Raw genomic sequence first — 144179 nt, forward strand, 5'->3', positions numbered from 1 at the left:
ATATATCGTGACTGATTTAGCTAGTCTGTATTTATGAGTTTTAGTTTATTTTGACTCCTTAACTGTTGTCAGTATTGGTGTGGTAAGAACTCATATACAAAATTCAGTTTTGACACATGCATGTGTATAAAATGAATTTTAAAATGTGATTATTGTTATGATTGATATACCAAATTGCCACCCGTAGATGCTGCGTCAGTTTACAAACCCATAAAAAATGCATGAGAGCGCTTGTCTTCTCATGCCTTTGTAACGCAATGTACAAGCTTTTTGATATTTGGAATCAGATAGGTAAAAAATGAGTTACCTTTTTTTAGTTTTAATTTTCATGCCTCTATTTTTGTAAATGAAATTGAGCATATTTTCCTATGTTTAAGAGCTGTTCCAATTTCTGATCTCTGAATAGTTTGTCCACTGATGCTCCTGCTGTTTGTTGGGTTGTTGATTTATTTGTAGGATTTTCTAGTTTAGTAAATTACTTATTTTTTTGTGATGTGTGTTGCAAAAGATTTTCTGTATTTTTCTTCATATGCGTTTCACTATTGATAATGGCGTTTTTTTGCCATGCAGATGCTTCTAACTTTTAAATAGTTGAAATTATCAGTCATTTCTTTTATGGCTTCTGGGTTTTGTAACACACTTAGAAAGACCTTTACTACTCTAAGTTTATAAATAAATTTTCTCCCATTTTATACCTTTCATGGTTACAGTTTTCACATTCCAAATCTCAGTCTTGTTCAGTCAATCGGTCACATCTGACTCTTGGCAACCCCATGGACTGCAACACACCCGGCTTCCCTGTCCTTCACCATTTCCTGGAGTTGGCTCAAACTCATGTCCTTTGAGTCGGTGATGCCATCCAAACATCTCATCTCATCTCTGTTGTCCCCTTCACCTCCCACCTTCAATCTTTCCCAGCATCAGGGTCTTTTCTAATAAGTCTGCTCTTCACATCAGGTGGCCAAAGTTTTGGGGTTTCAGCTTCAGCATCAGTCCTTCCAATCAATATTCAGGACTGATCTCCTTTAGGATGGACTGGTTGGATCTCCTTGCAGTCCAGGAGACTCTTAAGAGTCTTCTCCAGCACCACAGTTAGAAGGCATCGGTTTTTTGGCACTCAGCTTTCTCTATGGTCCAGCTCTCACAGCCGTACATTTTCAGTCAATCTGCTTTCCCCACCTCAAGCCCTTACATGAGGCGACCACTTACTGCTTTCCATCTCTGTGGTTTTGCTTTTTCCAGAATTAATGTGAATGAAATTATATAGTACATAATCTTTTGTGTCTGACTTCTCTCACTGATGTTTGTCTTTAATATTCATTCATTCTGTTGTAGAGTAGTTATTTACTTTTTATTGCTGAGTAGTGCTCCATTTTGTGGATGGATATACCACATTTTGTTTATATGTTTACTAGTTGCTGGATTAATTGGGTTGCTTCCCGTTTTATGCTGTTGTGAATTAAGCTACTTGAACATTCAATTGCTGTTCTTTATTTGGACACAAGGTTTTGTTTTTCTTGGATAAAATCTTAGAATTGGGGTGTTGGGTTGTACGTAAATGTATATTTAAGTTAGAAAAAAATGTTTTCCAAATGTGGCTACATTATTTTGCATTTATACTAGTAATATATGAGTGTTCCTGTTTTTCTACATACTCATCAACGCTTGGTATTGTCAGCCTTTTAAATTTTAGCCAGTTTAGTGAGTGTGTAGTGGTATTTCACTGTGGTTCTAATTTGTATTTCCCTAATGACTAATTATGTTGAGCATCTTTGATTTGTTTATCTGTTCACTTCTTAAGTTGAGTTATAAGAGTTTATATGTTCTGGATGTAGTTCTTTATCAGATAGTTTTCTCCCATTTTCTGCCTTGCCTTTTCATTTTCTTAACAGTGTCTTTTGAAGAACAAAAGATTATAAATAGAGATATAATTATATAATTTTTATTAATCTAAAACCAAAAAGTATTTGCCTAACCTACAAACACAGTGATTTTCTTAAGTTTCTTTCTAGAGAAAGTTTATCATTAGGTCTGTTTCTTTTTTAGTATATTCTTTTACATATGATGGAAGGTTAGGGTCAAATTTCTGGGGTATAGGTTTTGGATATATGGACATCCAACTTTTCCAGCACTATTTTTGAAAATGCGGTCTTTTCTTCATTGAATTACTTGGCACTTTTGAGGAAAATTAATTAATTATATATGGATGGGTCTGTTTCTGTGTTCTTCATTGTATCTCATTTGTCTATTTCTGTCCTTATTCAAGTAAAACACTATTTTGATTATTGTAGTTTTATAATAAATTAATGTGTGTTCCCCAGATTTATTTTTTGAAATTATTTTGGCCCCTCCAGTTCCTCTGCTTTTCACATAAATTTTAGAACCAACTTATTAATATCATGAGAAAAGTTTTGCTTTACTTTTACTGGGAATATATGTATAGATCAATTTGATTAGGACTGCATTGGGAGATCAATTTGGAGAGAAGTGACATCTTAACATATTGGCCCTTTTAATTATAAATTTGGTCATGTCCTTATATTTTTAGGTCCTCTCTAATTTCTCTCAGTGTTGTTTTATGGTTTTCGACATGCAATTTTTACATGTTTTATTACATTTATTTTAAATATTTATATTTTGGGGCATTATTAAAAATGGAATTTTAGATTCATTGCTTTTTTTCTTTTTCTGTTTTTTAAAATTTTATTCACTTACTGTCTTTTTTTATTTCCTTTCTTATACTTTGACTAGATTTAATTTATTCTTCTTCCACTTTAATTTATGCATTCTTCATAAGGGAGAAGTGTGTAGGTCATTTATTTCAATACTTTCTTCTTTTAAACACAAGTGTTAAATGATATCAAACTACTGCTTTAACTCCAAAAATTTTGCTTTATTATGTTTTTGTTTTCATTCTGTGTCAGATTTTCTTAAATTTTCTTGTTAATTCTTCCTTGGTTTTGGGTTATTCAGAAGTGGCTTGTTTAATTGCCCAATATTAGGTGGAGTTTCCAAATACCTTTCTGTTAATCTGTGGAAATAAACTGTGGAAAATTCTTAAAGAGATGGGAATACCAGACCACCTGACCTGCCCCCTGAGAAACCTGTATGCAGGTAAAGAAGCAGCAGTTAGAACTGGACACGGAACAACAGACTGGTTCCAAATAGCAAAAGAAGTACAAGGCTGTATACGGTCTCTCTGTTTATTTAACGTCTAGGAAGAGTACATCATGAGAAACCCTGGGCTGGATGAAGCACAAGCTGGAATCAAGACTGCCAGGAGAAATATCAATAACCTCAGATATGCAGATGACACCACCCTTATGGCAGAAAGTGAAGAGGAACTAAAGAGCCTCTTGATGAAAGTGAAAGAGGAGAGTGAAAAAGTTGGCTTCAAGCTCAACATTGAAAAACTAAGGTCATGGCATCTGGTCCCATCACTTCATGGCAAATAGATGAGGAAACAATGGAAACAGTGAGAGACTTTATTTTCTTGTTTTCCAAAATCACTGCAGGTGGTGACTGCAGCCATGAAATTAAAAGACACTTGCTCCTTGGAAGAAAAACTATGACCAACCTAGACAGCATATTAAAAAGCACAGGCATTACTTTACCAACAAAAGTCCAAATAGTCAAAGCCATGGTGTTTCCTGTAGTCATGTATGGATGTGAGAGTTGGACCATAAAGAAAGCTGAGCACCAAAGAACTGATGCTTTTGAACTGTAACGTTGGAGAAGACTCTTGAGAGTCTCTTGGACTGCAAGGAGATCAAACCAGTCAATCCTAAAGGAAATCAGTCCTGAATATTCATTGGAAGAACTGATACTGAGGCTGAAGCTCCAATACGTTGGCCACCTGATTCGAAGAACTGACTCATTGGAAAAGATCCTGATGCTGGGAGAGATTGAAGGCGGGAGAAGGGGACAACAGAGGATGAGATGGTTGCATGGCATCACCAACTATATGGACATGAGTCTGAGTAAGCTCTGGGAGTGGCGATGGACAGGGAGGCCTGATGTGCTGCAGTCCATAGCATTTGAAAGAGTTGGACACAACTGAGTGACTGAACTGAACTGATCAAGTCTGTATTCTTATGAAAAGGTCTCCCTCTAAGTGGTGACCTTATTCCCAGTCCTGTGTTCTCTCTGGCAATTTTTTGTCCTGATATTTTCCACGGATTCTGGCTTCAGTCCCAGTTAGTTTCCTCTCATGCATATGCAGAGTGATACTTAGCTATAGACTTGAGCAAATCTGTAAATCTCCAGTGTTCTCTGCCTAGATCTCATTTCTCTGGTACTCCGATTTTTTCCCCAGTATTATTGAGGTATAATTGATATATATATTACTGTATGAGTTTAAAGTGTATAGAGTAATGGTTTGACTTACATATATGGTGAAATGATTACCATGATAAACTTAATTAACATCCATACATCTTATATAATAAGAAAAATTAAATGTTTCTCTTGTGATGAGAACTCATAGGATTTTCTCTCCTAGGGAATGTCACGTATATTAAACAGCAGTGTTATCTAACCATCTCATCATCATCTGCCACCCCTTCTTTTGCTTTCCAGCAAGGTATATCTCATATTTCTTACTGCTTAAGGTATTTCCTATTTGTTTATTACTATTTCAAACTATTAATAGTTCTTATTCTTTAAAAAGAATGTCTACATTTCAAGATGTCTGTATCATGTTTTTGAATATTCAATTCAGCACAATATCTAGTTGTCAGTTCATTAATTACTTGAATTAATGAAGTAAATTTAAGCTTTACCAAGACTTACTAATTCATCAAAAATGTACGGTGTGAGAGTCCTTAGGTTTTTCTAAGAAAGCATTTTTTTTTTAAGCTTATCTGTGAGAGCAGATTTCGATTCCCTTACGAAAGAACTTTGGAATAAGTGCAGAGATGATTTCTTTCACAAAGGATGCATAATGGATTATATCTGTTAGTAAAACTGGCATATCATATAACATGTTCCATTTTATTTTCTTATATAGCAAGCCAGCCATCTAATAACTACTCTGAACTGATGGTCACATTGAATTTTTATGGAAACACACATTCTGGTTTTCGTAAAAGATTTTTCCCTCCTTGTTGCAATTTATGTTCATTTTAGATGATTTAGGAAGAAAGGCTGTTCTTTAGTGCTCAAGGAATATCAGCAAAAATGACTTAATTTGGACAGCTTTATTAATTAATTTCCTTTTGCTGGAGATAATCAGAAACCCTGAAAATATCAAAGTGAAATTAAATCTGTTATACTTCATTAAACGTAGTATGAAGTCATACATTGGTATGATGGCTTCCAAGTTCCCATTGTCAACACTGGGATTCAAGCCCATTGAACCTTTTCCTGGTTTCCTGGTTAGATGCAGAATAAGTTTATACATGTCCTATAATCTTTAAGTAGATTTTTCTTCCTTTTTCTCTTCATGTCTTTGTAAGAAAAAGAAACCTTAGCCAAAAGGGAGGAAAATAGTGTAATTTAATAAAACATTATACCTTTTGTTATTGAATTGAATTTATAAAACACATGAATCATATATCTTATAAACAAGTATATGATAGCATTACCAAGCCAAATATTTCCAGGCTGTTCTCATGGTAACCCAAATATCATGGTAACCGAAATCCTTCACATTAGATTATGTCATAATTATGAAAGAAAGCAGCACTGTATTGCTGCTGGTGGAGCCAGCACTGCCCCTGGGACCTCAGCATCAGGTACAGATGCCAGGCCCATTGTTTCCTACCCTATCTCTGATGATACAGGAGGGGGCCTCATCTATACTGCCAGGATGGTTTCTTGGCACTTTAATGAACTCCTCCCTTGTATAGGAGCCTCATTGCTCTTGATGGTAATACAGTGTCATTATTATTGTATACACATATTTTACTGCCAAGCAACAATTAGGAACTTGCAGCCCATGTTCTGCTGCATTTATTTTGCTCATTGTGCATTTACTCTCCCCTCCACATACTGTGGGAAGACTTGGTCTAATCACATTTTATTTATGGTGAAAGAGGTTTTGTATTAGATATGACAAAGGAAGTAACCAGCCCTGGCCACACAGCAGTTCACTGTGTAAAGCTTCTGTCACCTGACAGTTATACACTAACTTTGTTGGCATGTGATAGTAAAATGCATGAAGCTTCTGAGATATCATCTCGATTTAAGTTTGTAAACCTTGTGCATTTATCCTGAATGCAAACTAACTCTAGTCTTGGTAAAAGAAAGCCAAATAATTTTTATCTAATATTTGTCTGTTTGATTATCTGACACTTCTTCTTTAGGGCTAGCCATGACACTGAACTTGAAGTGACACTCAGTCCAGGTCCTTTAGCAAAGCAGGAACTCTCCGTCCCTCATGGCTAGGAGTTCCTTTTTTAATACTGTCAATTCAAAAACTGTAGACATTTCAAAATACGGGCCTGGTCTTTTTATTTCTTTGTCTCTACACTTATATCTAGTATGTTGTTAGCTGTTTACACCAACCAGCTTTTGGTCGAACTGAAGTGATGTAGAGAAGCAGGCTTTATTGCTCTATTAAAGTGTTTATATTATTAGAATATAGGGATAAGTTAATTAAAATATATTGTACTCAAAGTCAGAACATTAAAAGTTCAAAAATCCAAACACTTGCTAAGACTAATGGAAGAAACATTCTGATTCCAAGTGCACCTTCACCCTCTGACTCCTGAGACCATGATGTTGTGTCACAAATGAATTTTTATTGTTATTTCAATTACTATTAGTCATGGTGTGTCCTTTCACAAACTCATAACTTATATCCAAAGGTCATATATTTTCTGTATCAGTATGCTTGTGTATGAATGCACTTTCATGCTTATGTATGAAGGTGTCTACTGGTATGTAAATATCAACACACAAAACTTCAAAGGCCACTGAATTAAAGCATTTTAAATAAGTTTTTTGTAAACTGGTATGGATTACAATTAGCAGTTAGTTCTTTCTAAAAGAAAGCTTCATTAAAATTGCAGAAGAGACTGCTGATTTTCACAACACCAGTCAAAGAATAAGAAGACCCAACTGGTGAACTGAATTTTGTTCTCTTGAGGTTAACACCATCATTTTGTTGAACAGTTTCTGACATTTTGGCATTTCTACACTCCTTTGGTAGAAAGAAAAGGAAATAACTAATATCTTAATTTCTAGACATCAGCTCTTTTAGACAAAACAGATCTTTAATGCATGTTTTTGAGATGCATGTCACAGCCAGTTACTTCTGAAGAGTAAGACCACACACTACATCTCTGGAAACAATGCTGCAGTCAGTGGTTTACAAGTCTGAGAATCCAGGCTTGTAGCAATACATGCTGGCTGGCCTGGAAGTAGTTTATAAAATAATATTTGTTTTATTGAAATTAATTCAAATTTGGTTGTCAGCATTTTATCATTTTTATCTGATTAGTTTTTAATAACTTTAGTTATCATAGTAATGGCCCATTTGGACCATCAACCTTCAAAGACACTAGATCTTTTGATTTAAAAACATAAACACTACTCTGATTAATCAGTGACTTCAGAGTTGGGTCTGGACATTGAATGTATAATTATATGATCGAAAAATCAGCGTAAAATTAGCTGAAGCTCTTTTGAAATTGGAGAAAATTGCGTGCACTAGGCTAGGATGACGGCTGACAAAGGAACTGAAGCAAAGTAACCAGTGGTGCGCTCACGCTCTGACTATACCAGTGCGCTCACTCCGCCCCTGGGTGCTGATACTTCCTCCCGTGATGGTGAGTCTTGTCTTGGCCTAACCGTAGAGACTGCATGCTAGAAACACGGCCCGTCTGCTGAACTGCTCACAGGCCCTGAGGCCCCTCTCTGCAGATGTGCTTTGTGAGTTCTCCACTCTGAGGTTTTAGTTATTGTTTTCTAACTTTCTACTTTGAAATAATTACAGATTCATAGAAAGTAGCAAAAATGTACATGGAGGTCCCACATACCTTTCAACCAGTTTCCTCCAATGATAACTTCTTGCTTAAGTATCGTAGAATATAAAAAACCAGGGACTTAACATTGGCACAATCCACAGAGCTTATTTGGATTTCATCAGTTTGACATACATTTGTGAATGTGTGTGTGCATATGCATGTGTATGTGTAGTTCTATGCAATGTTATCACTTGTTTAGATTTGCGTAACCACCATGATGGGCTTCCCTGGTGGCTCAGAGGGTAAATAATCCTTCTGCAATGTGGGAGACCTGGGTTCCATCCCTGGGTTGGGAAGATCCCCTGGTGGAGGGCTTGGCAAACACTCTAGTATTCTTGCCTGGAGAATCCCCATGGACAGAGGAGCCTGACAGAGCCTGTCACGCATGTCCAAAGAGTTGGACATGACTGAGCGACTAAGCACACAGCTCAAGTACCATGACAACAGGATATAAAACTGTTCCATCATCAGAAAGCGTGCTCATGCGGCCGTTTATGAGCATATCTATCTCCCTTCTTTCTACCTCTAACACTTGGCAATCACTAATCCATTCTACATGTTTATAAGTATGTTATTTCAAGAATGATATGAGTGGAATCATTTATGGTGTAACTTGGTGAGATTGGCATTTTCATTCAGTGTAATATCATTGATATCAAACCAGGTTGTGATGGTTTCAGTGATGGGTTCTTTTTTATTGTTGAGGGGCAATCCATGGTATGGAGGCCTCACAGTTTGTTTAGCCAGTTACTCATTGAAAGTTTTCTGGGTTGTTTCTGATTTTGGCTGTTACAAGTACAACTGCTTTCAACTTCCAAGTACAGTTTTTTTTTTTGTGAGCATGACTTCTGTTGTCAAGTCTAAGAATTCTTTGCCTGTTTCTAAGTACCAAAGGTTTTCTTCTTTGTCATTTTCTAAAAGTTTTATAGTTTTATGTTTTAAGCTCATGATTCCATGCACAAGGTGTGAAGTTGAAGTCAAGGTTTTGCCTGTCTATGGATATCTTACTTTCCCAGCACCATTTGTTGAAAAGGTTATACTTCTTTCATTGAACTGATTTTTCATCTTTGCCAGCATCACTTGGACATACTTGTGTGGGACTGTTTCTAGGTTCTCTATTCTGTTGCATTGTCTTCTCTTATCCCAGGAACACATGGTCCTGAGTACTGGAGCTCTGGAGTCTGACAATATTGTATAGCATGATTCCGACTTTATTCTTCCTTTGAAGACTTGTTTTAAGTGGTTATGGGCCCTTTGCTTTTTCATAATCTTTGCAGAATAAGATTGTCTATGTCTACAGAAATCTGCCAAAATTTTGAAGGGAATTGCATTAAGCCTGTGTATCAGTTTCGGGAGAATTAACCCTTTAATCCTGCAGCATCTTCAAATCTGTGAACAGATTATGTGTCTGTCTTTAGGTTGTTTTTTTATTTCTTTCATCAGCATTTTGTATTGATAATACAGAACCTGTACTTTTTTTTTTTAAAATTTCGTATCAAAGTATTTAATTTTCTTTGAAGCAAATGTAAGAATGATACTGTGAGGTAACTTTGGTGTCCATATGTTTGTTGTTAGTATATAGAAATATGAGCGATTTTGTGTGTGTGTGTATGTGTTGGACCTTGTATCTTGCAATCTTGCTAAAATAGCTTCATCTGTCTAGGAGTTTTTGTAATAGGTTCCTTGGGGTTTTATATGTGGAAAACCATGTCATCTACATATAGTATATCCTTGGTTTTGGAGCTTATATACCTGTACTTTTACATTTATGGAAAATATTTGTTCTTTTGAAATTATTTTCTATTATATAGTATATTTTATAACCTTGAGTGGCTCAGCTGTTTTCTAAAATAGCTCTTAAGTCAGTGGTTCTTAAAGTGTGGTTGACCACTCCTAGGAGTCCTTTGAGACATTTTCATTGGGTCCATAGTTCAAAATTTTGTTCAGAATTAAACTAGGATACTTTTTGCCATTTTTGTTCTTATTCTTTCATGAACCTGTAGTGACATACTCCAGAGGCTATATGACATATGATATTGCACAGGAATTAGGAATCCAGCAGTTCTTCCATTATGTACTGCCTTCAGGAGACTTGCAAAAGTGCAAAATAAACCACTTACTAATTTTTTTGTTTAGAAAGATACAGTTATTTTTTGGTTTATGTATATTAGCACAAAAAGGTATGTTAATGTGGACATTTGTTTTTAAATGAATTGTTAAATAACTGGGCCTCCTTGGTGGCTCCGGTGGTAGAGAATCTTCCTGAAACTCAGGAGACCCTGGCTGGATGCGTCAGATAGATCCCCTGGAGAAGGGAATGGCAGTTCTTGCCTGTAGAATTCCATGGAACTGGATTAAATAAATATTTCTAAATTTCCTCAGATATGAAAACAATTACTAATATAAAAAACATTGATAGATCATAACTTATAAAGAAAAACTCTCTGAGATCTTCAATAAGAGTTTGGGGTTCTATAATGAAAAGTTTTGAGAATCCCTAATTTAATTCTCTCCTATTTAAATGAATTCTCTGGGTTACCATTTTATCATCTGGCACGTCGTCTTGTGTTAATATAGGAAAAATTGATTTTAGGAAAAATATTTTTATCTTGCTAGTTTGTTTATGACAGAGAAAAGGGTTCTGTCAGCTTTACAACTCTTTAAATGAAATCTTACATGAAAGTCCAGTTATTTATTTGTTTTTTTAATTTGAAAATTTTAAATTTATATATTTTCAGTTATCTAAATTGAATTTAAAATTACATAGTTTCAATGATCTAAGTTTATATCGTTTTCCGTTATCTAAAACAGGACAATAGCAGCGATGGAGCTCTGACCTCTGACCACAGGGGCCACAGTTGAATACATCCCGGGTATCTTTTGAGCATGATATGAAAATAAGGACTATAGAGAATGAATAACTATGTAAATGAGTCATGGTTGCTATGTGTTATCAGCACTGGACACCCAGAATCATGCTTAGTGACTGACACAGAATAAAGCTCAATAAATATTTCACAGGAATGACTGACTACAGGGATGTGGAAAGTGAAAGAAAGTTGTTTAGTCGTGTCTGACTCTTTGCAACCCCATGGATACCGTCCATGGAATTCTCCAGGCCAGAATACCAGGGCAGGTAGCCATTCCCTTCTCCAGGGGGTCTTCCCGACCCAGGGATTGAACCCAGGTCTCCCGCATTGTAGGCGGGTTCTTTACCAGCTGAGCCACTAGGAAGACATAAGTTCAGACCCTTTCTGAAACAGCAGTCACTGACCAGAGCTGGGGACAGAAATACGGAGTTCTGGTGGGGGGAGGGATGGTCAAGGGGAGCCCCCCCAGCCTCGCTGATGTGGGGATGGAGGAATAGCAACATCTCTTCCTCCTCTCTGGTGTTTTCTGGGGGAGGAGCAGGGAAATGGGGTTGGCCAGAGACATCAAATACGGAAGGAGATTCTGGGGTGCCTGGGCGCAGGGCGAGGATGAAGAGCAGAGAGGGAGGGCTGGGGAGAAAGGAGCAGCAGGGGTCTGTGCAGGACCCAGGTGGCTGATGAGGGGAGAGGGAGAAGGAAGGGGTCACGGCAGATGGGAGGAGCAGGTCAGGAGGAAGGATCCCGGAAGAAGGTGCAGGGGGTTAGTGGAGGGTGGGTCATGGGGAAAGAGGTGTGTGGAAGGGAGAGGGATCCAGGGCCTTGGGGGAGGCACTCAGGCAGCCCCATCAGCTCCAGCCGTTGTTTGATTTTAATGAGTGGATTTTGGCATCAGAGGCAAGAGAAGCAGAGACCACCTCACCTACATTCCCAAATCCCCTCTCCTCCATGCTTCTCGATTCAGCGGGGGCCCACTCAGAATTGGGGATGGGGAATAAAGGGATGCAGGATTCGGAAATGAGATTAAAGTGGAAGATGACGGAAGGATGGGTGCAATAATGTGATGTGCAGGATGGAACAAGAAGAGTCAGGCAGGCCCCTCTGGTAGGAACCCAGAAGCCTGGGCTCTTCTTCCCCCTCTGTTCCATGGCTGGGGGTTGGCCATGGCCCTCCCTGAAATTCTGGAAAACAAGGGGCGTTAGATGAGGCAGTCCTTGGAGGCTCCCAGGTTTGCCTATGGCATCTCCTTAAGCTGCAGGTAGGGATTCTTTAGAATGATTCTTGAGGATGTATTTTGAAGGAAGATTCCACAGGTGTTTGATGACTGATGGATCAAATTCCTTCCAGTGACACCCCATCACTTTAAAGATCAAATCCGGTCTCTCAGCATGGCCAAAAAAACCTATTTCCCCCAGGCCCCTCTTCTCTTCCCTAGGCCACTCAGCTCCAGCCACACTTCTCTCCTTGCTATTCCTGTAACAAACCAAGCTCATCCCACCTTGGTACCTCAGGGCCTTTGCACTTGCTGTTTCTTCTGCCTGGCTGGCCCTTTTTAGATTTCAGGTTTTATGCCATCTTCTCAGCAAGGCGTCCAGAGAACCTCTTATCTGAAGTAGCCAGATTAATTTTTTTGTTTGTTTGTTTTCTCCTTCTTCCAATCACAAAGTGGCCAACTTTCCCTGAAAAGGGCCCCGGGGGCGGTGGGGGGGGAGAAAGAAATAGTAGTCTCTGAAGTAAAAGTTTGTCAATAGAAAAAACATGGCTCTATTTCCATGGAGCCATAACCACTTAATACATTTCACATCTAAGTATATTCAGAAAAACATCTGAGTCACACATAACTGACAAATGAATATATGAGAAAACCTAGGCAAGAAGTCACCACTGATCCTGTGTTTATGGGAAAGAAGGGGAATATGTGAAAGAAGAGGAAGGTTGCTTTAATTATAGAAGGTAAAGAAAATGACCAGTCAAGAACAATTTCTAACAACATTCTCCTTACTGCATGAATTATGCCAAATTATTATCACTTAAAATGTTCTCACTCACACAATTAAGCACGTCCAAGAGCTTAGTGAAGATGTTTGCAGAGTAGTGTTATAAACATAAGATCTACCCGCCAGACTAGATCATCACTGAAGGAAACAACATGTGCTTTTCTGAGGGTGTTCCAGAAATGAAAAAGATGATTATGTTAACGGATGCACAAAAACTAAGGGAAAAAAAAAACTTGATAGAATAATTTAAGGCAGTTGCTTATTAAGCTCAGAGGCCTTCTGCGCTCTTGCTTGCACATTGCTGATTCTTATAGGGTTCCATGTGCTGTGACATTAGCCTTGCATGAGAGTGATTTCCAGTAGCTCTCCTTATCTCTAAACAAGACGATATGCAAACAAATAAAGCCACCATGCCACCTAGGATCCTGTTTCTCACAGTCAGCAGGAAACAAATTCTTTACAAGATTTCTATTTTTATTTATTAAAAAATGTGGGCCTGTTTCGTGTATCATCATTAAAGCAGTCAAAGGATAAGGAAAAGTTGATGGATAACTTCCTGATGTAAATGAATGTCTTTTTTTAAGACTCCCCTAAGAGTAGGAGTCAGTAACATGCTCCAGGGAAGTGACACAGATTTCACTCCTTATAAGAAGAAACCTTGACAGCAATGCCCCAAGCTTATAAGAGTTCCACACAAGGCGAAGCGAAGGAAGAAGCGTTGAGAAAAAGTGAAGGAAAGCACTTTCATCTAGTGAGGATCTGCATATTCTCTTTCATATTTGTACCCAGGCAGTAGAAATATGCTTTTCTCCTGGCTTTAATTCTAGAAGAGGCAGAACTTTTTAGCCCCAGAGCAAGAAAAGCCATAACTGGCTCGAGTTTCTATGCCCACTTGTCCTACAGTGTACCTGGTACAATATTACTTGCTGATTAATTTTTTTTTCTTGCAATTGGAAGACATGATTCATGAAAGCAAATGATTTCTGTCTGTTTTCTTTACCACTGTAAACCCAGTGCACACAACAAGCATTCAGTATTGGCTGAGTATGTGTAACTCTGTGTAAAGTTTCCAAAAGGGAATTTTCGGCTTTGGTTGTGTTGCCCTTTATTAGCCGCAAGTGAAGAACAACACAGACTTTCAAGAAAAAGCTAATAAGAATCATGAAAAAAATCTGTAATTGTGACTCACATACATATTTATAGAAATTATGTCTTCCAGTACCATTCCTATATGCAGGACATTTGTCAGAAATTAAACACCAGCTCTAGTAAAATTTAAAGATGTCTATTAGCTTATAGAAATGGTTCTCAGACATTTTTGTCTCAGGACCACTTCGTGCTTTTAAAATTTATTGAGGACTCCAAAGACTTTGTATTTATTTGGCATATATCTGTTGATTTACCATATCAAAAATGAAAACTGATAAAAATTTAAAACATTTATTAATTCATTAAAAATAAAACAGCATGTTTTTATAGACAGTTACTATAGTTTGCAAAACAAGAAGTAGAAGTGTAGCACTGTTTCACAGTTTTGCTAATCTCTTTAACATCTAACTTAATAGAAGGTAGCTAGATTCTACTGTCTGCTCCTACATTCAGCGTTTGGCAGGATCTCATACAAGACTGAAAAAGACAGTGTCTTTTGTTCAAATAAGATCATCCACAAAACACATAATAATTTTCCCCTAGGATCAGGAACAAGGCTAAGATGTCTGCTTTCACCTTGCATTCAATATAATACTGGAAGTGTTAGCCAGCACAATGGGAAAGAAAAAGTAATAAAAAGCATACAGATTGGAAAGCAAGAAACTCTCTCATTTGCTGATGACATAATTGTCTACATAAGATATGTCATGGAGTTCAAAAAACAAAAACAAACAACCTCACCTCCAAAACCTGCTATAACTAAATAGTGAGTTCAGCAAGGTCATAGGAAACATAATCAATGTTAAAAATTTGTTTTTATTCACTAACAATAAAACTGTGGACAGAAATTAAAAACACAATATGATTTAAAATCATTCAAAAAATGAAACGGTGTATATCTAACATAACATATACTATAGGATTTATAAGCTTAAAACCATCATATAAGGAAATAGAAATGACCTAAATAAATGTTCTTGAATTGGGAGATAGCACAGTAAAGATGTCAGTTCGCCTCAGATTGATATATGGAAATAACACAGTCTAGGGGTGTAGCTCAGTGGTAGAGGATTTCACTGCAGATGTAATTCCCATCAAAACAGCAGCAAAGTTTATAAATAAATAAATAAATATATATGTATATATGTATATATATATATATATAGAGAGAGAGAGAGAGAGATTCTAACATTTGTATGGACTTGAAAAGAACTTAGCAAAAACATTTGAAACAAGAAAAGTGGGGGGAATCTTACTACATAGGTTCAGTAATTATGATTTGGTGGTATTGGCAAAGGGATGGATAACCGGAACAGAATAGAGTACCTAGAAACAGACCCGTACAAATACGCCCAAGTGATATTTAACAGAAGTGCAAATGCAATTCAGTGAAGAAAAGACAGCATTTTTCAACAAATGGTTCTAGAGCTTTTGGATATCCATAGGCAAAAAACTGAATCTCCATGTAAACTTCACACCCTATACATAAATTAAGTTAAAATGGATCAACTTAAATGTAAAATTATAAAGTTTTTAGAAAAGATATGAGATAATACCCCAAGTTTTAGGGCTAGATCAATAGTTCTAACATGCCCTCAAAACAAAATCAATAAAAGGGAAAATTGATAAACTTAATCTCATCAAAATTAAAAATTTTTGCTCTATAAATGACTCTGCTAAGAGGATGCAGAGAAGCTACATAATTGGAGAAAATATTTGCAAATGAAATATCTGACAAGACTTTGTCCAGAATATATGAAGAACTCTCAAAGCTCAACAACCAATCAAACAAGCAAATACACAAAAGTTTTGTTTCTGATGATGAGTTTTATACTTTAAGTGGGGTTAGCATCAAGGGAGTTTGGTGTATTGCTTTTTTAAAAACCATCTAAGGTATAAATCAATTTGTTTATATTGATGTAACCCATTTAAACTATGTTTATACAGTGTTAGTAGAAATAGCAGAATGGGTATTACTAAGGGCTAAGTATTTGTAGCCTCACCCCACAAATTCATATGTTGAGATCCTAATAACCAGTGTGATGGTATTGGGTGCTGGGACCTTTGGGATGTGTTCAGTCCATGAGGATGGAGTCCTCATGATTGGCCCCAGTCCCTTTATAAGAAGAAAAGTGAAAGGGGTGGTCTCTGCTCTCTGCTGTGTGAGGATATAATGAGAAGATGATGTTCTACAAACCCGGAAGAATGTTCTCACCAGACATTAAATCTCTTGACACCTTGATCTCAGATTTTCCAGTTTTTAGAAGTGTGAAGAATAGAAGTTTGTTGTTTAAGCCATCTAGACTATGATATTTCATTGCAGTAGCCCAAGCTAACTAAGACGTTTGTCTTTATCGTATGTTTAGAGTCATGAGGGTGACTCCATAAAAGGGTGAAAAATTGGAGTTACCGTGGGAACACACCCTTCAGAGGCCAGGCCTCTTGGCCTGGATCCTCAGCAAGAACACGCCAGACTGAAAGGCCCTGCCTACCGCGCCGGCTCCCAAACACCGTGACGCTCCCTGAAATGATTCCTCCTAGCCTCTCTGTGTCTGCTGTGGGAGTTCGGAAGGTAGTTACAAACGGGTAAAGAGCTGATTGTTTTACCAAGTACTTTGGAGAGACTGGGACAGAAAAAAATAGAGAAGACTTTTCAAAGCGTCCTTTGGTCAAGCCATTGAGTCTGTAAACCTCTTCAGCATGGGAAAACACACTGCTGCGTGTTCCTATCTGCCTCTGTAGACGGGTCTAATAGAATTGATGGAAACAGCATTGTTTTCATAAAAATACTAAGAGCCTGTGTATCACTTTTAATCAAACACAAAAGGCTACTTATTTATACTAGCAACAGTAATATACATTAGCATATTATAAAAATAATGCTTCCACAGCAATGACTGAGTCTAATCTCCTCATTTCACACACATGGGAAACAAAGGGTTTATAAAGAAAATGGATTTTCCAGGTCCAAACACTAACCAGCGACTCTAGGTCACAGAGACTCTAGGTCTCCGGGTGTGCTTGCTTAGTCGCTCAGTCATGTCAGACCCTTGCAGGCAGGCTCTGCACCGTCTGTTAATAAAGTACATAATCAACGACCTTAAGCTTGAAGTCAAAGATCCAGGGCCTTCCTGGTGATTCAGATGGTAAAGAATCCACCTGCAATGCGGAGGACCTGGGTTCGATCCCTGGGTTCGGAAGATCCCCTGGAGGCGGGCATGGCAACCCACTTCAGTATTCTTGCCTGGAGAATCCACATGGACAGAAGCGTCTGGAGGGCTACAGTCCATGGGGTCACAAAGAGTCGGACTCGCCTGGACGCCTAAGCACAGCACATTAACAAATGATGTATTCTGGCGGCAAATTGTCTTTTTTTGGTCCTTTCTCATCGAAATGGGCTTCCCTCATTGCTCAGTTGGTAAAAAATCTGCCTGCAATACAGGAGACTGGGTTTGATTCCTGGGTCGGGAAGATCCCCTGGAGAAGGAACTGGCAACCCACTCCAGTATTCTTGCCTGGAGAATCCCCATGGACGGAGGAGCCTGGCAGGCTACTGACTCAGGGGGTCTCAAGAGACGGACACAACTTAGCAACTAAACCACCACCACCATCAGAAAATGGTAGAAAAATAGAGGAGGCACAAACATTCTGTAGTGTTGGCAGCAGACGTGTAGAGTGATCTCAGTATATCCCAGCTCCTGTCTAGTGTTCGTCCTATTCTGTAGAGGCTAGAAAGCAAAAACACTGCATTTCCAAGATGCCCTGTGGGTAGATTTCTGGACGTGTTCAGTTCTGCCAACCACGCGCATTCTGACAAGCTGGGATTCAGGTTCGAGTTATGAAGGGAGGCAGGCAAGGGACAAGGCATCCATTTTGTGGCATGGTCTTGATAGAGACAGCTGGCTTTTATTTCTCCAAGATCTCCTTCCCACTCACAGAAGATCAGTGTGATTCTGAAGAATGAGAGTTGGCTGGAAGATTACTCTAGAGCCTGCTCTCTACTGATACCTGGTGATAAATCTCTTTCTATTCAATCTCATTAGAGTGGTTTCTGTTATGTTCAGCTGAACCCTAACCAACACAGGGTTACAGGATGGAAAAAAAAACCCAACTATAAAATACACTAAAATGCAGAAGTAGAAACGAGAGAATCTTAAGCTAAGAAAGAAAAGTGGAGTTGGGGCTACTTGGAGATGGGACCTGCTTTGAAAGTGTTAGAGGTCTGGTGTGCCCACCTCTTTGCGGCCCCATGGACTGTAGCCGCCAGGCTCCTCTATCCTTGGAGTTCTCCAGGCAAGAACACTGGAGTGGGTGGCCATTCCACTCTTCAGGTGCCTTCCTCAGCCAGGGGTCAAACTCTGGTCTCCTGCGCTGCAGGCAGATTCCTCACCATTTGAGCCACCAGAGAGGCCCCAGGGCCTGCTTTAGGGAAGAGAAAAGAGCCGTGGGGGGCGTATGATTCCCAGTCCCGGACGAAAGCCGTGATGATCTCCATCACCGTTTACTGTCTTGAAGACTGCGTTAAAACAATCAAGAAGTATGATTTCAGAATCAGCTTTCCAGGAGACTTTCCGAGTTGGTGAAGTATCTGCTGACCTGCTTGCTGATGCCTGAAATTCCTTTAACAGGGAGCAAATTATATGTAATTAGAAGTGTCAAAATGCAAATGCTATTGATGTAAAATTCATCAACAGTAAAGGGTAGCTGATTAACTAAATTAGAGTTAATGACAATCTTGGAACTCATTGTTTTGGGGTTGGACCTGAATGACATTTATAGAGGACCTACTATGAAGCTGGCAGAGGACCTTATGCTTTTTTTTACACACTCCTTTTCGTTTGGTGTCTCTATAGTTCAGTAGTTCTCTGTCCGTGTTTTTAGTTCCATTTTCCAGGGACAGAAACTGATACTCAAAAAACTTGCCCCAAATCAAGAAGAGAAGGCCTGGGGCAGAGGTTTCTCCAGTTTCATGAGTTTGAATTGGGTCAGGCCTATTTGCTTTTACATGGTTAGGGATAAATTGAAACTGCTCAGATATAGTTTTCTCATGGGAAGGCAGGGAGGAAGTTCTATTTTACATGATTTATGGCTTTTTTCTTTTAAGATGGCTTGCTTTTTTATAAGGGGTTTATTTGGCCCAGAGGATTCATTAATAACAACAACAACAACAAATAGCATTTGTGTCTCAGTTGGCAGTCTACTCTGTCTCCTCGCAAAGTATTTTCATATGCGTTATTCATTTTATATTCACGACTACCCAGTAGATATAGGTACTATTCTTTTCTAATTTTAAAATGTAAATTGACTCCTAAAATTTGAAGTTACTGCCGCAAATCACATAGTGAGTAGAGAAACTGGGTCCCAAATACAAGAGTTCATTCCCTGCTCCTCTCTAGAATCTATTTTGCTTATGAGAGATAAACGCTGGCCTGGAAACCCTCAATCTGAGTCACAAAAAGGACTGAGGCTACAGAAAAAAAGATTCTGTTAAATACCTGATACATTCCATTCTCATTAGCCACCCATTTATGTGTTAACGGTAATGTCTCTCTGATCAGTATTCTGTATAGTCCAGACTTTCGAGAGCTGGCATTTTGCCTTATTCAATGTATTACTTCTTACACCTAACACAATGCATTGCATAGAATAAGCATTCAGTATATACTGATGAATGAATACTTCCAAAATATAAACTTGCAAGGCAGAATAAAAGCAATGAGTTTTTAACTCCAGTGTTTTAGCTGAATTCTTTTCCTTTATTGGTGTGATGGATTTGGTTTTTAGTGACCAACATCATGCATGACAAACACTGGTACTGAATTAACTAGTGGACTTGTGAAACACCCCATTTTACTGTCAGCTATGCCTGGCTGAATATTTTACTACTCATTGAAAAATCTTTACAGTATCATCTTCTGTATAAGAGTATACCATTGTGATCCACCCCCCTCCATACACCATAACAAAACAAATCCCATTGAAAGAGCAATTTTTTCGTTGTGCCAAAACCAAATGGCCACAGTACCTGCCTGTGGAATCATGATAAATGTAGTTGCCCCAAAGTGAAATTCAATCTGGGCCTTGAGTTATATTGCCAAGCACTGGCCAGTGAAAACAGCCATTAAGAGAAAGAAGCGTGATTTATTTCTTCAGTTTTCTCACACAGACAGAGCATTTGTGGTCAAATGGCACCTAAATTGAATAAAGACATTCTAGTTTTAAGTGGTTATTTTTCTGACCTTTGTGTATGACAGAAGACTATTGCAGATCTTCTCTGGAAACCTCCCAGGTTTGAATGGATATTTGCCTTGCAGAACATCCTGGCTTTTGTTGCGTGCCCTTATGGTGGTGGTTACTGTATGAAGTTTTATTTATTTGTTTATATTTTAACTACAGGAAGCATCTAGCTCTGTTAAAAATGTCCATATAGTTTTCAGATCATTTTGCAGCCCCGGATACATAAATGCTTAAGAGAGTTGTTGACTCTAAGATATTACTGGTGTGACTTATGGGATTTAGTGTGAGAACAGTAGAAGTTAACAGAGCAAAAATCTGATTGACCTGAAAACACTCTAAATCACCTTGCTGCTAGGAAATATGTGTTTCTTGTCAAGGATTGCTGATCATGCCAAATAATGTTAGCTTCGGTTTGGAGATGTTTATTGCAAACAATGTTCAATTAATTTGCATACACTGAGTTTAATTAGGAATCAATGACCAGCAATTACAGAGATAATGGTCTCTGAAGGATCAGAAAGAACTATATAAGAATATGAAGTGAAAATATATTCAGAATGGAGTCAGGTCAATGAACTTTCCATTTCATGTATTGATTTTAGCACTTTTCACCTTGTATTAGCACTGGCTGTTTTTTCAATTTATCCAGGAGATCACTATCTTATCAGTGTTAGAAGCTGAATCTCATTTATCTTTGCAAAAGCAAAATGTTACCTGTGTAATCTAGCACCACTATTAAGCAGGTGGTTAACACATAATAGATGCTAAGAAAAAAAAAAATTGACACTTTCGATACCCTTTATGTATGCTATATAAATATTGCCTTTAGTTGTATTCTATGATGAGCACATACTAAGTGGATTTAAATTATTCACTTTAGTATAAAATAAATCCTATAATATAACAACATTTCAGCTTATAGGACTTTTTCAACCTGGTTCTTTTGAGATTAATACTACTAAAATTTTGAAAGTTTTCACATTCAGAGAGAGAGAGAGAATCTGAATAGATTATGCAAAGAAATTAATTTGGTGCAGTATAATTCTTTTTACAACTTGCACAGAAGTGTACTATATATTTTTGTTTCTCTAAACAATATTGCGAGGTAGAAACATCAGGCATACTATTATCTCCACTTTACAAAAGAGAAAGGCAAGTGATTTTTCTTAGATTTTTTACCTAGTAGGTATTGGGCAAAAGATTGGGACACAGATCATAACTTTAAATACCTCGAATTTTCCACTAGATGCCATTTTTTATTTTAACCTAGGTTGGATGGATTTAGAATTTGTTTAGTTCATTGTTAGTTAAACTTTAGAAAATGAGGTGTCCTTTCTGATTTATTCCATAAATATGAAGCTGTCCTTGGCGGCAGAGGGGTATGGTGAAAGTATCTACACTTGAAGACAAAGTTTGCATTTAGCTGTGCTACGTGGCTGTGACTTTAATTACAAATCTCTATAGAATTCTTCAGTAAAATATAAATAAACAAAATAAAAAGGACAAATGAGACACAGAAAAATCTGTATAAATTTGAAACTTTACTTAACCAGTCGGTGACACAGTTTTCCCATCTGTAAAATGGAACTGATTATACTTATAGCACAGGGTTGGATAGAGGATAAAGCAAAAAAGCACCTACCACTTGAACCCGTGTATCATATTGATTATAATAATGCAACTTGTGGCTGAATCCTGCCAGAAAGGCAGGTAATTCATCTGACCATTTACATTTTATCTGAATATAAAAAGTGAAAATGTTAGTCACTCAGTTGTGTCTGACTCTTTGCGGCCCCATGGACGGTAGCTCACCAGGCTCCTCCGTCCATGGAATTCTCCAGGCAAGAATATTGGAGTGGGTAGTCATTCCCTTCTCCAGGGGATCTTCCCGACCCAGGGGTGGAACCCAGGTCTCCTGCGTTGCAGGCAGATTCTTTACCATCTGTGCCACCAGGGAAGCCCTGATGCCTATGTTTAAAAACATTCTGTAATTTCAAAGTAAATTTTAACCTTTCTCATTTATATTATCATCTTTTCTAAAAATATTTGTTTATAGTCTATGTTGTAAGATTGTTGTATATTCAATAGTTCTGTGTTCTAGTTGAATTTGGGGATAACATAGTTTCAGAAAACTTTGTAAAATGTAAGTCTTACTGATTGGAAAGCTGTAATGTCATTCATGCTGCTGGTATTTAGATAGAATTTAAAAAAATCTTTTTCCCATTCAAAAACGTTTATGAAATGGTATTACTAACATGATACACCTCGTTCTTCAAAGCCCATTTGGAATATTCTTTCTTGCTTAATTCATGTATAAGATGGAAGTGTGGGGAAATGATCTTTTATTAGATCATGTGTTTTGATAATTTTCAGTATAAATGGCAGTTTATTTTATTACTTACTGTTTGAACTTTGGCCTCTTTCTGGAAGTAGTAACTAAGAATTACCAAAAAAAAAAAAAAGGAGCCTTTTAAGTATAATATATTTGATACTAAATAGTTTCCATTCTTGGATACTGGTAAAAGGAGCATAAATTCATTTCTTGGACTCAGGAGACTGCACTTAGTAAACAGATACATATTTAGAAAACAAAAACAGCATTGCATGTAAAATGCTTCTAAGAAAGAGCCTATGTTAAGAGTAAAGAATGGAAAGCAGACTTTCCTAAATACTCCACATACAGAATAAATAGAGAATGCCAAACCATCTGATATTAATGAAATTATTTTTTGGGGGTCATTTGACCTTAAAATCTTTACTATACATATTGAAATACCAACTACATTTGGTGGCGCCGACATTAAAGAATCTGCCTGCAATGCGGTAGACCCCGGTTCTATCCTTGGGTCAGAAAGGTTCCCTGGAGAAGGGAATGGCAACCCACTCCAATATTCTTGCCTGGGGACATTTCTTGGGCAGAGGAGCCTTGCAGGCTACAGTCCACGGGGTCCCAAAGCATCAGACATGACTGAGTGACCAACACTCACAATGACAGTCATCTTATAAGGTATTACATTATTAATTAAAATGGAAAAGGTTAATGCAGGTAGGGAACTCCTTCTGTATAGGAGACCCTTTGCATTTGGTAGTGATGCTTAAAACATTTCTATGAACAGCTGCTTCCACTTATTCCTTGTATATCACATCTCTTTTTAAGATTTTTCAGTTTTCCTAAAAGATTTCTTTTGTTAGTGGCTCTTCCCCCAAAAGAATGTAGCTGTGATATTTTCCAAGGATTCTGATGTCATGGTAACTTGTAGAGAATAGAGTACATTGCAGCATTGAGTCTGGGGCCAAGGACCTCAATTAGATGGCAGGTCAGTGTTCACATCACAGCTTTGGTAATTGACGTGAGGTTAAAATATAGATTATTTTCCCCAGTCATGAGTGGAAATATAGGAAATAGAGGCCATATATTTTAAATACTAACCACATATATTATGACTATTTAAGTATTTAAATTGCATTTTAATAGGCAAACCTTTAAAAAGCATCTAGTTTTTATTAACGACAGTAGACAATTTGAGTTCACATTTCCTATTAACACTTTCGACTATTGCAAGTGATCTTTCAAGGGTCATGACAAGTGGATTTTTGTTCTTTTAAGTATTTAAATGGTCATAAATATATGTAGTTAGTACTTTCAGTACATATGGTAAGTATTTTTTCAGAGATTATGGCGTTTCAAATTCAGTTTATGGCCATCTAGTTTGAAGATCATGGAGATAGTAACAGTTATCACTTTTTCAGGTAGTTTGACAAAATGAGTTGTCCTTGGCCTATCTAGACTCCCAATCGAAAATTTAAAAAAAGCTGGTTCGTGATATTCTGAAGTCTGGGAATCACCCAGTTAATCTGAGTTAAGAGGTTCAACTCTCACACACTAACCTCCCTGAGTTGGTGATTAAATTTATGTCTCAGCAAAGAAAAAAAACAAAATCCACTTGTCATGACCCGTAAAAGATCACTTGCAGTAGTCAAAAGGGTTAAGAGGAAACATGTAAACTTAAATTATCTAATGCCCTTATGTAAAAACTAGCTGCTTTTAAAGGTTTGTCTATTAAAATGCTGTGATGTTTTAACTTTGTTTAATTTCTTTTTAAAGACACTTGCTTAGGTGGTATGTGAGATATTTCATGACCACTGCTATGATAAAGCTGATCTGCTTTTCTAGGATAACCATAGTGGAAGGTGGAAATATAGATGATGAACATTTTCAGAGAAGAGACTCGGGCGTAGAGTGGAGGGGACGGTGACTTAGACCTTTCTATCCAAGACTTTTCTCGTAATCAGGGCAGCAATGGATACTGCGGTGTGGGATGAGGTTAGTTTAGAGTCAGCAGTATAAAAGCAGCCAAAAGGCAGGGATCAGTGTTTTCCATCCTTTTCCTGGTGGGAAAGACTTCTTAATTAACCCAACAATAAATGCAGTCTCCATCATTCTTGGTTATCACCAGAAAAAACAGATATGAGGGTTTTAGTAAGAGTAGACCAATAGCCTGGAGAAAGCTTTTGAATAGTGAGAGACATCTTGATGCTTAGATTTTTTTTTTAAATTTTCTAAACTAAAATCATGCTTTAAGTTGGATTTCTCATTATGATTCTTTATTTTGTTTCTTTGGAGAACCCTGACTGATTCAGCCTGTTAACAGGACTTAAACAGAAGGTACTTACCAGGAAAAAATATTTGCAAAGCACATTATCTTTTAAAGGACTCAATCCAAAATATATATAAAGAACTCTTAGAACTCAAAAGTAAAATCTTCCCTAAAAACCCAACTAAAAAATGGGCAATAAGCTTTAAGTAGACTTTTCACAGGAGAAGGTATGCAAATGGAAAATAAGCACATGAAAAGAAGTTCAACATTATTAGCCACTAGGGAAATGCAAATTTAAATCACAATCAGCTATCACTACTTGGCTATCAGCATGACTAAAATAACAAGAGTGACAACAGCAAATGCTGGAAACGATGTGGAAAAACTGGAACATTCCTACATTACTGGTGGGAATGGAAATGATATAAGCCATTCTGGAAAACAATTTGGCAATTTCTTATAAGACTAAACATAAAGTTACCATGCAACCCAGCAATTTTACTTCTGGAGATTTATCTCACAAAAATGCAAATTTATGTTCATACAAAAATCTGTACACACATTTTCATAGCAATTTATCTGTAATGCCCCCAAATGGAAACAACCCAGATGTCCTTCAATGAATAATGGTTACATAAACTTTGTACACACAAAAACTATGAACTACTACTCAGTAATTAAAAATAATGGACTATGGATACATGCAACAACTTGGATGAATTTCCAGAGAATTATGCAAAGTGAAAAAAAAATCCAACCTCAAAAAGTAAATGCTGTTTGGTTCCATTTACATGACATTCTTGAAATGACAAAATTTTAGAAATGAGAACCAATCAGTGATTTCCACACTGGGAGTAGTGGTGGGGCGGGGTTAGTGCGGCTACAAAGGATCGATAAGAAAGTTCCTTGTGGTGATGGAGTTGCTCTGTATCTTGACTGACTCTATCAATGTCAGTGTTCTACGTATCTCCTTATACCATAGTTTTGCAAGATGTTTTTAGTGGGGGAAACTGGGTGAAGGATATGTGGGATCTCTAAACTATTTCTTATAACTACATATAAGTATACAATTATCTAAAAATAAAAAGTAGTATTTTAAAAATGTGTAAGTGTCTTGAAAACTCAGCAGTGACCACAGGATTGGAAAAGGTCAGTTTTCATCCCAATCCCAAAGACAGGCGATGCCAAAGAATGCTCAAACCACCACACAGTTGCACTTACCTCATATGCTAGCAAAGTAGTGCTGAAAATTCTCCAAGTTAGGCTTCAACAGTATGTGAATCGAGCACTTCCAGATGTTCAAGCTGGATTTAGAAAAGGCAGAGGATCCAGAGATCAAATTGCCAACATCTGTAGGATCATTGAAAAAACAAGAGAGTTCCAGAAAAACATCTACTTCTGTTTCATTGACTATGCCAAAGCCTTTGACTGTGTGGATCACAACAAGCTGTAGAAAATTCTTCCAGAGATGGGAATACTAGACCACGTTACCTGCCTCCTGATAAATCTGTATGCAGGTCAAGAGCAACAGTTAAAATTGGACATGGAACCATGGACTGGTTCCAAATTAGGAAATGAGTATGTCAAGGCTGTATATTGTCACTCTGCTTATTTAACTTGTATGCAGAGTACATCATGCAAAATGCCAGGCTTGATGAATCACAAGCTGGAATCAAGATTGCTGGGATGAATAAAAATAACCTCAGATGTGTAGGTGACACCATGCTAATGGCAGAAAGTGAAGAGGAACTAAAGAGCCTCTTGATGAAAGTGAAAGAGGAGAGTGAAAAAGCTGGCTTAAAACTCAACATTAAAAAACTAAGCTCATGGCATCTGGTCCCATTACTTCATGGCAATTAGATGGGGAAACAATGGAAACAGTGAGAGACTTTATTTTTGGAGGCTCCAAAATCACTGCAGATGGTGACTGCAGCCATGAAATTAAAAGACACTTGCTTGTTGGAAGAAAAACTGTGACCAACCTAGACAGCATATTAAAAAGCAGAGGCATTACTTTCCTGGCAAAGATCCATATAGTCAAAGCTATGGTTTTTCTAGTAATCATGTATGCATGTGAGAGTTGGACCATAATGAAAGCTGAGCACCTAATAATTGATGCTTTTGAACTGTGATGTGGATAAGACTCTTGAGAGTCCCTTGGACTCCATGGAGATCAAACCAGTCAATACTGAAGGAAATTAGTTCTGAATATTCATTGGAAAGACTAATGGTGCAGCTGAGGTGCCAATACTTTGGCCACCTGATGCGAAGAACTGACTCATTGGAAAATGACCCTGGTACTGGGAAAGATTGAAGGCAGGAGGGGAAAGGCACAACAGAGGATGGATGGTTGGATGGCATCACCGACTCGATGGACATGAGTTTGAGCATGCTCCAGAAGTTGGTGATGGTCAGGGAAACCTGGTGTGCTGCAGTCCACGGGGTCACAAAGAGTCGGTCAAGACTGTGTGACTGAGCTGAACTGAAGTGTGTTGACAACTTGAGAGGCTCATATGACAACCAGATACCAGTGCTGGCTGACTTGAATGTCAGAGACATGGTTCTGAAGCAAGGCTTCTCTACATTTCTCAAAATATGGCACAGTAGAAAATGGTCATTCTGAGGGCACCCAGCTCCAGCCCCATCTGTTTGCCCTGAAGTCTGAAAATACCATATTGGTACAGCGTGAGCCTGTGATTGGCATACTAGTTTTGCTGTAGTATTCTAGTTCAGAAGCTCCAGCCTGGAAAGCATAACATAACTTTGAGAGGATTCCTAAAAGATTCCACCATCTGAGTGTGGAACATGTCAGTCACAGAAATTACCACTGGAAAGTAAATATGTATATTTATTGCACTTTGCTTCAAGCAGTGTTACTTGGCTGACTAAATGACTTTATGTTGATGGAGACAGAAAAAAACATAAATACCAAACATTGTGATAGCATTTGTTTATTAATCGTTGTCAACTCATGAATACTTCCTTCCTTGAACAAGTAAATACAGCATCATTTCTGTCTACCATTATAAACAGTGGAAAATTGTGCATCATTAAAAACTTATATGTATTGTTTCAATATCCAATATTTTCCTTGTGGCTGTTGTCTCCTTGCTAATGTTAACATCACTGAACTCTTCCTAGATTACTGCCGTGTGCCCTAAACGCCCTATTCTTTGATCTGTCACTTGTTGGCCCCCCAGGCCCTACCTGCCATTTCGTGATGGTACCTTGGGAATTGATTTGCATACTCAGATACTCCAGTAATAGTCCAGTGCATGTAAGACAATGGACACATGATTCCTCACAAAGAATATCAGTTTTGAAAAGCTAATAGCTACTGTATATAACATGAATTCAGTGTTTTAAGTGTTTCTAAAAGAGACAAGAAAATTGATGTTCGATAATCATCTAATAAAGGCCCTTTAGATAGTAAAAGACAATTCTATGATATAAATATAAAATGATAAAAAAGGATATAAAATAATCCATTGATCCACATTAAATTTATGTCCTTGCCCTCTTAATATGATATTTTATTAACAGCTTATATTTATAATATATCATATATTAATATTTTTCTTCTTATTAGAAGAAAGTATTGTTAGAAAGAAATACTTACTAGAAACAAGTATTCAGGAGCCAGTGACCAATATGTGTGCCAATGTACTTTTATTGAACTTGTTGACATCTTCAGAAGTCTGCCTGTTTAATATAATGCTTTGTATTGATATATATTATAAAGGCTATTTTCACCCTTACCCATTTGCTTTTAATTTCATCATCCTCAATATTAGGTTTATGGATTTAGTATTAATTACCTTTGAAAAAGACTTTCATATAAATATTATTATTAATCTATATATCAGGGATTCTAAATTTATCAAATAAATAAGCACCAATCTTACTCAGATATTGAGCTATTTCTCTGTGACTAGAAGAAAAAAAATTATTAAGACTGTAAAATATTTGATAAGTCACATTTTCAAAAATATCTGTTCATTTTACCTTTGAGACCCTTCATCCCCTTTTCATATCCCCTGGTACCCACCTCTGCAACCACTCATCTGTTTTCTGTGTATATCAGCTTGTTTTTGTCTTTAGATACCACGTATAAGAAAAATAATACTGTCTTTATCTTTCTTTGTATGACTTACTACACTTAGCATATCACCTTATAGATCCTTCCATCATGAATGGTACAACGTCTTTTTTAATATGGCTGAATAATATTCCACCGTGTGTGTTTGTGTCTGTGTCTGGGTGACTGTATATTGCACAATTTCTTTATCCATCCATTCATCAGTGGAAGCAGGTCGTTTCCACACCTTGGCTGTTATAAATATAGACCCTTGGTTCTGTTGCACTTCACTTTACCGTGTTTCACAGATACTGAGTTTTATCTTGCAACTGGAGGGTTTGTGGCAACCCCGCTTCAGCAAACCTGTTAGTTCTGGTTCTGCAACAGCATTTGCTCGCTGCATATCTCTGTGTCACATTTTGGTAATGTTTGTAATATTTGAAGCCTCTCCATTGTACTTGCTATGGTGATCTACGGCCAGTAGTCTTGAATGCTATGCCGTGATTGTTTGGTGCACGGTGAGCCAGTGCCCACTTAAGTCAGGGAGCGCGGTAAATACTTGCTGCGTGTGCTCTTATGCTCCCCAACTGGCTGCTCCCCCATTTCTGGCCTCTCTGTTCCTTGAGCCACAGCAGCACTGAAATTGTGCCAGTTAATAACTCCACAGTAGCCTTTACATGCTCAAGTGAACGGGAGACTCTCACATTTCTCACTTCAAATCAGAAGCTAGAAATGATCAGACTTAAGGCAGAAGTCATGCTGAGAGCTGAGACAGGCAGGAAGCCAGGCCTCTCATATCACTCCAATGGCAGAAAGTGAAGAGGAACGAAAGGGCTTCTTGATGAGGGTGAAAAAGGAGACTGTAAAAGCTGGCTTAAAACTCAGCATTCAAACAGCTAAGATCGTGGCATTTGGTCCCATCACTTCATGGCAAATAGCTGGGGAAAATGTGTAAACAGTGTCAGATTTTATTTTCCTGGGCTCCAAAGTCATTGTAGATGGTGACTGCAGCCATGAAATTAAAAGACGCTTGCTCCTTAGAAGAAAAGCTATGACAAACATTGACAGCATAATAAAAAGCAAAGACATCACTTCACCGAGAAAGGTTCCTATAGTCAAAGCTATCGTTTTAACAGTAGTCATGAACGGATGTGAGAGTTGGACCATAAAGAAAACTGAGTGCCTAAGAATTGATTCTTTCAAATTTGGTGCTGGAGAAGACTTTTGAGAGTCTCTTGGACTGCAAGGAGATCTGACCAGTCAATCCTAAAGGAAATCAACCCTGGATATTCATTGGAAGGACTGAAGCTGAAGCTGAAGCTCCAATACTTTGGCCACCTGATGTGAAGAGCCAGCTCATTGGAAAAGACCCTGATACTGAGAAAGATTGAGGGCAGGAGAAGGGGGTGACAGAGGATGAGATGGTCAGTTAGCATCACTGACTTAATGTTGAGCAAACTCCAGGAGATAGTGAAGGACAGGGAAGCCTGACGTGCTGCAGTCCATGGGGTCGTAAAGAGTCAGAAGCAACTTAGCATCTGAACACCACCAACACCACCACTTTTTCAAACTGTGAATGCAAGGGAAAAATTCTTGAAGGAAATTAAAAGTGGTACTCCAGTGAACACACTATTGATAAGAAAGCAAAGCAGTCTTTTTGCTGATATGAAGAAAGTTTTAGTAACCTGGGTAGAAGATCAAATCAGCAAAATGTTCACTTAAGCCCAAACCTAATCTAGAGCAAGTCCCTAGCTATCTTCAGTTAAGTAAAGGTTGAGAAAGGTAAGGAAGCTGCAGAAGAAAAGTTGGAAGCTAGCAGAGGTTGGATCATGGACTTAAGGAAATAAGCCATCTTCGTAACATAAAAGTGCAAGATCAGATAACAAGTGCTGATGTAGAAACTGCATCAAGTAATCCAGAAGATCTAGTTAAGATAATTAATGAGGGGAGCTGCACTAAACAACACAGCTTTCAGTGCAGACAAGACAGCCTTCTATTGGAAGAAGATTCCATCTAGGACTTTCACAGCCAGAGAGAAGTCAGTGCATGTCTTCAAAGCCTCAAAGGACAGGCTGATGCTCTTTTTACAGACTAACACACCTGATGACTTTAAGCAGAAGCCAGTGTTTATTTTCCATTCTGAAACTGCTAAGACTGTTAAAAATTATTTTAAATGCACCCTGTCTATGCTCTAGAAATGGAACAACAAAGGCTGGATGACAGCACATCTGTTTATAACATGGTTTACTGAATAATTTAAGCCCACTGTTGAAACTCATTGCTCAGAAAAGAAGATTCCTTTCAAATTATGACTTCTCACTGACAATGCACCTGGTCAGCCAGGAGCTCTGATGGGGGTAAACAACCAGATTCACATTGTTTTCCTGCCTGCTCACACAACATCCTTCTGCAGTCCAAGCACCAAAGAGTAATTTTGACTTTTAAATCTTATTATTAAAGAAATACATTTTGTAGGGTTCTAGCTGCCATAGACAGTGATTATTCTGATGAATCTGGGCAAACTAACTTGAAAACTGCCTGAAAAGGAGTCACCATTCTAGATGTCATTAAGAACATGAGTGATTCTTGGGAAAAGGTTCAAATATCAGCATTAACAAAGGTTTAGAAGAAGTTTATTCCAACACTCATGGATGATTTTGAGGGGTTCAAGACTTCAGTGGAGTAAATAACTGCAGATGTGATGAAAAGAGCCAAAGAACTAGAGTCAAGACTGGAGTCAAGCCTGAAAACATGATTGACTTGCTGCAATCCCATGATAAACCTTTCACAGATGAAGAGTCGCTTCTTATGGATGAACGAAGAAAGTGGTTTCCTGAGAAGGAATCTATTCCTGATGAAGATACTGTGACATTGTTGAAATGACAAGAAAGGTTGTAGAAACTGGTTCATAAAGCACTGAAAAGGTTTGAGAGGATTTATTGGCTTAGTTTTGAAAGAAGTTCTGCTGTGGGTAAAACGCAGTCAAACAGCACTGCGTGCTACAGAGAAATCCTTTATTATGGGAAGAGTCAATCGATGTGGCAAACTTCATACTTTTATCTTCAGAAATAGCCACAGTCATCCCAGCCTTCAGCAACCACCTTCCTGATCAGTTGGCAGCCATCAACATTGAGGCAAGACCCTCCACCAACAAAACGATTATGACTCACTGAAGGCTCAGATGATGGTTAACGTCCTTTTAGCAACAAAGTATTTTTTAATTACACCACATGGGTTGTTTTTCTAGACATAATGCTATTGATAGACTATAGTGTAAGCATAACTTTTATATGTATTGGGAAACCAAAAAAATTCTGTGACTCACTTTATTGCAGTGATCTGGAACCAAACCCACAATATCTCCAAGGTATGGTTGTAGTGTTGCAATGAACATGGGGATATATATATCTTTTTGAGTTAGTGTTGTCAATTTTGGATACTTAGCAGTGGAATTTCTGAATTATATGGTATTTCTATTTTTAATTTTTTGAGGAACCATCAAACTGTTTTCCATAGTGGCTGTACCAATTCATATTCTCACCAGTAGATACAGTGTTCTCTTTTCCCCACATCCTGTTAACACTTATTTGTCTTTTTCTTTTTTTAATATAATAACCTGACAGCTATTTTTTTAAATAATAGCCTCATTCTGGTTTTGATTTGCATTTTCCCTGATGATCAGCAATGTTGAGCATATTCTCATGTGCCTGTTGGTCATCTACATTTCTCTTTGAAAAAATGTCTATTTAAATCTCTGCCCAATTTTTAATTGGATTTTTTTTTTGGGGGGCGGGCTATCGAATTGTATGGATTCATTATCTATTTCAGAGAGTAACCCCTTATAGATACAGGATTTGCAAGTACTTCCTCCCGCTCAGAGGATCGCCTCCTTATTTTGTTGATGGTTTCCTTTGCTCTGAGGAACTTTGTAGTTTGACATAGTCAGCTTGTTTCTCTCCACTTCCGTCAATTTTCCTCTTGGTTGTAGATTCAAAAGTTATTGCCCAGACCTATGTCAAGGCCTATGTTTCCTTTTAGGAGTTTTATGGTTTCATGTCTTATGTTCAAGTCTTCAATCCATTTTGAGTTGATTTTTGTGTATGGAGTAAGATTCTTGTCCAGTTTCATTTTTTTTCGCATGTGACTGTCCAGCTTTCCCAATACCATTTGTTGAAGAGACTGGCCTTTCCCCACTGTATATTATTGGCTCTTTTGTTGTGAGTTAATTGACTTCATGTGCTGTGTGTATGGGTTTATTTCTAGGCTGTCTAATTGCAACTTTATTCCCTTTCAAATAAAAACATTTTGAACAAGTTTATTATAAAGATGAATATACCTCACAGGCCCAAATACTATAACAATAAAAACACTACTTAGATAATGTCCCAAGAGAAAAAACAAAACATTATCCTACCTTGGGGCATTCAGAGGTTTAACATGGTGGTCACCTTTGAAGGCTAATTTGCTTTTGAAGTGTTTATAGACAGAAAAATGTTAAGTGCTGTTGGCCTCTAGAATTAATGGTCGATAAACCACAACAAAAATGTTGAAGGCTGTCACTTAAATGGGTATGATATTTTAGTGATCTCATGGAACATAAACTACTACTTAGATTTCTTTTGAGCTTATGGGGGCATTCCTTCATCCTTGAAAGTAGGAATCTTGTTGTTGTTAGTTGCTAAGTTGTGTCCAACTCTTTTCAACTCCCCGGGACTGTAGCCCACCTGGCTCCTCTTTCTGTGGGATTTTCCAGGCAAGGACGGATGGGTTGCCATTTCCTTCTCCAGGGGATCTTCCTGACCCAGGGCTAGAACCTGCCTCTCTTGCGGCTCCTGCATTGGCAGACAGGTTCTTTACCACTATACCACCAGGAAAACTAGGAATAAGAGGATCCAGTTAAACTTGTAGCTGATCAAAGTCTTTGCAGTATCTTTTCTCATGACATTCAAGTTGTTGTTAAATGTAGTTTGCTGATTCATTAATCGGAAAGCTGCCTTTGTGTCTAGCAATCTCACAGTTTCATCTTAAATATAAATAATAATAGTACTTATCTGATAATGTTGCTATGAAGATTAAATATGTTAATTCATTTAAAGTGCTTAGAACAATGTATGGAATGCAGTAAAAACTAAAAAAAAGAAAAAAATTAGTTGGTCTTACCATGACCACCCATGTTAAATTTGAAAATTAGAGGATTCACATGTAATTAAGTAGTATTCTCCCAAAAGCCTTCATACAAAATATTACCAAGGCAAAAATGTATTAAGTGACCTCTATCTCATCTTGATTCTAATATCAAAATTAATTACTATTCATGTACTATTTGCTTTGATTTTGTTTTCCAGGAAAGACTGAATTAGAAGTCTGTTTTGAATTTTGTCACTTCTATTTACTAGTTACTTGACCCTAGTAAAGTTAATCTTTCTAAGCTTCTTTCCACATAGCTGTAGGTAAGGATAATATTCTTAGTTGTTAGTAAAATAAAAAAAAAAATAATGTGTGTAAATATCTACATGCATGATACCTAGCCCATAAGAAGTATTCAGTTCAGTTTAGTTCAATCACTCAGTGGTGTCTGACTCTTTGTGATCCCAAGGACACCAAGCTTCCCTGTCCATCACCAACTCCCAGAGCTTGCTCAAACTCAAATCCATCAAGTTGGTGATAGCATCCACCCATTTCATTCTCTGTTATCCCCTTCTCCTCCCACATTCAATCCCTCCCAGCATCAGGGTCTTTTCTAAGGAGTCAGTTCTTCACATCAGATGGCCAAAGTGTTGGAGCTTCAGCTTCAGCATCAGTCCTCCAATGAATATTCAGGACTGATTTCCTTTAGGATGGACTGGCTGGATCTCCTTGCAGTCCAAGGGACTCTCAAGAGTCTTCTCCAACACCACAGTTCAAAAGCACCAATTCTTCAGTGCTCAGCTTTTTTTATATTCCAACTCTCACATCCATACATGACCACTGGAAAACCCATAGCTTTGACTAGAAGGACCTTTGTTGGTAAAGTAATGTCTCTGCTTTTTAATATGCTATCTAGGTTTGTCATAACTTTTCTTCCAAGGAGTAAGCATCTTTTAATTTCATGGCTGCAGTCACCATCTGCAGTGATTTTGAAGACCAAAAAAAAAAATTTGTTTCTCATGTATGGATGTGAGAGTTGGACTATAAAGAAAGCTGAGCACAGAAGAATTGATGCTTTTGAACTGTGGTGTTGGAGAAGACTCTTGAGAGTCCCTCGGACTGCAAGGAGATCCTGCCAGTCAATCCTAAAGGAAATCAGTCCTGAATATTTGTTGGAAGGCCTGATGCTGAAGCTGAAACTCCAATGCTTTGGCCACCTGATGCGAAGAACTGACTCAGAAAAACCCTGATGCTGGGAGAGATTGAGGGCAGGAGGAGAAGGGGACGACAGAGGATGAGATGGTTGGATGGCATCACTGACTCGATGGACATGAGTTTGGGTAAACTCTGGGAGTTGGTGATGAACAGGGAGGCCTGGTGTGCTGTGGTTCATGGGGTCGCAAAGAGTCGGACACGACCGAGCAACTGGACTGGACTGAACCACTGTTTCCCCATCTATTTGCTATGAAGTGATGGGACCAGATGCCATGATCTTCATTTTTTGAATGTTGCATTTTAAGCCAACTTTTTTCACTCTCCTCTTTCACTTTCATCAAGAGGCTCTTTATTTTCTCTTCTCTTTCTGCCATAAAGGTGGTGTCATCTGCATATCTGAGGTTATTGATATTTCTGCCAGCAATCTTGATTCTAGTTTGTGCTTCATCCAGCACAGCATTTCTCATGATGTACTCTGTATATAAGTTAAATAAGCAGAGTTACAATACACAGCCTTGATGTACCCCTTTCCCAATTTGGAACCAGTCTGTTGTTCCACGTCTGGTTCTAACTGTTGCTTCTTGACCTACATACAGATTTCTCAGGAGGGTGGTAAGGTGATCTGTATTCTCATCTCTTTCAGAATTTTCCAGTTTATTGTGATCCACACAGTCAAAGGCTTTGACTTTGTATTCAGTAACTATTCCTTTTCTATTCTTATTTCATTGTTTAAAAAGTGATGAACATAATAATGATTTTGTTAAGAGTAAAGACAATACTGGAGTGGATAGCCTTTCACTTCTCCAAGCCATCTTTCCAATCCAGGGATAGAACCCGGGTCTCCCGAATTGCAGGCAGATTCTCTACTGGCTGAGTCACAAGGGAAGCCCCAAAGATAATTTTAGGTCCCAGCAACAGGCTAATTTTAATCTCTCCTCCATTGCTTAAAGAAGATCTTATAGTTAAAAATTAATTACTCTGATTTTTCTATTAACTCAGAATTAGGCATGAAATCATAAAAATAAAGAATTGTTACCTTTACTAAATTTCTTCTTTACCTAATACATACATGACAAACTTGTCCTAATCCTTTTCAGAAAAAATTATAAGAAAAAAGGCTTGTCTCATTGTTCCCCTGTGAAACTCTTATCGATTGCCTTTACCTAGTTCAGAGAAGTATCATACATAGCATAAGTAACAAACATTTAAATTTGTCCAAAAAATCATTCCTAAAGTTTTTTAACTTCATTTTTAAAATTTTATTTAAGAAATGAATACTTCTGTGACAGTGATTGAGAAATTTAGACAAATGTAAAGTAACAGCAAAAAGATCACCCATAATATTACCCTCAAAAATTAACATATTTTCATTCTATTTTTCTGCAGAAAATCCAGTTCATTTTCACATATTTCATAAGCAATTCACATTCAAAACACAAAGGAAAACTTCACAGAGGTGAAGCTTCTAGAGTGAGCTGGTACGCGAAACATGGGTGCCTTAGGAGGACGTGGAGTAAGTTCCTCAGAGTCCTCTCAGAGAACACAGTCAGCTGGAGTCTCAGCACTCCGCACAGGGTGGAAATGAAGTTACTTGACGGAGCCTATCACTTCCTCAGGTTGAGCTCTACTGGGTGTCAGGGAAAGATCGCAGCTAGTCAAAATTAGCTTTAAACATGCCTTAAACTTCATTGAGGCCTCACTACCACAGGCAGGACTGAATAGAGAGCAGATCCTTGCTTCCCGTTTTCCTTCCCAAACTTCCATCAGGCGCCCACTGTTTCAGAGGAGAGACGGATGGAGTTTCTGCACTACATAAATTTAAATCATTCTCTCTCCCTGATTCTTTCCTCCTCTTTTTCACAGAGCATGGAGTTGAATTCTGAGAAGTTAAATGTCCATATAAAATAACATTATTACTTTGCACTTATTTTTCTTGTACCTTTAAATGTATCTAGTAAAAGTGCAAGGGAGTTTACCTTTAGAACCAAAGTAGACCGTATGGATATATTATTTTTTTTTAAATTCTGTAAACATTCAATAAGGTTTATTGTACTTGTTTTGTATTTATTTTTAACTGGAATATAATTGCTTTACAATTCGTGCTGTTTCTGGTGTACAATAAAGTGAATCAACCGTATGTATGCATATGTCTCCTCCCTCGAGCTTCCCATTCACCCTTCCGTCTATATTATTATATATTTGATTATATATGATTATAGGTCAATCCAAGAAATTCCTCCTCCAACCTTTCTTTGGAAGACTCCTTAGAAAAATTTACTCAAGTTTCTTTTATTTGGGCTTTTCTGGGAATGGCAGCCCACTCCGTTATTCTTGCCTGGAGAATCCCATGGACAGAGAAGCCTGTGGACTACAGCCCGTGGTGTCACAGAGAGTCGGACATGACTGAGCGACTAACCACAAATTCCAGCGTAAGGACTTCTAGAGTTAATATGAGGGACTTCCCCAGTGGCTCAGCGGCAGAGAATCACCTGCCGAGGCAGGAGATTTAGATGCGATCCCTGGGTCTGGAAGATACCCTGGAGAACAAAATGGCAACAACTCCAGTTTTCTGGCCCGAGGAATCCCTTAGATGGAGGGGCTGGAGGGCTAGAGTCCATGGGGTCACAAAGAGTCAGCTACAGCTGTGACTAAAAAACAGCAACAAAAGTTAATATGAGTTTAGAAGATGATACCAAGCTATCTGTCTAGTAGGCTTTTCACCACTCTAGCAGAGGGAAGAATATAGTAGCAAAGATATAAAACATCGAGGGAGATAAAAGGCACAACAGGACGTACAGATGCTGTAGGAATAATACGGAAAGATTTGGAGGTGCTCCTTCGGTTCCTGCAGGATGACTTGAAAATTTTCCCACAAGGTTATTCGCCCACTTTTCTAGTAAATGCAAGAAACCTGATAGTCCAGAGAGAAGTGTTCTGAGTGTGACCCATTTGTCTAGATAACTCAGAAGGAAACATTTTAATTAAATATGGAAGTGCTTTGTAATAAAGCTCAGGGTAGGAAAGGAGCACAAGGCAAAGGTTTTATTTCATACAGAATAAGATCAAGGTCATAGTAACAGAAAAGTACAAGTTTAAGGCTCAAGATGCTGTTGAAGGAAATTAATTCCTAGAGTGCATTGCTCGTCTTTGGGACTGGAATGAAAACTAGCTGGAAAAGGTCAGTTTTCATTCGAATTCCAAAGAAGAAAGATGACAAAAAATGTTCAAATTACCATACAATCGTGCTTATTTCACACGCTAACAAGGTAATGCTCAAACCCCTTCAAGCTGGTTTCAGTAGTAGGTGAACCAAGAACTTCCAGATATGCAAGCTGGATTTAGAAAAGGCAGAGGAACCAGAGATCAAATTGCAAACATTTGTTGGATCATAGAGAAAGCAAGGGAATTCCAGAAAAACATCTACGTCTGCTTCACTGACTACACTAAAGCCTTTGACTGTGTGGATCACAGGAAATTATGGAAAACTCTTAAGAAGATGGGAATACCAGGCCACCTTACCTATCTCCTGAGAAACCTGTATGCAGGTCAAGAAGTGGCTGTTAGAACCAAACATGGAACAACAGACTAGTTCCAAATTGGGAAAGGAATACGACAACAATGTGTATTGTCATTCTACTTACTTAACTTCTATGCAGAGTACATAATGCAAAATTCTGGGCTGGATGAAGCACAAGCTGGAATCAAGATTGTGGGGAGAAATATCAACAACCTCAGCTATGCAGATGATAGCACTCAAATGGCAAAAAGTGAAGAGGAACTAAAGAGCCCCTTGATAAGGGTGAAAGAGACAAATGAAAAAGTTGGCTTAAAACTCAACATTCAAAAAACTAAAATCATAGCATCTAGTTCCATTACTTCATGGCAAATAGATGGTGAAAAAGTGGAAACAGTGACAGATTTTATTTTCTCAGCCTCCAAAATCACTGTGGATGGTGACTGCAGCAATGAAATTAAATGGTGCCTGATCCCTGAAAGAAGAGCTATGATAAACCTAGACATCTTGCAGAGACATCACTTTGCTGACAAAGGTCCATATAGTCAAAGCTATAATTTCTCCAGTAATCATGTACGCATGTGAGACTTGACTGTAAAGAAGGCTGAGTGCCAATGGATTTCCTCAGAATTCTCTGAGCGCCAAAGAATTTCGAACTGTGGTGTTGAAGACTCTTGAGAGTCCCTTGGACAGCAAGAAGATCCAACTAGTCCATCCTAAAGGAAATCAACCCTGAATATTCATTGGAAGGACTGATGCTGAAGCTGAAGCACCAACACTTTGGCCACCTAATACAAAGAGCTAATTCATTGGAAAAGACCCTGATGCTAGAAAAGATTTGAAGGCAGTAGGAGAAGGGGGGAACAGAAGATGAGCTGGCTAGGTAGCCTCATTGACTCAATGGACATGAGACTGAATAAACTCCAGGAGATAGTGAAGGGCAGGGAAGCCTGGAGTGCTGCAGTCCATAGGGTTGCAAAGAGTCACACATTTCTTAGCAACCGAAAAACAACGATAACAATCCCTATGGTGCCAAGATGTGATTGATTTCAGGCACTTTACAAGAAATTAATTTACAAGAAAGTTAGCCACAGACTGAAGAGAAAGCACATCACCACATTTCTCCTTTCCTCTCCTCTCTCACAACTCAGTGTTCTGCCCTCTCCTCCTGAGAGGTGGTGAGTGCCACAAATGTCTGGGAAACACCTCAGATGGGAAATGTCTTTGTATGATCCAAATCTGCCTTGGAGGATGGATGGGCACTATCCTGTGGGAAAGAGCGGTGTCTCACAAAAAAGAAATGACTGGGAAGGACTTCAGGGCTGGAATTTTGGAGGGGGAGGAAATAAAGAGATTATGGAGACATTGTTAACACTTGGCATATGCACTCAGACCCCTTGTGGGCTCAAAGGAGTTTATTTTATTTACTAGTGAAGTGGAATTTCCTCCATCAAACCCTCCAGGTTTAAGCTTCTTGCTGGAATATTTAGCTAAAATACAATAATAGCTAAAATCTGCCTTGGAGTTCAGGGTGTTATGATCTAGATAAGGAGAGGTAAAGCAAAATTCGGGACAGAGAAGGGAACTTTCTCCTGATTTTCCCCTCCTCAAGTAAGATAGGGAGATGACTGGACTGGAGGGAGGCATGTTCTTGTCCTTTAGACCAGGAGCCCCCAACCCCCAGGTCACGGACAGACACAGGCCCATCAGGAACCCGGCTGAACGGCAGGCGGTGAGCTGCGAGTGAGTGATGTAGCTTCATCTGTGTTTACAGCCGCTCCCCGCTGCACGCATTCCCATCTGAGCTCTGCCTCCTGTGAGAGCAGCGTGGTCTCAGATTCTCTAAGGAGCGCGAACCCCACTGTGCCCTGTGCATGCAAGGGATCTCGGTCGTGCTTCTTACGATGATCTGATGATCTGACTGTGCTTCATGGGGAGCTATATTTCATTATCTACTGCAATGTCATCATAATAGAAATAAAGTGCACAGCAAAAGTAATGTTCTTGAATCATCCCCAAACCACACCCTCCCACCCCAGTCTGTGGAAAAACTGTTTTCCATGAAACCGGTCCCTGGTGCCCAAAAGGTTGGAGACCACTGCTCTAGATCACAGAGAAAGAAGCAGAGGCAGCTACAAACCTGGGTTAGGAATTGTGACATTAGAAAAATCACTGCCTGTACTTCTGGATGACCTGTGAGAGGTGGAGATAAACTGATCACTATTAGTTATTTTTTCCAGCTTCATTAAGCTGCAATTGACATGTAAAATTGTAATATTTAAAGCATACATGAAGATTTGTTAAATGTGTACATTTTTAAAGGATTCCCACAATTGAGTTAATTAACAATTAATATCCATTGCTTCTTGTATTTATCTTTTTATTTTTGGTAAGAATGCTTACGATCTACCCTCTTAGTAAGTTTCAGTTATGCAGTATAGCATATTATCAATTATAACCGCCATGCTGTACAGTCGATCCTCAGACCTTGCTCATCTTATAATTAAAATCTGTAACCTTCCCCGTTTTCCCGCTCCCCAGACTTGACTCCCCCGGTGGCTCAGGCAGTAAAGCATCAGCATCTGCCTGCAATGCAAGAGACTTGGGTTCAGTCCTGGGGTCAGGAAGATCCCCTGGAGAAGGGAATGACGACCTACTCCAGCATTCTTGCCTGGAGAATTCCATGGCCAGAGAAGCCTGGCAAGCCATAGCCCATGGGGTCACACAGAGTTGGACACACCTGAATGATTAACACTTTCACTTTCCAATCCTGACAATTATTAAATATTGAGCAGATGAGCAGGTGATCAAAATGTTAATTTTGAGAGAGGAAAGAGAAGAGGGAGCTAAAATATATCTAAAACAAAAAACTCCCATCTTTATAAATGTGTTATGCATGTGACACAGACCAAGCTTCCAGGACCGCAGTGACAAAGAGCAGATACTAAAATGTGAATACAATTTTAAGGTAAATAATTTGATAGAGAGTTTGAAGTGGATATGGGTGGAGCTTAATTGCAACTCCTATGGGAGAAGACTTTATATTGATCTTATTGGAAATATTTTTATTTCATGCATGGGGAATAAAAGATTCTATTCATGCTGGCTCAAGCTAATTTGATCATTTAATGTTAGTCTGCAGATCAGATGTTTTAGCAAGATAACCTTTAGGCAGAGATGTTTGCTGTTGATGGGGAGGAAATACTGTGTAGCCCATTGCAGCAGGTTCCTTATTTGCAGCAAAAGCAGATTCCAGTCTGTGTGTGTCTCTAAGGGAACTCTCCTCTGGAAAACGGCCACATTTAATTTCTTTTGAGCAAACTCTTAGCTCTTTTAAGATACACTCGAGGCTGCTCAGTAATAAGCCTAAGATTCAGAATGCTTTTTGCTCGATTAGGCGATGATTTCAAGCTGCACTGTTGCTCTCTAAGGGGCACCAAAATGACCCATTTTGAATTCTGATCATCTTTGGTTTTCAATATTGGTTGAAGCCAACTGCCTCCACCCAGACTGGGATGGGTTCCAGGGCCACTTTACTTTTGTATGAATTATCAAAGTGTGTCAAGTTCTCATCTACAAAATCTAAACCTCCGTGAAAAACGTCACTCCGCCTAAAAGGGTAATTTTATTCACCTGAATATTTATTGGAAGGACTGATGCTGAAGCTGAAGCCCCAGTAGTTTGGCCGCCTGATGCGAAGAACTGACTCACTGGAAAAGACCCTGATTCTGGGAAAGATTGAAGGCAGGAGGAGAAGGGGATGACAGAGGATGAGATGGTTGGATGGCATCACCGATTCGAGGGACGCAAGTTTGAGCGAGCTCCTGGAGTTGGTGATGGACAGAGAGGCCTGGCATGCTGCAGTCCATGGGCTCACAAAGAGTCAGACCTGACTGAGTGACTGAACTGCAAAGGGTAAATTCACTGGGAAGAATCACGTACCCCAACTCACTTATTGAGAGTGTAGTTGGACCTTTACTTGCATTTATCTCAGGATTCTGAGAAAACAAATTCTGAGGTGGATGTTGTGTTTTCATACCTAAGAGGACACTGATGCCTTTCTAAAAATCAACATATTCTAGCACAGCAGAAGGTATATGTAGTATAATTAAATAGTGACTATTGATAGTATAGCTCAGGAGCCTCAGTGCAACATAACCCAAATTTGGTACTAATTATGTATGAGTTTTTTACTTTATAAAGGCCTCATTGGCTATTTGGACTGGCAAAATGGGTAGATACTGGTACACTTAGCAGTCATAGTCATAGTGGTGCTTGCTTCGTGTTTGTTTTTATTTGTTTGTTTTTACAAATACCACGAGGACCTCCACTATCACATATGGTGCTTTTGTGAAAATTAGAAAAGATATCCCTTCTGGGTGAACAAATCATACATGTATATCTGTGTGTGTGTGTAAAGAATTTATAGATGAACAGCTAGATAAATAGATCTTTATCTGCATCCCTGGTTGGCACTTATCATACCCGACTCATCTGTAATCTCGATCACAGCTTTTCCAAGCCGGCTTTGCTGTGGTGCTCACTTCTGACACTTTGAGTCAGCAGCATTTTCTTCCTTCTGCTAATGAGGAAACTGAAGCCAGTGAAATAAGTTGTTCAAGGACACACCTTTGTAGGTAGTGTCTCAGGGACTGAACAATAAGCATGCCTCACCTCAGGATCTGTGCCAGGCAACTCTGCCTTTTAGGAAGCTGATGCATGAATTTCAGGCAATTTTATGCCTACAACTGAGATAACTGGTGCACTGATGTTCACTGTCATTTCATAAAGGCACAGAAGTTTTCTCTTCTGACATTAAGTGGAAGTTTTCCTGGGTCCTCACTGAGACTAATGAGATTAATTCAAATTCAGGTTCAGTAAACATTTGTTGAGTGCTGAATACAGCACATGCTAATTGATATGGAAGGCAAGATGGCAACCCAGACAAGCAAGACCCCTTCATCAATCAAGTTCCACTCGTGCAGCCAGTGGAGACAGATATGAAAGACTGAATTTATTTGGGGAAGATTTCATTTCCCAACGATGGCCACACCATATGAGCTGCTGCAATGGAAGCTTGCCATTCCTGAATAAAATAGCAAGTGGGAAGCTGCTCTAGAGCGGGAAGCTCAGCTCAGTGATCTGTGATGACTTAGAAGAGGGGTGAGGAGTGTGGTGGGAAAAGACTTTAGAGGCAGGGGGTATGTGTATACACAGAGCAGATTCATTTTGTTTTACAGCAGAAACTCACACAACATAATAAAACAATTATACTCCAATAGGAAAAAAAAAAGACCCAACAAAAAGGGAGTCTTATTTCCCTTTCTTGAATCTGTGTGGGTTTTGAATTGGTTTTGACTGGTAGAATACAGTAGAGTGATGCTGTGTGACTCTAGGCTGAGTTTTAAAAGGCTAAGTGACTTTTCCTTGAATTCCCTGGACACTGTCTTGGCGTCATGGGCTGACACATAAGGCGACGATAAGTAAGATGTGGCAAGGAAGTGACGCCATGTGGGGAGACTCCATGCGGTGCTCTTACTGACACTTAGTAAGTCAGCCTTGCTCAGGCACCAGCCATACTGAGATGAGGCGCTCTCGATGGGGTCAGTCCTCAGCCCTCCGGACTCCCCAGCCTCAGATTCTTCATAGCCCAGACAAGGAACAGAAACACAGCGTCCCACTGGTCCCTTACCCCATTCCCACAGGATCTGTGGGCATAATAAAATCGTTGTTACTTTATACCTTTCAATTTGGGGTTGATTTGTTATGCAGACATAGTAGCAGAAACATCATTCTTCCAAGATAACGGCTGCAGTCATGTGAGGCAGGGAATACTGTCAGCATCCGCATACAGATGTACATTTCTTCCCTGTAGCTTTATCTAACACTTTTTATAAAGGGGAAACAAAAAGACCTTGGAAGATAAGTAAACCAATCTATGTAAAGGTCATATTCCCCAAGTGGTTTCTAACTTTAGAAATAACTATAACAGTATTTTCTCAAATTGAACAAAAATATATATAAAATGTTCTAAAGGAAGGAGTACAATATGTTTCAAGACAAATGAATGTTAAAAAAAATTCCCAAGACACCATCGCCTTGATGTGGTTTCAAACACTAACAGATGAGGAAGTGCTGTCATTACTTTTATTATATATTATTTGGTGCCTGAGTTATATTTTATCCAGGATAGAAAAACCTCTATTTCTGCCCTCAGGGTGTACAATTTAAATCAGAGAGATGCTATAAGTATCTCTGACAGAACACAGAGTGTTCTGGTTTCTTTATGCTGATTTGGAAGTTTTCAAACAATCTAATCACCACAATATAAAGATATCAAGTGAAATGGAAAGCAATGACAGAACTCTCTCCAGAGTTTCAAGTCTTTATTTCAACAGGATAACTCCCTATTTTCAGTTCTTCATAAAAAAATGCCAATTGCATGCTCCATAATAGTTATAAGAATTACGAGATGCTGAGTTTAGTGATAAGCAGAGAATAGTTTAAATGACTGTTAAAAAAAAAGGCACATCTTTGGAATTTGGCTGTACACATGTTAAAAAAAATAATAAAATCTACTAATTAGATCCAAGGACAATCTGAATTAGTAATAAGTCTGAATCATACATTATGACAAGAAATTATGATTTTATTACTTTACAATGAAATAAAATAACATGCAGTTAGCTGTTTCTAATTATAAGTTCTGCATGAATATATTTTTACTAAATGGATAATTTACAACTCACATCATTGATCAACTGACCCCCATATTTTTGTAGAACATGCCTTTGCTAAGAACTCAAACCTGCAGTAAACACCAACCCTCCATGCATAGGTACTAACCTAGTGGGTATGGAGAATTCTACCAAGAACAAAGATAGCAGTCTTGTTTTCCATAAGCTTAAATTCTTACTAGGAAGTTATTTGTTATTTATAAGAAGCAAATAAAAGTACTAAATGATTTATACGTCTTCTTTATGCCTGAGGGAAGTCAGATCCAAGAAATTGCTAAAAGATTCTTGGATGACATTGCCTTGACTATGGTAGAAGAGCAGAAATTATTTAAATTTATGAGGGCATGGAACTCTGGACAACAAGACATGGAAGCATTACTTGCCTTCTATACTGTAGTGGTTGATTAAGAAGCACTTTTTTCCAGATGTAAAGTGGTGAAGCTTGGCTCAGACTTGCGTCTGGATACTAGATGGTTTAAATGAAGTCACCTGGATGAATGAAATTTTAAACATTTAGCTTTTAAAATATACACACACATATACACTCTACACAATGTGAATGATTACAGCATTGGTGTTAAGCATCATCAATTATTGATTATGGCAGCAAGTCAAGTTACTGGTAAATTTGGTGGTTTCTTCTCAGGTGTGATACTGGAGAAAAACGACAGGTTTAGAATCAAAAGTCAGCTTTGTGGCTGAGGAAGCCATTTAACCCTCTGTAAATCAGTTTGAGTAAATAATGTTTCAATCACACATTAAGATAGGGAAATGCATTTTTTAAAAATTTATAATAAAATAAAATAACTTTGGCTGTTAAAAAATGATTTTCAGGCACCAGTTGAAAGACTTCTAAATTTAAGTTTTCTCACTTGCAGAATTGACCCAAAAATACCCTGCTCTTGGAGTTTTTGTGAGGATTAAGTGAAATGGAGTAAATGAAAGAATTTTAAGAGGAAATTTGTTACCCAAACTATAAGATACTAATATGATTCTCTAATTTTTTTTAAAGACATTCGGAAAAAAAGAACCAACCTTACTCTGAAAATAAGGATTCTATTCTGGAAATAGTATCAAACCAATAGAAATTTATTGATCATCTACAATGCTGCCCTCTTTTCTGGTTTGGAGAGCTCTATGAGAATAACATATCTTGAAGCATAATGCTAACAAATAATTCAACAATTTGGGCATATGACTTAAAATGAACTTTAGATAAAAATAAAATGTAGAGTAATTGAGTAATTGTTTGATTATGTAACCCGATTCCTAGCCATCTAAATTAGCAGTCCATTCCCCAAAGAACTACTAACGAGTTTAGTGTTCATGCCAGTTGCTGGTGGATGTAAGGAGGCTTCCCAGGTGGCACTGGTGGTGAAGAACCTGCCTGCAATGCAGGAGACACAGGAGATGTGGGTTCTGGCCCGGGGTTGGGAAGATCCTCTGGAGGAGGACATGGCAACCCATTGCCCTATTCTTGCCTGCAGTTGCCCAGAGTCAGACATGACTGAAGCAACTTAACACACACAGTAGACGCGTGAGAAGGAAAAAAAAACATACAGAGAACAGAGCTTAATGCTTCAGGAAACGTCCAGGGCTGCTTTTGAAGCAGTCACACAAAGTGAGTTTCCTTCATGGCCTCCCGCCTGCTGGGGCCAGATAGTTTAACTTTGGCCTTTATCATCATAAGTGGCTTGTAACCCCGTCTGTACTTCCTTTTTTCCCTCGGTGCTCCCCGAGAGGGGACACATCACACTCTGGGGACTGTTTTGAGGTTGGCTTCCTGCCGACTCCGTGCAAAACCCGAGGAACTTCCGGTGTTCTGGAAGCCCTCGGCTTCCTAAATGATGCTCACCCCAGGCCTTGACCCAGGACATTCCCCAAAGTACAAGGGGTTTCTAGCTCGTCCTTGAATCTTGCCAAGTTCCGTGTAAATCTGGTGTCAACACCGATCTTCTACAATCCTAAAGAGTAAATTTGTTCTTGTTTCGACGACTTCCCAGTGTATGCAGGAGAAAGCGTGTATTCTACCTCCTTCATAAACTGGATCCAGTCTACTTTTTTTGTATTCTTTTTTATCACTCTTTCACACTCACTCAGCAATTTCCCCATAGAGAACTGTCTGCTTCACCAACTTACACCACGCTCTTTATTTCACGCTGGCTTAGAACAAGCTGTCCATCTGGAGTGTCTTTTTTCCTCTTATTTCTACAGAACAAATGTCTTTTCTTTCTCTATTCTAAAGCTGCCCTCCTTCCCACTTATAAAGTCTTCTTCACTTAACCGTAAGAGAGGATTAGATTTAAACATGATATAGAACATCATATAAGTCTCTGTTAGAGCACTTAACCCAGTGTCTATCAATTTACATGTTGCATTTTCTGTTTTAACCAACGGAATGTGAGCATACTGAGGATGGAGCTTGGTTCCATGAACGCTTACATCTTCCTACTTCAGGTACTTTCCTGACACCAGTTGTATGTTATATATTTCCTAAATATTAAATAATGATACTTTAAAATTTACACTGAGTTTGGGAAAAGATAAAATATATTCTCTCTTTACCAGTAAAATAACCAAGGCATTAGACTCCCTCTGTACAGCATCTGGGATCATGCATGTGAACAGATTTTAATAAAATTATGCACTGCACACATGTCAGGTGTTTTGGATTGGCTTGATCCACCCATTTATGGAGAGGCAGTGACACTTAGCCTCTGAGAGCACAGAACTTGCCTCTCTATGCCTGGGCTGGAATTATAGCCATACCAGTTACTAGCTATGTACTCTTGGGCAAGGTATTTAAAATCTCTATGGCTCAGTTTCCTTGACTATAGAATAGGAGTAGTTTCCTTGCTAATTGCTAGTTTGGAGGTAAAAAAAAGACAGCAAAATTAATGTTTGAATTATAACACTATATCTCATTGACATCACAGATGGTCAACATCGAAATCAGATTGATTATATTCCTTGTGGCCAAAGATGGAGAAGCTCTATACAGTCAGCAAAAACAAGACCGGGAGCTGACTGTGGCTCAGATCATGAACTCCTTATTGCCAAATTCAGACTTAAACTGAAGAAAGGAGGGAAAACCACTAGACCATTCAGGTATGACCTAAATCAAATCCCTTATGACTATACAGTGGAAGTGAGAAATAGATTTAAGGGACTAGATCTGATAGAGTGCCTGGTGAACTATACATGGAGGTTCGTGACTTCATACAGGAGACAGGGAGCAAGACCATCCCAAAGAAAAGACATGAAAAAAGGCAAAATGAGTGTCTGAGGAGGCCTTACAAGAACAAAGCTAGGGGAGGTGATGGAATTCCAGTTGAGCTATTTCAAATCCTGAAAGATGATGCTGTGAAAGTGCTGCACTCAATATGCCAGCAAATTTGGAAAACTCAGCAGTGGCCACAGGACTGAAAAAGGTCAGGTTTCATTCCAATTCCAAAGAAAGGCAATGCCAAAGAAGGCAAAAACTACCGGACATTTGTACTCATCTCACACACTAGTAAAGTAATGCTCAAAATTCTCCAAGCCAGACTTCAACAATATGTGAACCATGATCTTCCAGATGTTCAAGCTGGATTTAGAAAAGGCAGAGGAACCAGATTTCAAATTGTCAACATCAGCCGGATCATCAAAAAAGCGAAAGAGTTCCAGAAAAACATGTATTTCTGCTTTGTTGACTATGCCAAAGCCTTTGACTGTGTGGATCACAATAAACTGAGGAAAATTCTGAAAGAGATGGGCATAGCAGACCACCTGACCTGCCTCTTTAGAAATCTGTATGCAGGTCAGGAAGCAACAGTTAGAACTGGATATGGAAAAACAGACTGGTTCCAAATAGGAAAGGAGTATGTCAAGGTTGTATATTGTTTTTCTGCTTATTTAGATTATATTCAGAGTACATCATGCAAAATGCCAGGCTAGATGAAGCACAAGCTGGAATCACAATTACTGGGAGAAATATCAATAACCTCAGATATGCAGATGACACCACACTTATGACAGAAAGGGAAGCAGAACTAAAGAGCTTCTTGATGAAAGTGAAAGAGAAGAGTGAAAAAGTTGGCTTAAAGCTCAACATTCAGAAAACTAACATCACATGGCATCTGGTCCCATTACTTCATGGCAAATAGATGCAGAAACAGTGGAATCAGTGGCAGACTTTATTTTTGGGGGCTCCAAAATCACTGCAGGTGGTGACTGCAGCCGTGAAATAAAATGATGCTTACTCCTTGGAAGAAAACTTATGAACAAGCTAGACAGCATGTTAAAAAGCAGAGATATTTCTTCGCCAACAAAGGTCCATCTAGTCAAGGCTATGGTTTTTCCAGTAGTCATGTATGGATGTGATTAGTTCAGTTCAGTTTCTCAGTCATGTCTGACTCTTTGTGACCCCATGGATGCAGCACGCCAGGCCTCCCTGTCTATCACCAACTCCCAGAATTGACTCAAACTCGTGTCCATTGAGTGGGTGATGCCATCCAACCATCTCATCCTCTGTCGACCCCTTCTTCTCCTGCCTTCAATCTTGGTCACCATCAGGGTCTTTTCAAATGAGACAGTTCATTGCATCAGGTGGCCAAAGTATTGGAGTTTCAGCTTCAGCATCAGTCCTTCCAATGAACACTCAGGACTGATCTCCTTTAGGAAGGACTGGTTGGATCTCCTTGCAGTCCAAGGGACTCTCAAGAGTCTTCTCCAAAACCACAGTTCAAAACCATCAATTCTTAGGCACTCAGTTTTTTTTTTTTTATAGTCCAACTCTCACATCCATACATGACTACTGGAAAAACCATAGCCTTGACTAGACAGACTTTTATTGGCAAAGTAATGTCTCTGCTTTTTAACATGCTGTCTAGCTTGTTCATAAGTTTTCTTCCAAGGAGTAAGCATCATTTTATTTCATGGCTCCAGTCACCATCTGCTGTGATTTTGGAGCCCCCAAAAATAAAGTCTGCCACTGATTCCACTGTTTCTGCATCTATTTGCCATGAAGTAATGGGACCAGATGCCATGTGATGTTAGTTTTCTGAATGTTGAGCTTTAAGCCAACTTTTTCACTCTTCTCTTTCACTTTCATCAAGAAGCTCTTTAGTTCTGCTTCCCTTTCTGTCATAAGTGTGGTGTCATCTGCATATCTGAGGTTATTGATATTTCTCCCAGTAATTGTGATTCCAGCTTGTGCTTCATCTAGCCTGGCATTTTGCATGATGTACTCTGAATATAATCTAAATAAGCAGAAAAACAATATACAACCTTGACATACTCCTTTCCTATTTGGAACCAGTATGTTGGCAATTTGAAATCTGGTTCCTCTGCCTTTTCTAAATCCAGCTTGAACATCTGGAAGTTCATGGTTCACATATTGTTGAAGTCTGGCTTGGAGAATTTTGAGCATTACTTTACTAGTGTGTGAGATGAGTACAAATGTCCGGCAGTTTTTGCCTTCTTTGGCATTGCCTTTCTTTGGGATTGGAATGAAACCTGACCTTTTTCAGTCCTGTGGCCACTGCTGAGTTTTCCAAATCTGCTGGCATATTGAGTGCAGCACTTTCATTGCATCATCTTTCAGGATTTGAAATAGCTCAACTGGAATTCCATCACCTCCCCTAGCTTTGTTCATAGTGATGCTTCCTTAGGCCCACTTGACTTCACATTCCAGGTTGTCTGGCTCTAGGTGAGTGATCACACCATTGTGATTATCTGGGTCATGAAGATCTTTTTTGTACAGTTCTTCTGTGTATTCTTGCCACCTCTTCTTAATATCTTCTGCTTCTGTTAGGTCCATACCATTTCTGTCCTTTATTGAGCCCATCTTTGCATGAAATGATCCCTTGGTATCTCTAATTTTCTTGAAGAGATCTCTAGTCTTTCTCATTCTATTGTTTTCCTCTATTTCTTTGCACTGATAACTGAGGAAAGCTCTCTTATCTCTCCTTGCTATTCTTTGGAACTCTGCATTCAGATGGGAATATCTTTCCTTTTGTCCTTTGCTTTTTGCTTCTCTTCTTTTCACAGCTATTTGTAAGGCCTCCTCAGACACTCATTTTGCCTTTTTTCATGTCTTTTCTTTGGGATGGTCTTGCTCCCTGTCTCCTGTATGAAGTCACGAACCTCCATGTATAGTTCACCAGGCACTCTATCAGATCTAGTCCCTTAAATCTATTTTCCACTTCTACTGTATAGTCATAAGGGATTTGATTTAGGTCATACCTGAATGGTCTAGTGGTTTTCCCTCCTTTCTTCAGTTTAAGTCTGAATTTGGCAATAAGGAGTTCATGATCTGAGCCACAGTCAGCTCCCGGTCTTGTTGTTGCTGACTATATAGAACTTCTCCATCTTCGGCTGCAAAGAATATAATCAGTCTGATTTCAGTGTTGACCATCTGGTGATGTCCATGTGTAGAGTCTTGTGTTGTTGGAAGAGGGTGTTTGCTATGACCAGTGCGTTCTCTTGGGAAAACTCTATTAGCCTTTGCCCTGCTTCATTCCGTACTCCAAGGCCAAATTTGCCTGTTACTCCAGGTGTTTCTTGACTTCCTACTTGCATTCCAGTCCCCTATAATGAAAAGGACATGTTTTGTGGGTGTTAGTTCTAGAAGGTCTTGTAGGTCTTCATAGAACCATTAAACTTCATCTTCTTCAGCCTTACTGGTTGGGGCATAGACTTGGATTACCGTGATAGTCAATGTTTTGCCTTGGAAATGAACAGAGATCATTCCGTCGTTTTTGAGATTGCATCCAAGTACTGCATTTCGGACTCTTTTGTTGACTATGATGGCTACTCCATTTCTTCTGAGGGATTCTTGGTCACAGTAGTAGATATAATGGTCATCTGAGTTAAATTCACCCATTCCAGTCCATTTTCATTCACTGATTCCTAAAATGTTGACATTCACTCTTGCCATCTCCTGTTTGACCGCTTCCAATTTGCTTTGATTCGTGAACCTAACATTCCAGATTCCTATGCAATATTGCTCTTTACAGCATCAGACTTTACTTCCATCACCAGTCACATTTACAACTGGGTGTTGTTTTTGCTTTGGCTCCATCCCTTCTTTCTTTCTGGAGTTATTTCTCCACTGATCTCCAGTAGCATATTGGGTACCTACTGACCTGGGGAGTTTATCTTCCAGTGTCCTATCTTCTTGCCTTTTCATACTGTTTAGGGTTCTCAAGGCAAGAATACTGAAATGTTTTGCCATTCCCTTCTCCAGTGGACCACATTTTGTCAGACCTCTCCACCATGACCTGTCCACCTTGGGTGGCCCTACAGGTCATGGCTCATAGTTTCATTGAGTTAGACAAGACTGTGGTCTGTGTGATTAGATTGATTGTTTTTCTGTGATTGTAGTTTTCAGTCTGTCTGCTCTCTGATAGAGAAAGATAAGAGGCTAATGGGAGCTTCCTCTTGGGATATACTGACTGAGGGGGTAACTGGGTCTTGTTCTGATGGGCAGGACCATGCTCAGTAAATCTTTAATCCAATTTTCTGTTGATGGGTGGAGCTGGGTTCCCTCCCTGCTATTTACCTGGGGCCAAACTATGGTGGAGGTAATGAGGATAATGGTGCCCTCCCTCAAAAGATCCCATGTAGGCACTGCTACAGTCCATGCCCCCAACCCTTTACCAGGCCACCACTGAGCCATGCCTTCATTAGAGGCTCCTGGACACCCACAGTCAAGTCTTCTATGGAGTCACTGCTCCTTTCTCCTGGGTCCTGGTGCACAAGGTTCTGTTGTGCCCTCCAAGAGTCTATTTCCCAGTCCTATGCAAGTTCTGGCAATTCCATGGTGGGGTCAGTGGTGACCTCGTTCAAGAGGACTTATGCCATATTCACACCCAGAGCCCTGTCCCTGTGCAGACCACTGCCAACCCATGATAGTTGGACTATAAAGAAAGCTGAGCACCGAAGAATTGATGCTTTTGAACTCTGGTGTTGGGGAAGACTCTTGCGAGTCCCTTGGACTGCAAGGAGATCCAACTAGTCCATCCTAAAGGAAATCAGTCCTGAATGTTCATTGGAAGGACTGATGTTGAAGCTGAAACTCCATTACTTTGGCCACCTAATGCAAAGAGCAGACTCATTTGAAAAGACCCTGATGCTGGGAAAGATTGAAGGCGGGAGGAAAAGGGGATGACAGAGGATGAGATGGTTGGATGGCATCTCCGAATCAATGGACATGGGTTTGAGTCAACTCCAGGAGTTGGTGATAGATAAGGAGGCCTGGCATGATGCAGTCCATGTGGTCACAAAGAGTCGGACACTACTGAGCGACTGAACTGAATTGATATCTCAGGGGATTGTTGTAAGGGCTTAAAAGGGTTATTATGCAAAATGCACATAAACAGGCCTGGCATATAACAAAGCATATAACTATATGCTTGTTTAGTCGTTCAGTTGAGTCTGACTATTTTTGCCCCCATGGACTTTAGCCCACCAGGCTTCTTTGTCCATGGGTTTTTCCAGGCAAGAATACTGAAGTGGTTTGCCATTTCCTACTCCAGGTAATCTTCCCAACCCATGGATTGAACTCACATCTCCTGAAAGTCTCCTGCATTTAAGGCGGATTCTTTACCACTGAGCCATTAAAGAGTAAATGTACATGTGGATTATTCAGTAAGAAAATATTATATCAAATGTCTTTTATAGGACAAATACTATCACTGTAATATAAACCAATGAATAAATAAAATATGGGATGTGCTATGGAGAAAATTAGAGCAGGGAATGGGGAGTGGAAGGGAGGGACTAGTATTTTAAACAGGATGTTCTGGGAAAATACCTACTGAAAATGTCAAATATAGCTAAGAAAGGATTGTTCTAGATGAGAGAATTAGCAAGTGCACAGGCCTCAGGCAGGAAGATGGTAGAGTATTTGAGGGATGACTATGGCCAGTGTGACTGGGATGGAGAGACCAGAGGGGGGCGTGATAAGGGCTTAGGTCACAGAGGTCACTGGGACTGAATCCTAAAGGACGTGGGTGACCTTGCCTTCTCTGCTGGCTGGATGTTTTGGAGACAGAAATGATGCAATCTCATAAATATCAAAGTCTTGAACAGATTTGAAGACTGGTGGCTATTGGAGCAGGAAGATGAGCTATGAGGCTCTTGCAATAATTCAGACTCTGGTACTAATAATTACTTTGTACTGATTTAAAACAAACAAAAAATGCCTAATGAACAGATATAGTATGTGCATTTGTTAGTGTTTGTTAGCAGTTTTTCACAATTTTCTCACTTGAGATGATACATCAGAGTCAAATTCAATTATTAAAATCCTTTCTCATGTTATTTCTAGTCTTAATGATCAAGACTTGTTTAGTGGTCTTGCTTTCACATTTTTGGATTTTCTACTATGATATTCTGCATGAAATTTAAACATGAAGCCAAAGGCTATTAACAGTTGTCTATCATCATGTTATCCCACTGTCTTTGCATTTACTTCTGCATTCAGTCATCAAATACCAGGGATGTTGCAAATCTTAAGGTAACTAGATTTTACTATAAATTTAGGTTGGAATAGAAATGTATTTTTATATAATTTATTTCCCTTTTATCTTTTCCATTTCATATTTCTTTTGATAAACTAACTGAATTCTTCTTCTACAACAAAGCTACCACTTTTAAAATACCTTTCATTCATCTGTTTCATTCATTCACACATCCTCTTACCATTAGCCTCACCTCCTTTTTCTCTCCTTTTGTCTCCCTGCTATCTTGACTGTTCCCCCAAAATTGCCTATTGATGACTATTTCCATTTTTATTCAATGAATTTTCCTTCAGTGAGTTTTCCGTATTGATATGTTATCATTCTTTGCATTCAAATTTTACATTTTTATTTCCTGAAACTAGCTTAAATGTCAAGTGCCAAGATAATTTCTTATAAAAGAAAAAACATATAAATATTCACAAGTAGAGTTTATGTTCTCTTCAGTGCAAATTGCTCAGTAGCAGCAAATATTTAATGACGGTTACTCTGCTGAAGCGCTGACCTTTCTGATGTTCAGTGGCAAATAACTCTCAATGAACTTTGTACATCACTGTTTATTTGAACTGTGAATTCTAGTTCAATCATGAGAAATGTTTGTTTTCCCACCCCTACGTGTAGTTATTTCATTTCTGTTTCTTTGGGGAAAAGAGATGTAAAGTTATCATTATAAAGCCTCTAAGAAAAGTAATATGTAGATAATGAAAAAGTTTTTAAAAATGTCCCCATGAATTAACCTAATTTTATGAAGTGAGATTGAGTATTCACAGATGACTAATTCTGAGGACAGACATGTACAAAGTAAGCCAAAACTTTTAACCTCTCTCTTATACAAAACAAAAAAAAAGGAAGAGTTAAAAAAAATTAACAAAATGAAAGGAAAAGGGAAAAAAATTAAAAACACACAAACCTTCACAACACGACAATTTAGTCTTCAAGCGCAACATAACTATACACGTATAACACCAGTGTGACTCTGTTCTTTAGGTTAAAAAGCGTACAAAGGCAGGCTCAATGAAAACAAGCCATCCCTCCCAGCTGCGGCTGGCTCAGAGGTCTGAGCAGAACGCAAGAGAGATGTTGGCTTTCTCCTCTGTTCGCTGAAACAGCGGCCTCTCAAGCAGCTGCGTGGTCCAGGCTGGTTTCAGACACCTACAGTATCCTGACTGGCAGTCACGGCAGCTGGAGTAACGCAGAACGCTGTCATAGAAGGGTCTCCTTGATCACAGAGAGTCCTTTAAGAACCCAACTAGGCTCATGCTCTTCAGTGAGGGAGATGAGGATAAAAATAGACAAAAGAATGGACAGTGTAACATAGAACCGCTTACTCCCCGCGTATCTCAAGATACTCTCTGTTCACCTGCATTTCCAATAGAGACACTTGTTTCCCTGCTTTTTATAGTTGCTTGAGAAACTCTTGTTTCAGATACAGCCTATCTTTCTTCCACCTGAGGGAAGCTTACTCTTATTTTTAATTCTCCTACTTGAAACAGTTGGTCTAACGTGAGAGATTTAGGAGAGTTGTTTCGATTACGTATGGTTTTGTGGGTTCCGAGGTCTCTGAGGAAAATTATCGGACTATTGGTGAAAGAGGTTGGGAAATTTAAAACTGATTGGGTTGTTATCAGTTGGATTTTGTTTCCAGAGCACAGATACAATATGCCAATGGCTCTGTTACATTTTAGTGCTATTTCTGGTTCCCATCACATTAGATAAAGCAGCAGCAAAATTTTAACAAAGTTGTAGAGTAGCTTCAGGCAAGCATTTTTCATTAAAATATTTGATATCAGTGTGTTTGCCTGTGGGAGATGGATAGGTCGATGGTGACTGAGTCTGCTAAAACCTAAACCAGACAAGGAGAGAAACAAAACTTCCCAAAGCAATAAAAGCAATAAAACCTTGAAGTAGTGACATTTCCCTGTGAGCAGAGTGGAACATTTTCCCTGGACGAGAAGGGCAGACATGTTTACTTTACACCAGAATTTCATCTTCTCTAACATCCAAAATTACCCATCTGGGACTTTGGAGCAATTACTGAACATTTCACAGATGTATGTTGTTAGTCCAGACTTCTCTTCTTCACTCCAGAGGCGTGTGTCCACCTTTCCTGCGAGTCCTCCTCCTGGATGTCCCCCAAGCCTGTCAAAGGCGAACCAGTCTCTTACGCCACAAACTGTATCCTCCGGCTTTACTGCCTTTCTCAGTTGTGGTACTGCCAGTCACTCAAGCCAGAATACTTAGCATCTTTGGTTCAAAGCTCTGTATCACTCTCTCCATCCAGTTGATCTCCGAGTCCCACACATGCTTACTTGTACTGTCTCTAAAAGCTGTCCATTCCCTCTTTATGGTGTCCTTTGAATAACACAAATTCTTAATTTTATTGAAATTAAATTTATCAGTTATTTCCTCCCTGCTTTATACTTTTGCATCCCCATCCAGAGGTCATACCAATATCATTCTAAGCTATTTTCTAAACATATTTTAATTTTCAGATTTATGTTTCTTATTTGATGTAATTTTTTTGTTTGTGTTTTGGCAATACTGACAGCTTGTGGGATCTTAGTTCCCCAACCAGAGAGTGAACTCAGGTCCTTGCAGTGGAAACATGGAGCCTTAACTGTTAGGCTTGCAGGGACTTCCTGGGCGCAAACATTTTCTAACTTGTTGTTTATAATTTTTATCTGGCGATTTCAGCCCCTTCCGTTTCTGTTGCTGTTTCTATTTTTCTCACTTATTGAGCTTTGTTTACTTCTGCCTTTGTTATCTGTGGCTCAGAGCTAATCATTTTTCTTGGACATTTTTTTTTGACAGTTGTTAAGATCTCTGAACAAGATATCCTTGTTACCATTAGTTAGTTTGTGATTTTAGACTCTCAAGGATATTTTCCCCAGGAAGCTTGCACAGTCCTCTTAGCCTCTCATTCACCAGAGGGCAGACAGAAGAAGCAAGAAGAACTACAATCCCACAGATTGCAGAATGAAAACTATAATCACAGAAAATTAACCAAAATAAAAAGGTGTAGGATTATGTCCCAGATGAAGGAACAAGAGAAATACCCAGAAAAACAACTAAATGAAATGAAGATAGGCACCCTTCCAAAAAAAAAAAGAATTCGGAAGAATGATAGTGAAGATGATCCAGGATCTCAGCAGAAGAATAGAGAAGATGCAAGAAATGTTTATCAAAGATCTAGAAGAACTAAAGGAGAAACAGAGATGAACAATACATTAGAAGGAATCAAAGTAGCTGGGGTTTATTCTGGATAATTAGTACTTGAGTATTGTCCAAGGTTATGCAATAGTTTCCTCATTTGTAAAGTGGAGATATTAATAGAGCAAAACTCATTAGCTTTTGGTGAAGATTATAAAAATTATATAATGTGTTCAGAACAGTACTTCCTATTTAAGAAGTTCATTTGTTCAGTCACTAAGTCATGTCAGACTCTGTGCCCCATGGACTGTAGCCTGCCAGGCTCTTCTGTCCGTGGAATTTCCCAGGCAGGAATACTGGAGTGGGTTGCCATTTCCTTCTCAAGGGGATCTTCCCGGACCAGGGATTGAACCCGCATCTCCTGTACTGGCAGGCAGATTCTTTACCACTGAGCCTCCAGGGAAGCCCATTTAGGAAGTGCTATGTGTTTAATTTTATTATTTAGTATTACTAGGCAAGCCCTGGGTTTTGTGTTAGGTCTCTTTCCCCATGAAGCCACCAGTGTGTGGCTTGATTATGCCTGGGTGAGCAAAAGCCCTCAAGGCAAAAGTGAGTTAGATTTGCTTTCCTATGCAGTTCTTAGCTGGTAATTCATTGTTAGAATTTAATATTTTAAGAAAGAATTGATGACCTATCTATCTATGATCTTCTATCTTAGTTATTTTCAAAAAGTGTTGGGCCTGCCATATAACCAGAAACAGAACTGGTTTTATTTTTTTCCCCTTCCTCGTACTTTCTTTGACTCATATTCTTTTCTAACTTTTGAAAATAACACCTTTCAAGCTTTTCATCTTTTCTAAAAAAGATTTTAAATCTATAAATTTTCAACTAAGTACAATTGTAGAAGTATACTGGAAACAATATTTTCATTACTGTTCATTCATAACTTTTTAAATTTGTTCTGATTTTTCTTGATCCCTTTGTTATCTAGAATTACATTAAAAATTCCAAAATGTATTTTTATTTATTATTATGCATTTATGTCTTAAATTAAATTTATCTAGAGAATGTCATCAGTATTCTTTGATACTTATTGATGCCTGATACATTTCCCTTTGCATTTTTTTATTTTCAACTTTTTAACATATTTATAGCTTTATATTTAAACATATATATATATATTTTGTGTTATGTATAGCTTAGTAAATTTAATCTTAGCAATAATCTCCTTTAATTGGTGTTGTCTATAGTATTCATTGTGATTACTTACAGGAGGATTTATTTCTACTGTCTTTTAGAAATTTTTATTTAATTTGCTTTTTTCTATGCATTTTTCTCTCTACTTTCTACCTTCTCTTGAAATTTTTTCCTTATTTCCTTTTCCACTTTAAAATTATAGCTAAAATTTAACCTAAATTCTTAAAACCCAAAGTTAGTGTTACTAACCTCTTTTAAAAAATTTTAAAGTTTTCAGAAATCCTGAACTCTGAGTCTTTCTCTTTTATCATATGCTATTGTTTTCCAGCATTTTATCTCAACTTTGTTTTTGCTCCTCAAATTAGAGCTTATTAATGTTGTTTTATTAGTCAATGCTTGTGTAGCTTTCTCCAAAATTTGTCAATTTCTTTATCTAAACCTGAATTTGACTAGCCTAGCCTCATGAGTTCTTAAGAGAGCCTTTTTCAGACCCTGGCGTGTAGGCTGAGGGAGACAAGCTTCCTCCTTATTTTTCTGTTCAAGCCAATTTCTTATGTTTGTTTGCTTATTCATTATGGTTTTCATTGAGTCTTTAGTTCTTGGAAGGTTCTAACTTTTGAGAGGGTTTTATTTCAGTCCTCTGTTTGCTTGGACTGAAGGCTTCATCCCTTTTCTAAGCACTTTTGTGCTGAGCTCAGTCTTATTCCCCAGGGTATTCCCAAAACCAGTTTTGTTTTTTTTTTCCCCTCTCTGGAGTTTACTTCCTTGATCTCAGTTTCTGAGGATTCCCTTTACTTTCTTATTGATCAACCATTTCTTAAATGAGATGGTTAACAGTAATGGTTTAACTCTTATTTTTCCAGGATTCCTAGATGTTTTATCATTTGAGCATTTTCAGGTTATTTAGTCTACCATATTGCCACAAACAGAAAGTACAATCTTTCTTCTTTCTTTCTCCTTATTCTTCCTCTTCTCTTCTTCTTCCTCTTTATTCCCACAGCCTCTAAACAGGCTAGTGGTGATTTGAGGATGCAGAAGTATTTGGCAAATATGTATAAACCTGGGCTTTTGATTTACAGTTTAGTCAAATAAATTAACAGAGGCAGATGACTTGACAATTATTATGAAATTATCCTTGAATGAGAACGTATGTGCCACTAGTTCACTATATCCACTGAAACTCTATGATCTTAAGTGTGCAATAGTAAATACATTTCAATTTGTTTTGCCTGTTTTCTCTGTTGTTTCTTTTCCCAGCACTGTTTCTGGTAATTGGTGCTAATTTTGTGGAAAGTTGAAAGTGAAAGTCGCTCAGCCACGTCCAACTCTTTCTGAACCCATGGACTATACAGTCCTTGGAATTCTCCAGGCCAGAGTACTGGAGTGGGTAGCCTTTCCCTTCTCCAGGGGATTTTCCCAACCCAAGGATCAAACCCAGGTCTTTTGCATTGCAGGTGGATTCCTTACCAACTGAGCTATCAGGGAAGGAATTTTGTGGAAGTAGTGCGCAAATGAATGCATGCCCAATATAGTAACGTGAACTCATGGACTCTATACTAAGGAAGCAAGAAGTAAGGGGAAGGATTTTTTAATTTGTTCTTTATCTCAATATTGAAGTGATACATTGTATGAAGAAATCACTAAATCACTCAAGTTGTAGCTCTAATATAATGCTTAGAATGTTACATCCAACGTGAATCAAATCTCATGTATGAGATATCACAGTATCTCAGGCTGCAGAATTTTATTTCCTTTATTAAACCATTTTTAAACTTCACACCTGCATAGTAATTTTCACTAACTTAATCTGATTAAAATAGTGAACTGGAAATAATTCATTGTGAGCTGGAATTTTTAAAATTGAAGTATAGTTGAATTACAAAGTTGTGTTAATTTCTGCGGAACAGCAAAGAGACTCATTTACACACACACACACACACACACACACACACACACACACACACACATTCTTTTTATAATATTTTCCATTACAGTTTATCCCAGGAGATTGGATGCAATCCTTGTGCTATACAGTAGGGCCTTGTTTATCCATTTTAAATGTATTAGTTTGCATGGACTAATTCACTTTACGCTCACATTTTGTAACAGAATATTATATGAAAATCATAAAAAATATACCAGAAACTGCCTTGGTCAGGTAGGTAATCCAGGAATACTAGTTTAGTTTGATCATTCAAAGCATAAATGTGATAAAATAATTATTCTGATTTTAACCAAAGAGGAATGTATGTTATAAAAACACACTTTTGAGAAACTATGCTAAAGTTAAACCTGAAAAACAAATCTCAAATTTTAAGAATATTTAGATTTTGTTTCTACTCCTGAGGGTTAATATAAAAAATGCACATATTTCAGAAAATCAAATGTAACTTTTTCTACAGCAATGTTCATTTCAAAAATCATTACTTAGTAAGTTATTTGTAAAACAAAAGCTTCTGAAGTGTTTTAATTATTTAAAGTGGAACAAGAAGAAAATGTAGTAACAGGATATATATGTCAAATGTGATTGAAATAAATACATTATAAATCAAAATCCCAATGTGAAATATATTTCAAATCCTCTAATTCTTGTACCTCTTAAAAAATTCCTTCTAGTAACTTAAGTGGACCATCCTTGTCAATTGCAATAATGAAATGTAAACTCCGTTTTTTTTTAACATCATTTATTTGTTTAATAAAAGCCTTTGATATGATATTAAACCAGGAGTTTTTGAGACAAACTCAACCACATTAAAGTATGTCAGCACACACTTTGCCATCTGCAAAAGTCTTTCCTATAGAGCAGAGATTTTCCTTATTAAAATCATTCAAGGAACTTAAAAATGCTAATTCCAAAGCCCCACCCTGGCCCAATTAAACTGACTTCACTCTTACGTACTCTCACGTACATTTTGTTGATAATGCATGAGTTGGCAATTTTTTTTATTGATAATGTGTGCTGTACTTAGCTGCTCAGTCGTGTCCGACTTCGCCACCCTGTGGACTGTAGCCCGCCAGGCTCCTCTGTCCCTGGGATTCTCCAGGCAAGAATACTGGAGTGGGTTGCCATGCCCTCCTCCAGGGGATCTTCCCGACCCAGGGACTGAACCCAGATCTCCCTCATTGCAGACGAATTCTGTACCATCTGAGTCACCAGGGAAGCCCATCATAATATAATAACAGACACCCGAAAGAAAATGAAATGCTTAACCTCAGTCAGATGTATTCACCGTAACCATGCTCACCCTGAGCATAAAGCTCAGTGCAGATGGGGGGCGAGTTCAGCGTGTTCAGTAAGTAAGGGTGGGCTAGTGAGACCCTCGTTCACAGCTTGCATAGACGTTTGGGAAGCAGAAAGTGCTTGGGTCAGTGTATGACTTAGTATTTGTTTTAAATGTATTTGATGTCATCTAGTTTTTAAAAATATATATATATTTATTTCTTTATTATTTTTATTTGTGGTTGCTCTGGGCCTTCTTTGCAATGCGTGGGGTCCTCATTGTGGTGGCTTCTCTTGTGAAGTAGAGACTCTAGGGTGCATGGGTTCAGTAGTTGTGGCATGTGAGTTTATTTGCTCTGTGACATGTGGAATCTTCTTGGACCAAGGAGTGAACCTGTGTCCCTGCATTAGTAGGCAGATTCTTATCCACTGCACCACCAGGGAAGTCCTGTCTTGGTATTTTTAAAATAGTAATTTGTTATCAAAGTATTCAATAGTTTAATTTAGTAATTTTCATTCTGCTTTCCCTTTTGATTAAAAAGGTTGATATATAGGTTTTCCAAATCCACCATAAATGGATTTGTTAGAATTATTAGAAGGTTTGGGGCTCATTTGTTTTTGATTTTTATGGACAAAGGAAAGTTTTTTTAATTAAAAAATAGAAAAACACAAGTAATTATTCTAAATAAGGTTCTTCCAGGTCCTAGACAGACTAGAAAGATGAAAAGAAAATGTTGTATTATAGTGAACAGTTTAGATGCAGAAAGGAATTAATATATAAGATGAAATACATAATGAAAGAATAAGATTTTATAAAAATAAAATAGAGAGGGGAAATTTCTCAGCATTTAACATTTTGTTCTTTCTCCATTTGAAAATGTGTTGCTCACATTATTGGGTTGTTCCTAGACAAAACCATTCAAGTTCTGGGAAATGATAGACATGTTAAAATGTGCTTATTCATTATATTTGTTCCCTGAAATATTTTCTGACTTTTTTCCCTGAGACAATCCTCATCCTATTATGATACCACTTATGAAGGACCTAAGATGTAGACTTATTAGAACTTCTATGTTTTTCCATTTTCGCTTGAGACTAACATGATGAAACGTGGGTAAAACATAGATTCCTTCTCTTTTGAATGTGGAGCAGTGAGACAGTTCCCTGGTTTTAATAATAAAAGCCCTGCTGGCTCAGACAGGAAAGAGTCTTCCTGCAGTGCAAGAGACCTGGGTTCTCTCCCTGGCCGGGAGGATCCCCTGGAGCAGGGAATGGCTACCCACTGCAGGATTCTTCCCTGGAATTGCGTGGACAGAGGAGCCTGGAGGGCTCTAGTCCATGGGGTTGCAGAGAGTCAGGCAGGACGGAGGCTTCAGGGCTCCCTGGTGGCGCAGGTGGTAAAGAAGCTGCCTGCCGTGCGGGGGACCCGGGCTCGGTCCCGGGGTGCGGAAGATCCCCTGCAGTCCATCGGGTCACAGAAAGTCAGACGTGACCGAGTGACACACACAATAATAAAGTGATCCACGTGTCACCGTGAGTGATTTTCCATCCAAGAGCTTGCAAAATGTGTCCCTTTATGTTCTTGGCTACCCTTACTATCTCAATGGGGATGAAAAGATACGCACTGTGACCCTGTATGTAAAGTCACTATGATGTTATTTTCATCATACTTAAAAATGGTTTGCTATACAATTAAGACGGCACTTGTGGTAAAGTCTCCTGAGAAACCCGTGTGAGGGGCAAGAAGCAACAGTTAGAACCTGTATGGAACAACAGATTGGATCAAGACGGAGAAAGGAGTACCACAAGGCTCTCTGCGGTACCCTGTTTGTTTAACCGATATTCTGAGCACATCATGAGAAATGCTGGGCTGGATGAGTTAAAAGCCGGAATCAAGATAGGTGGGAGAAACATCAACACCTCAGATATGTGGGTGATACCACTGAAGTGGGAGAGAGTGAGGAGGAACCGAAGAGCCTCTTGGTGAGGGTGAGGGAGGAGAGTGAACGTGCTGGAGGAGGACGTGGCAACCCAGTCTAGTATCCTTGCCTGAAGAATCCCATGGACCGAGCAGCCTGCTAGGATGCCGGCCAGAGGGTCACAAATTGTCAGACACTCATCAAGTGACAGCACAGATGACGCAAATGAGTGAGTGGTGATTTCTTGATTAAAATAGAGAATATATGAGGAGGAGCAGCTTTTTTTCTTTTTGTCTGCACCTTGCAACAGTGGGGATCTAAGTTCCCCAACCAGGGATTTAACCCATGCCCCCTGCTGTGGCAGCGCAGAGTCTAACCACTGGGCCACCAGGGAAGTCCTGAGAAGCGGATTTTGATCAGACAATGAGTTTTTCTTTGGACATGAGAGAGATGACTTCGTTTACCATCTTACCAAGTGAAAGGGAATGTGCTCTGAAGTCAGGACCTCTTCCAAGAGCAACTTTTCAAACAAATTTCTTCTCTTGATTACTGAGAGGAAAGAAATAGAAGTGACAGTGATGTTTGAAAAGACGTATAAAGACATTAAAAGGGAAGACATATTGCTCAGTTTCAGGAAGTCCTACTCCAGGGATTCAGTGATTTGAAAGTTAAAGGCAGTGCAGATAATACTATCTCACAAGGAGCAAAGTTTTTATTTAAAAAAATCAACAATTTTAAATAAGAATGTAGTAGATGCTTTTTTTTTGTTGTTGAAGAGAATACATTTTCAGGGTCTCTTTCCTGGGATTATAAATCCTTTATAAATCTGTAAATTTGAATCCAGGTTGGTAAAGTGCCAAATGCATGGCCTTTCTATTAAACCACAAAATGATATTCTTCATTGCAATTAAATTTAGTTTTCAGAGATACAAAATATCACAGAATTTGAAAGCTGTTTATAAAGCAAATATAAGTAATTTTAATGAAAATTTGAAAATGGAGCTATTCTTATCTGCCCCCGGAAAAGATGTATTGAATGATAGAATATCCTTTGTACAGGTATTTGGCCAAGTGTCTCAGCCTAAAATATATCTGAAATCTGTATCACTGTGTCTAACAGTAACCTATGCCAGACCATAGCGAGAAAGGATGTAAAATAACATAGGCATCAATTATGAAAATAAGGGAAATATAACATCTTTTTCCTCTGTGTCCCTGTTATTAACCCCAAACACTGAAAGATTTTTCTCTTGAGACACAAGGGAAGGAATAAAACTGAACGCTTTCCTCTCTTGTTTCCTATGGACGCCTAACCTTCTGCTTTCTGTGGGTATACAGGGGAATAAACGTCACAATGCCAGAATTATTCCAAGGATTTATGTTGTGCTTTAGACTTCAAATAAAGACATCTCCCTGTGGACCAGTTTGTGTGGGTTTTTTCCGAATGAGCATAAGAAAAAGAAAACTAAAACTATGGTCAAAATTAACTTTGTGAAAAATATATGTAATAAAAATGTTCTTTCTCTGTAAATCCTATAGAAATATCAAGAGGACTTTTTCATAAGTGAATAAAATGATCTTGAATTTCCTGTAGGGTTATAAAGTTATCAATAACCAAGAAGCTTGTAAAAAGGATGAAGAATAAGAACAGGTGTTCTTTATAGATCTAGAGCATACTATTAAGCCATTATAATCAAATCAATAGTAATCCATAGAAATAAGCAAATAGATCAGTGGAATGAAGTAGAGAATTCAGAAACAGATCCACGCATAAATGAGAATTCACATACAACAGAAATAAACTTTTGAGTGGACTGGCACGGACACAAATGATGTGGCAGAAATGGCTACCCTAAAAATTAAATATGTAAAACTGTGGCCATTTCATATCATTGCCAGAAACACCTTCCCAATGGATTAATATTTAAATATAAAAATGAAACAATAGCTATCTTAGAAAAAATTTTAGAGGCTATATATACAATCTTGAAGTTAGATCTCAACCAAGATGAGAGCTATTTAAAAGGTATAGAAATGGTTGACATTATTTTAAAAATAAAAACACTTGAAATACGAAACATTAGCAAAACTAATAGATAAATAGATTTTAGGGGAAAAGTTTTCAAAGCAGATGACAGTCCAGTGATTAAAATATATTCAACATGATGTGAAGAATTCTCTAAAAAATGATACAAACCAGTAGGAAAATTGTCAGAGAATGTGAAGTGGCAATACAGAGAAGAGCAAATCTACATGGCCAACAAACATAAAAAGATGGTTAGTTTTACTACTAATTAAGGAAATGCAAATTAAGCTAACAATGAGATTTTTTTGGGATGTTCACCAGACTGGAAAACATTTTAAGGCTATAATACTTATTTCCCACAATAATGCTGAAAAAGCCAAAAAGCAAACTACACAAAAAATGAGAAATATGGTAACATATACAAAAAAATGAGAAATACACATAGCTGTTTGATCAAATAGTCTTAATCCTGATCCTCTATCTCAATAGCAATGAAAAAAGTGAAATGTAAAAATATAGTATAGTCTCAAAAATGGATACTTCAGTATTGTTAGTAGTGGCAACATCTGAAAAATGAGGTCAATCCCCAGAACAAAGCAAAATTCTGTACAAAAGTGAAGACAAATACATATGGATAGCTATATCTGCATGAAGATATTTGTGTGTTTTAAAAAGTTTGCAAGTTTGCCTATATATTATGCATATATGTGTTTATATCAACATAGGAAAAAATTCTGGTTATATAGAAATTTGTTATAGCTACTCTTTGTAATGGTGATATATGAACCAAGATGAATCATACTTGCCTACCCAAATCTCTACTGGAGTTAGAGTGATTATTCACTCTATCCTTAGACATTTAAAAGAAATTTGGTCTTATTGAATAAATAGATCAAATAGGTGGCCAGATTTCACTAGTGATCTTTGTAAACATGTTGGACCACTTATCTGGAAGCAGCATGTTGAATGGCGTGCCCAGCTACTATTACCATCATGGGATGAACTTAAGATCACCTTAAAGTGTGGTGGTCTGTGTCTTTCCTTCCTGGAAAAATTGTGATGGTAATATGTCTTGTGACTGTCAAGTCAGAGCTTTTCTTCTGCTTATTCAATCTAGAGAGAATATTTTATACACATAAAATTCAACACCTGCAGATACTATGGACTAGTCGTTCTTTCTGAATAAGTAAAAATTTAAAAAGTTTTTGCAGAACACTATTTCTGATTAATAATATAATATAATATATATATAATAATAATAATATAACTATTCAAAGTCATCTGAGTGGGGCAATTTTCACAAAAGACACCTGACCATCTGTGCCTAGTACTTAGGCTATTCAGAACTCAGCTCTCTAGCACTTCATACTTTATTCATCGGAGCAGAGGTCCTACAGAGTACAATCCATACCATTTGTACAACATCATTCACAGAGAGTCTCCTAAATCTCATTCCTTACTTAACTGCAAATTTGACATTACATTTTCTCTCATTTTTTCATTTGATTTTTTAAATTTATTTTTTAATTGGAGGAAGATTGCCTGACAATATTGCATTGATTTCTGCTGTACAAAGATGAAAATCAGCCATAATAATACATATGTCAGCTCTCTCTTAAGCCTCCCTCCCCTCCCACATCCCTCCCCTCTAGGTCATCAAAGAGTGCCAGGCTGGGCTCCCTGTGTTACATAGCAGCGTCTCACCAGCTATCTCTTTTATGCATAGATTTTATTTTATACTTGCGTGTCATTTTTTTAACACGTATGTGTTGACTTTTTCACATGTGTCTGTCAATGCTGCCTTCTCCATTCGCCCTGCTCTGCCCTTCCCTCACTGTGCCCACACGTCTGTTCCCTACACCTGCATCTTCATTCTTTTCCTACAAATATGTTCATCAGTACTATTTTCTAGATTCCATATATATGTGCTTAAATACATATATACAATGGAATATTACTTAGCCATAAAAAGGAATGGATTTGAGTTGGCTCTAGTGAGGTGGATGAACCCAGAGCCTGTTCATTTGATTTTTAAACCCAAAGAGACTTTAAAACATCAATTGAAAGGGAGGGAGCCACATGGTGTAGTGCTCAAGAGCTCGCATTTCTCTGTGCTTCTGTCACTTCTCTGTGAAATGGTGCCCATGTAATGGATTGGTTGTGTCAAGGCTGTATACTGTCACCCTGCTTATTTAACTTATACACAGGGTACATCATGAGAAACGCTGGGCGGGAGGAAGCACAAGCTGGAGTCAAGATTGCCGGGAGAAATATCAATAACCTCAGATATGCAGATGACACCGGCCTTATGGCGAAAAGTGAAGAGGAATTAAAGAGCCTCTTGATGAAAGTGAAAGAGGAGAGTGAAAAAGTTGGCTTAAAGCTCAACATTCACAAAACTAAGATCATGACATCCGGTCCCATCACTTCATGGCAAATAGATGGGGAAACAGTGGAAACAGTGGCTGACTATTTTTCAGGGCTCCAAAATCACTGCAGATGGTGATTGCAGCCATGAAATTAAAAGACGCTTACTCCTTGGAAGGAAAGTTATGACCAAACTAGACAGCATATTTAAAAAAACAGAGACATTACTTTGTCAACAAAGGTCCGTCTAGTCACGGCTATGGTTTTTCCAGTAGTAGTCATGTATAGATGTGAGAATTGGACTATAAAGAAAGCTGAGCACCGAAGAATTGATGCTTTTGAACTGTGGTGTTGGAGAAGACTCTTGAGAGTCCCTTGGACTGCAAGGAGATCCAACCAGTCCATCCTAAAGGAGGTCAGTCCTGGGTGTTCATTGGAAGGACTGATGCTGAAGCTGAAACTCCAATACTTTGGCCACCTGATGCCAAGAGCTGACTCATTGGAAAAGACCCTGATGCTGGGAGGGATTGGGGACAGGAGGAGAAGGGGATGACAGAGGATGAGATGGTTGGATGGCATCACTGAATCAATGGACATGAGTTTGAGTAAACTGCGGGTGTTGGTGATGGACAGGGAGGCCTGGCATGCAGTTCATGTGGTCACAAAGAGTCGGACACGACTGAGAGACTGAACTGAACTGAAGAGGAGACAGCACTTAAAAGGGAGGAGCATTTCTATCTTCTAAATTCCAACTTTGAACATCTATTGGACCCAGGACCTGTTAGTTTTTCTGTTGTTCTGTTATTTAAACTGATTAGACATGGGTCTGATACTTGGAACAAAAGTTCTGTTCTCACTACTTTAGAGTTGTTGTTTAGTTGCCAAGTCATGTCCAACTCTTTTGTGACTGTGTGGACTGTGGCCCTTCAAGCTCCTCTGTCCATGAGATTTCCCAGAGAAGAGTTCTGGAGTGGGTTGCTGTTTCCTTTTCCAGGGGTTTCCTGACCCGAGGATCAAGCCCACATCTCCTGCATTGGCAGGCGGGTTCTTTATCACTGAATCGCCAGGGAAGCCCTTATATAGGTGTGTGTGTGTGTGTGTTTATAGAAGTTTGGAAATAAATAGAAAACTAAATCTGAAATAAAAACATGAAATGAAGTCTGTCATGAAAGTAAATATGAAAACAGGAGAATCTGTGATTAATTTCCAAATGCACAATATGTATAACCAGTTTTAAAATTCAGATAAACAACACTGTGATCTGAGTGAGCTGTAAGGGGTCCCAGGAGGGAAGGGATCAAGGCAAGAATTAGAATGTGGAAAGCAGATATGTTGAGTTTTACCCTTAAGGTCATCCGTGCCACTGTGAATTAAAGGAAATTAAATGAATTTCCTTTGGCAGGAGATCTAAGAAAGATCCTTCAGAGGGAAAGATAGGCATATCCTGAACAGGAAAGGGGAAGATAGGCATATAATCAGCTACGATTATAACAAGATTTTGTTCAGATGCTAGTATCTATGGGAATATGTTTTTATAGGAATAAGGTCCCATTTATCGTTTTTCCCTAAGTCAGGTAATGAAAATAATAAATTTGGGCTTTGAACAAAATCAGTGAGACTTTTAAGTAGATGGAAGATAAATGGAATATTATCAGAATCAAACGAGGTTGGATTCTGGTCAGTGTTACAAAGTATCTCAGTTTATTTTAAAAAACAGTCACCCTAAGTTCCACTAACCCTTAAGAACATAGGCAACTTTCCGTCTACTTGTATGGCTTTGATGTCTGGTTTTAAACCCTGTTCTTGACTCAGAAGACTGTACTGCATAACGTGAAAAGAACTGATAAAATAACCTTAAAAGCTGCCTTGTTGTTCGTATTAGTTTCTTCTGAAATACTTCCCCCCTTTTAAATACGTATCCCTGAGACAGTAACTTCTATAGATTGTGAAATCCCGTGGGCAAAACCATAATCTTGCTCACTTAGCACCAAAATGACGTGTTCCTTAAGAGACTCTCATCAAGATTTTTCTGCAAAAAGAAAGAGGAAAAAACAAATTTAAGTTTATAACACTGGAGTTACCTTCATCTGGCTTTACCAAAGGAAATGCCACCAATATGCTGAAAAATACATTTTCTTCGACTTCTTCTGTTTATACATATAACTCTGAGAAATGCAGTAGAATTGTAGAATATTAGAGTAGAAAGAAACGGCCCTGTTGTTCAACCCCATAAACCTCCTTAACAACACCAACATTGAGATCAAGAGAATCTGTCAGTTTGCCAAGGCAGGGACTCAGCTGCCCCTAGAAGACTATTAAGTCCCAAGAAAAGGATTTTTAGATGGCATCACGTTCCTTTTCTTGAAAACTATCATTAAGATGTTGCTTAATTGAAAACAGTTCAGAGAATTTTTTCATGTTCATTTTATTTCATCCAGTACATATTCCATAACTGGTAAGAAGTTGGAAGCATCTTGTATTTTTGTTTTTCACTTTGGTATCTTCTATAATGTTCACATGCAAGAAGAATAGTGTTAAAATTTCATCACATATGATTTGCAAAACTCTTGGGTAAAAAATTCTAAAAACTACAATAAAATTCAGGGGATTTCTTAAAAACATGAAATCTAGAAGCCATAACACAAACCAGATACACTTTAAATAGTATAAAGGTCAAACTCAATAATTAAATGATAAATTTGGAAAATAGACACTATATCAAAGTTAACATTTTCAATAGAAGTTATTATATCTGGTCCAAGCTGAAGTAGATATGAGTTTCATTTCTTTCAGGCTACCTTTCAACAAGGAGGGAGCAAGAATCCCCAGGTGGACCAGCCTACAGTCACTGGCAGCTTCTTAGTAAGTTTATATCATGATAACATACAGTCATTTTCTGAGTCTCATGAAGTGAAAAGCTCTGGAAAGACCTCATCTATAACATATAAATAAGTCTTTTGTATCATGAAACAGTCAAATAGCCCAATAGAAAATTGAGTATAAAGACGATTCACAAAATTGCATATCTAAAATACCAATGTTAAAAGACTGGGGGTTTTTTGGTAATCATGAAAATGCAAATTGAAGTAAAAGCTTGATATCTGTTTATTCTCATAAGACTGGCAAAAATGAAAAAGTACAGTGAAGTCTATTTCAGGTAAGGAGGCAAAGAGAAGAATATTCTCATTTATTGCTGGTGATTAGGTGAAAAATGTCAGCAATTTGGAAAAATGACCTGGCAATATCTCTTAAGCTTTAAAGTATATATTTATTTTGAAACAATAATTCCACTCTTGACAATACAACATAAAACCACCTGCATTGATTTGTATACTCATGCACACATATACATAATTAAGAATGCTTATTGTACTATTACATATTATTTTTCATAGTAAAAATTAGAAATAAATGTGAACAGATAAAAAACAAGTGTTATTAATAGAGAAATTCTTTGTTCAGTGTAAAATTAACTTGAAGTATGATGAACTTTTTTGTAAGACTTATATATCAAAGAAAAGACTTTTAATAGTAATTTATTATTTTTTTAAGAGATGGAGTTCTTTTTTATTGTTGTGGCAAAGACTTGTTTAGAATGAGAAATGAGGGCTTCTATAAAATTCTAACAATCTACAATAATATTGTTTTTTTGTATCTTACATTATTGGTTTTCTTGTATTTATAGAAATAACTTCCAGATGTAATATTTGAGTCATAGTATTTTTATCTACATAATTATATTTGGAGAGATAGTGTAACTTGTCTTTTCTTTTGTCTAAAGAGAACATGTTTTTACCTTTGTCTAGGTTACCTGGTCAGAACTGGTGCCGTGATGGACTTGTCTGGCAGGACTCGGAGCTCTGAAGGGGATGCCGTTGCTGTGGAAGTTGCCCACCAGGGCAGAAAGGTAGGGGAGAAACTTCTGAGGTTTTTCCTTTCCTCTCTCCTTCCAGCCTCCTTTATCATCTTTAATATGCTCACCCCAGCCAGAAGTGCAGTAGTAATTCTTCCTGCAGTATAAAGCAGACTGGCGTAAGGAAAAGCAATGGCTCTGAAAACAAATTGGCCTAGGACTAGCGTCCTTCCCTTTGGATCAGATGATAAGTTTGACAGTTTTATTCATTTTTCTCTCGTCATCTCAAGGTTTTTTCAGATGATCTCCTTTAATAGCTTTGTTATTTTTATTAGAGTCTTATTTCTTTCTAGAAATTTTGGGGAGTTTTTTTTTTTAACAGTTCCAAAAGAAATCTTAACCTCATGTAAAGTTCCACTAATTTTATTACTCACCATCATTTCTTATATCATTTCTTTGCCATTCTCAAGCTCTTTTATTCTAGTTTTTTTTTTTTTTCTTTTCTCACAAATGTTCCCTCAGGCAGGTGGCACATTCTTAATATATTGCTCTTTTCTTTCTTAGCATTTTGTTTTTCATGTAAGGAAGATAATTCCAATGAGAAATAGACTCTTTCCTTTTACGGGTTACTTTTTCTGCTTGGATGTGTGAAGACTTTATTCACAAATTTGGTATTAAAATTTAAAACAAACAAGCAAAGTGAAAGCTTTAGCCCATCACTTGAAGAAGTTTCTCGATCTGAGGCTTCAATTCTGTCTCTTTAGGGATTTTCTTCCTTCTTTGATTATTGTTATTCCTTGATCTTGATTCCCTTTATACCTGTATTAAATGACATATTCACTGGCATGGATGAATTAACAATGACCTCAATCTGGACTTGTGTGAAGTATTTTTAACTGAAAGTCTCTGAAATTTCTGTCATGTGTGTGACCCCATTTATATGACTTTTTATAGATGTTTTTGTGGTTGCCATTTCAGTGGAAAGTTAGAAGGGAAAGGAGTTGAATATCTGCATGCAAATCACCATTCCAAACAACAAGTGTGTCTTAATAAAACTTAAGCATTGTTAATCATACCATTCTCTCCAAATACTGTAAGTGGATATGGCTATTTGAGCAAATGCCAAACTCTTCTCCTCTTAAGGGGGTTCTAAGTGGTAGAGGATGGGGAAAAGACCTTCCTTCAGAAATTCAAAAAACTGAGGAATCTAATTATCTCCAGGGCTCTTTGGTGTCACTGGTGTTGTGGTCTGTATTATTGGTGTGAACTAATCCATTTATTCATTTAGATTATAGTGTCTCACTAGTGTGTTGTGATGTTGAGTTGAGAAAGAGCAAGACACAGTGGAATAACTTTGCAGACGGGCAGATTCTTGGCTCTTTAAGCAAGAACTCTGATTCTGTTTCCTTCTCTATAAAATTCTACTTACGTTCATTATTATTTATTTGATACACTTTTATCTTGTGGCTACAGTGTACTATAGGTCATATATTAAGATTCTGAGGGTATAAAGGTGCATAATATCCAGTTTCTGCCCTCAAGGATTATATAGCTAAATGTACTGTGAAGATTATGCGAGAGGAATGCATTCACTTATTTAACAAATACTTGAGAGCATAATTGTTATTAGGAGCTCTTCTGGGCATTGGGCTATTGAGATGAACAAAACAATCCTATTACCCTATGGTTAATACATTTTAGTAGGGGAAAAAGATAGATGATTAAGAATTAAAATGTCAAAAATAATGTCAAGTTTTGATGAATACTCAGAAGACAAAGCAGGATTGAGGATAGAAGATGCAGGAGTGTGAAGAGGAGGCGAGGGGTCTGCTTTAGATAGGATAGTTTGGGTGGCCTTTTGGAGAAATGTCTGGGAAAAGGGCATTTTTGAAAGAGGACTTTTTTATAGTGTTTGAGAAATAGCGACAATGCAAAGGTTGCCACACTGATGACTTAAGGGAGAGTGGCGAGGCTGAGAATGGAATCGCGTCCTTTAGGTCTGTTGCCATGCTAAGTCGTTTAGATTTTATTCTAAGTGTAATCAGGGGAAACTTTGGAGAAATTTACACGGGGAGGAGGTAAACTGATCTGTGTGGAGTGGGGAGGCAGATGTGTAAGCGGGGCAGGAGGAAGTGGGGCCGCAGTGAGGGAGAAGCTAACATAGGGATGTGAGTCAAAGCTGCGGCTTTGCCTTGAGAGCAGCCATGGGGTGAATGGGCCATCATCAGATAACAGAAGACTTGGCGGGACAAGTTTTCAATAAATAATTATATTGTTATCATTAAGTCTGTACTAAGCAACCATATAATCAGTCATTAGCCAAACAGAATAAAGTAGAAATAGTTTTCTCCTGAACTTTATGAGACAAAATTGGAAGGTATCAAGATAGCTGTGTAAGAGTCTTCATAAAGAGACCATAGAAATTCTATAAGTTGGCAAGAAAAAGAAAAAATAAAAAGCACTGGACGAATGGAGAGGAAGAATGTATGGCTAATAAGCATATGAAAATATAATCTAACTTGTTTAATCAGGGAAATTAAAGTTAAAGAGATAATATCATACCCACCGGTTTGGCAAAAATTAAAAACTTAACAACTAGCAGGCATTGGTAAAGATATAGGGAAATCAAAGCACTTATACACACTGCAAGTGGAACTCTATATTCGTAGAAACAAGTTGGAATTCAATATGGCATTATATAATAAATTTGAAATTGCTGTTTCCCCATGACCCAGCAAGTCTGTTCCTACCTCTGATATTCTACAGCGGTTGTTCTTAAAGGTGGCACCTGAACCTGCAGCGTCTGCGTCACCTGGGAACTTGTCAAAAATGCAAAATCTTGGGCTCTGTGGTGATTAATTTTATGTTTCAACTAGGCTAATTGATGCCCAGATAGTTGATAAAATGTTATTTATGAGGATGTGGTGGAAAAGATGAACATTTGAAACAGTATAAAAAGTATCCATTGAAGGCCTAAATAGCACAAAAAGGCAGAGAGAGGGCAAGTTCTCTCACAGTCTTATTGAACTGGGATATTCATCTTCTGTTCTTAGACATGGTGGCTTCTGGTTCTTGGGTCTTCCAACTTCAGGAGTTCCCTAGAATTCTTCACCCCTTCTTCCACTTCTCAGGCCTTCTGCCTTGAAGTCAATTATATACCAGCTTTCCTGATTTTCTCTCTCTATATATAGAGAGAGACAATATATATGCATATATTTATATCCATGTTTGTATCCTGTTGGTTCTTTTTCATGGGAGAACCATAATACACATCCTATTCCAGACCTACTGGTGAGAAACACTGAGACTGAAGCCTGGCTTGTTTTAACAAGCCCTGTAGGTGACTGATAAAACCTAAAATATGAGAACCACTACATTAGAGAAGGACTTGCACATATGTGCCAGGAGACATGTACAAATGCATGGTTTATGGCATCTTTATGCATAGTAGCAAAATATAAAAAGTAATCTGTATTTCTGTTAGTTATTGAAGCTATAAATGAATACTGTATAACAGTGAAATGAATGAATTATAGCTGAATGCAATGTGCATTAATCTCAGAAATACAATAATCAGTCACAAATAAGGCAGGAAATTAAAAGTGAAAGCATAATTGTACATATCACTAAAAATTAAAGAGTATCCCATTGAGGGGGATACATATATGTGGCAAAAGTGATAAAATACTCTGGAAGAAATAAGGGAGTAATAAACTGAAAATTCAGGGAAGTGGTTATATATGAAGGAGGTGAAAAATGGGCTGGAGCAGAAATTTTCATTTCCTAAACTGGTGAAATATGGGTATTCATTGTGTATGGTGCTTTGTATTTATTTTTATTGCTCAAAATTGGTAACAATAATAAAAAGTAAAATACTGGTAACAGAAATAAAGCAAATGAACAAAGAGAGAACATGGAGAAAAAAAGTGGACCACTTCCCCTGAGGTAGTCACGCTGTTAGGAAGCATATAAAGAAAGTTTAGGAATGAAGCAATATTTGTATTCACAGTTCTTCTTTTCTCCACATCTTTGTTTCTCCTCCATGCATAAGTTCAGTCATTGAAACTGATACTTATTTTAAATGCATAGCCAAACTGGTTCTTAAAATATGGAGCAGATAGAAAAATGTACAAATAACTATGACAAATAAGCCCAGAAGAGCAGAAGGTATTAATAAATCTTAAAAATGTTAAGTCCAAGTACTCTGATGCAGTTAAAAATGGTAAACTCCAGCCAGTGGACTGAAAATTATATCAGCATATTCCCTAAGCTTTCATGAAGCAAGGATGAGCTGTGATCCCTGCAAGAAGGGCAGGTGACAGAGTATTTGTGAACAAGATGCTCTGTACTTGGGTAACACTGCAGAAACTTTGCTTCCTTGTCATAGACTCTGAATCACTTTTTATACAGGAAATAGGATTAAAATGCATGCTGGTCATCCACACTGCACACATAAATGCACTTCAATTCAAATGACTAATTACTGCATTAAAATATTACTCTGTATATAAGCAGAGGAAATTTCTTTTCTTCTATAATTACATTTAGGCACTTAAGGATGGCAAGTTTCAATTATAAAAGGATGAGTTAACCCATTTCTATCTCATTTGGAAGTATGCTGTCATTTGAGTAGTATTTTATTTTGTCAGCTAAGCAAATGAAGACAGGTGTGTGTGTGTGTGCGATACATGGAGACAAACAGATTATGTGAAATATTTCAAAGACTACTTTTGAGACATGAGGTATTGTGCCAACTGTATAATGTACTTTTTTGCCACAGAATAAGACAGTTATCTTCTCTACAGGATGCCAGTTAAGGACAACAGGAACTTTGCATGTCTTTGAATTGTGTGTTGAGAAATGTTTTTTTTTAAATAATAGTTGGATATAACTCAAATGAATAAAAAATTGTTATAAATAAGCATATAAATAATGGTGTTTCAATTTCAACATTGCTAGGATACAATACCTGGAGTTCCTGATATAATTTCTGTTGGCTTTTGCAGTTGACCTAGACCATGAGTATTTTCCTTTAAACTGTATGCATTTTTTACTGAGTTTTTTGAAGAGGTGAAAAACAAAAGGAGTTTAAGTATCTGGATTATTTGGGATGTCTAACTGAGGGCAGTCAGTCTACAAAGGGCATTGAACCTGTGTCTTGTGGAAGATGTTTGTTAAATGATTAGGCTTTTTATCAATGCTTCACCTTAATAGGAGGCAGTTTCTCAAGCCATGTGAGGAATAACACTGATATTTAACTGCATTTCATTACCAAATTAGAAAATATTAAATATAAAGTTTAAAGCATTTACAGATAATTTTCTAATGAAGCTATCACCCGTTAGTGAAATGCAAAAACAAAACATTGACACCTAACTATATTTCAATACCAAATTAGCAGTTATTAAAATTTGGGGAGCAGAGAGGATAATTAAAAGGATAAACTAGAAATATAAGAAGAGCTTTAAGTCATAAAGAGGGCAGTAGAAACAAATTCAGAATTTAAACATAGAGATATGCTTAAGTGGTAAACAATCTGCATGGTGTTAAAGAATCTGCCTGCTAAAGCAGGAGATGCAAGAGACACGAGTTCAGTCCCTGGGTTAGCAAGGTCCTCTGGAGAGGGGAATGGCTAGATAAATTGTCTTTAAACTTTTCGATGGAAAAACAGGAAGAACAAGAAATAGGTGTTAATGGATAAAGGAGGAAGAAGAAAGTGTCTTGGTTTGTACATTGCAGTAAAAGGCAAAATCAAAGGTTCACATTCAAATTATATATAATTTGGAGATATTTCTTCTTACTTAGAGGAAGAAAGGACAGATAAGTTAAATTTTAGGTTAAGCAACAGCTGAAATGTCAAGCATTTAAGAAGGACCAACAAGAAGCATTTGAACCAAATTAGATTTGACTCTGGAATGGACTAAGAAGTGTAGATTGTTTTCTTTTTTTTTTTTTTTCTTTTTATTTTTTTGTTTTTTTTTTTTTTGTTTTTTGTTTTTTTTTTGATTGTTTTCAATAAACAAAGAATTTCCTGAGTTAACTATGTGTGTGTTGCATTATTATATTTCTCATTGTGATCCCATGTACATAGCATTAAGATAAACTTCAAAATCTTGAGAATCTGTCAAATAACCAGTGATGGAAGGAAGTAGGGTAAGACAGATACTCTTTGTAGAATTATGAAGAAATAAGATTGTGGCTTCCCTTATAGCTCAGTTGGTAAAGAATCTGCCTGCAATGCAGGAAACCCCAGTTTGATTCCTGGGTTGGGGAGATTCTCTAGAGAAGGGATAGGCTGCCCACCCCAGTATTCTGGCCTGGAGAATTCCATGGACTGTATAGTCCATGGGGTCACAAAGAGTCAGACATGACTGAGCAGCTTTCCCTTTCTTTCTTTCAAATTTGGGATTATAAATTGGAGGGCAGCTAAGAGTTGAAGGGGATCTTTTTCCAGAGCTGTCCTAGAAAGCATGCATTTGATGATAGTAAAGCACCCCATTGACTGCCTGAAACTTTTCAATTTATAATGGCAACTTTTGCTTGAAAGTGTAATAGAAATTATTTTAGTTGGATACATCTTTCTCAAAAATTAGATACACAATTGACTCTTGAACAGCATGCATTTTAATTGAATGGGTCTGCTTACATATGAATTTTTTTCGGTAAATATGTACTATATTACTGCATGATCTGAGGTTGGTTAAATCCACAGATGTGGAACCACAGATATGGAGGGCTGCCTGTAAAATTATATGCAGATTTTCAGCTGCTAGGGGATTGAGTGCCCCAGTCCCCTCACTGCTCAAGGGTCAACTGTAGTTGAATGTTATCATTGCTTTCTATTTTTAGTGTGAATTCATTAAATTAGATAATATCCAGTTTTTAAAAACGTTTAAAATTGAAATTTAATAAGCATACAGTAAAGTGCCGGGATCTTAAATGTATAGCTTGATGGTCTTTTTCAGAGTAAATAGGTGCGTTTTACAGCTGTGTATTTCCCTCTAGCTACTGCTTTGGCTGCTTTCCACACATTTTAATTAGATGTATTTTCATTGCTTGTTTTGAATTTCTCAATGCAATTTATTTCTTAATTCAAAATTAAATGCGTGCTGCTTATTTTCCAAACATTTTACTAACAGTTTAGTTCTCTTTTTTGTTAATTTGTTAATTTAATTCTACTACAGTCACAGAATATGCTGCATATAATTTCAATCCTTTGAAATTTGTTGAAAATTTCCATAAAGTTTGCTTTATGACTCAGAAAATTATTAGTGATTATTCTGTGTGCATTGAAAAGAATGTATATTTTCCAGTTTTGATAAGCATGTATATTTCTACTGAGTGTGGTTGCCTCGTTATGAAAATTTTGTATGTTTTTTAATTGCAGTATAGTTTGTTTATCATATTAAATTAGTTTCAGGTATAGCACATAATGATTCAATATTTTATGGATTATATCTCTTTTAAAGTTATTGCAAAACAATAACTATATTTTCTTGTGCCATACAATATATAGTATTGCTATGACCATAATTTTGTAACATCATTTTTCATTGATAAAGATAGCAATGTTTTCTATAACATGGTAGATTTATAAACTTTCTTCAGTCAATAGCACAGAGATTTTAAACACTTATATTTGAAAAAAGCAAAATGCACTTGACCAAAAATAAATCAATATCTAATTACATATACATCTGCATCTTTAACACAGACATCCTGGACTGTGAAGTCAAGTGGGCCTCAGGAGGCATCACTATGAACAAAGCTAGTGGATGTGATGGAATTCCAGTTGAGCTATCTCAAATCCTAGAAGATGGTGCTGTGAAAGTGCTGCACTCAAAATGCCAGCAAATTTGGGAAACTCAGCAGTGGCCACAGGACTGGAAAAGGTCAGTTTTCATTCCAATTCCAAAGAAAGGCAATGCCAAAGAATGCTCAAACTATCACACAATTGCACTCTTCTCACATGCTAGTAAAGTAATGCTCAAAATTCCCCAAGCCAGGCTTCAGCGATACGTGAACCGTGAACTTCCAGATATGCAAGCTAGATTTAGAAAAGGCAGAGGAAGCAGAGACTAAATGGCCAACACCCACTGGATTGTGGGAAAAGCATCTACTTCTGCTTCCTTGACTACACTAAAGCCTTTGTCTGTGTCAATCACAACGAACTATGGAAAATTCTTCAGAGATGGGAATACCAGACTACCTTACTTGCCTCCTGAGAAATATGTAGGCAGGTCAAGAAGTAAGAGTTAGAACCGGACATGGAACAATGCACTGGTTCCAAATTGTGAGAGGAGTACATCAAGGCTGTATATTGTCACCTTACTTATTTAACCTCTATGCAGAGTACATCAGGAGAAATGCCAGCAAACTGGAGGAAGCACAAGCTAAGATCACGATTGCTGGGAGAAATATCAATAACCTCAGATATGCAGATGAAACCACCCTTAATAGCAGAAAGCGAAGAGAAATTAAAGAGTCTCTTGATGAAAGTGAAAGAGGAGAGTGAAAAAGCTGGCTTAAAAGTCAACATTCAAAAAATGAAGATAATGGCATCCAGTCCCACTGCTTCATGGCAAATTGATGAGAAAACAGTGGAAACAGTGACAGACTTTATTTTTTGGGCTCCAAAAATCACTGCAGATGGTCATTGCAGCCATGAAATTAAAAGATGCTTGCTCCTTGAAAGAAAAGCTATGACCAACCTAGACAGCATATTGAAAAGTAGAGACATTACTTTACCAACAAAGGTCTGTATAGTCAAATCTATGGTTTTTCTAGTAGTCATTCGTGGATGTGAGAGTTGGACCATAAAGAAACCTGGATGCTGAAGAACTGATGCTTTTGAACTGTAGTGTTGGAAAAGACTCTTGAAGAGTCCCTTGGACTGCAAGATCAAACTCGTCAATCCTAAAAGAAATCAGTACTGAATATTCATTGGAAGGACTGATGTTGAAGCTGAAGCTCCAATACTTTGGCCACCTGATGTGAAGAACCGACTCATTTGAAAAGACCCTGATGCTGGGAAAGATTGAAGGCAGGAGGAGAAGGGGATGACAGAGGATGAGATGGTTGGATGGCATCACTGACTCAATGGACATGAGTTTGAGCAAGCTTTGGGTGTTGGTGATGGACTGGGAAAGCCTGGCATATTGGAGTCCATGGGGTCGCAAAGATTCAGACATGACCGAGCGACTTTACTGAACTGTCTGAGCCTGTAGCCCGCCAGGCTCCTCTGCCCATGGATTCTCCAGGCAAGAATACTGCAGTGGGTTGCCAGTTCCTCCTCCAGGGGATCTTCCCGGCCCTTGTCTCAGAAGCAACCCGAGAGGAGGAGCTGAGATGTTTGTGCACTGACTCCTGTCAGCTTTAGTTGAGGTAGCCCTCAGGGGATTTTAATTCTACGGCATTTTGCCCTGGTGAGCAGAGCAGATTCTGGTGTGGGAGAAAGTCCTCACACAGCTGGAAGCCATGAGGGCTGTTTTACACTGCAGTCGTAAATACTTGAAGGGATGTAGGAGGACACAGACAGCGACCTGTTACAGTCAACTCTTTGGTCATATTTACTTAAGCCCCATGTGGGTTCACTTCATCCAGGTAGAGCTTCTAAAAGACTGCAACCAGATAAAATTTTAGGGGGAGAAAGACTTGCAATAGGGAAGTTTAGTGGAACATGCTCTAAGATCAGCTGCTGTGGTTGGTCTTATGACCACAATCAATACCCATTATATGACTCCTTTGTTTCCCATTCTAGCTTCCCATCACTCTCAACCAGCACATCTACCAATCTAAGTTTCTTGGCCATTAAGACCATCCAGACAGAGGAGTCTGAGATGCAGGTACCCTATAACAGGTCATCATGGCTATAAATGCTCATTCATGGAAGCACTAAAATGTGACCAAGTCCATCTCTTGGTCCTAGACATACTCTTCCCTGCCCAAATTATGTAGTATGCAGCCATAGTATCTTCTCGTGATATACATGGTATGTATACACTAATTATTATATAATTATAATAGGATAGCAACTTTTTCTTTTCTGGTTTTCTCTTGACATAACAACCTTAACATGAATTGGCAGTGATTATAGCTTTAGGTTTGGAGGAACCTTAGACGCATCATCCCTTTGCAAAACAGGACCTTTAGTCCAACACCAATTCACCAAGGTGGGTCATGAGGAGTGATGATAAGGAAGGTACTCCTACTTTATCTTTTGGTTCCCAGAGTCATGTTGTACCTGACAAGGAAAGAGCACCATAAAGTGCCCAGCGGTTCTAAGCCATGTTCCATTAGGCTAGAAGCCTCTGTGTCGTGTGGTAGATGGCGGGACCAACAGCTCTCTTGAACATATGCCATTGTCACCTCGTTTGCTCATATGCCGTGATGATAAATCAGATACACTATGAAACCTCACTTATCAGTGCTAGACAAGACAGTGTGTGAGAAAAGCAAGGCTACTCAGAATACCAACTCCAGTGAGAACAAATGCTGGCCCTGCTAGGATGGAGGGAGTTTAACACGGTCAAAGTGAAGTCAAGTGGCAGGTTGGTGTCCTCAGAGGAGACTAAATTGAGTGCATAGCATCGGTCTCTGCTGCTGACAGATTGGACTGTCAGTGGTGACATCAGTTAAATGAACCTTGGTGAGAGGAAGGCATGTTGAGCTCATGCATAGTCTCCATCTCTGCTACTCCATCCATTTTTCTAACTGAGGACCAGATGTGGCTGACATCTACTGACCAAGCCATTATATCCAGGTGGTTATTCTGTGGTTGATATCCTGTAAGCGTTGATGAGAGACACACTCATACAGGTTCATCCACATGCTGCTTCTCCAGGCAGTTCTCTATCTTCCAATATATTACTTCTTCCAGACGCTTGACCACGATCCCAGCCATTCATAAATGCCCATGAGTCCCAGGTGTATCCTTAACTACTTCTCCTTTGGTGTGGTACTGATTACCAAGCACTGCTTTCAGCTCTGCCTACTTTGGGGGTGTAGTTCCCTGCTCTGTCTCCAGGGCCCGCGGCTGAGTTGGCTGGAGTGCGGTAGCTGCGGTCCACATTTGGCTTTCATCAACATGGTCAACCTAAATGAGAACCAGGATTTTTTTTTTTTTTTCATTCCTGTTCTGTCGTTTAGTCTCAGGTATTCCCTCATGAGATTACAGTTGTGGGTGAAGGGAAAAGTGTTAAGAGTATAGTATCAATAGAAGCATGTGATATGGGGATTTGGTCCCCTATTTTTGTCAATTTCTTATGCCCTTCAGAGTTTTTTGAGCCACATTCTAAATGTGCTACTTTCATCATACAATGGGTTGCTGCTATTGCTGCCTAATTATGTGACTTGGTGGATAAAAGTATTTTTATCTCTTGATGGAAATCTCTGGTTGCATAGTTACTTGATGTCCCATGGTCAGAAGCTTCCTGTCCTATGGTCAGGGGCAGTGACATTCTAGAAGTTTTTTTTAAGATGTATATATTTCTCTGCTGCTGACAGCAGGACCCAAGAGCCCAAGGAGTGAATGCAAGGACTCTCCTACTGGAGCTGGAGGAAACTCCACACAGTGTCATCGTATACTGTGGATATGAGTGGTATGTACCTGGTAATCGTGCAGAGAGAAGTAGTGGGATTAAGAAAATCCATGGATTCATGGCACTGATGAATGGCTAGGATGTTGGCCAAATGTGTGGAAGAGGGATGTTCTAACTCTTGCATTTAGGTTTAGACAGACTCCACATAGTGTCCTTATCTACTACACAGTATGGGACATGCCAGGTCATATGACCCAAGCAGCAAGGCAACCTAAACCTTCTACAAAACCCTCCCTTGGCTCTTGACCTCATTCAACACTAGCAATATTCTTAGTCACTCAGTCAATAGTTGGAACAATATAGCCAAATATTTCTAGCACTGTAACCAAAGCAGTATGTGTTATCTTTAAAATCTAAAGGGACCTACCAAATACTGTATTTCCTTATTAGTGATAGGAGATGCAAAGTATAACTTACCCTTTACCTTTCAGGATATATCTCAGCATGACCCAGATCACTTGATCCCTAAAACTTTATTCAAAAGAGCAGGCCCTCGAATCTTTAGTGGATATTCTCCCATATTCTGACACACATTCAGATAACTTACAACTTCCTGGTCACCAGATCTGATTAATTTGATGTCAGAAATATACTGGACCAGTGTGATAGTCTGTGGGATGTTCAGAAGATCCAGATCGTTTCAGACTATATTGTGATCAGGAAAACTAACATAGTTCAGTGACTAGGTTGAAAATGTGTACTGGTGTCCATTAGATAGGAGTGTGAACTGCTTCTAAAATGGGTTTTCTTCCTGGGGACCAAGAGCATGTGTGTGGAGGATGGATGGATACAAGCCCAGTGATAAGAGTCTGTGATTTGTCCAGTGAAGAACTGAACTCAGCAGTGCAAGTGGGGCTACCAGTGGGCTAAGTTTGCAGTAGTCCACTACCACCTGCCATAAGATAATTGAATCAGATTTTTTTCATGGACTCTGCAGGTTCATTAAATGGAAATATGATTACGATCACTATCACTGCAGCCTTGAAGTCGCTGAGGTTGGTACTTATCTCTGTCATTCTACTCAGCATGAATATAGGATTGCTTTTGATACACTTCTTTGGTTTGGGGTGAGACACAGTTGACCTTTCCTATAATTATGGTTCTTACTCCACAGGTGACAAAAACAATGCAAGGGAGGTTTTTTTTTTTTTTTCCCCCCCTAACTGCTAAGTATATCTGTCTTAATTAGGTACTCAGGTAATGAGGACATGACCATAGCATAATATCATAGACCCAGATTGTCTGCATCATGAAACAGAATTGGGCCTTTATTGCTAGTCCCTTCTGCTTCCTCATTCTAACAAGGTTGCCATGATAGCATTTTGGATTTACTGGTGTCAGTTCAGAACTTGTATTCAGTAGCTGTTTAAAAATCTAGATATTTCCCTTTCCTCAATGTTCAGTTGCTTTGGTAAATGTCCATAAATATCTTTCCAGAACTGAGGAGCCCTGCTGTGTCTTACATAGAGAACCGACCCTCTCTTCACATGATGGGCCCTGGGTCAGAGAACAGGCTCAGGTCTGGAAATTGAGCAATTGATCATGACATTCCCATTGCAGCATATTGCTCATCTATATTAGGTGTCTATTGTTATGTAACAAATTACCCAATAAACTGGTGGCTTTAAACAGTACACATTTATTATCTCCCAGTTACTGTGGGCCAGGGATCTGGGAGCAACTTAGGTGGTAGTTCCAGTTCATTATGTCTCATGATGTTTCACATAAGATATTGGCCAGAGATTCAGAAATCGAGGGGCTCAACTGGGACCAGCTGAGCCACTTCTAACTTCACTCACATGGTTGGTGGCAGCCCTCCGTTCCTCACCGGCGACTCACAGCATCACTTTGCAGCACGTCCACCTCTGGTATGGGCTTTGCTTGCTTTTGAGGGGAGGGAAAGCTGTTTTTCTCTAGCAAGAGGAATTTTTCTGGCTCCTAGAACGTTTCTTGTTTGTTTGTTCTTTTACTGAGTTACAGGGTCCACCTCAAAAATCATTCAGCAACGACTCAATCTCAGGTCACAGGATCCCAGTCCTACTTACTTGCTTTCTGACTTTACATAGGCAGATGGCAGGACTGGAATTGACCTTGGTTTGTGACTTTGTTACTGTTACAATCACTAATCTTAAGAACAGTCTGGTTACAGCTATAGGAGATGTGATGCCCTGAATCAGCTGACTGATCTAAACTTGTCAATTTCTTTCTTCAAGACTCTGATGGCACTTGACGGCAATTAATCACCTCCATTGTCGCTGATCACTCTGCCCCATCTGACTTAAACTGCTAAAGATATCGCACAAACCAATGTACCTTCTTTCTCCTGTACCCGATCTTAGTTCTCTACACGTAAGAGGTTATTTAGTAATTGTGACACTCTAACATGCCAGGGTTTAACACTATCCTTTTTACCAACAATATGTTCCTTTATGCCATGTGGCTGGTAAGTATTTAATGCCAAATTCCCACTCTAAGAATCTGCTTCCTTGAACCACTTCTGGAACAGAATAGTCTGAATTTTGCTATAATGAGATTTTGTAACAAGGTGGTGTGAATAGTCTACTTTGAGGTGAACCCCAGTAAACCACAAATGGGGACAAGGAAAATAAGAGAGGGGAAGAGGAGCAATAAGTAGTATTTATTACCATCTCAGTTACCACCACGGGAGCCACTAGAGCTTAATCACATTGGAGGACTCTGATACCAGTGAGCAACAAAGGACTCTTGTGTTACTACACCCAGTGGGCAAGACAACTGTGGGTATTCATACAATAAGCCCCATCAATCATAAATTAAGGGGTGTTTTAGGAACACCCTAGGAATTAAATCCAGGAGCATCTGGCCTGATTGGCATGTGAGCATAGGAGTCCCCAGAAGTCAGTGAAAGCCTCAGGCAGTTGGAAGGTAGGTTGTGATGCACAATAATAAGATACGTGGGGAAAGGGCAAGGTTCCAAAATATGTGCTATGCTACTCATTTGTACTTAATTTACTTAATTTGTACTTAATTTAAAATAAAAACCACTTTGCATGTACAGGACATACATAGTTCAAAAGGCCTAAAAATATGTTTAAAGATGCAGTTGTTGTTCAGTCACTCTGTCATGTCCAACTCTTTATGACCCCATGACCACAGCACGCCAGGCATCCCTGTCCATCACCATCTCCCAAAGTTTGCTCAAACTCACATCCATTGAGTCGGTGATGCCATCCAATCAACCCATCCTCTGTTGTCCTCTTCTCCTCCTGCCTTCAATCTTTCCCAGCATCAGGGTCTTTTCCAATGAGTCAGTTCTTTGCATCAGGTGGCCAAAGCATTGGACCTTCACTTCATCTTTAGCCCTTCCAGTGAATATTCAGGACTGATTTCTTTTAGCATTGACTGGGTTGATCTCCTTGCAGTCCAGGGATGCTCGAGTCTTCTCCAGCATCACAGTTCAAAAGCATCAGTTTTTAGTGCTCAGCCTTCTTTGTGGCCCAACTCTCAAATCCATGCATGGCTACTGGAAAAACCACAGCTTTGACTAGACAGATCTTTGTAGGCAAAGTAATGTCTCTGCTTTTTAACATGCTGTCCAGGTTGGTCATAGCTTTTCTTCCAAGGATCAAGTGTCTTTTAATTTCATGGCTGCAATCACCATTTGCAGTGATTTTGGAGCTCCCAAAATAAAGTCTCTAACTATTTCCATTGTTTCCCCATCTATTTCCCATGAAATGATAGAACCAGATACCATGATCTTAGTTTACTGAATGTTAAGTATTAAGCCAGCTTTTTCACTCTCCTCTTTCACTTTCATCAAGAGGCTCTTTAGTTCCTCTTCACTTTCTGCCATAAGGGTGGTGTCATCTGCATATCTGAGGTTATTGATATTTCTCCAGGCAGTCTTGATTCCAGCTTGTGCTTCATCCAGTTTGCTGGCATTTCCCATGATGCACTCTGTGTATAAGTTAAATCAGCAGGGTGACATATGCTGCCTTGACATATTTCTTTCCCAATTTGGAGCTAGCATGCTGTTCCATGTCCGGTTGTAACTGTTGATTCTTGACCTACACACCAATTTCTCAGAAGGCAGGTAAGGTGATCTGGTATTCCCATCTCTTGAAGAATTTTTCACAGTTTCTTGTGATCCACAAAGTCAGAGACTTTAGTGTAGTCAGTGAAGCAGGTGTTTTTCTGCAATTCTCTTGCCTTTTCTATGTTCCAACAGATGCTGGCCATTTGGTCTTTGCTTCTTCTGCCTTTTCTCCATGCAGGTTAAAAATCTGGAAGTTCTTAGTTCACATATAGTTGAAGCCTGGCTTGGAGAGTTTTGAGCATTACTTTGCTAGCATGTGAGATGAGTACAATTGTGTGGTAGTTTGAACATTCTTTGGCATTGCCTTTCTTTGGAAGTGGAATGAATACTGACCTTTTCTAATCCTGTGGCCACTGCTGAGCTTTCCAAATCTGCTGGCATATTGAGTGCAGCACTTTAACAGCATCATTTTTGAAGATTTGAAATGGCTCAACTGGAATTCCATCACCCTCACTAGCTTTGTTCCTAGTGATGCTTCCTAAAGACCACTTGACCTCACTCTCCAGGATGTCTGCTCTAGGTGAGTGATCACAGCATTGTGGTTATCTGGGTTGTGAAGATCTTTTTTGTACAGTTCTTCTGTGTATTCTTGCCACCTCTTCTTAGTATCTTCTGCTTCTGTTAGGTCCATACCATTTCTGTCCTTTATTGAGCCCATCTTTGCATGAAATGTTCCCTTGGTATCTCTAATTTTCTTGAGAAATTTCTAATTTTCAAGTCTTCCCCATTCTATTGTTTTCCTCTATTTCTTTGCACTGATCACTCAGGAAGGCTTTCTTATCTCCCCTTGCTATTCTCTGGAACTCTGCATTCAGATGGGTATATCTTTCCTTTTCTGCTTTGCCTTTTGCTTCTCTTCTTTTCTCAGCTATTGGTAAGGCCTCCTCAGACAACCCTGTGCCTTTTTGCATTTCTTCTTCTTGGGGATGGACTACAGTCTATGGGGCCACAGAAAGTCAGACATGACTGAGTGCGCATGCATGCACGCACACACACACACACACACGCACGTTGTACCACACGGGGGTGTAAGCAATATTGTATAATTACCTTAAGTGGAGTCTAATCCATAAAAATTTTTAAATCACTATGTTATACTCCTTATGAATGTGATATTGTACATAAACTATACCTCAACTTTAAAAAAGCTTTAAAAATCACTTTATTTGAATAAATATGTCTTGTATTGCCTCTTGGTTTTGAGTGTTACTTGATCAATATGAACACAGTGAGCAATCAGAGCAGGCGCTCTAAAGATTCTGGGATCGATTTCCAAAGTGGGTTTGTTGTTCTTTTACTCAGCATACCCCCAAGCAGTTTTCAGACGCCAGCGGGGAATCCCCCAGTTTCACCCAGTTCGCACACCCTCTAGCCTGAGACGGGGTCGGTTCTGCGGGCCGAGCGCTCAGCGCTCCGGGGCCCTCCTCCCCGCTGACACACGCAGATGACCGGGGGCCAGGTTACCCGTGAACGTCTGACTTACGGGCTCTTAACCCCAGGTGCCTGTGACCGCTCCTCGGGTGCGGTGAACTTGCTCGAGCAGCTCGCAGAACTCAGACATTCTGTGTGCTGGATGACTGGTTTATTATGAAGGACATAACTCGGGAACAGCCAGATGGGAAAGATGCATAGGGCGAGGTGTGAAGAAAGGACGCGGAGCCTCCAAGCCCTCTCCACTCCCTCTAGTCTCCAGCGTTCATCAGAAGCTCTCTGAACGTTGTTCTGGGGACTTTTATGGACGCTTCATTACGCAGACGTGATTGTTTCAATCATTGGCCATAGACAATGAACTGAACCCCCAACCCCTCTGCTTTCCCCAGAGGTCACAGTGGCAGAACTTGAAGTTCCAACCCTCTTCTAACCAGTGACTGACTCTCCTGGCAAGCAGCATCCTAAATGGAGTTTCAAAGTTGGCTCATTAACACAACAAAAGACACTTTATAGCTCTCAACGCTTAGGGAATCCCAAGGGTTTCAGCAGCTCCATGCCAAACAAAGACCAAATATGTATTTCTTGTCATAAATCACAATAGCACACACTCTCATTCCTTCTTTTGCAAGAGGTTTGCAATTTCCAAAAGTCACCGTGGCATGGGGTGATCACATGAGGCCATGGAAAGATCAGCATTCTAACCTTCTGTGTCATACAGGAAACTCAACTCAGGACTCTGTAATAGGCTATAAGGAAAAGGAACCTAGAAAAGAATGGATACATATATGTATATGTGTAACTGATTCACTTTACTGTACAACTGAAACCAGGCAATGTTGTAAATCAGTTATCCAGTTCAGTTCAGTCCCTCAGTCGTGTCCGACTCTTTGCGACCCCATGGACTGCAGCACGCCAGCCTCCCTGTCCATCAGCAACTCCCGGAGCTTGCTCAAGCTCATGTTCATTGAGCTGGTGATGCCATCCAACCATCTCATCCTCCGCTGTCCCCTTCTCCCCCTGCCTTCAATCTTTCTCAGCATCAGGGTCTTTTCCAGCGAGTCAGTTCTTTGCATCAGGTGGCCAAAGTACTGGAGCTTCAGCTTATGTTCCAATTAAAAAAAAAAAAAAAAAAAGTCAGCATTCCATCCCTTTGGACTGCTGAGCCAGATGGCTACTTGCCTCTATTTCAAGTAATCTTAGACTCTCAGGCTTTTTATAACTCACACTTACTGAGTTTCCGATGTGCTCTGGGCATGGTTCCAAGCGCTTTACATATGCTGGTACACTTACTCTTCAGCAGCCCTCTGAAGTAATGTGAGGGATCTATGGGATAAATGGAGATACTGAGGCCCAGAGATGTGAGTGCATGTCCAGAGCCCCAGAGTCTGGAAGTGGCAGAACTTTTTGAGTTTTTTTTTTTCCTCCCAGTTTCACTTTCATCCCTCAGTGTCAAGCCTGTTGCTACCTTTTCTTGATGCTGACCCCATATTCACACCTCTCACACCCCTTTCTCCACTCTTTTATATTTGCCTCTTCTAATGTACTGAGTCTGATGGACTGGGTGACTAAGCTTATTTGTGTAAAAAATAAGAGTAAATATGTGGTTAGCAAGTGATGACTTTGTAACATCTGTTTAGATTCTTCAAACTCTTTCTCAGACATATTCTTATGGTTGAGGCTCCTGGGTAAGTGACTTATGGAAGAGAGACGCTGAATATTTTTGCAGAGTAAAATTTTCAAGAGTTATATTATCAGTTGGAATCAGATACTTATGACATATGTAAATAAATCCATATCTAAATTTATTTAAAATTTATTGCACTGTACTCCAAACATTAGCATAATTGGAATGTATACACACACACACACACACACATATATATATAATGAAAAAGCAGAACTTGATACTGTGAACCCAATCACAGTTAACAGTGGCAGTTATTAAAAACAATGAATGTTTTAGAAGTATCTATTTGAAACAGTTAACCAGAATTTAAACAATGTATTATTTTTCAAGTGTAAAGCACTGATTTGAATGTGGCTTTGGTAAAAAGAAGAAAGAAAAATTAAAAGGTAAATGATTGCATTTCTAGAACCAGATCGTTTTTCACTGAAGAAAGAACGCCTTCTAGATGCTGCTTGTCAATTGAATTCCACGTAATTGGGGGAATATGCTTTCCCTTCTCGTAGTCATGGCTTTTCTACTTCTTTCTTTGCTGGTCAAAATGCTGACATATTTCACATAATATGTTTGCTCTTTGATGTGTAGTGCCTTGAAACTTTGTCAGCTAACTGAATGTATTTACTTTAGTTAGGTATAATAGAATTAAGAAGATACACTGCAAAAGACACTATTTAGAAGGGAATATATTAAATATTTCATGCATTTAGCTGGATAACTACATCATTAACTTCATATTTATGCACATTCTTCTGTATTCCTCCCAAGGAGAGTCAGTAGCTTGAGACTTGGCTCAACAGCTACTAACAAGCAAGCTTCCTGCAAGGATAAAAGCTACAAATAAAGCATCTTGTTTTCCATTAAGTTACATTCAAATATCCATGTACTGTACCCTGTAATTAAGTCAAATATCAGTTTTAATCACTGCATCCTTAGTACATAATTTCTGTAATGCAATTGCATCAGTATGATATTGAGCAGCTAAAATGCCCTAGTTAAATGGAAATTTAACTGCTGGAAATTGAGACACAGGGAAAATCACCATACCTGCACTTAGACAGTTAAGCTGAGAGATTTATGCCTGGGAAAGTGATGGTAGAGAGGCTGGTTTAATTTGCATGTTTAACAAATATTTTGTAAGGCCAATTTACAGTGTCCCTATTAGTCTATGCCTGTGGTTTTGAAATAATGCTTCTAAATGTAACATGATTTAGATAGTTGAAGACATTCCTTAAAAATAAGACACTCACTTATTGGCTAAAATATGTAGCCTAAAATTAAGTTTGAATGCTGTTATCCCAGAAGGTAGCAGAGGTTAATTTGGGGGGAAAAAAAGTATCTTCCATTTGTTAGCCTTCCAAGAAAAGTGTTTGACTTTGCATGTCTTATTTAGACTACAACTTGCAGCTCTTCAGTTACAAGCAATTTCAAGTGTCAGATTTAAAGTCTATAAAACATCTCATGTAACCATGGCAATTGTCTTGGACATCATTCGGCAATAGCTTAGCTCTGTGTAAGTCTAGAGGAAAATATTTTGAGTAGAAATAGGAACTGCTAAGTAACGACTAGTGTCACCATATTTTCTTTATGTTGACACATCCACATATTAGAAAAAACGGCTAGCCATATCCTACACATTGCTAGGCTTTAAAATCTCTTGCTTCTTTCTCAATGGGCTTGCTCAACATTCACATTGGCATGGTTCCAAGAAATGGAAATCATCTATGAGATGTCCTGTAGCTGATGATTCCAGAGTCTTGATGGAAAATTTACAATTAAAAAATAAAAGAACAAAGTTTTGAAAATCCATGAATAATTCATCTGACAATTTAGCACAAAATGTTCTGCTGAAATACCCCAGCATTTTATTCACAAGTGTGTGCTAAAGCTACTCCTTTTTCCTATGAGAGAAGGGAAATAGTTTGCTGGGCATATCTTTCTTGTTGATGGTAGGATTCCTTTCAGAACACAACTTTGAAACTCCTGTTTAGATTAGGTTCATGCTCATAGTTTTTGAATTATTGATCACTTGGAGGCCAAGCCATCCCAATCTGTGTCATAGATGCATAATTCATCATGATATTTAAAAGCATGAGTATCTGAAAGGCTTCTGGAACTCTAGTCTGATGCCTAATGACAACACATTTTAAGCTATTTTATATTTTCAAAGTCTTGGCAAAAAGATAGGGCTTTCTGGTGCAGTGGGGGCCTCTCGTGAGAGCTCAGTATCTTTTAATGTTCCCTTTATTTCTTTAAATTTTTATACATTTCCTTTCCTGTTTGATTTGGTCCCCCCTTCCCCCCTGCTTTCCAAAGTCCTTCACAACACTCTTCTTCCTTTGGTCGTCTTTGTATTTTTTTTTAAGACTCTGTTTCACAGGCGTCTCCATGGTGCCTCACATATTTTCTTTGTACCTCTCTTCTTTATGTTCTACTTTTATGCATTCTGCCTTCTTGGATTTCTGCTGCTTGAAGAAACCCTTTCAGCCATTTATTTCCTATTCATTGTCTTACTTTTCTTTGTAGTAAGAGGCTGGTTAATTTATTACTGGTCTGAATTTTGCCTCAGATGCTTCTACTATTTACTGTTCCACAGTGAAGAAAAGAGGGTAGAAAGTGGTAAACTTCCTTTAACTGCTCTCGTTGGAATGATAAAGTTTGACTTCAAAGCCAGGGGTGATTCAAGCCTTTCTCTTCCCCAGAGGTCAAGTTAGCCAACTTCGTAAGGAAGCCTCCACCTTCCCACTTCCTGGCTCTGAACCCTGACAATGACAACTCCACATTTAGTTGCAAACCGACAGAAAATTCCAACCCAGAAGAGGGTCAAAAAAGAAAAAGGAACCAAGAATTGCTGGTGAGATGGAAGGAGATATGTAAGCTCCTTCAAGGTATGAGGGACAGGCACACACTTATTGAAAACAAAAACACCCCATGTTTCCATTTTAAATGCCTTTTTACTTTTTATCTCAGCTGGTTTGAACCTTTCTTCTAAGGTAAGTCTTGAGTAATCTTTTCTTAGAATGTAATTATCCTTAGCTTCTTGGCCCTGGATTATGTCAATTTATAAGGCGTTATTATTAGAAATGTACAATACAGATTAGAACCTGTGTTTAATTCTGCCCCCACTCCCTGTTTTATGGGAATGCGACTGCTGGCTAGAGGTTGTTGATCAGTTGCTGTCCTGTCTGAGTCTTTGTGACCCTCTGGACTGTGGCCTGCCAGGGTCCTCTGTCCTTGGGATTTCCCAGGCAAGGATACTGGAGTGGATTACCATTTCCTTCTCCAAAGGATCTTCCCAACCCAGGGACTGAACCCAGATCTCCTGCTTGGCAGGGGGGTTCTTTACCACTGAACCACCAGGGGAGCCCAAAGCCTTCTTTAGCAGCCTCCTAAGCAGGCAAACTGGTCAGTCACTTATTTGTTCTTTGTAGTCTGCAGTTTTGACCACAGCCCACTGAACACGCTTAGAACTCCTGTGCTCTTGCCTGGAAAATCCCATGGACGGGGGAGCCTGGTGGGCTGCCATCCATGGGGTTGCTGAGTCGGGCACGAGTGAGCAACTTCACATTCACTTTTCACTTCCATGCGCTGGAGAAGGAAATGGCAACCCACTCCAGTGCTCTTGCCTGGAGAATCCCAGGGATGGAGGAACCTGGTGGGCTGCAGTCCATGGGGTTGCTGAGAGTCGGGCACGAGTGAGCGACTTCACATTCACTTTTCACTTCCATGCGCTGGAGAAGGAAATGGCAACCCACTCCAGTGCTCTTGCCTGGAGAATCCCATGGATGGAGGAACCTGGTGGGCTGCCGTCTATGGGGTCGCACAGAGTCGGACACGACTGAAGCGACTCAGCAGCAGCAGAACACCTGAGGTTGGAGTTGACACAAAATAGGCATTTGGCACCTGCTGACGGAGGGGCGGGCAGGGACCGTCTGGATGGGTAGCTGATCACTGGCAGTTTCCTCAGCAGGCTGGCATGCCGGAGTAAGTCCTATTCCTGTGCTTTTGCTTATGTGTTCTTTCTGATTGGCCAGCACTTTGAAGAGCTGAATAAAGTTAGAAGAGGAGGAAGGAAGGACAAACAGCCAACACTTTTCAAGGATCAGCTGAGCCAGGCACTGGGATAAGCACTTGTCATTCATTAGTTCATTTAACCTTATAATTACCCTTTGAGGCAGGTACTATTATTAATATTATTCCTGTATAAGAAACTAAGGCTCTCAGATTAATGAACTTTCAGCTAGACTGGAGACTGATTCAGTCCTTGTCATTGGACTGTAGATCTCAAGTTTCTAACTTTACCATCATGTCTTATCTAATTAGTGAATGCAGATTTTTCAAATTCTTCAAGGCTAACTATTCCTTCATAGAGCATAACATCCCTTGATATTAGAGACATTTCATCTTTTTTTCCTTTCTGTATAGTCTGATGAAGTCATCACATTGTGTTTTATGTGACTATTTAGAAATCTTTCTCCTGTTCTTTGAAGGCATGGATGATATTATTTTTCCCCAGTGCCTCGACATTTCTTGGGTTGTAACTGAATAAATAAATGAATGTCCTTACTGTGCACATTTTTATCATACTTACTGTATGTTTTGTAATTATATACTTTAAAGTCTTTTTCCTAGTCATGGCTCTGATGATGTTCAAAATCAATCACCCATTGATTAAATGGAAGAATAAATAAGATGTAAAATACATGGGTGGCTACAGTGTGAAAAGTTTGCTCTCAAACCTCACCTGTCAAACTCCCAAATTTACTTGTCCTAGCCTTGTCTGTCTGAGTCCAACTCAAATGCCAAGACTTGAGATATGCACCCTTCTCCCAATATTTATATCCAGGTGTTACCCCAGTCTGTCAGAAGGTGAGGCTTCTTGCTCTAGACTCAGTGCCCTGATGGTGGTTTTTCCCATGTTGTAACACCAGTGTTTGCTTATACATCCCTGTCTACCAGGGACTATAGGTATTTTAGTGGACTAAAATCTGGAGCTGCTGCCTCAGTCGTGTCCGACTCTGTGTGACCCCACAGACGGCAGCCCAGCAGGCTCCCCGTCCCTGGGATTCTCCAGGCAGGAACACTGGCAGCTTGCCATTTCCTTCTCCAGTGCATGCATGCATGTGCTAAGTCGCTCCAGTCGTGTCTGACTCTGTGCGACCCTATGGACAGAAGCCCTCTAGGCTACTCCATCTACAGGGTTCTCTAGGCAAGAACACATGTAAATTCATGGCTGATTCATGTCAATGTATGGCAAAAACCACGACAATATTGTCAAGTATTAGCCTCCAACTAATAAAAATAAATGGAAAAAAAAAAAGAATACTGGAGTGGGTTGCCAGTTCCTTCTCCAAAATCTGGAGAACAGTATCTTATTCAACTGTATTTCCTTGTTGTGTGGCATTGTTTTTTAGCATGTGGTCAGTGGTGACTGACTATTTTTTGAATGAATGGGTTATTTTGTATATTTATAAATGTAAAGGGGAATCCAAAAAGTTAACTGAGAGAGGGATAAGTTAAAGCTATTCTTCTTTGTTTATTTGGCTGTGCCAGGATCTTTAGTTGTGGCAGGGAGGCTAATTCCCTAACCAGGGATTGAACATGGGCCCTGAAATTGGGAGAGTGGAGTCTTAACGTCGGGCCACCAGGGAAGTCCCAAAGCGATTCTTTTCTTACAGGGGGATTCCAACGATTAGTAACTGCTTCCATTTTGGAAATAGTCCGTGCTGTTTAAAAATATACCATAAAAATCATTTTAGGCCAATAGTTGTAAAAATGCAACCCAGGGCTTCCAAAGCTTTCAGCAATAATATTCTTAAATTCCGGCAGATGGTGGTGTTGTCATGAAAACCTGGAATCCTTAGTTAGATAAAATAAAGCACTTTGCACCTATAAAAACTGTTTTGTTCCTCTCTCCTTGGAACAATGAGGAAGAAAGAGTATTCCTAGTAATTCTTTTCTCTATAAGACCCAGGTAAGAATTAAAACACTTTTTCTTTTTCTTTTTTTTAACAATCCGTGTTGATCCATGGTAGAAGGGTTTTTCCTGCTGTTCCATCTCTAAGTCATGGCTAACTCTTTGAGGTCCCATGGACTGTGGCAGGCCAAGCTCTTTTCATAATGGGTGATGTATGTATATTTTTTAATTTTATGATATATATAAAATTTTCTCTATTTGCTATGAACACTCCTATATATTATTAAAAGGACTAATTGTTTTTAAAAATTAATATGTTTCTGGGGGTGAGGTGTCAGTATTTACCTATATTACATTTAGATCAAATTATGAGTCACATTTCACCCTTATCTTCTTAGCCTGAACTCACATTTCCTATTCCTAAATTATACTATGTATTAAATCCGGCTCAAAAACTTATTGCAAAATTCAGACTTAAATTAAGGAAAGTAGGGAAAACCACTAGTCCATTCAGGTATGACCTAAATCATATGACCTAAATCAAATCCGTTACAATTACACAGCGGATGTGACATATAGATTCAAGGGATTCAATCTGATGGAGTGCCTGAAGAACTACGGATGGAGGTTCGTGACACTGTACAGGAGACAGTGATCAAAACCATCCCTAAGAAAAAGAAATGCAAAAAGGCCAAACAGTTTTCTGAGGAGGCCTTACAGATAGCTGAGAAAAGAAGAGAAGTGAAAGGAAAAGGAGAAAAGGAAAGATATACCCATCTGAATGCAGAGTACCAGAGAATAGCAAGGGGAAATAAGAAAGCCTTCCTCAGTGAACAGTGAAAAGAAGTAGAGGAAAACAATAGAATGGAAAAGACTAGATATAGCTCTTCAAGAAAATTAGAGATACCAAGGGAACATTTCATGAACAGATGGGTACAATAAAGGACAGAAATGGTAGGGACCTAACAGAAGCAGAAGATATTAAGAAGAGGTGACAAGAATACACAGAGGAGTTACACAAAAAAGACCTTAATGACCCAGATAGCCATGATGGTGTGATCACTCACCTACAGTCAGTCATCCTGGAGTGCGATGTCATGTAGTCGTTAGGAAACTTCACTAGGAACAAAGCTAGTGGACATGATAGAATTCTAGCTGAGCTATTTCAACTCCTCAAATATGATGCTATTAAAGTGCTGCCCTCAATTTTCCAGCAAATATGGAAAACTCAGCAGTAGCCACAGGACTGGAAAAGGTCAGTTTTCATTCCAGTCCCAAAGAAAGGCGATGCCAAAGAATGTTCAAGCTACTGCACAATTCCACTCATTTCACATGCTAGCTAGGCTGCAACAGTACGTGAACCAAGAACTCCCAGATATTCAAGCTGGATTTAGAAAAGGCAGAGGAATCAGAGATCAAATTGCCAACATCCGTTGGATCATCAAAAAATCAAGAGAATTTCAAGAAATTCAAGAAAATCAAGAAAATCATCTACTTCTGCTTCACTGACTTTGCTAAAGCCTTTGTGTGATCATAACAAACTGTGGAAAATTCTTAAAGAGATATGAATATCAGACTACCTTACCTGCCTCCTGCAGAACATATATGCAGGTCAAAGCAACAGTTAGAACTGGATGTGGAAAAATGGACTGGTTCCAATTTGGGAAAGGCTGTATATTGTCACCCTGCTTATTTAACTTCTATGCAGAGTATAGCATGAGAAATGCCAGTCTGGATGAAGCACAAGCTGGAATCAAGATTGCCGGGAGAAATTATAATAACCTCAGATATGCAGATGACACCACCCTTATGGCAGAAAGTGAAGAGGACTAAAGAACCTCTTGATGAAGGTGAAAAAGGAGAGTGAAAAAGCTGACTTAAAACTCAACATTCAAAAAACTAAGATCATGGCATCTGGTCCAGTGACTTCATGGCAAATAGATGGGGAAAAAATGAAAACAGTGAAAGATTTTATTTTCTTGGGCTCCAAAATCACTGCAGATGGTGACTACAGCCATGAAATTAAAAGACACTTGCTCCTTGGAAGAAAAGCTATGACCAATCTAGACAGCATATTAAAAAGCAGAGACATTACTTTGCTGACAAAGGTCCATCTAATCAAAGCTATGGTTTTTTTAGTAGTCATGTATGGGTGTGAGAGTTGGACCATAAAGAAGGCTGAACGCTGAAGAACTGATGCTTTTGAACTGTGGTGTTGGAGAAGACTCTTGAGAGTCCCTTGGACTGCAAGGAGATCCAACCAATCAATCCTAAAGGAAATCAGTCCTGAATATTCATTGGAAGGACTGATGCTGAGGTTGAAGCTCCAACACTTTGGCCAGTTGATATGTCGAGCCGATTCATTGGAAAAGATCCTGATGCTGGGAAAGATTGAAGGCATGAGGAGAAGGGCATGACAGAGGATGAGATGGTTGGGTGGCATCACCGACTCAGTGGACATGAGTTTGAGGCGTGCTGTGGTCCCTGGGGTCGCAAAGAGTCAGACAATGCAGCAACTGAACAACAACAATTCTCTCCTGACTAGGTGATGAAGTGAGTAAAAGTCAAAGACTGCAGAACATTTCAAAAAAGATTTTTAAATGTTTAGTACTGTGCAAGTGAGCAGGTTTTTGGTTTTGGACATTTGTTAATGCTTCTTAAAGTTAAGAAGTTTTCAATGAAACTAGTAAATGATTCCTTGTAATGGTAAGTTTCTGCTGTTGTAAACAAGAGAGGTGATTAGTTTCTTCTTAAATCTCTTTATGCATTTCATGCTTGTCTCCAGTTAGTACACATGTGCAGAGGGACACAAAGTTCAGGGGACATAAGGATTTTAAAATGAGATTTTTAAAGGAAAAGAGGCTTCGCTTAAAGACTTTATTTCAGTACTATTTTTTGTTAAGGAAAAAAGATTCAAAAAAATTCACTACATTTCTAAAATGTAGTGTTTCCTATTTAGGTGTTACTAACTGTCGCCAGGCTTAATGAATATTAAAATTTTATATAAGGGAGTTCTGGGCTTCCCTTGTGGCTTAACGGTAAAGACCACCTGCCAGTGCAGGAGATGTATGAGACATGAGTTCGATCCCTGGGTCAGGAAGATTCCCTGAAGAGGGCAGTGGCAGCCCACTCCAGTAATGTTGCCTGGCAAGTCCCATGGACAGAGGATCCTGGTGGGCTACAGGTCATGGGGTCACAAAAAGGTCAGACACAACTTAGAAATCAAACATCAACAACACAGGTGATTTTAACATGATCTGGGGGCATCACTAAATGTATGTACGTATGGGCTAGGTCACTTCAGTCATGTCTGACTCTTTGTGACCCCCTGGACCATAGCCCGCCAATCTCCTCTGTCTATGAGATTCTCCAGGCAGGAGTCCTGGAGTGGGTTGCCATGCCATCAAGGGGGATCTTCCCAACCCAGGGACCGAATTTGCGTCTCGTATGTCTTCTGCATTGGCAGGTGGTTTCTTCACTACCACTGCTGTCTTTTAATTATTGCTATTAAAAGTTTCTTTAAAAAGACATTCTCAAATAGTAATGGAATTCTTTGCAAAATATTATCCCCCATGTCACCAGCTAGGAAAAAATTCTGCATCATAACATCCAATGGTTTTTCACAGTGTAATATGCTTTACATATCGATGCATGCCTTTTCAGTCACCCAGTCCTGACCCCTCTGCACGACCCCATGCACCATAGCCTACCAGCTCCTCTGTCCGTGGAATTTTCCAGGCAAGAACACTGGAATGGGTTGCCGTTTTCTGCTCCACAGTTACATAGCTATACAGGGCCTTAAAAGGAGAACATGCAACAAATGCTGTTTTCTGACATTTCAAAACCTACACAACTCTGAAACTAGCTTTGAAACGTGAGAAGAAAGACTTTGTTGCATTTCAGGAGCTTGGCAAGCTACAGTGCGTGGGGTGGAAAAGAGTTAAGCACGACTGAATAACAGCGCGTGTACTCGCGTGCACTCCTTTTAAGGGAGGCCCTGTAGGGCCATGGAAACCACGTGATGTGGTGGAAAACCATTGGATGCTATCATGCAGATTTTTTTTTCTAGCTGGTGATATAAAGGATAAGATTTTCTTCAAAGAATTTTTTCACTATTTTAGAGTGTCTTTTTAAAATAAGGGAACTTTTAATGACAATGATTAAGAGATACCTGTAATATAAAAATTAGCATCCAAAACCTTTCAAGAATATACCAAGTAGAGAAAAATAGTTTCTGAAGCCTGATTTATAACGTATTGCCTAAATTTGTTCCTATTAAGTTATAACTGCTTCTAAAACATCGTGAAACATATGAATGACTTCATTCCAAGTGAAAAATCATTCATAGTCAAACTATAATGCTTTCCAAAGGAATTTTCTTTTAATAGTTTGCAGATGTTGTGTTCAATGCCAGTGAAAAAATTAATTCAGTTTTAAGATGTAAAATTTTATATGAAATTAATCCCCTGAGTGGATTAAGTGTTTTCACTGTCATGGAGGAAAAAAAAATATGAAAAGAGTAAAGAGATATTTTTAAAAAATTATTACTAAAAATGTTTACTACATATTTTAATAATATTATTAAAGCAATCTCTATAAGCAGTCTAAAACAATCCCTTAAATTTTAAAGGAAGGAAAGTTTATTTTTTAGAAATCAGAATTTTAAACACTGATGGAAAAAAAGTAAAGGCAAATACAGAATTTTGAAATTTTATTTCTCTATTCTAAAAACATCTTCATTCTCCGAAAGAAAGTGACTTGCGGGGTGGGGGGGGGGGGTTCAACTTAAAGGACTCCCTATGTTTGCCTTAATTTTTTTTCCATCAGCATTTAAAAATTTCGAATAGGTTATATGGAAAAAATTTCAGTCAGTTCAGTTGCTCAGTCGTGTCCGACTCTTTCCAACCCCGTGAACCGCAGCATGCCAGGCCTCCCTGTCCATCACCAACTCCAGGAGCTTACCCAAGCTCATGTCCATTGAGTCAGTGATGCCATCCAACCATCTCATCCTCTGTCGTCCCCTTCTCCTCCGCCTTCAATCTTTCCCAGCATCAGGGTCTTTTCAAATGAGTCAGCTCTTCACATCAGCTGGCCAAAGTATTGGAGTTTCAGCTTCAGCATCAGTCCTTACAATGAATATTCAGGACTGATTTCCTTTAGGATTGACTGGTTTGATCTCCTTGCAGTCCAAGGGACTCTCAAGAGTCTTCTCCAACACCACAGTTCAAAAGCATCAATTCTTCAGCACTCAACCTTCTTTATTGTCCAACTCTCACATCCATACATGACCACTGGAAAAACCATAGCCTTGACCAGATGGACTTTTGTTAACAAAATAATGTCTCTGCTTTTTAATATTCTGTCTAGGTAGGTCATAACTTTCCTTCCAAGGAGTAAGCATCTTTTAATTTCATGGCTTCAGTCACCATCTGCAGTGATTTTGGAGCCCCTCAAAATAAAGTCAGCCACTGTTTCCACTGTTTCTCCATCTACTTGCCATAAAGTGATGAGACCGGAGGCTATGAGCTTAGTTTTCTGAATGTTGAGCTTTAAGTCAACTTTTTCACTCTCCTCTTTCACTTTCATCAAGAGGCTCTTTAGTTCTTCTTCCCTTTCTGCCTTAACAGTGGTGTCATCTGCATATCTGAGGTTATTTATATTTCTCCTGGCAATCTTGATTCCAGTTTGTGCTTCCTCCAGCCCAGCATTTCTCTTGATGTACTCTGCATATAAGTTAAATAAGCAGAGGACAATATACAGCCTTGGTGTACTCCTTTTCCTATTTGGAACCAGTCTGTTGTTCCATGTCCAGTTCTAACTGTTGCTTCCTGACCTGCAGACAGGTTTCTCAAGAGGCAGGTCAGGTGGTCTGGTATTGCCATCTCTTTCAGGATTTCCACGGTTTATTGTGATCCACACAGTCAAAGGCTTTGGCATAGTCAATAAAGCAGAAATAGATGTTTTTCTGGAACTCTCTTGCTTTTTTGGTGATCCAGCAGATGTTGGCAATTTGATCTCTGGTTCCTCTGCCTTTTCTAAAACCAGCTTGAACATCACTAGCATGTGAGCTCAGTGCAACTGTGCAGTAGTTTGAGCATTCTTTGGCATTGCCTTTCTTTGGGATTGGAATGAAACCTGACCTTTTCCAGTCCTGTGGCCACTGCTGAGTTTTCCAAATTTGCTGGCATATTGAGTGCAGCACTTTCACAGCATCATCTTTCAGGATTTGAAATAGCTCAACTGGAATTCCATCACCTCCACCAGCTTTGTTCGTAGTGATGCTTCCTAATGACTTCACATTCCAGGATGTCTGGCTCTAGGTGAATGATCACACCATCGTGATTATCTGGGTCATGAAGATCTTTTTTGTATAGTTCTTCTGTGTATTTTTGCCACCTCTTTTTAATATCTTCTGCTTCTGTTAGGTCCATACCGTTTGTCCTTTATTGAGCTCATCTTTGCATGAAATGATCCCTTGGTATCTCTATTTTCTTGAAGAGATCTCTAGTCTTTCCCATTCTATTGTTTTCCTCTATTTCTTTGCATTGATTGCTGAGAAAGGCTTTCTTATCTCTCCTTGCTATTCTTTGGAACTCTGCATTCAATGGGTATATCTTTCCTTTTCTCCTTTGCTTTTTGCTTCTCTTCTTATGGAAAAAAGTTAAGATTTTTTAAAATAAACAAGCTTTGAAAGACATAAATATCACTAACCTATTTCAAATGTGAGTCAGTGCTTCACACCATGGTCCTCTAGTCACGGAATCACAATCTACTGGGGATGCTTGTTAAAATAAAGTAGGTAGAACCTGGTGATTTATGATCCAAGGTATCTTGTCATAAGAACTTTAGGGACCACAGTGATTGAAATACCACCCAGAATCTCATTCCCACCAGCTCGTTGAGTCTGCTCACGAAGACCAGGAGAGCTGTGTAGAAGGCAGGTAACTGCAAGATGTCACTGAGTAATGGGTTTAAACCTTTAAAGAAAGAATTTCAGGGGACCTCCTTAGCAGTCCAGTGGTTAAGACTCTGCACGTCCAAAGCAAGGGGTGGAGATTCCATCTCTGGTTGGGGGAACTAAGATCTCACATGCAGCATGGCCAAGATAGACAAATAAATGTGTGTGTGTGTTTTAGGGAATTTCTTGGCATGAAAGGAGCTTGTTAAGAACATACCCTCCATTCTTTAAACTGTTAGAATAGACTTTAGAAAATGCAGATATCTAGATCCCATCACAAATTCTAAAGCAGAATCTGACTTGGTCCCACCTGATTCTGGAGCCTTTTCTCCAATAGTCTCCCAACCTGTTTGGTGCTCTGAGTTTTAGGAAGGCTGAGTTTTCAGTTCTTCCAGGGTACCATCCACTCTCTTGCTTCTAGATCTCTGCATAAAATGTCCCTTCTGCCTGAAATGCACTTCCCCACACAGGTGCCTCCTTCATCCTCTTGACTTTTTCTGCAGACAAGGTGCCTAGCTGTGTGCGCCCACAGAACTGTGTCTTTACCATCTCCAAATGGTTGCAACCACCTCTTTATTTGTTTACCTTCCCTTCTGGAAGGTCAGGAAGCTTGACTCTAGTTCACTGCACTTTCAGTGTCTGGCACAATGTCATAGCCTCAAGAAATATTTACTGAATGGAAGGTCCGTAGTTCACTTTTGTTTCCTAAGGGTGCTAAAACTCCAGTAAATCACTCAAAAGTAACAGCATCCCAATATTAGCATTTCTTTAGTCACCTGTCAAGTCTTCTACCCTCCACTAAAATTAGGGAGTGTGGAAGAATTTTTTTTTCCTTTTAAAGAGGCTTGTTGTTCAGTTGTTCAGTCGTGTCTGACTCTGGACTGCAGCATGCCAGGCTTCCCTGTGCTTCACTATTTCCAAGAGTTTGCTCAGACTCATGTCCTTTGAGCCAGTGATAACATCCAAGGATCTCATCCTCTGTAGTCCTCTTCTCCTGCCCTCAATCTTTCCCAGGATCAGGGTCTTTTCTAATGAGTCAGCTCTTTGCACCAGGTTGCCAAAGTATTGGAGCTTCAGTGTCAGCCCTTCCAATGAATACTTGATGTTGATTTCTTTTAGGATTGACTGATTTGACTTCCTTGCAGTCCAAAGGACTCTCAAGAATCTTCTCCAGCACCGCAGTTAGAAGCCATCAATTCTTCGGTGCTCAGCCTTTTTTATTGTCCAGTTCTGACATCTGTACATGACTTCTGGAAAAACCACAGTTTGACTATATGGACCTTTATAGGCAAAGTAATGTGTCTGCTTTCAAATATGCTGTCTTGGTTTGTCATAGCTTTTCTTAAAAGAGGCTGGGCATACTTTTTATACCAAGTTGCCATTTTAAAAGTGAAGTAAGCCAGCAAGAGAAAAACAAATATCATGTATTAATGGATATATGTGGAATCTAGAAAAATGGTACTGACGAAGCTATTCACAGAGCAGGAACAGTGATGCAAATACAGAGAATGGACATGCGGGCCCGAGGGGCAGGGCTTAAGCAGGGAGTGGGATGAACTGGGGGGTTGGGATTGCGTGTGTAAGAGAGAGAGCGAGTGGGGGCTCGCGCAGGGCGCTCAGCTCGGAGCTCTGTGGTCACCCAGAGGGGTGACGGGAAACCGGTGGAGGGAGGGTCAAGAGGAAGGGGTGAGAGTATATAGATAGCGGATTCGGTCCATCCCACCAACATAAGACGTGGAGCAACTATATCCCAATTTAAAAAAGTGCTGTTAGATTTAGAATTAAGACACGACCTAAATGAGTGCCAGAAGTTCAGTTCAGTTCAGTCGTGTCCAACTCTTTGTAACTCCATGGACTGCAGCACGCTGGGCTTCCATGTCCAACACCAACTCCCAGAGCTTACTCAAACTCATGTCCATTGAGTCAGAGATGCCATCCAACCATCTCATCCTCTGTCATCCCCTTCTCCTGCCTTCAATCTTTCCCAGCATCAGGGACTTTTCAAATGAGTCAGTTTTTTTGCATCAAGTGGCCAAAGTATTGGAGTTTCAGCTTCAGCATCAGTCCTTACAATGAATATTCAGGACTGATTTCCTTTGAGATTGACTGGCTGGATCTCCTTGCAGTCCAAGGGACTCTCAAGAGTCTTCTCCAACACCACAGTTCAAAAGCATCAATTCTGTGCTCAGCTTTCTTTATAGTCCAACTCTCGCATCCATGCACGGTTACTGGGAAAACTATACCTTTAACTAGATGGACCTTTGTTGGCAAAGTAATGTCTCTGCTTTTTAATATGCTGTCTAGGTTGGTCATAACTTTTCTTCCAAGGAGCAAGTGTCTTTTAATTTCATGGCTGCAATCACCATCTGCAGTGATTTTGGAGCCCCCAAAAATAAAGTCTCTCACTGTTTCCATTTTTTCCCCATCTATTTTCCATGAAGTGATGGACCAGATGCTATGATCTTTGTTTTCTGAATGTTGACTTTTAAGCCAACTTTATTACTCTCCTCATTCACTTTCATTAAGAGGCTCTTTAGTTTTTCCCTTTTTGCCATAAGGGTGGTGTCATCTGCATATCTGAGGTTACTGATATTTCTCCCGGCAATCTTGATTCCAGCTTGTGCTTCATCCAGCCTGGCATTTTGTATGATGTACTCTGCATATAAATTAAATAAGCAGGGTGACAATATACAGCCTTGACATACTTCTTTTCCTATTTGGAACCAGTCTGTTGTTCCATGTCCAGTTCTAACTGTTGCTTCTTGACCTGCATAGATTTCTCAGGAGGCAGGTCAGGTGGTTTGGTATTCCCATTTCTTTAAGAATTTTCCACCATTTGTTGTGATCCACACAGTCAAAGGCTTTGGCATAGTCAATAAAGCAGAAGCAGATACTTTTCTAGAACTCTCTCACTTTTTTGATGATCAAACAGTTGTTGGCAATTTGATCTCTGGTTCCTCTGCATTTTCTAAATCTGGCTCGAATATCTGGAAGTTCATGGTTCATGTACTGTTGAAGCCTGGGTTGGAGAAACTGCTAGAAACTGGACTAGAATTCAAAGAAGAAGGAGAGGAGTTGAGGGTGAAGTTGATGGTCGTCTCCTGCCCTGAACTCCCTTCTGTCTCAGGTACACTTCTCCTCACTCCCAGCTTATGGGAGTGGGATGAGTTCTCTCTAGATTATGAGACTAAAATTCTAACTCTCATGCAGGGGGATTTAAACACCTGTGTAACTGAGTTCTCAGGGAAGCTCATCATTTCCCTCTGATTTCCTTGCTAACTTTGGTTTCATGTTTAGAAAATCTAGTGCCTTCCTTGTCATGAGATCAGTTCCATACTTACACTGCACTGGTGGAAACTGGGTGCAGGGCGGCATCTCTATAGTTCCTCTCTACCCACCCGGGACACTCTGGTCTGAATGCTAACTGGCCATTCCTATTCATGTTCAAACAAACACGAAGATACCCAGCTCTTGAGACACGTGAGCACATGTTCCCCACCCACTGCTCAAAACGGTGAAAAGAAACATATTCCTGGGTACTCTTTCTCCCTTGTCACTTTCTCCAGATGCCAATTGTGGAATTCCTCAGTTCTGTTATTATTAACATCAGTTCCAGATGACTCACTCCCCTTTATCCAGAACACAGGGTGCTCTCATCCATCCTGCTTATAACTCATGTTTCATTTGCGCATGGTCCAAGATGAAAGCTAGAAGCGGTAAGATCATACATATTGGCATTTCAATCATAGGACTATTTTTTTCCCCTAAAGTTTGTAATTGATTCAATTTACAATGATTGCTGCATATGTAATTATTTCTATGTAATACAATATTTTAAAAGTACATTAATTAGTGCTTTATGACATAGGGTATGTCATAGCTATACAAATATTAGCATCTTGAATGTTCAAGAGTTTAAAGAGAATGGTATTGCCTTTCCATGATGACTGTGTGTGAGATCCATCTTCCAAGTATTGTCAGGCTCCTGACAGTAGCTGCCTATACCTCATATCACATTCACTTTTTGTAGACCAGCTAATGAAAAAGACAAAACATATGTTAACTTCAGAGGTCAGATCCCTTTCAGACACAAAATGTAATGTTGCAATGTGTACAGTAAAATTGTTTATGGTAATAGAAAGATCATACCAGTTTATAAGAAAACAATTCTTTAAATAGTTCATAAACAAGTCTTTTTTAAAAATCCACGTGGGCCTTTGTGACCTTCATAAAATACCCTTGTTGATCAAATCAGAAATAAATCAGATGTATGAACCAACTTTTCTCTTGCAAAAACAAAACAAAACCCACCACTGGTGAGACCATACTAAAATAAATCCCACAGGATATATGGGTGAAGGATACTTCAGGACCAGTAGTTTTCATCTCTGATCACCTTGCTAAAGCTGAGTTTTGTTGGCAATAGCTTTCTTCCTCAACATGATACATAGTTCACTTTTAATTTTGTAAATGTGTATTGATTGGCTACTATTCCCTTGGCATTGCACTAAACAATCAGGGGTTGATCCTGGCTGTGAAGGAATCACAGGTGTTTTATACGGAGCCAACAAGGATTTCAGACTGATCCTCGTCTGAAAAATCTGGGATAGAAGCAGTAGAAAAGAAAAAAAAAGTGAGAAACATATTTTTCATGAAGAACCATTCTGCAAAGAAAGCCTTACTGTCTCCTATTCTCTTTTTCTCCTAAATCTTTCTGTAAATCTGATTTATCTGAAGTTAGCATTTATTCTTTGCCAAACGTTTGTTGCCATTGGCTTATTCTTTGTTAGGGCTTACCTGGTGGCTCAGATGGTCAAGAATCTGCCTGCAATGTAAGAGACCCAGGTTTGATCCGTGAGTAGGGAAGATCCCCTGGAAAAGGGAATGGCTAGCCACTCCAGTATTCTTGCCTAGAAAATTCCATGGACAAAGGATCCTGGGGGCTGCAGTCCATGGGGTTGCAAAGAGCAGGACAGGACTGAGTGACTGACGTTTGTTTTTTTATTTTTTTAATTCTTTTCAAGTGTTACTATTTTGTTGACATTCCCTATCATTTGTTTACCCAATATATTATTTTAACCTGTGCACACACTGCAGCAAGATGGATCTGAGGTTGAGTCTCTCAGGACATGGCTCCTAAGAAAAATTTCCTTCATTTCTCTCCTCTGATTGCCACCCTTAGGATTGATCAGTGTCTTGAAGGAGAAACCAATCTCTGCAGCCCTATTAGATTTTTAGGATTGATACCTATAACTCTTTATTTATATATTCTATTGAAATAAAGTTGTTTTGTAATGTGTTAATTTCTGCCATACAGTAAACAGATATAAATACATATATAAATATCTCTGAATCACACACACATATATATATGTACATTCCTTTAAACTATTCTTTTCTGTTATGGTTTAACATAGGATATTGAATACAGTTCTCTGTGCTATATAGTCGGACCTTGCTCTTTGTTCACTCTATGTATAATAGTTGACATCTGCTAACCCCAACCTTCCCCTCCATTCCTATTCCAATCCCCTCCCTCTTGGCAAACACAAGTCTGGTGCATATAACAGTTTATACACAAGATGTAGCTAATATCTTACAAATTTTTCATAATCTCAATATACTAATAGTGATTTTTGTGGTTGATGGAAGGAACTAAAAGGTCAAGGTCTTGAGACAAACATTTATCACTTTATAGCCAGATTGGAAAAAATATTATCTTATAAAAGGTTATAATGGATTTCTTTTTTTATGTCTATTATGAATACAAATATTTTATATTTGAAAATAAATTTTTTATTTCAACATTTTAATTATGAAAACAACTTTTTTCACTTCATGTAAAGAATTCAGGCTCCTCTCTAGATGTTTCATAAGATTATTTTCTTCAAAAATAAATATATATATGCTTAAACAAACAGATGAATAGCTTTGGAAATAGAAATATGCAAGGTTAATTAATGAATCTCTTAATTTCTTAATTGTTCTTTCCTCCTATGGACTTTGGACAATTACTTTTTATTTTAGGTAACAGTTAATTCAGTTAAATGAATTGGTTGTTTTCAGCCAATAGATCTTTCTTGGTTTCCCGCTGTGTCTGAGGCACCGAGTGAGCGTCTGGGATTAATCACCTGGTCATGTAAAATTCCCAATAATCTTTAGTGTTTGGAATCACAGGAGACATTTCCCCATGATAGCATCACAAGACTGAGAGGGACGAGTTGCCTTGGTGAATTATAAACTGCAGAAATGGGAAAAAAACGTTGATTACAAAAGTTTATCCATTTAGTAGATGACCTAAAATATTTCACAGACAATCAGCACATACTGTTATTCTATGTGCTATTTATACAGCTCTTTTTTTGAGACAGGAAGATTTATTGATGGAATGCTAAACTTCTGCTTTTAGAAATTATCTGAATTGTGCCATGGACACATGTGTATTTGACTATAAAGCCATTATCACCAAATCATTGATCGGAGTAAAGATTTCAACCATCAACTTTCTCCATGATGATTTTACATTTTTCACTATGCTTTGAGATTATGTTGTAACCTAGGCCAGAAACCTATTGCTGTGAGCTGAAAGATGAGAATTTAATGAGGTATAAAACATATACAAATTGCAACGTCAATGATGATATCTTAATAGCTTAAGAGGTTTGCATAACTGTATTATAAACTGGAACATAAAAAGATATAGCATGTAGATATCAAGCTTGTAAGTCGGCAACCCAAGGGCCTACAAGCTTCACAACCGGAGAGAGAAAGTGAAAGTTGCTCAGTCGTGTCCGACTCTTTGCGACCCCATGGACTATACAGTCCATAGGATTCTCCAGGCCAGAGTACTAGCTTTTCCCTCCTCCAGGGGATCTTCCCAACCCAGGGACCAAACCCAGGTCTTCCACATTGCAGGCAGATTCTTTACCAGCTGAGCCACAAGGGAAGTCCTGAGCAGAGTTTTTTGCTTCAATTTTCTTAAAAAGCAAATTCAGGATGTACGACATTTGTTAAGAAGTTTTTATTTTTTCCCCTAAAAGTATATCTTCTTCTAAAAGTCAGGCTGAGCTTACTTCTTTGTTGAAATAGAACAACATTGGTATAAAGATGTTGTTAATTTTTTAAAAAGAGTTGTTCTCTTTAAACGTTAGATGACAGAACAAGAACGCACTTCTCTAATTAGAAGCTGAAGCAAAGGATGCGGAGAGGAAGTGGGCGTGGCATGGGAAGGTGATCCTGTTCAGGGATGGAGATGGCCATCAATCTAGTGCCTGCTTCCTCGATTTAGTTACAAGATCTCTGAAACATAATCCAAGCAGATCCATTTATTTCACAACATGAAGACTTTCTGAGGATATTTTTTAAAACTCGTTCTGAAAGTCAGTTTTATTTACTGCCTTACCCTTCTTTCTTTACCTTCCTAGGTTTAAATCCAGCAGCTATAGCAGCAGCAGCTTGCTGAGTATCCTAGACAATTTCTAACACAGGAGGGCTCCACAGTCTGTCAAACTGAAAGCTGTCAGCTTTTTTTTTTTTTTTTTTAAGATTTTTATCTTGAAACTGGGGGGAGAAAGATCTATTAGATTATCAAGGATATCAATTTAACAATGACTACATTTTATTAACATATTTAGGAGAACTAGAAAAAATGAAGTAGCAGTGTATTATAGAGATACAAGATCCAAGATTTGGGGTGGACTTTTTTTCATTTTTTTTTAAAACCAGACTTCATAGGTTCAATTCTCAGATCTGCTAGTTAGTAACTTGATAAATGTGTAATCTTGGATAAATTATTTTCACTATATTCCCATCTCTTTCTTTGTATGTAAAAAGGGAATTATAATAATATAATAGTAATATCTACCTCAAAGTTTCTTTCCATTTAGAATAAAACCTGGTACACAAATGTTGGACAGTTCACCTCTTTCCTTAAAAAGTCTCCCTGATTAACTGGGAGTACCAGTGCACCATGGTTGGCTGTGGATTTCACATGGACTCAAATCACATTTGCAATTATTTTTGAAGCTTGACACTTTCGTACAGATTAAGGAAAATCAAGAGAAGAACTTGCTTTGAAGACAAAATGTTAACATCTAAGTTAATAGCATTCCTCTTAGAAGGTGTTTTCTGTTGAAAATGTCTCTCTGTTAAAAGAAAACCACATTCACATTCTCAGGAGTTCCAGATACATTAAAAATTGAAAAATATTTGATTGTTGAAAGTTTTACTACGTGTCTAATACTATGTATTAGAAAGTTTATAATAATTTGATGGGAAAATTTTCCAGTTTATTTTTTATCATCAAAACTGGTATTTTAATCAATTTCAGTAATTATTTTTCTCTCTTATGGAAAAGATAGAAAAGACAGAATAAATTTGGGGAAAGAACAGATCTTTTCTATATGTGCAAATAGAATTAAATAAAGTTTGAAAATCCATATATGCATTCCAATATTTCCAAACTCGTCTGATTTTAAGCATCAGCCAGAGGTTTTTTTTTTGATAATTCAGTTTGCTAGGGTTCACTCCAGGGCTATGAAATTAGAAGCTTTAAGACAGTTTGTAATAACAGTCTAGGTGATCCTTATGATCAGATAAGTATGTAATAAACTTAAGTATGTAATAAACTAACTTAAATAAGTGTTTCTCTGAATTAAACATGTCTTTTGAGACATTTAATCAGTTAAAGACAACATGGGCTTTCTAAGAGAGATGCTTGTGTTAAGAAGAATGCACCAGTTTGAACAGTAATAAAGTTTTCATTTTATAAACAAAACTAAGTTAATTATCTTAATTTCCTTTAATCACACACACTGTTCAAATTAGTTATATTTAAATTTGTAATTTCCTCAGATTCATAAATATTTTAACAATCAAATATAAGAAGTCCAGACCATAGCTAAGATTTTTAAGTAAAAACCAACTGTTGCTGGCTTAATTTGTGAAAGGATTTTAAATATTGATTTTTTTTTCTTTAACAAATAATTTAAACTATCCGCACATTGATGCCTGCCAAGCTATTGTGTGAAATTTTACCAGCTGGAATTACCCCCTCCTTCTCTGGTGTGATCAACACTTGCAGCTGTAGAATGATTAAAGCGTCAATCAGTTCTGAAACAGCACAACGTTTCCCATTTGCTCATCAGTCAGAAGGCTAACTGAGGGCTCCAGCTCTCATCACAACGACCTGAACTCACATCCTGCCCCTCTCTTTTCTCCCACCTCCCGCTCTTTTTCCACCACACACGCACACGCACACACACTCCACCACACCACACCACACTCTGAAGGTTGAATTTGGGTAAAGCATCTGCCTCCAATGTGGGAGACCTGGGTTCAATCCCTGGGCTGGGAAGATCCCCTGGAGAAGGGAAAGGCTACCCACTCCAGTATTCTGGCCTGGAGAATTCCATGGATGTTATAGTCCATGGGGTCGCAAAGAGCTCTTTTGGAGAAGGAAATGATCAGAAGGTTAAGGAATTGTTGAAGATAAGTGTTTCCTGAATAGTATATATTTTTTGGACCATGGTAACATACATGTAACTAATTTCTCCCTCTTTTATAGAGATATAATTGGCATATAACATTGTGTTAGTGTATACAATGTGATGATTTGATACATCATGTATTGCAAAATGATTACCACTACGGTGTAAGCTAACACTTCCACCACTTCAGTTACCATTTTTGTGTGTGTATGTGGTGAGAACATTTAAGATCTACTCTTAACAACTTTCAAGTACATGATACAGTATTCATAACTGTAACTACCATACTGTGTGCCAGATCCCAGAACTTTTTGATTTTATAACTTGAAGTTTATTTAGTTTTAGAACTTCTTCCTTCCTGACCTGTTGGCACTAACCTAAAATACCCCCTCCCATATGTAACCTTCCGTCAGAACATTCTATGATGATCAAGCTTCTAGGCCGAGAAGAAAAAAAAAATGATGGGAAATAAAACACAACAGAGATTATTGAAGGATTGATGCTTCAGAATGTTCTAGAGTCTTCAGTCTTGCACCAACATGATTACTAAAAATGCAATGAGGATGGAGAAAATTAAATCCACATATCTCTGAAAGTTCCAGGCCCACCTCTGCTTCTTAAATATTTTTAATAAGTCTAAATAATCCCTTACAATTATAGAGTGAAAGTGACAAATAGATTCAAGTGATTAGATCTGATAGAATTCCTGAAGAACTATGGATGGAGGTTCGTGACATTGTACAGGAGGCAGTGATCAAGACAATACCCAAGAAAAAGAAATGCAAAAAAGGCAAAATGGTCATCTGAGGAGACCTTACAAAGAGCTGAGAAAAGAAATGAAAGGCAAAGGAGAAAAGGAAATATATACCCATTTGAATGCAGAATTACAAACAATAGCAAGGAGAGATAAGAAAGCCTTCCTCAGCGATCAGTGCAAACATATAGAGGAAAGCAATAGAATGGGAAAGACTAGAGATCTCTTCAAGAAAATAGAGATGCCAAGGGAACATCAGGGATACTAAGGGAGATGACACCACCCTACGGCAGAAAGTGGAGAGGAACTAGAGAGCCTCCTGATGACAGTGAAGGAGGAGAGTGAAGAAGCTGGCTTAACGCTCAACATTCAGAAAACTAAGATCGTGGCATCTGGTCCCATCACTTCATGGCAAATAGATGGGGAAACAGTGGAAACAGTGGCTGACTTTATTTTCTTGCACTCCAAAGTCACTGCAGATGGTGATTGCAGCCATGAAATTAAAAGAGGCTTGCTCTTTGGGAGAAAAGCTATGACCAAGCTAGACTGCATATTAAAAAGCAAAGACATTACTTTGCCAACAAAGGTCCGTCTAGTCAAGGCTATGGTTTTTCCAGTGGTCCTGTATGAATGTGAGAGTTGGACTATAAAGAAAGCTGAGCACCAAAGAATTGATGCTTTTGAACTGTGGTGTTGGAGAAAACTCTTGAGAGTCCCTTGGACTGCAGGGAGATCCAGTCAGGCCATCCTAAAGGAAATCAGTCCTGATATTCATTGTAAGGACTGATGCTGAAGCTGAAACTCCAATACTTTGGCCACCTGATATGAAGAACTGATTCATTGGCAAAGACCCTGATGATGCTGGGAAAGATTGAAGCTGGGAGGAGAATGGGGCAACAGAGGATGAGATGGTTGGATGGCATCACTGACTCAATGGACGTGAATTTGAGCAAGCTCTGGGAGTTCGTGATGTACTGGAAAGCCTGGTGTGCTGCGGTCTATGGGGTCACAAAGAGTCGGACTTGACTGAACGACTGAACTGAACTCAACTGATAGGTCCCAGTGCCTCGAGTCAGCAGCCGCTGTGTGGCTTTTATGTTTTCCTGTTGGAGTTCTTTTTAAGTTAATTAAACCTTTAATAGGAGTTTTATTTCCCTCAGGGTGATTGTGAAGTTTAAAGTGGCCTTCAAAGTAAGTATCCAAAATACCTATTCCATCAAAAATCTTTTTGAACTTCTTATTTTACTCAGAGGAACATTGCTAATCAGATATATGAGCTCTTTGGGATGAATGTGATACTCACTCTAGGTAACAATTTCTAAGACTTAGGTGGTGGTTATTTAAGTGATTTCTTTTCAGACTTGTAGAAGAGGTGGTAAGAGGTTAGTGAAAGCAGGGTTGACTTGATGGAAGCTGAAAACATTGGGTTTCCAAGAAAGGTCCTCTCATTTTGAAGGAATCTGAGTGTCTCTCTAGCCAGTGTCTGTTTTACTGACAGGTTGAGCCCATGTGACATGGTGATGTCCCTGTAATTCATAAATTCTGGCTGATACCACACAGGAGTGCATTTATAGACTGAACTCTTCCGGGTCCTTTCTCATTATTTCCCTCCTCTTAAAATAGTTGTACACACACGTTGTATTATTAAATACTGGGACTCCTAAAATATTTACTCCTTTATTATTTTTAAATCTCTCTTTAACATCCAACCTCCTTGTTCCAAAAGGGGAGATAAGACAGCTATAATTTTGATTTAGTTTTATGGGTAACAGAATTATCTTAGTGATCCCTGGAGTGATTAATCCTACACATCAAAGTCTGTCTTTTCCTCTGATGACTAAGCATGCAGTGAGAAGCTGAGCTGACATCAGCCAGTCCACTGACCCCTTAAGATTCATACTTGAAAGGGAAATTTGGGGCCCACGAAGGGAGGTGAGGCTCTGGTTCAACCAAAGAAACTGCCTTTGAAAAGTGACAGTGAAATTCCTTAAAGTACAAAGTGTGTTCCTTGAGCTATTAAAAACTATTTATTGTTGGAATTTTACTCTGGGTAGCAGATATTTTAATGCCTATGAATCCCAAATGCAACACCCTGGGCTAATTTTGAAGACTATGGTACATAGAAAGCAAAAAATATAGTTATCCCCAAAATGTCAACACCACCTCCGAATGGGTTCAAAGCAAAATCAATCCATGCCTCTGCCTGTGCATCCTCTGGGGGCACAATAACTACAAATGATGCCAGAGGAGAGGGGAGAGGGCTTCTGCTGACTTCAAATAAAGGCGCTATCTGACAAAAGAGAAGCAATGGTACCTGGATAGGCCATTAACAAAAGCTGTGTATATCTACAGCTGCACTCAACGAGCACTTTGGAAATTAAAGAATTGCCAGCTTTCCCACTTTGGGACAAAAAACATTTGTGCTAAACAGCCGGTAAGTAAATGCAGTAAACATATTTTTACAGTGAATAGAATTGTTTTATATTTTGGGGACTGATTGTGAATGTCTAGTGCTTCTTGATTAGCAAACATTTGGCAGTTCTCGAGTCTTCAGACATTAAAATGCCAAAACAGATTTTTATTCTCAGTCTGAGCTCGTCTATTTTTTTTCTCCATCCCTCTAACAATTATCCTCAAAACATTTGAAAGCACTAAAATAAAACGTGTTCTGAAAACACATTCAGAAACGTTTTACCTGTGTGACTTTAATAAGCACGTAAATAAAGAAGTACTGGGTGGCTGTCAAACTCCATTAGGGCGGGGATGAGAACACAGCACGTGTGTAATGCCTGTTTGAATTGTTGTTGGGCATGTCCTTAGGCCTGGCCTTAGGACAACTGACGGTTTCATTGCTGTTTAACAAGGCTAGTGAAAACAGATGTTTGTGGAAAGCCTCTTGGGTTTCTGTTTTAGTAGGGATACTCTTGCTCACTTTTTGAAATCAATGAATTTCTGAGACTACAGAGTCCTCAGCAATAACTTTTCTCCATTTTCACCTCTAAAAGTCATCTCCTTATGATTTTTTTAATATTATTATATCAAAATGAATTCCTTTGGAAGGTTTTTCTTTGAAATGATAATGTGTATTTACACTTTGACTTTAATCATTCTTTTACAACTAGAAGATGGATTACATTTGTTTTGCATCCATCCTTTCAGTGTTATTTTCATTATAGTTAGCTTACTTAATAGAAGTCAATTTTTTAATCTATCAGCTTTATACAAGATATGAAAATTCAGAGAAAATCAGTTAAGTAAAATAGTGTAATTTTGTACCTGCTTACATCTTGGATGTCATGCAAGTTTTGCAACTCTTCTGTGATTATATATGTGCATTAGGCATATATTTGTGTGTATGTATATGTATAAAATATAATGCATTTTATCATTATAATTACAGTTTTTAATTAAAACATGGTGGTGGTATATTCATTTTGTTTTTGAAGCAAATGACCACAAAGTGGCTAGAAATAATACACATTTTTTACTTTGACTTTGGGAGAGGAGCAGTCAAAAACAGGTTTCGCTAAAATGGGTGTGAGCAGGATTATCTTTCTTCTGGAGGCCCTACAGAAGAACTTTTTCTTTCTTCTTGCCTTTTCCAATTATTGGAGGGGCTTCCCTCATAGCATAGCTCAGCTGGTAAAGAATCTGCCTGCAATGCAGGAGACCCCGGTTTGATTCATGAGTCAGGAAGACCTGATGGAGAAGGGACAGGCCGCCCACTCCAGTATTCTTGGGCTTCCCTTGTGGCTCAGCTGGTAAAGAATCTGCCTGCAATGCAGGAGACCTGGGTTCGATCCCTGGGTTGGGAAGATCCCCTGGAGAAGGGAAACGCTACCCACTCCAGTACTCTGGCCTGGAGAATTCCATGGACTGTATAGTCCATGGGGTCACAAAGAGTCAGACACGACTGAGCGACTTTCACTTTCAGAGGTTGCTTGTATTCCTTGGCTCCTGGCTCCCTCCCCCATCTTCAAAGCCAGAAACTGCATCCCTCTGGCCTGTCTCCATCAACAACTCTCCTCTCCTCTGATGCTGACTCCTCCTGCCTCCGTTTATATGTGTTCAGTTGTTCAGACATGTCAACTCTTTGTGACCCCGTGGACTGCAGCCCACCAGGCTCCTCTGTCCATGGGATTCTCCAGGCAAGAGTACTGGAGTGGGGTGCCATTTCCTCCTCCAGCGGATATTTCTGACCCGCTACTGAACCTGGCAGGCAGATTCTTGACCAATGAGCAGGACGCCCCCGTGTAGCCCTTGATCTGGGCCAAAAGGCCGACCTTGTGATTTCACTCATGTGACGTGTGAATCCAGGGTCTCTCCTTATCTCTACCTGAAAATTCTCTTCAAAAAAAAATTATTTTTGTTTATTTGGCTTTGTCAAGTCTTAGTTGTGGCACATGGGGTCTTCCATCTTCACTGCGACCTGTGGGATCTTTAGCTGTGGCGTGTGATCTAGTCCTCTGACCGGGGGTTGAATCCAGGCCCCTGAATTGGCAGCACGGGGTCTTAGCCCCTAGCCCATCAGGGAAGTCCCCGGCATTCTTAACTCAAGCACATCGGCAGAGCCATTTTTGCCATGGAAAGTAATACATTGATAGGTTCTGGTGTTAGGACCTGGACATCTTTGGTGGAGGTGTGGTGTCAGGGGCGGGTGGCCAGGTGATTGCTTTGCTTACTCTAGGCCTCTTCGTGGCACAAAATCCTCTAATAGTAAAGTGCTCGCCACTTACCTCTCCCTTTAGCAACCCTTCCTGTGGTTTCTCACCTGCCCTGAACTTCCCTGTTGAGGAGCTACAGCTCACCCATTACCTTAGGGAGCCGCCCTGGGTGTGCATGAAGGTAACCGCGGACAGCTCGCCCGAGTCGTCCCAGACAGCGTGCTTTGGGCCTTTACTTACTCTTCCCCTGCGGGAGGTGGAAGCTGCTTGCAGCACAGGCTTCCCCAACCTGCGTCTTTTTTCCTAGTGCCGCTTCAGTTCCCTGAAACTCGAGCGCAACTTCCTCCCTGCGGTGCCTTTTCTAGAGCGGACCTCGCAGCAGAAGCAAGGGGCCTCGCGGGCGGCTCAGTGGTGAGCATTCCGCCCGAAATGCAGGAGCCACAGAAGATGGATGTTCCATCCCTGGGTCGGGAAGATCCGCTGGAGGAGGAGATGGCGACCCATTCCAGTATTCTTGCCCGGAGAATCCCCGGGGATTCTCCAGAGGAGCCTGGCGGGCTCTAGCCCAGAGGGTTGCAAAGAGCCGGACACGCCCGCAGCGACTTGGCAGGCCCAGTGGGGCTGATTCTTTCCCTCCCTCTCCTGCGCCAGGGGTAGGGGGGGCAGCCTCCTCCTTACTCCTGGTGGCCTCTTCCAGACCACTGTTCCGCCATCGCCATCTGAAAATCTCTCTTCCCGAGGGATGCAGGAGGCCGAGTCCCGCCGGTGTCCGCCTGAGGCCATCACAGCGTTGCCAACGGTGCTGACGCTGGTTCCGCGGCGTCTGACTCCGCGCGGCCCGCCAGGTTCGTCTGCCTCTGACTCCGCGTGGCCCGTGGGCTACAGCCCGCCGGGCTCGGCGGCGTCTGACTCCGCGCGGCCCATGGGCTGCAGACCGCCGGACTCGGCTGCGTCTGACTCCGCGCGGCCGTGGGCTGCGGCCCGCCGGGCTCCTCTGTCCACCGGCTCCTCTAGCCAAGAGCACCAGAGGGGATGGCCATGCGCCCCCAGGGCATCGTCCTGACCCGGGGACTGAACCCGGGGCTCTTGCACCGCAGGCAGATTCTTTACCGCTGACCCACTAGGAAAGTCCCAGACTGGCTATACCCCAACACAGAATAAAAAGCTTAAGGGTGAAAATAAAATACTTTATAAATAAAAAGGGAGTTAAAAAAAATCTCTCTTCCTTTGAAGTCGATGGCAACTGATGGTGACTTTCCTCTCCCCATTCTTGACATGATCTGTTTGCTTCTAAGACCACATCTTCATGTTTCTCATTTTCTTTATCATTTTGTTTTTAGGACTTGCAGATATTGTTTCTCTCAGAGACATTTTTGTCCGCGTAGCTGTCGTTGATCAACAGCTGCACCTTCGGCACCAGTGACTGCCTTTGTCACGACCCCGGAGGCTTCCTTAAGTGTGACAGCGTCTGTCACCTGGAAATCCCTGGGAACTGACGGATGGGAGACGATAGACTCCACGTTTCCTCTCGGTGCTTTATCTTCTCCCCTTTCAGTGTCTCTCCTCCTCTGACTCATCAATGTTCTTCACTTTCATCTGGCTCTCTCTTACCTTTTCTGCTATCTCCATATCTTAGCCTCTTCTGTGAGTTTTTATTAATAGTACAAAGCAGCACTTCTCAAACTACCTGTGAGGTGAAGGACCATTTTTTATTTCAAAACATGATGTCAACTAATATTAGTAAAATATGATAAATATGAATGTTTTTGGAATTAAAAATAAGAAACCAAAGCAATACTAAAAAATGTTTTTTGTAAGATTCAACAGAAAAAAAAATATTTCAGTAAATACATGCAAAGCAAATAAAATAGGATGAAACAAAGGAATTTTAAAAATCCAACATAATGCATTGAAATGTGCTCATTAAATGATTATCATGGAGTATAGCTATATTAGCTGTGTGGCGTTCTACAAGAACTCAGCACAAGAAGAAAACGTTTTAAGTGAGAAAGCAACTCCCCATATTAACCCCCTGGAAGTTACTCTGAAGAAGCACCATAAATATAAATGTTTTGTCTTTAATGTGAAAAATAAGCCTGCTTCTTTCCTGTTAATTTAACCTTGAGCATATTGATAACTATGTGCTTGTAGACAATAATTCATAACTAAATTGTTGCTGTTTTCATTTCATAACGCTTACAGAGAACTCGGCTCACAGAGGTATCCTGGCAGGAAGAGATTTAAAGTAATTCCAGGAAATTTGGGATTTTGTTTTTAACTTTAAAATGAAGTAAATGATGCTGTATTTTTAAAATTTGTGTTAAATTCTTCATCAATAACTGATTTTAATCATTTATCCTATAAAGTTATAGCTAAATTCAAACTTGCTTAGATGAAAGAAATAAATTCCAGAGCCATGAATTTACCATGTATAGAAATTTCTATGCATTCTTTTATGGAAGATGAAATTCACAATATTCAAGCACATGAGGTATTTAATTATAACTTTTTAAAGATAAGCAATATCAAGACTAGCAATATTTTCAGTGATATTTATTGCTAAACAATGGAACATATAACAGCCTGTATAAATTCTGTTCTTTCAACCCTCTAAATTTAGATTTTTTTCCTTTGATTTATCCATCGTCAAAAAATACATTCCATCCCTTCATTCCATGGGAGTGTTAGGATAATCAAAATGCCAAAGATAAAGTATCAAAGATATTAGATAAATGAGCAAGCATGGCTGTAAAATCGTATCTTTAGAAGTTCGGGGCCCAGCTGAATATACACTAAGAGTTTATACTCTAGCTTATACATTTTCAACAAAACGTTTCCTCTTAATAAATATTGTGCTTCACCACACAATAGCCACTTTTTAAAATAATCAGCTTTATATTATATTTATAAAATAAAACTTTAACCCCAAACCATGTATTTTGTTTTTCCAAACCACATATGCGGACTGTATATTTCAGAGCTAATTGTATTTGTTGGCAATGAAGTTGGAAAAAAAAAAAAACAACCTTCTTCATATTAGCATCATATTTGAGTTGCAATTTTACTCAAAAAATGCTGTTTTAGCAATATCTGTGCATTCAACAAATTAAAGTTAAGAATGTGTCTCTATCTTTATTTTGTCGATTACCTGTTCCTACCATTTTCCAGTTCCCAGTTCTGAGCTATGTTATCATTGGAAAGCACTGCTTGAATACTTCTTTGTCACAGATACACTTCACATTTTCAAATAAACATCTTTGATGTAGTCTTTTACTTTTATTTTGGGAATTAGTACAGATTTTTATTCATAGTAAATCAAACTACTTCTCTATAAAAAGTTATTAAATTATAAAGTTTAAGAGAGAATTATTAAACATTTATCTCTGTCAACTTTTGAATTCAACACTCAAAGAATTCTTTTAATTTAAATTTACTTACATTCTTTATTTTTAATGATTTTAATCCTTTATTAGTCAGTTCATCTCTGAAATAATATACTTTAACTTTAGCACTTTGCCAGCAGTACTCACTAAAAATGAAATTCAGTATACAAGGAATTGTATAAAGTTTGTGGTAAACCATTATGAACTCTATTGATCTTCATTTTGGGGAGTTACTTCTACTGACATCAGCTGGTTTGCTATTAAGACTACATATATAAACGCTGTGTCTTGACAAAAAAGTCTGGTGAAGCTTTTTAAACCTGTAAATTATGGTAAAAATAAAAACAAATTTCATTTTCCTAATTCATTTACTAATGTTGAACTACAAATTTTAAGGCAGGTTTGATGAAAAATTAAAATTTTTGTAAAATAACTAGATATAAAAATTTAAGCTATTATTTTTCTCATAGTTTGATGTGATTTCAAGTTATAGTTGATGAATTTACTTTAACATGTCATGCATTGTATCACTGCCACATGTGGCTCAACATAAGTGTTACAACACCCAGTGTGGTCCATGTAATGCTCAATGGGATGAGGTCACTTGTCATGCATTTGGGTGTCATAACAATGCTGAATTGCTATAAGTGTTTCTAAACATTTATTATCATTTTCTTTACTTATCTCTTTCCAGACCAGGGACAGAGGGATCTGTACTAGCTCACAGACCACTGTTTGATCTCAAAATTACAGGTCATAAAAATCTTCTGTGAAGTTTGTTGAAATGTAGATTTAGAGTCAGAAGGTTTGAAGTAGAGTCCAAGAATCTGAATTTCTCAAAACCCCTTTGATGCCTTTTATAGGGAGCATTTAGCCTGCAGCTTTGTGATGTGCCTCTAAGAAGCCTCTATCCCTTCCGGTAATGCTGATCTTATGTTACTAATCCCTGGAACAGTATTTCTCAAAATGTTGACCAGGAATCATCTGGAGTGTTTATCAGCACTCACTGCAGAATCTCTGAAGTAGGGTCTGGGATTCCGTATCTTTACAAGTTCCACCAGGCATCCAATGTGCACAGTTCAGTTCAGTTCAGTCGCTCAGTCGTGTCCGACTCTTTGCGACCCCATGAATCGCAGCACGCCAGGCCTCCCTGTCCATCACCAACTCCCGGAGTTTACCCAAACCCATCCATGCCCATTGAGTCGGTGATGCCATCCAGCCATCTCATCCTCTGTTGTCCCCTTCTCCTCCTGCCCCCAATCCCTCCCAGCGTCAGGGTCTTTTCCAATGAGTCAAGTCTTTGCATGAGGTGGCCAAAGTGTTGGAGTTTCAGCTTCAGCATCATCAGCCCTTCCAATGAACACCCAGGACTGATCTAAAACTTACTGTGTACTATTTGCTTGCATGCTGTGTATTATTTTCTTTCTTCCATTTCCTCTTATATTTCTCTTCATTTTTATTCAGGTTTCCTCTTTTTTTTATTGACTTCTACTCACCTGAGTATTTCTTTTCTTTATCCTGTCCTTTAATGAAGCAACTTAATCCCATGATTTGAAAATGTAAACATCTGTTGGTAAATCAATATTTCTAATTTGGACTTTTATCTTCTGCTTCATCGTATGTTTTCAGTTACCCTGAGCAACTCTTTTTATGTTTGTGACATCTTAATAAAAGGATGAACAAAACTGAACTTAGCTGCTCTCCCAAACTCTCTTACTTATTTATTTATTTGGCTACACCATGGTCTTAGCTGTGGAATATGGGATCTAGTTCCCTGACCAGGGATCGAACTCAGGTCCCTTGTGTTGTGAGCCCAGAGTCTTAGCCACTGGACCATGAAGAAAGCCCACTCCTACGCATTGGTTTTTCTGGTTTTTTTTACTAGTATCACAATTTCTCCAGTCCCCAGGCTTCTGCTTTTAGGCCTGTGTTTATTTCTTTTTGTGACAGGCAGGGTTCTAAAGTGGCTCCTACTCCCTGAAATACACACCTTTGGTAATTCCATCCCATCCTGTTGAGAACAGGCAGAATCTGTGATTCACTTATTTTTCCTTTAGTGTCTATTTACTAATTTCTGGCTGTGTTGGGTCAGTTGTGGTACATGAGATCTCGTCTGTGGCATGCGGGATCAGTAGTTGTGGCATGTGGGATCCTAGTTCCCTGACCAGGGATTGAACCCGCTTTGGCTGCACTGCAAGGCAGATCCTCAACCTCTGGACTGTCAGAAAAGTCCCCCAGTGATTCACTTCTAGCCACTGAAATATGGCAAAGGTGAACGGGTTGCTTAAATGTACCTATGGTCCTTTTCAACTGACTTTGAGTTAATCCAAAGGACAATTATCCTCGGCAGGCCTGACTTAATCATGTGAGCCTTCCAGAAGAGAGCCTTGTCCTTCTCTGAAATAAGATACGGGAAATGGCAAACACTCCTTCTCTTGCTGGCTTTGAAGAAAGAAGCTGCCATGAATTATACAGCTGCAAGGAAGTGAATCCCGCCAAAAGCCTGAAGAACCTTGGAAGTGGATCCTTCCCTAGTCAAAACCCCAGATGAGAACTCAACCCAGCTACTACTTGAGTTTTCAGCTTTGTGAAACCTTGAGCAGAACAGTCGGCAAAGCCAGGCCCAAACTTCAGACCTACAGGAACTAGAGATAATAAATGTGTGCTGCTTAAGCCACTAGGTTTGGGACAATTTGTTATACAGAAATAAGACACTAATATACTTCTTTGTTTTCAATTTCTACATTTGTTCTTTAACCAGTTCTGTCTCTTCCGCCTTTATAATGTTTCTTATTCCAGTCTTTCATCTTATCATAACTACCGCTTTGGTTCAGTATCAGGCTTATTCACTTTCCCGTCACTGAAGTGACCTTTAAGTGGTCTCTCTAGCTCGCTCTGAGAACCACTGAAATCGCTGAACATGACCCTGAAGCTGGAGGAGAAGAAAGTCACTGCAGTTATATCGTGGACTGTTTAATCTGGTAGCTTTGGCTATAGAGTTGGTTAGATGACAAGAGTGTCCAGGGCAGGGCCACTAGAATGTGTGGCTGAGATGAAGTGATAAAGGACCCAAAGGATCTTAGACATAAGGTAACTGAGAAATCACTATGTTGCACAGGCTATTCAAGTGGACAAAAAAGTTTAAAACATGCTGATTATTTAATATTATAATGAACTAGATATAAATGACCCATTTTATGTTGCTTCTTATGCCTTTGTTCATAGAAATATAAAATAGTGCCTCTTTACTTTTTGAGAACAAATAAAGCAAAATATGAATTTTATATAATTCCTTACAACTAAGAAATCATGTATATCAAAGTCCAGACCAAAAAAGTTTGACACCACATGGATAAAACCCCATGATTGATTGTCAAAACTGCTAACAAAAAGGTGACTCACTTCAGCTTTTTCATAGAGTGGCTGCTTTCCACTGGGAAAAAACGAGTGCCAGTGTTAATCAAACCAGCATGGAAGTTAATTAGAACCCCCAGAACAAGCGGATGGGCTTAGCACCATAAACACATGAATATCCTGTTTCTAAAGATTACCTCAAAAGGTTGTGTAACCACCAAGCCCAGCACAAGTCAAAAGCAACTAATTAACTTTTCATTTTTCCTTTTGTAATCTAGTCTCACTCTTTAAAAATATTAATGGAGAAATCTTCCATCACAACTGGTATACATATACCCATATTCAAAAGTGCTTCCCTGTGGCTTAAATGGTAAAGAATCTGCCTGCAACACAGGAGACCTGGGTTCGATCCCTGGGTCGGGAAGATCCTCTGGAGGAGGACATGGAACCCACTCCAGCATTCTGGCCTGGAAAATCCGATGGACAGAGGATCCTGGCGGGCCACAGTCCATGGGGTCACAAAGAGGGGACTCAGCTGAGGGACTGAGCACACGAGCACTCATTTCTTTCGGGGGAGAGGTCTGCCCCCTCATTGGTCACCCAGCCCAGCACTGATAAAGAGAACGGTCAGTGATACTCCATGGTGGATATGTACCAGCGTCCTTATCCATTCGTCTGCTGATGGGCATCTAGGTTGCTTCCATGTCCTGGCTATTATAAACAGTGCTGCGATGAACATTGGGGTGCATGTGTCTCAATTCTGGTTTCCTCAGTGTGTATGCCCAGGAGTGGGATTGCTAGGTGGTATGGCAGTTCTATTTCCAGTTTTCGAAGGAGTTCCCTCACTGTTCTCCATAGTGGCTGTACTAGTTTGCATTTCCACCAACAGTGTAAGAGGGTTCCCTTTTCTCCACACCCTCTCCAGCATTTATTGCTTGTAGACTTTTGGATAGCAGCCATCCTGACTGGTGTGTAATGGTACCTCATTGTGGTTTTGATTTGCATTTCTCTGATGATGAGTGATGTTGAGCATCTTCTCATGTGTTTGTTAGCCATCTGTATGTCTTCTTTGGAGAAATGTCTGTTTAGTTCTTTGGCCCATTTTTTGATTGGGTCATTTATTTTTCTGGAATTGAGCTGCAGGAGTTGCTTGTATATTTTTGAGATTAATTCTTTGTCCGTTTCTTCATTTGCTATTATTTTCTCCCATTCTGAAGGCTGTCTTTTCACCTTGCTTATAGTTTCCTTTGTTGTGCAGAAGCTTTTAATTTTAATTAGGCCCCATTTGTTTATTTTTGCCTTTATTTCCAATATTCTGGGAGGTGGGTCATAGAGGATCCTGCTGTGATTTATGTCGGAGAGTGTTTTGCCTATGTTCTCCTCTAGGAGTTTAATAGTTTCTGGTCTTAGGTTTAGATCTTTAATCCATTTTGAGTTTATTTTTGTGTATGGTGTTAGAAAGTGTTCTAGTTTCATTCTTTTACAAGTGCTTGACCAGTTTTCCCAGCACCACTTGTTAAAGAGATTGTCTTTTCTCCATTGTATATCCTTGCTTCTTTTGTCAAAGATAAGGTGTCCATAGGTCATTAAAAAGAATACATTTGAATCAGTTCTAATGAGGTGGATGAAACTGGAGCCCATTATACAGAGTGAAGTAAGCCAGAAGGAAAAACACCAATACAGTATACTAATGCATATATATAGAATTTATAAAGATGGTAACGATAACCCTATATATGAGACAGTAAGAGAGACACAGATGTATTGAACAGTCTTTTGGACTCTGTGGGAGAGGGTGAGGGCGGGATGATATGGGAGAACGGCATTGAAACATGTAAATTATATGTGAAACTAATCGCCAGTCCAGGTTCGATGCATGATACAGGATGCTCGGGGCTGGTGCACTGGGATGACCCGGAGGGATGGGATGGGGAGGGAGGCGGGAGGGGGTTCAGGATGGGGACACGTGTACACCCCTGGCGGATTCGAGTCAATGTATAGCAAAACCGATACAATGTTGTAAAGTAAAATAAATAAATAAATTTTTAAAAAAGAAAAAAGAACGGTCAAGAGTCGCCTCAATTATTGCTGGGGCAGCTTTGATTATGCTATGTTATGTTTGTTTTCTATTATCAGTCAATCTATTGAGGTCCCACGATTCTATGAATTGATTTGAACAGATTCTCTTTCACTTTTGCACGGAATCCTGATGATGGCCTGGTGTCCCCCTTGCTCCCAGCTTGTTTGTGGCCTGGGGTTCCCTTCTTGGTTTTGAGGCTCATCCCCCGTTTGTAACTCTAGACCAAAACTCACACCAAGGCTGCCATCCCAGATGTGAGCTCTTCCACAGATCAACATCTCATTTGTGAATTGTGATTTCAAGGGCTTACCACTTACTTTAACCCATTGCTTTTCTCCATTTGCTCGTAAACAACAGAACAATAACTCTGCACAAGTGTATGTTGAGCACTAACATTGTACAAACTATTGGAGATGCAGACGTAGCCAGGCTTCTGCAGTTGAGGGGCAGCTAAGGATGCAGACGCAGGGAAAAAGGATGACACTTCTTCCCCCAGTTGAAAGAAATAATATGCTACAGGTATGACTGCAGGAGACTTTATGAAGCAGGAGGCATCGCACGGGGTTATCAGGGGTTGTCTGATGCGTAGGTGTCTGGCACCTCCTTCAGCATGAATGCAGAGGGTGGTGAGGCCTGGCCCGGGCTGCCCTGGCTGAATTGGCACCGTCCTCCCCTGTGTCAATGCCCATCGTGAGGAAGGAGAGAGGCCTCGGGGAACTGTGTTCCCTTTCCCATTCACATGAATCATTTGTATTGCTTGCTTCTCAGCTTCAGCAAAACAAACCACACACATATAAAGCCAAGTCCAAGCCATCTCGCTTGTCAGTGTTGGAATCCTGATCAGACTGTGGTCTGTTGACCTGACTTTCTCCTCTAGCTCAATCCAGAAATGACGCAGAAGCTAAAAGAAGAAAAGAGTGGGTCTGAAGAACTGAAGTCAGGCCACAGGAGAAGCTGGGCAGGGAGGACTGGCTCTGCGCTGCTGTGGGGGGCAGCGACTGGCAGGCAGGGGAGGCTGGCATGCACAGGCCTGGCACGCGGCTGAGGGGAAGAGCTTCTGAGTCGCGTTCCTTTCTTGCAGGGCCACGCTGCCTGCCTGGATGCCCACCCACCCCCTCATTACTTACAGACAAGCAGCTGCTCTTGCCCGGGACCCCTGGGGTCAGCGTGGTGACATCAGAGAGGTTCACGGTGACTCAGGCTGAGCGCTGACTTCTCTATAGCCCTGTCTCTTCTCTTCCATCGCCTCCCCTGAGCCCTAGATAACCAAACCCATGAAGCAGAGCTCTAGGCAGACAGCACTGTTGGAGCAGAGGTTTCTGGAGGGCAGCGCCACCTGTTGTGCATGCATACGTGCTAAGCTGCTTCAGTCCTGTCCTGCTCCTTGCAACCCCGTGGACTGCAGCCCACCAGGCTCCCCTGTCCATGGGGTCCTCCAGGCAAGAACACTGGAGAGGGTTGCCATGCCCTCCTCCAGGGGGTCTCCCCAAGCCAAGGATCACACCTGTGTCTCCTCTGTCTGTCTCTTGCATTGACAGTCAGGTTCTTCACCGCTAGAGCCGCCTGGGAAGCCCATGGGGAGACAGCACATGTTACAGAGAAGAGAGAATCAAGCCGAGACTGTGGTTTCTCAGCCAGCGCCCTGAGCTGCAGTCTTCCCACCTTACCCGAGCCAGCAGCAGTGCACTCTGCTCCGCCCTCCCTACACACACCAGTCTAGGTACTGGCCGCAGCCAGCGAGAAGCCCTCACTGCCAAAGGAGTGAGGCACTGCCTCTGGGTGAAAACTCGATGGAACAGACCAAGGGAAATAGGCACACAGACTTTTAAAAGATAATTTTTTCTAATATATGGGAGAAAATGGTAAAACAAAAAAAAGTAAATCGTTATAAAAAACACAAAGTGGAAAAACTGAGTGTAAAAGGACAATAATTAGAATTAGGTAATAGTTAAGATAAAAAGCAGAATTATTACAAATGAGAATGAATAAACTAGATCAGGTCAAGAAACTCTCATGAAAAGATAGGGAAGATAGAAAAATAATAAAAGTTAGGATGTGTGAAATTTAGTAGATGTCAAAATCTAAGTATAAAGAGACAAAGGAGAGGAAAAATTGGGTGGAGAGAAAATTGTTTGAGGAAATAACTATGCATAATTTCCCAGAACTAAAGCAAGGTTGAATAAATCATATGGAAAGCATTCCTAGGATGGAAAGGAGGATGAATAAAGAGAAACTAGATGCATACACATTATAGTAAATTTTAAGAACATCAACAATATGGAGGAAATTTAAAAAGCTTATGGATAGATGAGATCTTCACAAAACAAAATGACTTATATTAATCTCAGAATTTTCTATAGTGACACTGGAAGCAAGAAAGAGGTCACAACTGTGAAGGGAAAAATATTTAAACATGGAATTTATTCTACTTGTTATTATTATTAAATAGTTATATAACCATAATAAAAAACACCATTTATTGATTATGCAGGTTATAAAATAATAAATCATTGCATTTCTCATGGAAGTACTTTGCTTGCCCACACCAAATCAAACTTTTTCCCAGTAGATTAAATTTGGTGAGCATCCTTCCTTGAATGTTTTCCTATTTTTAGTACTTGAGGATGCATTTCTAGACAATCCATCATATTTTAGTGCATTTTTTTAAAAAATAAGGAAGACAAGTGTTTTATTATCAGTATTAAATCATCACTTGTTTTGATGCAGGGATGTTTTTTCATTTGTACAAAATAGCAGTAGACAAAGAGGAATATGGAAAAACTAAGATAATATTTATTCTCTTTTGATATTATTGTACATGCATGCTCAGTTGTGTCCGAGTCTTTGTGACCCTATGGAATGTAATCCACCAGTCTCCTCTGTCCATGAGATTTTTCCAGGCAAGAATTCTGGAGTGGGTTGTCACTGCCTCTCCAGGGGATTGTCTCAATCCAGGGATCAAACCCGCATCTCAAATCTCTTGCATTGACGATCAGTTTTTTACCACTATGGCCACCTGGGAAATTAGCATGCAGCTAAGTGAAATTTATTTCTGCTATAGTTATTTCCAATGGACGCTTCCTTATTATACTGACAGAAACTCAGTGATAGATTATGTCGAGTAGTTATAATATCTCTTAAGCCTTCATAGAGAATGTGTTAGTTGCTCAGTCTTATCCAACTCTTCACGACCTCATGGACTGTCGCTCCTCTGAGCACCAAGCTCCTCTGTCCATAGAATTCTCCAGGCAAGGATATCGATGTGGTAGCCATGCCTTTCTCCAAGGGGTCTTCCTGACCCAGGGATTGAGCCCAGGTCCCCTGCATTGCAGGCGGATTCTTTACCATCTGAGCCACCAGGGGAGCCCTTTATAGAGAATAGTGTCAGCTGTTGGCCTTAAAATAAACGTCTGTAGAATTATTATCATTTTTTTTTTGTAGAATTCTTTTTTTACTGCAGAGAGTGTTAGGAACTTTGAATGTTTTAGCTTGACTTTAGTTTGAAGATCACCAGGGTACAAACGATAGAAGCTATATTTATCTACAATCATTGATGAGTTAATGGGACTTTTCATCCAATATCATAGTTATAGAAGTGTCTATTCCATGGAAATAACTAAAATTTTCTATTTTAAATCTTCTCAAATCATCATTATCAAGGAAAAGAATAAGAAAGAATTCCAATTTGTCCACCTACTTGTAATATTACTAAAAGTCTTGAACAATGTTATAAGAGAAAAAAAGGCATACAAAATTTAAGGATTAATTATAAGAAATAAAAGTCTTGTTGGAGGAAGGGGAACCCCTTCCAGGGCCTGAGAATAAGCTCTTGTCTAACTCTATGAAATGAATTGTCCAATGAGACACCCATGCTGACAAAGCAGAAAACTTTATTGGAAAGGTGTGCCCAGGCTAAGAGTAGCGGGGTATGGGTAACCAGGACAATGGTTCTGCCGTTTGACTCACAGTCTGACATTTTATGGTAATGGAGTTAGCCTTCCAGGCTGCTTCTGGTGAGTCATCTTATTTGTGCCCATATTGGATCTGACCTGATGCGAAGAACTGACTCAGAAATGCCCCTGATGCTGGAAAAGACTGAAAGCGAAAGAAGGGGCCAGCAGGTGTGAGATGGTCGGATGGTGTCACTGACTTGATGGAATGAGTAGGAGCAGTTCCTGGGAGTTGCTGAGGGTCAGGGAAGCCTGATGTGCTGTAGTCCGTGGGGTCTCAAAGAGTCAGACACCAACTGTTCAGTTCAGCAATTGAACTGAACTGAACTTGGTGTGACTCAGGTCTCTCCTGGTGGTGAATGTTCATCTTTCGGCCAAGATCGTTTCCAGTGCAAGGCTTTCTGGGAGGTGGGCAGGACATGTTATGGACTGGCATCTCCTCCCTCCTTTAGGCCCCCCTGAATTCTTCTGGTTTTTGGTGGCGGCAACATGTTCCTCATTGAGACCTCCTTTTGTGAGATGGCTCATGTGAGCTGTTATGATCGTGCCTGACCAAGGTGAATGGGTCCAGTCAGTGGTTCCCTAGAGCCTAACCGGCCGGGGGCAAGGGAGCTACCAAGTCTAGCCTACTGTAATCATCCTCTTCCAGCTAAGATCCAAAAATGGCCAGCTGAAGGACAGTCTGCAGTAATCATTGCAGGAGAAACAACAGTCAGAATGGCAGAGTCTAGATTCTGGTGGGATGAACCGAGCAGCGGAAGATGGGGCGATGATGCTGGCAAAGTTTAGACCATAGCCAAGGTATTTACGGAGAGAAAGCGAGATAGAGAGTAGGCATAGGAAGCTATGAGATCACGAAAATAATTTCTCCCTTCCTGTTCATCACTTTCCCACTCTCACCCCAATTTGGTTACCAGCTTGAGTTCTACAAAATTGAACTCCAGCCAAAATTTCCAACTTTATGTAAGAAAACTTTTAAAACAATTCTTTTTAGAGGAGGAAGATGAGCACTGTATTAATAGGCTTTGAGGATAAATTATGCAAAAAGGGAGAAGCTGAAGGTGAGATAGAAAGGGAGAAAACTGGTTTAGTGAGGCTCTGATCTAAGACTGAGGGCATGGGAGTAGAATTAAGATCAGATATTAGTTAGACCTGACCAAGAGGCAGGATTATCTTCAAGTGTAATAAAATGGACAAATTGTGAGAGGGAGGGGAATAAACATTTGTATATAGCAGGGAGAGAAGTTGAGGGAATTTATATGGTGGAATTGCCTTTATTTCTCTATGACCCAGAAGGCAAAGTCATCTGCTGAATGTAAGGATGTAATTTAGGAGCTTGAGAACAGAAATAAAAGTTTGAAATTGACCAAAGAAAAGAAAAAAAATGGCCTTCTCCTCTCTACTGGAATGGGCCCAGCTTCAAGAGGCTTAGTAAATGGCCATGTCTCAACCACCTGAACTGCCTTCCTCGCTGGAAATCTTTCCTCACAAATAGAAAGCCGTGGCAAGCAACCTGTCACAGAATTCCAACTGAGTGCTAAATGCATGCTTTTCTTTAAAACTTCCTCAATGATCACTAAACAGATGGCCTTCCACACTTAACTTCACCAGAACATCCTGCCAGGCCAAGCCTGTTTAGCTTCAAAGGTGGCATACGTCATAGCAGTTGTCACTGGCCTGACTGTATTTCACGCTAAGGCTGTTCACCTACTCATTATTTATACACGCCTAATAGCTTTTACAAAAGCTAAATTCAGGAAAAGAAAATGTGATGTCTAATTACTTCATCCTCTTGCTTAAAATGTGTCATAGATGCCATATCCTAACTGGGATCAGGTGATTATTTTTTTATCATGTTGCTTAAGGGGACTGCATGACCTGGACCTGTCAACTGTATCACTTGTCCCTTCCAAGCCCCGTCCTTTTTTTTTTTTTAAGAATTATTCATTTACTTTTATTTTTGGTTACACCGGGTCTGTTGCTGCCTGTAGGCTCTCTCTAGTTGAGGCCAGCAGCGGCTCCTTGCTGGCCGCTACGTGCAGGCTTCTCACTGCCCTGGCTCCTTCTCCTGTGGAGCACACGCTCCAGGTCTGAGGGCTTCAGTAGTTGTGGGTGCATGGGCTTCGTTGCTCCGTAGCATGTGGAATCTTCTTAGACCGGGCATTGAACCCGACTCTTCGCATTGACAGGCAGATTCTTACCCGCTGGACCACGGGGGAAGTCCCACAGTCCTGCCCTTATGGTGGATAGTCTTATTCTGAAAATCCTCATGCCCAGTTTTGTCTCTGAGCTACCTCACAAGCTATTTTTCTTTGTTCCTACATTACTTACCTCTTTGTACTTCATCAAACTAACCCATGCTCCTTGTCTCAGCTAAGATATCACTCCTGAGAACTGATCTCAACCTTCTAGGAGTTAAATGCCTCCGCCGAAAGCTCCCACAAGCCCATGTTTCTGCTTTACAGTAACCTATTCATCGTCCATCCCCCTCTGTATGTGTAGCCTCGTGAGGCCAGAGACCCTATCTGAAGGGTCATGATTCCTTCTGTAGTACCTTGAACATGGTTCCTGTCTCATAATAGGAACTCAGAAAATATTTGTTGAATTAAACCATGGTTCTATTATCTTCTGGTTTGAGAAAAGAGTGTATAAAAATAGCAAAACTGCAGTTTGGACAGACAATCCAGTCCTGGTGCCAGGATCTACTAGCTATATGACCTTGTAGAGAAATGTCCTTATTTTTCTTACTTGTAAAATAGAGTTAAGTCTGCTTACCTTCTTCATTGTTTAGGAAGTAAATAAAACGTGTCTAGCACAGATGGCTCAAAAATAGGGTAATATAAATGATAGATTCTATCTTGTGTTATTTTCCCAATTAAAACACCAGTACCGACATTTTGTAGCTGTTTTCCTTGTTTTTTCCTCCTTCTGTTCATTGTATCAAGATGGCAGCATGGAGTAAGTTTGAAAAGAGCTGTTTATGCAAGTGGTTACAATATCAATAGTAACTAAAAGTAGCTAACATTTGTTAAGCAAGGGCTTGTTTCCGGAAATGTGCTAAGCAGTTAATATGTCCTCCATCCCTAGCACTTTTTTTTATCATTTTATCTGTGATACCCAGTGTTACAGACGATGGAATCACTTTTTAAATCACTTTATCTGTGATATCCAGTGTTATTGAGGATGGAATCACTTTTTTTATCACTTTATCTGTGATATCCAGTGTTACAGAGGACGGAATCACTTTTTTATCACTTTATCTGTGATATCCAGTGTTACAGAGGACGGAATCACTTTTTTATCACTTTATCTGTGATATCCAGTGTTACAAAGGATGGAATCACTTTTTTTTCCCCATTTATTTTTATTAGTTGGAGGCTAATTACTTTACAACATTGCAGTGGTTTTTGTCATACATTGAAATGAATTAGCCATGGATTTACATGTATTCCCCATCCCGGTCCCCACTCTCACCTCCCTCTCCACCCGATCCCTCTTTTGTAATCACTGTATCTGTGATACCCAGTGTTACAGAGGACGGAATCACTTTTTTATCACTGTATCTGTGATCCAGTGGTACAGAGGACGGAATCACTTTTTTTTTAATCGCTTTATCTGTGATACCCCGTGTTACAGAGGATGGAATCACTTTTTTATCGCTGTATCTGTGATACCCAGTGGTACAGAGGACGGAATCACTTTTTTTATCGCTGTATCTGTGATACCCAGTGGTACAGAGGACGGAATCACTTTTTTATCACTGTATCTGTGATACCCAGTGTTACAGAGGACGGAATCACTTTTTTGACACTGTATCTGTGATACCCAGTGGTACAGAGGACGGAATCACTTTTTTGTCACTGTATCTGTGATACCCAGTGTTACAGAGGACGGAATCACTTTTTTGTCACTGTATCTGTGATACCCAGTGGTACAGAGGACGGAATCACTTTTTTGTCACTGTATCTGTGATACCCAGTGTTACAGAGGACGGAATCACTTTTTTGTCACTGTATCTGTGATACCCAGTGGTACAGAGGACGGAATCACTTTTTTGTCACTGTATCTGTGATACCCAGTGGTACAGAGGACGGAATCACTTGCTCTTCTCGCGCGCAGCGGCGACCTTGGAGGACAAGACTGAATCTCCGCGCTCTGCCCGCGTGGGGGCACAGCGCGCGCCCGCCGTCTGTTTCGGCCCCCTCACCTTCTCAGGCTGCTGATGCACAGTCACACGAAAGGAGGCACGTGAGGAGACGCGCTGAGCCTGCCTCCCCGTCTTCACGCACTGAGTACGCCAGCCCTGGCTGCACAGGACGCCTGCATCCTCCCAGAGGTGTGGCTGACTGGGCCGGTCCTCTTCTGAGAGCCCCCATAAACATCCCGTACACTTTAACGTTACTGTCACGTCGCGTGCTCGTTTCCTTAAATACACGTGTAACTGTTGGCTCCCCACCAGATTGTCCCGTTTCCCAGCATCCTGTTCGCTCCGGCAGAAGCTGTGTCTTACGCCTCAGAGCCTCACATTGCAGCAGCCGCATGATAGCTCTCTCACACCATTCTCGAGTGAGTCTATTTTGAGGAAATCACCCCCACCTATGCGCACACACACACACACACACGTCCATGCACACACATATACTTTCTAGAAAAGGCTCTCACAGTTCTGCTGCAGCTCGCAGAGCTTTGTTTGGTTGAGGTAGAAGACGCCGTGCAGTCCTGACTGGCTTCTGTGGGAAGTCTGGGCTGTAAGAAGAACATCTGAGAGAAAAGGGCTTCACAGAATGAATAGCTTGTACATCTTTGTTGAAGCTTGGAGAGATGAGGGGAAAATGGGAAACTAAGTGAGCTAACATGACCTTGGACATTATCCTGGGCTCTGAGCTCACCTTCTTTTGCCACCTCAGTCAAAATAATTTTCTCAATTAAGGTCTGGGTTCTCATCTGTCAAATAAATGTGCTAAAAATGACCTTCACAGGATAGTCCTCAGGAAAAGCTAATAAATGATTGCAAGAATCTGAGACAAGGAAAAACACTGAGGAAATCCTGAATAATAAATCAGGGCCTTTCTGTACTAAAGACTGAGAGGCATATAATTTGGAATCTTCCAGTGTTTGGTTATCTGCTGAAGGAAAAAGGATCACAATAAATGTATTATAAAAGAAAAGCTGACAGTTGAGAAACTAAAATGAAAAGTAACAACATAAACGATGTTAGGAGATGCCTTCAAGGAGACGAATCTTCAGAAAGTTGAGATCTCAATTTAGAACATTTCTTTCTCTATAATTGTTGTTCTGCATGCTGCTGCACTATGATGAAATGGCCATAAACTTAGTGTGATAGGCCTGCAGAATAATTTAATCATAATTTAACATTTACTTTTATGCTGTGCAATTACTTACTTTGCTTTTTTGCTGGAGACAACACATTTAAGCAGCTGCACACAATTGAAAAATAGCTGACAGGGTCAGTTCTAAAGTTACACTGAGGCTCACTTACACTCCCCTTCCCCCAGCGGACTTAACAAATCAGGCGGTATGAGACTGGCTAAAGGAAAATCAGATAAGTAATCAGGTACCCTGGAATCTCCTCTAAATCTTTTCACAATCTAGCATTCTGAGTTTCGTAGATTCCTTAATCTTTAGTGGATCAGTCACTATTATGTGTGGACATTGCCTCTTGATGGTCACTTTTTTTATTTATTAGCATTCTGTAAGACTGGCACTAATAATGTTTAAAGATAAAAGAAAGTCTATTGTTTATGAGATTAAATTCATCCCTGAAGCCAATCATTGACATATATGGGGTGTCTCCTCTCTGGTATTGTGAAAGACTAGATCATGATGTTTGGCTTTTATTCTGTATTCCAGATTCCTTTATATTTTTCCTTTTCCTGAAAGTTTGTATTGTAAGTAGCTTGCACATGAGCAACTTAACTGTAAAAATATTTGTTGCTCAGTTACAATGCTGAAATGACTATATGAAAATGTCACTTAAAGTATTTTTGCATTAAATATATCATTTCCATGTTCTCTCTTTATACTGGAGGATTAAACAGTCAATGTTGATTTTTAAATTAACACATATCTTTTATTACCAACATATCAATTTTGACTTGTATAATTTAGAATTTTGGGTGATCCTGATGACAATACTGGCTCTGTTAGAATTAAAGTTTCCAAGTAAAGGCATAACTTTGAGCCTAGACTTTTAAAACCTAAGGGGACACAGAAATTATTTCATTTATTGATATATTTTACAGTAGAATATCAGACATGTTTTTAAACAATTTCATTGAGATGCAATTAACATAAAAATTCACCTATTAAAATGTACAACTCAATGTTTTAAAATATATTTCCATGATTGTGCAGGCATCACCACAATTTAGTTTTCACTCCTCCTTAAAAGAAACCACATACCATCAGCCTTAAGCAATCAGTCCCCATCTCCTTCTTCCCCACCTCCCACTGGTCCTAAGTCCTAAGCAACCAGTAATTTACTTTCTGTCTCTATGGATCTACATATTCTGGATATTTCAAAGAAATTAAACCACATGATATGTGTTTTTTTGTGTTTTGATTCTTTAGCTTAGCAAAATGCTTTCAAGGGTCAGCAGTATGGTATTAATTGAATGTGTCAGTACTTCACTCCTTATTTCTAAACAGTATACATTGTGTGGATATATCATGCTTTGCTTGTATATTCATCAGTTGATTAACATTTGGGTTGTTATCAGTTTTTGACTGGCAGGAAATGCTACTTTCAACATTGGTGTATAACTTTTATATGGACATGTATTTTCATTTCTCTTGGATATAGAACACTCAGCTACATTTCAAGATGTTATACAATTGTACATTCCCACTAACAACACAGGGGAATTCCATTTTCTGCACACCCTCACCAACACTTATTATCATATGTTTGATTGTATACATCCTGTGGGTGTGAAAAGATATCCTTGTCACTTTGGTTTGCATTTCCTGTTGACCAGTGATTGGTGAGCATCTTTTCACATAATTGTTGGCCATGTGTATATCTTCTTTCAAGAATGTCTTTTCAAGTTCATTGCTCATTTCTGGATTGGATTGTTTGGGATATTTTTGGTTGTTGTTGAGTTTTACAAGCTCTTTATTCTAGATATTAAACCATTATCAGATATATGATTTGCAAAAAAAAAAAAATTCTCATTTTGTAAGTATCTTTCACTTAATAACACCCTTTGATGAACAAAAGTTTTTAGTTTTAATTAAGTCCAACTTAGCTGTTTTTTCTTTTGTTACTTTTGCTTTTAGTGTCATATCTAAGAGTCCTTTGTCAAATCCAAGTTTATGAAGATTCACTCCTATGTTTCCTTCTAAGAATAAAAGTTTCATGGTTTTAGTTTTTATATTTGGGTCATTAATCCATTTTGAGTTAATTTTTGTATATTATTTGAGGTAAAGGGTCATCTTCCTTTTCTGCATGTAGACCAGTTGTTTTAGTATACCTGTTGAAGAGACAATTCTTTCCCTATTAAATAGAATTGACACCTTAGTCAGAAATCAATAAGTCATACTTTTAAAGATTTTTTTCCCATATAGGCCATTACAAAGTATATGTATAATTGATTCATTCTACTTTACCCCTGAAACTAACAGACCATTGAGTTAATCAATCAATTCAGTCGCTCAGTCGTGTCCGACTCCTTGAGACGCCATGAACTGCAGCATGCCAGGCCTCCCTGTCCATCACCAACTCCCGGAGTCCACCCAAACTCATGCCCGTTGAGTCAGTGATGCCATCCAGCCATCTCATCCTGTCATCCCCTTCTCCTCCTGCCTTCAATCCTTCCCAACATTAGGGCCTTTTCCAATGAGTCAACTCTTCGCATCAGGTGGCCAAAGTATTGGAGTTTCAGCTTCAGCATCAGTCCTTCCAATGAACACCCAGGACTGATCTCCTTTAGGATGGAATGGTTGGATCTCCTTGCAGTCCAAGGGACTCTCAAGAGTCTTCTCCAACACCACAGTTCAAAAGCATCAATTCTTCAGCGCTAAGCTTTCTTTAGTCCAACTCTCACATCCATACATGACCACTAGAGAAACCATAGCTTTGACTAGAGGGACCTGTGTTGACAAAGTAATATCTCTGCTTTTTAATATGCTGTTTAGGTTGATCATAACTTTCCTTGCAAGGAGTAAGCCTCTTTTAATTTCATAGCTGCAATCACCATCTGCAAGGATTTTGGAGCCCCCCAAAACAAAGTCAGCCACTGTTTCCACTGTTTCCCCATCTACTTGCCATGAAGTGATGGACTGGATGCCATGATCTTAGTTTTCTGAATGTTGAGCTTTAAGCCAACTTTTTCACTCTCCTCTTTCACTTTCATCAAGAGGCTCTTTAGTTCTTCTTCACTTTCTGCCATAAGGGTGGTATCATCTGCATATATGAGGTTATTGATATTTCTCCTGGCAATCTTGATTCCAACTTGTGCTTCTTCCAGCCCAGCATTTCTCATGATGTACTCTGCATATAAGTTAAATAAGCAGGGTGACAATATACAGCCTTGAAGTCCTCCTTTTCCTATTTGGAACCCTTCTGTTGTTCCATGTCCAGTTCTAACTGTTTCTTCCTGACCTGCATACAGTTTTCTCAAGAGGTCAGGGGCAGTGGCTGAGAGGAGCTACCCCTGCCCGAGGTCAGGGGCGGTGGCTGCACTTTGCTGGAGCAGCCGTGAAGAGATACCCCACGTCCAAGGTAAGAGAAACCCAAGTGAGATCGTAGGCACTGAGAGAGGGCATCAGAGGGCAGACGCACTGCAATCATGATCACAGAAAGCCAGCCAATCTGATCACAGGACCACAGTCGTGTCTAACTCAATGAAACTAAGCCATGCCGTGTGGGGCCACCCAAGATGGACGGGCCATGGTGGAGAGGTCTGACAGAATGTGGTCCACTGGAGAAGGGAGTGGCAAACCACTTCAGAATTCTTGCCTTGAGAACGCCATGAACAGTCTGAAAAGGCAAAATGATAGGATACTGAACGAGGAACTCCCCAGGTCGGTAGGTGCCCAATATGCTACTGGAAATCAGTGGAGAAATAACTTCAGAAAGAATGAAGGGATGGAACCAAAGCAAAAATAGCACCCAGTTGTGGATGTGACTGGTGATAGAAGCAAGATCCAATGCTGTAAAGAGCAACATTGCATAGGAACCTGGAATGTTAGGTCCATGAATCAAGGCAAATTGGAAGTGGTCAAACAGGAGATGACAAGAGTGAACATTGACATTCTAGGAATCAGCAAACTAAGATGGGCTGGAATGGGGGAATTTAACTGAGATGACCATTATATCTACTACTGTGGGCAGGAATCCCTTAGAAGAAATGGAGTAGCCATCATAGTCAACAAAAGAACCCGAAATGCAGTACTTGGATGCAATCTCAAAAACAACAGAATGATCTCTGTTCGTTTCCAAGGCAAACCATTCAATATCACGGTAATCCAAGTCTATGCCCTGACCAGTAACACTGAAGAAGCTGAAGTTGAACAGTTCTATGAAGACCTACAAGACCTTCTAGAATTAACACTCCCAAAAAGATGTCCTTTTCATTATAGGGGACTGAAATGCAAAAGTAGGAAGGCAAGAAACACCTGGAGTAACAGGCAAATTTGGCCTTGGTGTACAGAATGAAGCAGGGTAAAGGCTAATAGAGTTTTGCCAAGAGAACACACTGTCATAGCAAACACCCTCTTCCAACAACACAAGAGAAGACTCTACACATGGATATCACCAGATGGCCAAAACCGAAATCAGATTGATTATCATCTTTGCAGTCAAAGATGGGGAAGCTCTATACAGTCAGCAAAAACAAGACCAGGAGCTGACTTTGGCTCAGATCATGAACTCCTTATTGCCAAATTCAGATTGAAATTCATGAAGAAAGTGTGGAAAACCACTAGACCATTCAGGTATGACCTAAATCAAACCCCTTATGACTATACAGTGGAAGTGAGAAATAGATTTAAGGGACTAGATCTGATAGACAGGGTGCCTGATTAACTATGGACAGAGGTCCATGGCATTATACAGGAGACAGGAATCAAGACCATCCCCAAGAAAAAGAAATGCAAAAAAGCAAAATGGCTGTCTGAAGAGGTCTTACAAATAGCTGTGAAAAGAAGAAGTGAAAAGCAAAGGAGAAAAGGAAAGATATTCCCATTTGAATGCAGAGTTCCAAAGAATAGCAAAGAGAGATAAGAAAGCCTTCCTCAGTGATCAATGCAAAGAAATATGGGGAAAAAATAGAATGGGAAAGACTAGAGATCTCTTCAAGAAAATTAGATACCAAGGGAACATTTCATGCAAAGATGGGTTCAATAAAGGACAGAAATGGTAGGGACCTAACAGAAGCAGAAGATATTAAGACGAGGTGGCAAGAATATACAGAAGAACTATACCAAAAAAATCTTCATGACCCAGATAATCATGATGATGTGATCACTTACCTAGAGCCAAACATCCTGGAATGTGAAGTCAAGTGGGCCTTAGAAAGCATCACAAAGCTGGTGGAGGTGATGGAATTCCAGTTGAGCTATTTCAAATCCTAAAAGATGATGCTGTGAAAGTGCTGCACTCAATATGGCAGCAAATTTGGAAAACTCAGCAGTGGCCACAGGACTGGAAAAGGTCAGGTTTCATTCCAATCCCAAAGAAAGGCAATGCCAAAGAATGCCCAAACTACCACACAATTGCACTCATCTCACAGGCTAGTAAAGTGATGCTTAAAATTCTCCAGCCAGGCTTCAGCAATCCATGAACCATGAACTTCCAGGTGTTCAAGCTGGTTTTAGAAAAGGCAGAGGAACCAGAGATCCAATTGCCAATATCCACTAGATCATCAAAAAAGCAAGAGAGTCCCAGAAAAACATCTATTTCTGCTTTATTGTAAATCAACTACACTCCAATAAAATTTTTTAAAATGCTAATTAGCCATGGATGTTTGGGATTATTTCTGGACTCTTGATTCTATTTCATTGGTCTATAGGTCTATCTCTAAGGCAGTGCCACACTTTTTGATTGCTGTATCTTTGTAATGTGGACCACTTTTATCCCATATGAATTTTAGAATCAATTTCTTATTGAAAACTTGCTATTGGAATGTTGATAGCAATTGCATTGAATCTGTAGATTGCTCGCTAATTTGGGGTTGTATCCTGGACATTTGGTATATTATAATAAGAGAATCTGAATCTGTTTAGTCACTGTGGAGATTTCTGAGTGTATGTCTCTCTGTGTGTGTTTTATCACTTAATAGATCTAGACAGATTGACGCTGAAATTTCCAAACTACCTTTTGTGAGCTGTGGTTCTGATTTTGGTTCGTTTTTCAAAGAGTGTGCAGTATTAATTGCAGCTCTCTCCCATGTATATGCCATTCAGTCTGAGTCCTTCCGGATGGTTAACCCGGAGCTCAATTTTCAGGGCCTTTGCTATGCTGTTTAGGGTCACATTCACGTCTATGTCGTTGAGATTATACACACGTCTGTAGAATCACTTTCTTGAATCCCCTTCGCATTGAGTCTCCTTGACACTTTCTGGCTCTCAGAAGGTCCCACCCGTCTCTTCCATCCAGAAAATGAGGGTTTTAGCTTTCCCGCCAGACTGCATACTCCCAACAGCACTGTTAGAAAGAATGGTTCCTTTCCGTCAGAGTTCTGGGCCAGCCCAACTGCCGCTGCCAACTCTGCCCCACGGCCACGGGGTTACGTGGGACTCAAGTGAAAAAACAGAAATGACGACCTTTCCCGTTGCCTCTGACCCCAGGGCTCCTTCCTCCCGTGTTACATCAGAGATAAAGGTCTCTCGCAATTCCGGCTTTTGTGCTGCTTCTTAGTCCAGGCTGGGAGATACTAGAGGGAAAAAGCACAAGAAACTCATTCTTATATTGGCCTCACTTTGAGTTCTGGCTTTCTTTCTTATTCTATGTGCTACTTTTTAACTTTTCAGAGTCTTCAGATAGCTGTTCAATGCATCTGTCTAGGTATTAGTTGTATTCAGTTGGAGAGAGGATGAAGTACCTTTACTTTTATCTTAACTGGTACCAAAAGTTTAAATGCATATTGAAAATATTGT

At 39.2% G+C, this 144179-nt stretch overlaps 1 long non-coding RNA gene across 1 annotated transcript; it reads left to right on the plus strand.

The window, feature by feature from the left end:
- Window positions 1-4422: 4422 nt before the first annotated feature.
- On the plus strand, window positions 4423-72772 carry LOC139034673 (uncharacterized). Its single transcript, XR_011487164.1, has 3 exons — window positions 4423-4582; window positions 71665-71733; window positions 72678-72772. It is a non-coding gene; the product is annotated as an uncharacterized lncRNA (long non-coding RNA).
- Window positions 72773-144179: the final 71407 nt, after the last annotated feature.

Source organism: Odocoileus virginianus, chromosome 4, assembly GCF_023699985.2.
Source record: "Odocoileus virginianus isolate 20LAN1187 ecotype Illinois chromosome 4, Ovbor_1.2, whole genome shotgun sequence".
NCBI lineage: Eukaryota > Metazoa > Chordata > Mammalia > Artiodactyla > Cervidae > Odocoileus > Odocoileus virginianus.